A 141,034-nucleotide genomic window follows, 5' to 3' on the forward strand; every position below is an offset into this window, starting at 1 on the left:
GTATATTATATTCTAATTTCAATCTACGCATTCTGTTTGCGCTAACCCTCACGTGGCTTCTTACTCTTGTGCGGTGATTGTGGTCCGAATTGAGTTGGCTAGTTAGTGACTTAGCTCGAGATCCCTCATGGAAGAGAGGGGTTCGAACCCCTGGGAACCTGCAGGTTCAGGGAAGCGCACTCATTCTCCGGGGAGGTCCGGAGCCGTGTAGCCGCTTAGCCTGGTTCCGTACCCTAAGCCTGCACGCACCACCTCCTGTGAATGAGTGCCGTAGTACCTAGGACTGGGAACCTGAAGGTCCGGACTTTCTCTTAACCTAAAGGCCGGCCCCTTGAGCTCCGTTCACTGAACCTAGCTGTCTATCTCAAAGGATTACAGCCAACAGGATTTGGGACCCGTGGGCACGCTACTAAGCATCTACCTTGAGTCATGTGCAGGTCCAAATGTGATGATATAGCAGGTGACCCAAAAGATGGACGACGCAGGACAAGACCCTTGCGGCGCGCACCGCTGGGCGCCAGAAGCAGCCAAGTTGTTCACAGTAGTGGCCCCACCTGCGGGTTCGTTGCCTCTCCCGAGGCGGGCCCGGGGGCCTCTGTCGGTACCCTGCAACTGGGGTACCCACTCCTACTGTGCCAAGACTCCCGTAGTTATCCGTAACTACGCCCTAAGGAGCTGAGCAGCCAGACCCCTGGGGTCCGACTCTATCTCACCGGATCAACGGTCCCGGGCCTGCTTCCCGCTCGGGGACGGGTCTGGTGTCACCACGTGTCCCAGAGGTGGAAATGCTCAGTACCTATGGCTGCGGACCCGGACCCCCGCATGTGGGTCCGGGACCTCCACGTGCCATCCGGACTCCCGCAGATGAGTCCGGGACCTCCACGTGTCTATCCGGACCCCCGTGAGCTCTCGGCTCAGCTAGCTGCTCGGGAGGGGTCCGGAGCCGCCACGTGTCACGCAGACGCGGGCGCGGACACAAGCCTTCCGCTGGAAGCTCCCTCACCCACCCGCATTAAGTGTGAGTGGTTGAGGTGTGCTCTGCTGCCGCTGGGCACGGGGCAGCTTTTGTCAGTCCACACTGTGGATCGCTAGTTGCCGAGGCGGCTCGACAGTTACCAAGGCAAGCATTAAAGACTCAGCGCCGCGCGCATAGGCGACGAGTCATGATGACCAGCTACTGACTGGAGCAACAGTGCACGTTGCTACAGTGGACAGAGTCAGTAGTTCGGCGCTTCATTATGACCTCGACGCGCAGCTGCAGAGGCTAGACTCTACTCCGACAGGACAGCTCAATACCATCCCTGGTCAGAAGCTACGCACGAAAGCCGACGACAAGATCTCCGGATCTGAGGCATTGAAGGCCAAAGTGTAGCTTATAATACATCACCGGGTCCACATGTCGGGGCCCCGCTCAGTGTACGTGCTCCCCTTGGACATATAAAAGGGAGAGCACGCCCGTTAGAACACAGTCTGGCTCTCCGGACACACAAGCTCTCAAAACCTCTCTCACTCTCGTGGGAAGGCAATACAACACACAGTGGACGTAGGGTATTACGCTTCGGCGGCCCGAACCACTCTAAATCTTGATGTGTTCATCGTGTTCTTGAGTGAGATCCATCTGGGACTAGCTAACCCCCGAGTACACACCCTCTGGGCTAGGGCGGGTGCCTTCCACCACCCGGCCGTGGTCTGCAGCAGCACGACAGGTAGTTTGCTTTATTTGACCGCATCTAGGCCCGACATCATGTTTAGTGTTTGCATGTGTGCACGATTTCAAGCCGCACCTAGAGAATGTCATTTGACCGCCGTCAAAAGGATCTTGAGATATTTGAAATATACTCCTAATATGGGTTTATGGTATCCCAAGGGTGCTCATTTTGATTTGGTTGGATTCTCGAATTCGGATTATGCGGGGTGCAAGGTTGATAGGAAAAGCACCTCTGGTGGTTGTCAATTTCTTGGAAGATCTCTTGTATCCTGGTCATCAAAGAAGCAAAATTCCGTGGCTATTTCAACCGCTGAAGCGGAATATATTTTGGCCGAAAGTTATTGTGCACAATTGTTATGGATGAAGCAAACTCTTCTTGACTATGGTGTGAAATTTGATGAAATTCTCTTGTTGTGTGATAATGAAAGTGTCGTGAAGATTGCTACTAATCCGGTTCAACATTCAAGAGCTAAGCATATTGATATCTGCCATCATTTTTTAGAGATCATGTGAACAAGGGTGATATCAAGATTGATGGTATTGGCACGGATGATCAATTAGCCGAGATATTTACCAAGCCATTGGATGAATCTCGGTTTTGCAAGTTAAGAAATGAGTTAAATATAATTGACTTCTCAAATGTGGCTTGAAAACTAGCACATGTGGCATATGGTTCTTTCATGCACTCTTTGTTTCATTTTTCTGATTTTTTGAGGTATTTTTTAGCCATTTATGAGTTTTCATGATTTTACTCGATTTATTTTTGAATTCTTGTTGTAACTTGCTCATATGAGTCTTTTGAAGGTTTTCATGCAAGATTTGAGATTTTTGGATTTTTATATGAGCAATGATCACAAATTGAAGTTGGAATTGAGAAAGTTGGCAAAATTCTGGGCTGTCTGAAATTTGGTACAGGGGACGGTCCGCGGGTAAGAGGCGGACAGTCCGCCGTTCATGAGACTTGTTCACCAAAGGCTCTGCAGAGAAGTTCTCAACCGCAAAATTACACTCCGTACGGTCCGCCAAAGGACCGCGGACGGTCCGCGTATCATCGGTTCATCCGGCAAGTTTCGGATACACCGGTGGTTTGGCACTGAGCAAGGAGCGGACGGTCTGGCATAGGTCTGCGGACAGTCCGCCTGTGTTGGGAAGAATTTGCCAGAGGCAGTTTCAGTCGGGTGTCAGTGTAAAAATTCATAGGCGGACGGTCCGCCAGGATACCGCGGACAGTCCGCGACTGGACAGAATGGTGGGGTCGGCCAGACTTGACTTATAATGGGTGTCCCTCTCACTCCCCCCCCCCACCAAACCACACACCTCATCCAAAAGCTCTCTCTTTCTCTCTCAATCACGTGGGGGAGACGACAAGGTCAAGGCTTTTTGGCGTGGTTCCCGGACGGTCCGAGAACATCCCCGGACTCTTCTCAAGATTGTACATCATGTCCTCTCGGTATTTTGACGAATCCCTAACTCTTGTTCTTGGATTTCTTTATTGGAAAGAGTTAGAGTTAGATACTCCGATCTGTTTTTGGACCATGGATTCTTGAAAATACTTGGGGGATCTTGTTCCTAGTGATGAGGAGATGCTATAGTTAAAATTTGGTTGGTGGATTTGAATCAAAACTCAAAATATGGGTGAATCAAAGTTGAGGGCGATTTTGTGTTCCTGCGCAGAACAGATGGGTCGCGGACAGTCCGCCTGCTGAACGCTGACGGTCCTCCGTGGTGGTTCATGAACCGCGGATGGTCCGCGTTCAGAAGTGCGGACGGTCCACCAGTGTCAGATTTTTCATATGCCTACTGAACTGACTTATATCATTATGGATTGGTTCTATTGCTTTAGTAATTATTCTTATGATTAAATCTTGATCTCAGGCCACCCCGGAAGGTTCTCAAAGCCACTGCTTCCAAAATCAAGAAGGCTATGACTTCCAAAAGACAAAAAGACAGTGATGACTCTGATGATGTGGACTATGCTCCCAATCTCAGTGAGATGGCTGCAGCATCTTCAGTGGGTGATGTTGGTGATGAATCTTCAGAGGAAGAGACTGAGGAAGTTGAGGATGATGTTACAGATCTGATGGGGCTAGATCTTCCTACCTGACAGTGGACTGCTGAGAGCTATGCCAATGCTAGAGCAGTGAACTAGTTCAACTTGCCTCGGGACATCAACATCCTCTTCTTCAAAACTGAGGTACAAAAAGATGCTTACTTTGGTCATCTAGTTAAGAAGAATGTATTCAAACATCAGACCCTTGACCTAGACTATATGAGATCACATGAAGTCATGTCTGATCTAGTGGATAGATTTGAACAAATGGGGTTAGCAAATTTTCTGCAGCATAGGTGTGATTGGAATGAAACAGTCATACGTCAGTTCTATGCCACCCTAGAGATCGACATGGTTGAAGAAACATTTTGGTGGACAGCTGGCAAGAGAACCTATTATGCTACATTTGCACAGTTTGCTGAGGCTAATTAGTTGGATTATGATTTTATCACTAGTGAGCAAAGTGTGAATGTTGTGTTAGAAAACCTTCTAGATGAGAATGACTACCCCATGTACTATGAGCCTGCACATCTTGGTATTGCTAGAAGCTTTAGGGGCACTCAGGGTCTAAGGCATCATCCTGCAGTGATTAATAAGATTGTCAGAGTCACATTCATGCCTAAGAGTGGCAACAAGGACAAGATTAGAGGGCTCTATTGGAATGTGATATCTCATATCATGAACGGAAATAGAATAAATGTCATTGCTCTTATTATAGATCAGCTTGCAGATTTAAGGCTTAACATGGAGATGAACTTATATTTTGATCCATACATTATGTCCATCATCAAGGTCAAGTCTAGCTTCAGAGGGATATGTGAAAGCAAACACTCTCCTTTCAGGCCATTCAAGAATGACAATACTTTTCTTTTGAGGCCTTTGACTCCTTTCCCTGGAGATGATATGGATGCTGAAGCACAGGGGCAGGATGATGCTGATGATAGTGATGATGATGCTCACATGGGAGCAGCTGCAGCTCAGCATGCCATGCCACCACCACATCCTCCAGTACAGCAGCAGTGGACTCCTCCAGCTGGTTACTTTGACCCTTACTTTGCATCCATGCAGGAGAGCATGTCCTCTCAGATTGCGGGGTTGGCTAGTCAGATGCAGAATCAAATGAACCTCAACTTCCAGAACATGCAGCAGCAGATGTTCCAGCCCATGATGTCTCAGATGCAGGGGGTTCAGCAGAGTTTACACTCAGACATAGCAGCTCTTGACTCACGCTTTGAGGATTTGCCCTCTTCTGAGCAGTTTGAGCAGCTTGAGCAGAGGCAGGAGCAGCTAGAGCAGCGCTTTGATACTTTCAGCACAGCCTTCACCGGGTTTTCTGACCACTTCTACTCAGTATTTCCGACTCCAGTGCCGCCTCCAGAGTTCTACCCGCACCAGCCGTTCTACCCACCACCACTTCCTCCACCACCGATGGATTGACTTTCTTGGCAATTGATTCCAAAGGGGGAGAAGGAGCTTTGGAGTGCTTGGATCTAGGGGGAGCTCATGGACTTCTCATGGAGATCATTTGCTTTCGGCTTCCGCTTGCTACTCGTGTTTATTTGTGTTGAACTATTGCATTACATGTTTATGATTTGTGTCTTGCATGAACTCGGTTTGAGACTTGTGTTTGGATTTGAACATTTGGTTTGTAATGTGTGATGAACTATGTTGGTTTGTGTTACTCTTATCTATTTATGTTCATCTTGTGGTTGTGAGGTTGTGTTAACCAAGCTAAAATTCATATCATATATATATCTTCTATCTTGTATGCCTTGATTTCCACTTCTAGGGAAAACTCCGTCAAAATTTTCAAATATATATATGTGCTCTTGGTATTCATGCAAATTTATATGCACATATCAAGTGGGAGTTCTCTCTACTCATCGAACTTGGTGAATTTATTCATACCATATTCTGAAATTTTCAAGAAAAATGAGTAAGTTCTTCCAAAGTTCAATTCCAAGTCCACCTTATGCATAGTGTATAAAGTTGACTTGAACACTTTTATCACTCCAAAATTTAGTGTTGTCATCAAATACTAATAAGGGGGAGATTGAAACCATCTAGGCCCCTAATTTGAGTTTTGGTAATTAATGACAACGTTTTGTGGATTAACAATTTCATTCGAGATAATGAGCATAGGTTGATCCACGGATGAAAGGGATTTGGTTGTGAACGTGTGAAGTTTGGAGATGATATGCAAAGCTCGGGCTCAAGGCAAAGGTATAAAATAGGGCTTTTGTATCTTACCGGTCACAAGGCGTTTAGTGGATGAAAAGTGATCGGAATTGTTGGATAGATAGCCGTATTATCAAGAGGGGTTGTGTACTCATGCTTGACGGGTCTTTAGTGCTATTTTTCTCAAAATGTCTAGGTGCATGCATAATGGCTAACGACGCTTTGACAAGATTTGAAAAAGAACAAGTTTGAGAGCTGACTGCACAAGCGCGGACAGTCCGCTCCCTAGAGCGCGGACGGTCCGCACACGTACTAGAGAGCATGTTTGGCTCTGGTGGAAATTAGATGTGACTGGCGGACAGTCCGGCCCAGGTGGGCGGACGGTCCGCAGCTCTAACTCAAATTGTACCAGAGAGGGTGCTTTCTCTAGTAGAGGTTATGATCTGTGCGGCGGACGGTCCGTCCCTGGGGCGCGGACGGTCCGCCGGCTATGTGACAGTTTGTACCAGAGACATTGTTGTCTCTGGTGGATTTCAAGGATGAACGGCGGACGGTCCGCCCCTAGGGAGCGGACGGTCCGTCGGCCTTTTTCAAAGTTGTACCAGAGATGATGTTCGTCTCTGGTGGTGTGGAACACATAACTGCGGACGGTCCGCCCCTGGGGCGCGGACGATCCGCCAGTGCTGTAACGGCTAGTTCTGACACGCATTAAATGCACTCTGACTCACTGGTTTATAACGGCGGACGGTCCGGTTTTTGAACCGCGGACGGTCCGCGACTTCGCAGAAAAGAGTGTAACGGCTAGTTTTTGAAGGGATGTCTATATATACCCAATGCCTGGCCATTGGGTCATTCTCTTGGCCATTTGGACTGCATACTTGACACTATAGAGCTAAGGCATCACTCTCTCACACACACTTGCTTAGATATTGCATTCTTGAGGGTGTGAGGGCTTCATAGTGCATTGCATCAAGAGTTTGAGCTTTGTGGCACTAGTGAAACTTCAAGCAAGCGTCATCGACTTGTTACTCTTGGGAGTTGCCGCTCCCTAGACGGCTTGGAGAAGAGGATTTCGTGGAGCTCCTCCAAGGAGATTGTTGAGGAGCCCCGATTTCGGTTGTGAGAGGTCTTGTGCTCACCTCACCGGAGTGGTGAAGAGCAACTCTAGTGGAATCGAGGTGTGGAGCAGCTCCTTGATTCAAGCCGGCTCAAGATCAAGAGGTTCTTGATAGAGGAGCGGTTGATTCTTGGAATCCACCTCAACGTGGATTAGGGGTGACCGGCAAGTCATCGACACCACGGGATAAATTCTTGTGTCAACCTTGGTTACTTCTCTTGCTCACTTTAATTCTTGTTTTTACTTTGAGCAATTTACTTTACTAGAGCTTGATTTATATCTTGTCACCCTACGTTACAAACCCATCTAGAGATAGTAGTAGCATGACATAGGGCTTTCCTTTGTTACTAATTAAATTTATCTAGTGTTGTTGGTTTTAGTTTTTAAACCGCCTATTCACCCCCATCTAGTCGGTGTTCTTGATCCTACAGAATGAAATGCTGAAATTAGTCCCCAACAGAGTTACTACGATGTCCAATTCAGGGTCATGCATAGTTCAACACATAATTATTATTGTACTAGTTTAGGGAACATTCAGGTTCATGCATAGTTCAACACATAATTTGATAATTGTACAAGTTCAGGGAACATCCCGGTCATGCATAGTTCAACACATAATTCGATAATTGTACTAGTTCAGGGAACATCCCGATCATGCATAGTTCAACACATAATTCGATAAAGAAGCTGATAAAATCGCATCTACTGCCCACCAGGGCCATTGGAACCATCATCTCTGAAGCTCATAGCAAATATCTTCTTCTGTTTGTTGATGTAGTAATCGCGGACCCATGGTTGCATCTTCTCGACATCCATGGTCATGATCTATTCTTCCCGATCTTCCTTCTGCAGTTGGAGCATCTCTTTTTGTACCTCCACTTGGGCTTTCTGGATTTGTAGTTGCTCTTCCTATATAGCCAGTTTGCGTTCAGAGCGAGAAGCGATTTCTTTAGCCTCCTCTTCGCTTGCAGCCTGAACCCGTTCTTCATAAGCGCTCCGATCCATGGACTTCTTTTGCAGGACTCCAAAGCAAGCTGAAGATGAGGAAGAGGTGCTGTTGCGCGCCTTCTTGGCCTTGTCTCTTCCATTTGGCCTATCAATGAATGAACTTGAAAGTGGCACCGACAATTCCCTCATACATCTGGAGAGCGTCTTTCACCTGCACATACAACCATGGATTGAAGTTAAATGGTAGTCCAACTATAATCTAAAAGGAATATGATTTAGTGTTCTTCAATTACTGATTTCCTTTGTGCTAGTCCAACTATATTCTAAAAGGAATAAGAGAAGTTTTACAGACTGAAGTTAAATGGTAGTCCAACTTCCAACTATATTCTAAAAGGAATAAGAGAAGTTTTACAGACTGAAGTTAAATGGTAGTCCAACTATAATCTAAAAGGAATATGATTTAGTGTTCTTCAATTACTGATTTCCTTTGTGCTAGTCCAACTATATTCTAAAAGGAATAAGAGATGTTTTACAGACTGAAGTTAAATGATTCAACCCTTCTATACTCAAGACAAGAGTTCTATTTTATCTATGAGTGTTTCCTTACCTTGTCACCATCGCTCTTGCCACTCTGGTTTTTCCGTTCAATCTCAGAGTAAAACCCACAAAATCTTGAAGTATCCTTCTGGATATCAGCCCACCTATGCTGCAGGGAAGACTGGGACCTGGTACATTCACTATCTTCTTCGAAGTAAGCTTTTATCCTTCCCCAATAGGATCGGATTGGCTGGTTGGTTCCCACAATAGGATCCTTGCTCACATTAATGTACGCTGAGCATAATGATTCATCCTCCTTTGTTGAGAAGTTCTTCAAACGTTTGGAAGTTCCTTTCCTGCGTGCTTCGGGGGCGCTAGGTTGAGCTGGCACGGCAGTGTTCATCTCGGACCCCTTTAAATGCATATAAGAAAATAGTCAGTGCTAACACATTAAATAATGTTTTGCTAAAAGAAAAGGGAAACACAATTTCAATGCCATACATCTGGAGGGAGGTTGTTAAGTTACTGTTCAGTGGGCATGTAGGCTTCACCTATGTCGATGCCAGGGGTGTAATTAACCTCACCAATTGGTTGAGAGGCATTACCCATTCCTTGCCACACGTTCTCCATTGATCCCCTGTCATATATGCAATATTCGCTATGGTGAAGACTAGAGCGTAGCCGAGGATAAAAATACCATACTATTGCCATCACTTGAGCACAAACAAAGAGGTTACCGTATAAACTTTAACAATTATACATGCATACACAACATAATCAGCACATAGCACATGTCAAAGGTGGATAAAATCAAGTTTTGTCTAACAGGTTCTTCATGTTTTTATAATTTCTGCTACACAATGGCAATTGTGGGAAGGCAAAGTGTGTCAACCTCTTAATTCAAACCTACATGATAATCTGCCTCTACCAAAAACCCAAGATTTCAAAAAGAAAGGAGATTCATTTGTGACCTAGAAATCAAGAAATCTCGCGAACTCCTTTGACCCTTCTCAACATAGGAATAGATGTTCTTCCCGACGCCCAAATCCCTGGATGTACGCATTCCCCACAAGGTGGAAAATATCACGGCGCCCCCAAATCCCTGCGCGTTCCCGACACGGGTGGAAAATAAACCGGCCTATGCATTTCATCCACCTCCAGATCGAGCCCTATACCACCAATCCAGAACATGGGAGATCCAAGAACTCACCTTGTATCAGCTGTAGTCGCCGGAGCCGATGAAGAACTGGCACTCCCGGGTGAAGAGGAGCCTAGGGATTTCGTGCGTCGTCCCTGCTTCCGCCTTTCTTGACCTGCTTCTCTGCTTTCCCCCTGCTGTGTGATCCGAGATCTGGCCTTCAACTCCAGGTCCGGGCTTGTGGTGGTCGGGGGAGGCGACCTTCGTGCTCAGGCGGAAGAGTCCGGGGCTGGGAAGGCTCGGGCGGAAGAGTCGCGGGCTGGGGAAGGAAGCAGTTGATTTTCTTGGATGCGGGGATGAGAGAGAATGAATGAAAATGGGGAACACGCCGGACCGATCCGTTTTTTGCGCGCTCGCACCCGCAGTCTGCTGGACGCCGCTACAGTTGCCAAGAAAGCGAATTTTCCGCATGCGCATGCTGATAGGGGGCCTGCTGGAAACAGCCTTACAACATCATTTGGAGAGTCATTTGGTAAAAACTCATTTTCTATATCTTTATATTTTTCAACCGTTTTTTTATATCTTTGTGTAGTCTCCGTTTTCTATATCTTTGTATTTTTTAATAATTTTTCTATATATCTTTTTTACAGTCTAGAGAGTTATTCTTGTTCTCCATCTTTAGCTAACATGAAATCTAAAATAAAGAATATTTATATTTGAATATTCAATTGAAGAGGCAGTTGATGGGTAATTTTCACCAAAATCTTTATTTCTATAAATTAAAGAAGATATAAAGAATCTCTTAGAGATGCTTAATGGAAGTTTCATAAAGAGTTTCATAACATTAAATTCTATGTCACATCATCAATTTTGCTGACATAACGAGGAAAGAGAATGAGAGAGTTTTATGAGATAGAGTAGTTTCATCCCCGTAGAACTCATCTATCACGGTTGGCTAGTTTTCTGTCTTGATAACTACGCCATAAAATTGTGCAGTGAAACTGACCAAACTGTGCAGTGAGACTGACCAAACCTTGCAGCAGCTCCTCCCGCTCGCGTGATCAACAGACTCGTCATTTGGAGTCCTCGGGAGCAGCTACCACAAGGATATCAAGGATATATGGTCTTCATTTTGAAATATAAACCATCCAAACATTTAAAATTTATCATCAAATATAGTATATTATTAATAAATTTAGACATTATTTTCTTCAATTCTCCTCGAAGTTGACAAGATTAGTTCGGTTGATTGGAGAATTAGATGAAGTGGCTCAAGTCCTCACATTAAAAATGACAATAAAACGACAAAGTAGAATAATACAGCTTCCCACACTTTAGGCACCACAATGTGGTGATAAGAATTAGCAATAAGTGTTGCATTCTAAGTGCATTTAGCAGTTCCAATAAGCGTACGGCTATGTCGCCAATTCCAGTGTGTGATCTGAAACACAATCATGACAAGTTCCGCTCAACCATTAGTACTTTGGTTAGCTCTGGCAGACAGTCCAATGCTACACGAGGGAAGGATACCGCTGGGCCTGCTGACGAACACGTTTCCTGTACTCCGGCATATTCTGCAAATTACAGTAAATGTCAGAAATGAACACAATAGTAAGTGCTTAATTAAAAACTTATAAGATTCAGCCTATGTTGTGTTAAGACCTCTGTAAAGAGATCATAGGCCAAATCCTGTGCAGGGGATGCTGGATTTGGGTTATCTAGAAGGTCCTGGATGCCTATAAGAATTTGCCGCATGGTGATGGAAGGCTTCCATGCCTGAGAATGAAAAATAGAAAAGTCATGAAGGCCAAGTGATGAAAAAGAAGAAAGAATCCATTGAGTTAAAGCTTACGTCGCCAAGTATTGACAGGCATACATCCCCAGAATCATAGACATTGACATGTAAAAACTTTCGTGGAAACTTGCAGGTTGGAGGGTTACTCGGGTAATCTTCAGTGAAGTGGAGGGTAACTGGGAAATGTCCACCCTCCCAATCAGTCTGCATAAAGATAAAAGATAAAGACAAGGATAAGTAAACACACAATCTTACTTATATGCTAAGAGCGTAAGACAGATTGGGCTGGAGGAAGGTAGTGAGTAGAGTGACAGTTGTAGAGATGATCCGATGACAACAGTATCCACCAACAAAAGAAGTGGTAACAGATTTGCAAGTTTGTATGGCAAAAACTATCGAATTGAGAACCAGTACAAAATCTATAACATTAACAAATGCAACAGAACAACTAAATTGTATGAGTAGCTTACAAGCATTCACATTGATTTGCAAGACCTTTATGGAAAATGATTTGTTTCAGTACTAGCAATGTTCGGAGTTTTTAATTAAAAACTAGTAAAAATATTTAAAATCCAAAGCACACTTTTCTAACCATTCTTTGGTTATGGGGCTGCTAAAGCATGTTATCTTGTTCGCAGGGAAAATGCAGTTAACAAAAATACAATATTTTAGATTTTCAGTTGATTCCATCATGCTCTGCCTCATTTGGTTACTACAAGATCAGCTCATTTCAAATTTAGGCCTGGACACGAGTAAAAAATCAATAAAATACTACTATATAATAGTGCCAGGATTAACTAATCGACTGCACAGTGGTGTTCTGGTGGTACATATGCAACCTAAGTGCTGTTAGCCACAGCTCAATTGCTTTCTTTATTTACCCACGGACATCCTGAATCTTTGAGCTAGCTAATAATAAACTAGTAGATTACTAGATCCTAGATTTAAAATGGTCAGATTCATCCTAGTTGTCAATAAATTTCTAAAAACAGTCAAGACAAACTAATATGTGACTCGGTAATTTATGACCACCATTCCAGGAAAAGAATACATTTAAATCAAAGATACATAAGTCTGTTGTCAGATGAAGACTAGTGCAGTTCTTAGTTAAAATATCAGAAGACAGGGAGTCTAAAACTTCTTGTCATACTAAAATGTGCGCCCTATTTCTGTTTTAGGACATAAGTTCAAATATTATACTCCTGTTTCTACAAACATACTCCCTCCGTCCCGAAAAACAAGTCATTCTAGCATTCAAAATTTGTCCCAAAAAACAAGTCATCTTACCCTATTTAGAAACTGCAAGTGCATGCAAAAATCAATTGGTGCTAAATATGGATAATAACTAGGGGCAAACATGGTCATTTTGCTTTCTTATTAATTTGTCCTAAAATCTCTAGAATGACTTGTTTTTTGGGACGGAGGGAGTATATCAAAACTGTCTTTTAGATGCCATAAAGGTTTGATGAACTTTAGTGTTGTACAAAGTTTAAACTGCAGTATCAGGATAAAGTGACACCAATAACCTATTTGAAACAAATAACACATGGACCCATATCACAGGATTCATATGAGCCTTCATGACCATAGCTCGTAAACCATTTTATGCCAGAGGAAAAAATCAAAATATTGTTATAATAGAATTGGATTGTCGACTGTTACATGCAGCAGAAAAACCCTGAATTTTATATAGTACATAATGGATTTTTCTTCACTCGCAGAAAAACATGAATTCTTTATAGTAGAATATGTTTTGCAGTACGAACAGATTGAACTAGTATAGATCCTTTCCAAATTTTACCTTTTAGACATTATTTTCTAATTTGCGAGTGGGACAGGATCAAACAATAAGTTCCCACAGCAAAACTGAACAAGAATCCCACGCTTGCAAAGGCTACCAACCACAGTACCAGCATATATGGAACATATGATTTTTTTCTTCCTTACACCTTCAGAGATGACATGGCGTCAAGCTTCTGGTGTCCTCTATGACAGGAGGGTGCCACAAAAGCTAAAAGGTAAGTTCTATAGGACAGCGATTCGCCCGGAGAATTATACGGTGCTGAATGTTGGACTACAAAAAGGCGACATGTCCAGCAACTGAGTGTAGCAGAGATGCGGATGTTGCGATGGTTTTGCGGGCACACAAGGAGGGATAGAGTCTGGAACGAAGTTATTCGGGAAAGGGTAGGGGTGGCACCAATTGAGGAGAAACTTACCCAACATCGGTTGAGATGGTTTGGACATGTCCAACGGAGGCCTCCTGAGGCGCCGGTGCGTAGTGGGGTGCTTAAGCGTGTCGATAAGGTAAAGAGGGGTAGAGGTAGACCTAAACTGACTTGGGACGAGTCGGTTAAGAGAGACCTTAAAGATTGGAATATCTCTGAGGAAGTAGCTTTGGATAGGAGCGCTTGGAGACTAGCTATCAACGTGCCTGAACCGTGACCTTTGTGTCTTGTGGGTTTCATCTCTAGCCTACCCCAACTCGCTTGGGATAAAAAGCTATGTTGTTGTGGTTGTTACCTTCAGAGATGACACTATTCAAGGGCATCACATTCCCGGATGCATCCGGTGATACCACCAACTTGTCCATAAGACCAGAAAACCATTGAGATTCTAGTTTACTTAAGCTGAAAGCCTAGGAATTTAAAAACTTAAAGTCTTAAAACCTTGCCAGATTATAACGCTTTGCTTGTTTCCGCTTCGGGACAACAGGCTGAAATAGTTCTTTTTGCACCAAGAAATAACAGATCAGCATAAGTCATTGCTAAGTTGTAGCAATCTAGAAAGTTTTTGTGTCATAAGAATTGATTGGCACTGACAACCAATTGGGAATGAATTCATTTGGTGTCCAAACAACACAATCATCAGAATAAAGTGGCAACGAAAACCAATTGGAAATGATTTTCTTGGTATCTAAACAATGTGACATGACTGTAGATTTCACTGAAGCCTTCATAAACAGCACTGTAAACGATTATGGCTATCTAGAACACTAGAACAGTGAGCTGTAAAGTATGAACATGCTTGCAGTTGCAACCTGCAAGGGTTTCACAGTCCAGAAACAATGGTTCCAGACGAAGTGCTGCAAAATCCCTTGAGACTCGTATGAAAGCCTTACCCAGCACCCCCCCCCCCCCCCAACAACACACACACACAATCATGGACAGATCTAACATCCTAGTTTTTTTTAACTCGTCATGTCATCCAGCATCTTAGCTAGAACAAAAGCATGAAGATTCTTGTCGAATCTCTTTTTTTAGATGAATCGTTGTGCACTCTTCAGGTGGGTACTCGGCAAAACTGGAAAAACGATGCGTGTTTGCCGATAACGCCATTTCGCCAAACACAGTAGCGGCACCTGAGAGTTGTGATTGTGAGTAGGGTCTTACGCCTTCCTTGCCGGGGACGACGCATTTCCAGACCATGAGGTTGACGGACCCATCCGGCAGCGTCTCCGGCTTCGCCACGAACCCCTGAAGGAATCAAACAAACACCAAAGCCCTCAAGTTCGAAAATGGCGAGGAACTGTACTCCTACCTGCAGCAGCAGAGCAGGGCGTAGCGGCGGCGAAGCAGAAACAGGTTGCGGTGGCACGCACATGGGGGTGGCTCTTGCGCCACATCTTGCGTTCCTCGGTGAGGCGGCCGCGGGCGACTCCACCGGACGCCATCCGACGAGCCCGACTCGAGCGCGCTGTGCCTGGGGTTGGCTTCGATTTGGGGGGAAATCGAGCGCCGAGAGCAATGTGAGATTTGTGTGGAAGGTTGCCGCCTTGCCGGGCCTGCTGCCGCTGCGGTTCAGCTTCCGCGGTGGGAGGTGGGTTTGGACGAGTTACTGCGGGAGTGTGGGTGGTTGGCCCGAACCCCGAGGCGGCGGCAACCGGCGGCGACTGATCGCTTTCTGCTCCTGCTTGGGCCTTTTGTTTATTGTCGTCTGCGCTTGTCAGCCCATGAAAATTGCCCAATAGTCCGTGGATAAGTTTGAGAAATATTGAGATATTGTAAATAAATTATTGAAGATTGCAATAATTCTTAACTCCGGTAAAAAATGAAATTCATCGAGTACTACTATAGGTTGCTTTATGATCATTTGTAGCTGAACTAAGAATCGAATATGCAAGAAAATTTCTTGAGTTGTTTAGTGAACATGTAAGTCGACCCTCACAAACATCATCAGATGCTAACTCATCAAGAAATTTTGAGGCAACAGTACCTTCAACACAATCATTATCTAGTTTGTTTGCAACTAGATTGGGACTAGAGAAGTTTATATATGAGAGCAATTCAAGTCATCATAGTAAACTAGAGTTAGAGACCTATCTTGGAGACCCATCTTCTCCTAGAATTGGCAATAATTCTTTTGAGTCTACTTTCTTCTCCTGGAATTGGCAATAGTTCTTTTGAGTCTACTTTCAGTTCTGCTAAGCAAATAACTTGAAGATTATCGTCGTAACCTACTACTCTCAAAAACAATTGAGGCTATAATCACTCTGTTCAACTGGCTTGTCAGCCAGCCAGCTAATGTTTTTCTCTCACACCAAATCAGCATTAATCACCAAACCACAGCCAGCCGACACAGAGCGAATGTGTTTGGGCAATACAAAGCGAGCAGTTTATGTGGAGCATAATAATTGGATAATTAACTCATGGCGGGTAGGGAACATATGCGGGTATCAACGAAGCTTGACCACCGGCAACGTGAGTACTCAGTCTCCAGCTCGTCCTGGCGTGGTTTATCTAACGATGTGCCCAAAGACACTTTTTGCGATTTCGTTGCTCTGCTGAAGGAATTTGTGAAAACGCGCCAAAAGAAGAAGGTTACTAGAATCATTATTGCAAGAACAGTTCAAGGCACCGTAGAACAAAAGGCTTTCCGCTGTATAGGCATCACAGTAGGTCCGGATGCTGATAAGCCAAACAGATCCTAAGATGTACACATCCGGTAGCTACCGTATTATTTTAGCAGTTCCAACAGTAATTTGCCAATTCCCCATGTCACATTTATAACCACTGCATTTAGTCTTATGATCAACAATAAGCACAGGCACTACAAGTTCCACTCCGGCAAAACGAACGCTTGGTTATTCTACCATCTTGGTTGCTGAAAGCTGTCCACCGTTACACATGCAAAGGATACCGCTTGGCCTGCTGACGAACACGATTCTTGTACTCTGGCAAATTCTGCAAATGACGATAAACAGGCCAAAAAAGAACACAACAGTAAGTGCATAATCCTATCAAGATTAGGAAAATTTCAGCCAAAATTATTTTAAGACCTTCGTAAGGAGCTCACAACATGGCCCCTGCGCAGAGGATGCTGGATTTGGATTATCAAGTAGGTCCTGGATGCCTATGAGAATTTGGCGCACGGTGATGGAAGGCTTCCATCCCTGAAAGATTCGCAAAACTCATGACGACCAATGCAAGTTGTGCTATTTGCCTATGGTATAGAACTAATATGGCATGCTGATAAGAAACTGTCCACTCAGTTTGAAGCTTACGTCACCAAGGATGGACAGGCACACTGCACCTGTACTGTAGACATTGACATGCACTGCGTTCGGCAGGCTGGAACTAGAATGGTGTGAGAGAAAAATACTGTTGGGCTGACTGGAGCTGGAGCTGGTGGCTAGAATGGTGTGATAGGAAAATACTGTTGGGCTGGAGCTGGCTGCCGAACGGAGTGAAGAAAAAAGCCAGTAGGAAACTTGCAGACAGGGGCGCGAGTAGGGTAATTTTCATCAAAATTAAGAAATAGAGGGAAATATCCTCCCTCCCAATCAGTCTGCATGTATTGTAATATAGTAGTAATTAGACAACGATCTTAGTTGCAGCAAGATTGTGAAACCTCATCAAGGAGTATGTACAGAAAAGGTCAGCAAGTTCTATGGCGGCTAAATTATAAAAGTATGATTTCTTAGTAAGACATTGGAATATGAATTAGTGCGTGACGACTTGATCTTCCGTTCGTTCTAGATAAGAGACAGTTTTTTTTTGAGTCAAATATACATAAGTCCGATTTTCAACCTTCAACTCGATTTGAACAGTTTGGATGATTTTTGTTATCCAGTTTTTGTGATAGTTGAAGAGTGTAAATCGAACTTTTCTCTACCGAATAAAACCTCAAGTTATTAGGTTAATTTTTCAGTTACCTCCAGAGGCCTAGGAAGAATAATAAACGGAAGGGGCTTGGTTGGGGGATGAGTTTTTGCTTACTCCTTCCTTGCCGGGGACGATGCAGTTCCACACCATGAGGTTGACGGACCCATCCGGCAGCGTCGCCGGCTTGGCCACGAAGCCCTGAAGAAAAAAGAGGCAAGCAAGCATCGCATCCATGTCCCATTCTTAAAGCGGCACTTCGGCATTGAACTACTGAAAGGGATCCCCTACTGAAACGACGTAGCAGCGAGCATGATGACGCGCACGTGGGGGTGGCTCCTGCGCCAGGACTTGCGCTCCTCGGCGAGGCGGCCGCGGGCGACGCCGCCGCCGGAAGCCATCCCACCCGACGTACTCTGGCGTTGCGCGCTGTACGGGCGACTTTACAATTTAGGGAGCAGCAGGCCTTGTGTTTGTGGTGAAGTGGAATCTTTTCAATATGAAAACCTGATTGGCTCCAAATCGATAGTTATTAGGATGAATCACGCCAATAGCACTCATTCATAAATCGGTGACAGTACAAATAGCCCTTAATCTGCCTTGTTTTGAGAAGCGGGGAGGGGGTAAAATAGAGAAGGGAGGGGGGTCTCCGTGACTCGTCGACTACCCGAGGTTTAGTTTAGCCCGTGTCCCTTCCTATTCTTCCGTTTTGTTTCCTTCCTAATGATTTTCTGTTGTAAATAGAAAATAGAAAGCCGATTCCTTGAAGGAATTGAATCCCCCCCAGGACGTGGCCATATCGCGGGCAAAAGAGGAGACAAAAGAAAACTCGACGTGGGCCTCTGTTTGTGCCTTTGTATTGGTTATCATAGCAGCCCAGGCCATTCAGATTCACGGCCCAATGGGTCTGAACAAATGTTCAGCCCAATAGTTTCTTTTGGATCATATTCACTGCGTTCGGCAGGCTGGAGGCTGGAGCTGGAGTGTTGTGAGAGAAAAATATTGTTACCCGGCTGGTAGCTGGAGGCTAGTGCTGGAGCGATATGAGAGAGAAATATTGTAGGACTGGAGGCTGGAGCACCAGCCGAACACGGTGATTTGGGGTTGAACGTGCCAGCACACCAAATTGCTACACTAGAAAATTTTAGGGAAAAGTTCAATTTTCACCCTTGAATTATCGCAAAAGTCTGATTTTCAACCTTCAACTACGAAATCGGACAACATAGGCCATCCAATTATCAAAACCGGGAAATCTGGCCCTTGGGGTGGTTTTGAAGGTGGTTTTGCATTTTCTAAAAAAATTAAATAAATCTAATTATATTTAAAAAAAATCAAAACTAATTCACTTTAAATCAGAAAAATATGAAACTAGTACCAAAATTTTTCTAAAAATGTAACCTATCTATTATTGCTCTATTTGAATCTTAGTTATTAAAAATAATAGGCATAACTATAAGCAGCCAAATATTATGAACATAAAAAAAATTAGATTTGAATAGCTCAAAAATCATGTCACAATAGATTTGTTACATTTTTAGAAAACTTTTGATACCTATTTCATAATTTTTTAACTTAAGATTAATTACTTATAAATTTTTGAGTGTAAAATTGAATATTTTTAATTCTCACAAAATGAAAAACCACCTTCAAAACCACCCAGGGGCCAAATTTGCCCGGTTTTGATAGTTGGATGACATATGTTGTCCGGTTTCGTAGTTGAATGTTGAAAATCAGACTTTTGCGATAGTTGGAGAGTGTAAACCGGACTTTTCCCAAAATTTTAGGATTTTTTGTCTTCAGGACACTCTGAAAATGTTGTTTTGTGCGTTGCACACTCTACTCCTTAATTTAGTCTGCAGCCCACCATGAGTGATGTATTTTGTGCGCTGCACATTGATCCCATTAAATAACACATTTGCAATCTGGGAGGTACTCCCTCCGTCCCAAAATAAATGCAATTCTAGAACCGAACACGTAAATTAATGCTAGGTGGAAATTACCAAATTGCCCCTTGTTTTTTGTAAGAAAAATCTAGACATTGGCTTGTCTTTTGTATGAGAAGTTTCCGGAGACTCTTGTTTTTTGTGGTTGGTAAGTCAAAGTTGCATTCTTTGTAGGATAAATTTTGAATCACAGAATTGCATTTATTTTGGGACGGATGAAGTAAGAGAACATGTCTTAAAAAGACTAAAATGCCCCTGGAGGCTCCTTGGGGGGGTGGTGTTGCGGACTTGCGGGCGGGCAACCGGAGGCTCCGCGCGACGGTGGCGAGGTCGCGGCCTCCTCACGGGTGAACGAGCAGGCGGCCATGGGCGGCGCAGTCGCAGCCTCCTCGCGGGCGAACGGGCGGCCGTGGGCGGCTCGGTCGCGGGCGGACGGGCGGCGCAGTCGTGGGCGGTGCCGTCGCGGACGCGCGTGGGTTCCGTGCGAAGGCCGGCGCCGTGGCGGATGTGCACGCGGGGAGGGGCCAGGGGTGCGAGGACGGCGTGATGGCCGTGGCGGACACGCGCGGGGGCCGGCCGCCGGCGCCGTGGGCGGTGCAGTCGCTAGCAGACGCGCACGCGCAGGCCCAGGTGAAGGGCAGCGGCGGCCGTTCGTCCCCTGCGAATGGATGGCCCGAATGGATAAGGCCTCCAAGGGATAAAAGGTACCAGCGGAAGTAACTTAGGCCAGTTTCAGTGTGAGTGTTATCGATACAGTTACCAAGACTGGAAACTTGAGAACTGTGCTAGTGGAGTGTCATAGTGATGACACTCCTCTCACATTTTATGACACTACTCTCTTCTCTCTCCTCATACTATTGGTACATGTTAGCAAATTTAATATCCATAACACTCCTATGACACTCCCACTGAAATTGGCCTTAGTCATTGAAGCTAGGGGCATTTTAGTCTTTTTAGGTCACATTGTCTCACCTTCCCGATTGCAAATGAGTTGTTTAATGGATCAAGTGTGCAGCGTACAAAATTCACAACTCACGGTGTTCTACAGACTATATCAAGGAATGTAGTGTGCAGCGCACAAATCAATGTTTTGAGAGTGTCCTGTAGACAAAAAAAACCCCAAAATTTTAACTAGCGTTGTACTACTACTATCGGAACGCAGTGGAATTGATCGAGCGAGATTCGAATTCATTTGAAATTGAAAAAAAAAAAGCAAGTACACAGCTGCTTAAATGGCGTTTGGACCAGGTATCCATCATGTTAAACCGGTGATGGGAATAGGTGGTCCATGAAAGAATGGACAAGCATGTTGTTAACAGAAAGACAGGGAATTGTACTTAAAAAAAAGACAGGGAATTACAGTGTTGATACTTACAAGACACCGGAACTACAAATAACTTAAGACTGTGTAAGTACAACTTGTACAAACTAGTACCCGAGTTTACCTCCTCCATTATTTCAATCAAGGTATTATACCGCTGAATAAATTACATAAAGAATGTCGATCAAAGTTACAAGACAAAAAGAAATTTTAAACTACAAACAATTCTTTTACTTCCAAGTTCCAGCCCGCACCGTGTCACAATGTGGCGCAGTACTCGGTCTCCAGCTCGTCCGGCGTGGTGCGCGACCCGGCCGCCGACGGCGCGCGCACGTGGCCGACCATCGACACGCGCAACGCCTCCTCCTGGTACGCGCGCCGCTCCATCTCCGCCACCTCCGACTTGCGCCGCTGGATGCTCACCACGGCCACGCCGACCATCCCCAGCAGCACGGTGCCGCCCGCGCCCAGCGCCGCGCCGAACAGCGCAAGCTTCCACTTGCTCACCTCCCCGATGTCCGCCTCCCCGCCGCCGCCGCCGCCGCCGTCGCTGACTCCCCCGACGACGAGCGCGAAGTGACCCTGGTCCGACGCGTGGCAAGTGTTGGTCCCCTCCTCCACGTCCGTCACGGTGACGCTCCCGTTCCGCCCCACGGCCATGCAGAGCGCCGCGGCCCCCGGCTGGAGCGCGGGCACGGCCACCGAGAAGTTGACGCGGATGGCGGCGTCCGTCAGGTCGATCTCCAGCGCCGCCGTGCCGTTGCGCCGCGCCAGGCCGTAGAACATGAGCCCGAGCACCGGCGACGCGAGGCGGTAGCCGGCGCCCACCGCGTACTCGTCGTAGACGGACGAGAGGTTCCCCAGGTTGACGCGCACCGCGATCAGGTGCGCGGCGAGGCCGCGCACGGCGAGGCCCGGCGGCACGGTGAACTCCCCGAACCGGCGGACGCCGTACCTCCGGAGGCTGCCGACGCGGAACCGCGCCACGGTGGTCTCGACGCCCGACAGGCTCCCCGGGAGGGCGAGCAGGTACGCGACGCCCGTCCTCCGGTGCCTCCCGTGGTACCACTCCTCCGCGGCCTCCTGCACGACGTCGTCGAGCAGGACGGTGTCCTGCAGCTGCAGCTCCTGCTGCTGCGGAACGGCAAGCGCAACGGTCGCCGCGAGGAGCTGCAGCAGCAGGAGGAGGAGGAGAAAAGCTTCGCGGCGCAGAACACTTGTCGTCATGGCCGCTGGAAATAGGAGCGGTAGCGTAAGACAGGGACAGCATGGGGACATTTTAGTTGGGCGAGTGAAAGCGAGCATGATGCCAACGAGAAAAGCTTCTTTCTAACAGTGTAGCATCAGCAGGAGACTTACTGTTATTCTTGTGGCTTGTGAGTGAAGCATGGAGCTGTGGCATTCAGCACGGTTAGGTTTGATCTACCTGGGTTAATAGGTGATTAAATTTATGAGCAAGTGTACGGGAGGGAGCGATGATGGCAGGATGGTGCGATTTATTACCGGGCACAAGTGTGAGTAGGAGTGTGGTCTGCAGGGACAGGACGGGATTAGGGGCGCCATAGAGCTATTGATTTGCCCCGGTGGCGAGGGGGCAGTAAAGCTCGCCACTTGCGAGACATGGATTGGGGACGAAGGTTCTTCATCAGTCGGGCTACAATCATGTCTGTCGAGCTCTGGCAGCAGGTGAATTGTCAAAAGGATGCCTCTTTTTATAGGTGAAGCGGCTCCTGCTCCTACAGTGGAACGTTCAATTCCATGGAAGCTACTAGCAGCTCTGCGACAGGGTGTGTGCCTGAAACATGAAAGGAACATCAGATTCATCGTTCAGACAATCAGACTTCAGGGCATGCAACTCTTTCTTCTTTCAGCAGGAGGGCCATGGGGGAGTAGGGTGGGCATTTCAAGCAGATTGCTTACTCAAGGCAATGTTTTCTCGTGAGCTTTTCCGTTGCCTAATGCCGCAATGCATTTACGCAGGACGTACCTACGGTTCTCAGAATTCAGGAGCATGACAGTACAGTACCACATGCTTCAGAATTCAGACAAGTAACCAACTTACCAAGTACAAAAACAACGGAAACTAGTCACACTTTGGTTGCTAGCCACATGCTTCAGAATGTTGCCCCCTACAGCTCCGTTTCACCAATCTCGCTCGACCATGTCCACTTGGATAGACTGATCAACTTCTTCTCAAAAAATTGGCACTCGTAGATTAGTTTCCTTCTTGTCAGTACCTCGCAGCACCGTTGCTCTGAATCTGAATCTACAGCAGACATACAGATTTCCTGTCAGTTTTCAGTGACTTGGCGGAATGATTGGGAGTGTTTGGTCACTGGATGGACGGGACGGAGGCAGCGAGCCTCTCTGCCGCGGGGTTTGATCTGGATGGAATCATTGCGCGGGCATCGGCGTGCTCGCGGCAGCATTAGGCTTGCCCACGAATTGTCTCCCCGATCCATTGGGCGCTATTATTGAGGGCCCAAACGCGCATTGTTTCAGAACAGTAGTACAACAACGGCCGTCAGGCATCAACGCATGGGTAAAAATGCGCTCCTCCTGCGTGAAATCTTCGCTTGGATCAGGCGCATTGTTTGAAGTTGATATTTCTACCACTAGTCTGAAAGACTGTAACAGATTGCGAGAACTTCGTCTTCTCAGGGCAGTCCCAATGCAGACTCCACTGGTAGAGTCTTAAGCCTCAAAGACTCCATCACAAAAAATTATATTTCTCAATGCAAAGTGTATTACTTTGGTTTATATGGCCTACTTGTCTATCTCACATTTATTCTTGATTTGCGTAAAGACTTGGAGTCTAAATAAGACTTGAAGTCTTGGAGTCTAAATAAGACTTGAAGTCTTGTTTTATCTCTCTCTTCTATAAATATACTGTCACATCAGCAAAACACAATAAATAGAAGACTTAGACTCTATCATAAAGTTTGTATTGGGAGTGTCCTCATGTATCTGCACTTATTTTTAGAACAGCTGCCCTGGTGGCTACGGGCTTCCACTTTAAGCGACCCTGCTGGCTTCGACCTTCGGCACCTCACTGAATGTATCTCCTAAACTGCGCTGCTCTGCTCTGCTGGCTTCGACCTTCGAGCAAAACTCCTTTTCACTCCTACGTTTGACAATCGTCAGTTGATCGGCTGCCCGTTCCCTCTTCGCACCAATGCGTCTTGTCGGTTGCCAACATGAATGCGAACGATTTCCAAATTCTATGCTGGAACGTGAGGGATCTAAACTCTGCGGCTAGATGCCTGGCTGTGCATGAGACAATCGCCGCAACCACGTGTGACATCGTTTGCTTACAAGAGACAAAATTAGAACTGATCGACAATAACCTTGCTTGCTTCCTGGGGGCCTTTAAGCTCAATCAATTCGCCTTCAAGCCGGCCCATGGGACCAGAGGGGGAATTTTACTGCTTTGGAACGATAGAGTGCTTGACCTGCAACGAATCGATATTGGTAGATATTCCATCACGTCAACGGTCACCGTACGCGATACAGCCACTTCCTTTGTCTTGACTGGTGTCTATGGGACTTCACGACGAGTTGAAAAGGAAAATTTCCTGCGTCACCTTCGGCAAATCAAACCGCCAAGCGACGCAAAATGGCTTCTACTGGGAGACTTCAACCTCATATATAGGGCTACGGACAAAAACAACCGCAATTTAAACCTGCGGCTTATGAGATCTTTTCGGAGGACTCTGAACTTCTGTGAGTTCAAAGAAATCCACCTACAGAATAGGAAGTTTACTTGGAGCAATGAAAGACGCTCGCCGACACTGGTGCGACTAGACTGATTCTTCTGCAACCAGGGGTGGGATATGACCTTCGACGAGCATGCGCTGCACGCACTCTCCTCCTCACATTCTGACCACTGTCCGCTTTTGCTAGCCCACATGTCCGGCCCACGGCGACCGACTCCCTTCAAATTCGAAAACTTCTGGACTAAACTCCCAGGCTTTCAAGCGGTGGTACAACAGGCTTGGTCACAAACGACACGCCACACTGAACCTTTCCATAGACTGGGACACAAATTGTTCATCACTGGGAAAGCACTTAAAGCTTGGAGTCGAACCATCATCTCTGATGCCAGAATGAAGCTCCATATGGCCCAAGAAGTCATACTACACCTCGACACAGCCCAGGAGCACAGAGGGCTCTCAAACGCGGAGTTCCAGCTGCGCGCAAAAATCAAAAGAAGAATCTTGGGATGGGCGGTTATCGAGAAAGCCAGTCGAAAATAGTGCTCTAGGATCGCTTATCTGAGGGAAGGGGACGCAAACACAAAATTCTTTCATCTCAAGGCAAATGCAAGAAGACGGAAAAACTACATACAAAGGCTAATGAATGGACGTAAGTGGGCGGTCACTCATGCGGATAAAACGAGGACCATCATGAACCACTTATCTGCGATCATGGGCACCCCACCGCCAAGAACCTCAGATCTCAACTGGGAGCAGTTGCGTGTGTCGGAGGTGGACCTTTCCATTCTTGATGTGCCTTTCACCGAGGAAGAGATTCTCGCGACCATCTCTCAGCTCCCAAGGACAAAGCGCCATGCCCTGATAGCTTCACAGGCCTTTTCTTTAAAACCTGCTGGGAAATGGTAAAGCAGGACATCATTGCGGCACTAAACAACTTTCACAGCCTCAGGTGTGCAGACCTTAACCTGCTTAACTCAGCAAGCGTCGTGCTCATCCCTAAGAAAGACGGAGTTGAGACTATGCAGGACTTCCGACTGATCAGCCTCATACACGCTATTGCTAAAATCATCAGCAAGATCATGGCTAACAGACTGGCGCCCCGCATGGATGAACTAATTGCACCCTGCCAAAGCGCTTTCATCAAGGGACGAAGCATTCATGATAACTTCCTTTACGTGCGCAACATAGCACACCGTTTCCACCGAAATAAAACACCAACACTTCTTATGGAACTTGACATTTCCAAGGCCTTCGATTCGGTGCGCTGGGACTATCTTCTCGATCTACTTCCAACAAGATGGAGGGATTGGATAGCGGCCACACTGACTTCTTCAACCTCCAGGATACTACTTAATGGTGTGCCGTCGGAGGGCATCCTGCACGGTCGGGGATTACGACAAGGGGACCCGCTTTCCCCTCTCCTCTTCATTCTCGCAATGGACCCGCTACATCGTCTACTCTCCAGAGCCACTGACCTTGACTTACTTAGAAAGGTGGGTGGGCGGCTTCTGCGCTTCCGGGTGTCAATGTACGCCGATGATGCGGCTGTCTTTATTAAGCCAACCAAGAAAGACTTAGACAACTTCACAGAAATTCTAAAGGAGTTTGGAAATACCACAGGCCTACACACAAACATCAACAAATCTACTGTCACTCCGATAAGTTGCGCCAACATTGACATCGACCACTTGTTCCAAACACTACCAATGCCACGTGCAAATTTCCCAATCAAGTACCTCGGCCTACCACTCTCTGTACGGCGTTTACGGAAAATCGAGTTCCGACCTCTGTTGGATAAGGCGATAGCAAAAATCACTGGCTGGTATGGACGGCATCTAACCCAGGCGGGGAGGGCCTGCCTCACCAAATCGGTCCTGACTTCGCAACCGGTCAATCTTCTCACCTCGATTAAGATGCCCAAAGACACCCTTGAAGAGCTTGACAGATTGCGCAAGCATTTCCTTTGGGCCGGTGATGAGGCCTTCACGGGTGGCAAATGCAAAGTCAACTGGATCAGAACCTGTCTCCCAAAAGTGAACGACGGCTTGGGGGTGCTCAATCTTGAGCGTTTCGCTAGGGCCCTACGGCTGCGATGGCTCTGGCAGGAGTGGACAGCGCCACAGAAAGCTTGGGTCGGTACGGAAGTGCCATGCGACAATACCGATCGCCTCTTGTTTGCAGCATGCACGACCATAACCCTAGGTCACGGGAGCAAAGCGAAGTTCTGGAGCGATGGCTGGATGCAAGGTTGCCGACCTAAAGACCTCGCACCAAATTTATTCAAAATCACTACGAGGAAAAAGATAACGGTGCAAATGGCTCTCACAGTTAACTCCTAGGTCAGTGATATTCCCTTGCAACACATCCTTACAACAACTCACCTTGCAGAGTTCGTCGCCCTATGGAATAGACTGCAAAATGTCCAATTACAGCCAAATCAAGAAGACCAAATTTCATGGAAGCTTACTCCCTCGGGGCAGTACTCAGCGGGTTCGGCATACAAAGCGCAATTTCTTGGTTGTACCAAAGCCAGACGGTCGACCTATCTCTGGAACTCATGGGCGCCCCCTAAGTGCAAGCTCTTCATTTGGCTTGTCACGCAAAACCGAGTGTGGAATCTGACCGCCTGCAAAAAAGGGGATGGGCACACTCCCGTCTTGCCCCCTCTGTCGCTCTGCCCCTGAAACGGCGCATCACCTGTTGGCGGAGTGTAGGTGTGGCAGTCCCGCCTAAATTAATCCGGCTTAAGTGCGCTAACCATCACCGAAACGACAACCATGGTTAACACGCACTTAAAACGGAGTAATCCGGCAGTGCTGTCTGGTAAAATCCCAATTAAATCACTTGAAACAGGATCGACAAAGCAGTCCAGAGAATGCAACATTCCACAAATTTTACAGTACAGAGTATGAGAATTGATTGTTATTATTACAAACTGAGTTTGAATTTATAAAAGTACAACAGAGTTCAAGTTTGACGTAAAACGAACGATAGTCTAGCGTCAAAACCAGACGTCATGATGAAGCCCGTACATGACGTCAACCGTAACCTCCGATGTACCACCTGAAAAATAAAGCCACAAGCAAGGTTGAGTATACTAATACTCAGCAAGGCTTACCCGACTAAGGGTATACTTAGCCCTTAATCTAGACATGCAAGGCTTTTGGCTTGAGGGGTTTGTTTTGCCGAAATGCAGTAAAGAGTAGATCCTTAATTGCAGGTTTTAGCTTTCAGGTTCTAGTTCAATTAACCATTCTAGGTGAGCATCTATCCAATAACATACATGGTGGGAAACAATTATCTTTCATCATCCATCCAACCATATTCATCATCATCATCTTTCACTTCTTACTCTATATGGCAAAAGGGTTACGCAATCCCAAACCGTGAGAAGCGGACGATTCGAATCGAATTTGTTAACCTGGCCAGGCAGACCTAACATACACGTATGGGAACCAAGTCATCCACACGACTTTTCCCCTTTCTTTCCGGGTTGTGGATCAGGGTCACCCACCTCGACTACAAGAATCCACGCCGCAATACGTCGGGTCGTGAGCCTTCTTGCACTCGCATGTGGCCGCATGAGCACAACGTTCAAAGAGGGTGAGGGAGAAGTCCACTCGCTGGGCCGATCAGGTACTTAAGCTTACCGATTACCATATTTCTCGGCATGTGGTTAGTATATTCAAAAGCTTAACCACCACTACCACACACTGCGACCTTATCCATTTTAACTAAACAGACGGGATATCACAAGTACCACAACCCCGTCCGTGAGCCTTATAGTTGCAATATGTAGTAGACATTCAACTCCTATAATTCTCGCGAGTGACAGGAAATCACTCGACTTCTACCGAACCATTAGCCTAGCCATCTAGCGACCTACACATCCTAATGTTCAAGCATAGGTACCTAGGAATTATGCAGCTAAGGTTCCAAGCAACTCCTATAAACTTAAATGCGCAAGTAGATAGGAATAACAATAAGTTGTATAAATTTAAAATAGATAGGACATGCTCCGGGGCTTGCCTGGGAATAACACTAGGTCAGAGTTAGTTAGAGGAGAATTGCTCAACGAGCAGCTTCCTTCGGTCTTGTACATCGGGATCCACCCGTCCATCTTCTAGACGTATCCACCATTCACCGTCTTCTGGCTCGGCACCGATATCACGTCATTCACGCGGTTCTTCTATCGTACCTAAATGAAATGTGACAATGCATATGTATGAATGCACAGTTTCGAGTTGCTCAACAATGTAGATGTTATTATTTTTCCTTCACGATAAAGTTGTAGTCCAATAAAACTCAAGTTAAGAAAATAACTATTTTATTTTCTACTTATTGGGCAGTCATTTATAGAGTAGTAATTTTTATCTATACTAGCTCATAAAAGAGCTGGGTGTGTTGTTTTTCTTTTATATTAGTACAGAAAAAGCATTTCTACCCAAAAATAATTCTCCGGGCTAGAGAATGTAAGTGCTAGTAATGAAATTTGACCAGTAGGTTAGATTCTTTAAGATGAGCTTGTGGTAAAGTTTTCATAATTTATTGAGCTATACAACAAGCATAGGAATTTAGATTCCTTTCCTAGGCATTTATCTAACTACAAATCTACAGAGTAAACTACTTAGTTTCAGTGGCTAAAATTTTACAGGCATGATCATGTTCTAAAAACCAAGCTCTAGTAAAATATGAGATTTTTCTAACGAAGGAAACTAGGGTTTTTGATTTACAAAGTTTATTCATGAATAAATCAAAAGGACTAGTTATACATTACTAAAAGTTCTAAAAATTTTTATGTAGCATCTAGAAACTAAGTTAAGGCTTTTGTAAAAAATTCAGCTCAAGAAAACTAATATAGATCCCTGTGAATTTAATTCTATTTAACATAGGCATTAATCAAGATCTATTTCAAAACTTAAGTTAGGAGTGAGGACTGGCCATCAAATTTTTACACAAGACTAATCTACTAGCATATAGATCACTTCCCAAAAATGGTGGCCATGCAGTACATGGAACTTGAGATCTAATTAAGTGACAAATAAACTTGCATGAATTTTAGAACAAAAACTATTGCTCAAATAAGAAAGTGCATGTAATGAAACTTGTATATCTTGTTGCAAGGATTCCAAAAAATTAAGTTTTCATTTTTATGATTTTTCTACGATTTTATTTCGAATTTACAAGTTCACTGCTTTGGAAAACAAAAAGGAAAAAGATATCTTTTTGCGCAGAGGCCCCTAGAAGAAGTAATTTTCCTCGCAAATATGCCCCTGGCCGGACTTTGGAGCAGGGGAGGCGGCGGGCGGCCGGAATCCAGCGCCTGTGGCTGCCGGCGGCGAGGGCCCGGTGGGGGAGAGGCAAGATGAGAGCGAGAGGAACCTAGGGGTGGCTCGGGTGGGGCTCGGGATGGCTCCGGCGCGTGGCGATGAGCGGCGGCGGCGACCGTCCGGCGGTCGTGGGCGATGATGAGCAGGTCGGGGAGCACCGGTGGAGGGCAGGGGAGCTTGTTGCGGGGTCCGTTGGGCGCGAGGAAGGGCGGAGGAGGGGGCTCAGCGGCGACCTAGGGGGCGGTGGTGGCCCTGGTGGGCGGCGGCGGCTCTGGACGCCGTGGGAAGCGCGGCCTGGCGCTCGGAGCAGGGAAGGGAGTAGAGGGGGAGGTAGGAGGCTTGCTTGCGAAGCAAATGGGAGGGAGGAGAGCCGGGCAGAGGGATGAGGCGCAGGTAGGCCGGCTCGGCACGTTGTCGCCGTGGCGCTTTGCACGGCCGACCTCGGCGTGCGCACCTGGAGACGGCGCCGCGTGGCGAGGTCGAGAAACATCGAGGAGGAACCAGGGTGAATTTGGTCGAGGGCGCGACGCGTGGGGTGACCAGGTGGCGCCGGCGTACGACGGCGCCGTGGACAGGGCGCAGGAAAACAGAGGAGGGAGAAGAGAGATGGAGTTGGGGGCAAAACGGTAAATAAAGCAAAGTTCAAAATTTCCTTTTGTAAACTCAATTTTTCTCCACTTTCCTGGCCTCAAATGAAAAACTTTTGAATACCAAAGTTGTTCAAAATTTCGAGATCAACAACTTTTGTTTTAGTCACTTTTTCATTTGAACACTGGTTTGAAAGATAAAAATTGAAACTTGAATGTATTCGAAAATGTTGTATACGCTTCGGAAATCAACTTTTTCTTCCATTTTTGTGTAGCAACTCCAAAAACTTTGAACACAAAAGTTGTTCGCCATTTAAAACTCTATAACTTTGGTTTTAGGCAACAATTTATTTGAGCAATGATTTAAAATTCCTTTTTAAAATCTGTTTCAATTTGAAAGATATTTTAAACATTTAAAAACTGTGATTTGAAGAACTCGTCATTTTATGTGCAAAACTTCATTTTCTCACCTGTTTTCATATACACATAGACACATATACACATGCATAATCAAACACACACATATATTATTTCTCGAAAGAAATGCATAATTTTAATTGCTCTTGTTTATTAAGCATGATTCTATGTTTAGTTTCTTTTGCTTAGCATTTTAAAACTCTGGGATGTCACAGTAGGTACACAAGAAGAATCCGGAATCTCACGGCGGAGTGGATGGTGCAACCAACCATGAGGCCTCAGGAGTGGCAGGCCAGTGACAACGCATCTCAGTGGTGGCTAAATATCGCTAGGACACCGTCTATTCCCTGCAAGGCCATGGCCACCATCGCTATGTTGATCACTTGGGAGGTATGGAAGGAGAGAAACCACCGTGTTTTCAGGCATCATGAGACTTCGGCGCCAGTCCTCATGTCGATTATTAAACATGAAGCTCTAGCCTGGGTAGCTGCTGGGGCTAAAGACTTAGCGAACCTAATTTTGCGAGAGTAATTTTTTGCTGTGCCGGCTAACCGGTTGTACTCTTTCTGCTTTATTAATGAAATAGGCACAATCTCATGCCCATTCGTTCAAAAAAAAGACTGTAACAGCAGAGGTAACTGGGTCCATGTGGTTTAGCGGTAAGAACAAGCTTGTGTTGTAGGTTTTCCGAGTCCCTTTTAACATACTTACTCTAACTCATATATGCCTGTGGAGAGGGAGCCCCCTCGGCACTCCGTTACCCCGGGAACGACACGTGGCTTCGCTGGAGGGGGACGCCCGACGCGAGCCATGTTTTTTCTGCCACCGCCTGCCGAGCCCGCTGCGCTCCGGGCCCACCGTGCTCCACCGCCTCTCGCTCGTGTGGCCACAGGTCAGGCCCCGTGACCCGCCTCCATGGGACACCGTGGCTTCTTGCTGCGCCCTTTTTCTCCTGTGCATCTGCCGCCGGCGGTCTAGGGTTTCGGAAGGGGGCGATGGCGGAGGGCTGTTTGGGTCGAGGATCCCGCCGGTGGCGAGCACGCCACCGGTGTGCCGGCCCGCCGAGTTGGCCGGCCCCTCCGTCCTCCAGGTGCGCTCCCGCAGCCCAGGCGACCCAAGCATTACCTCTGATCTCTTCACGCCTGCGGTAAGCTCCACTCTCTCCATGTCTGCGGTAGTCTGCAGATTTGTGCGATTCTATGAACTCTGAACCCATCGGATTGTGTGGTTGTTCTTCCATTTGCTGCTGATGCTTGCATTCTTGCTTCGGTGAGGGGCGAGGGTGGAGATGCAGCCGCCACGCCACGCCGCCGCAGCGCCGGGTGGCCGGCGGCGGGGCTTTGCTACAGGGCGGGGCGGATTGCGGGCCTCGGCTGAGGCCACGGAAGGCGGCTTGGGCAGCGAGAATCGGCTGGACGGGTAGGCACCCTCCTTGTGACGCCACCAGATGTGTTAGGGAGCGGAGCACACCACGGCACTCGGGGCGGAAGGGAGCATGGTGCTCCGCTCCGGTCATTGCCGCACTTTCTGGTGTCCGGTCAGCCGGCGCCGGCGCTGACGTGCTCATATTCTCCGGTGAGTTCCTACCGTCTAGCAACTTTGCTTTGTGGGATTGGGATTTGCTGAGGCCTTCCTCATCGCTCAGCCACTGATTCAGGCTACACCTTGCTTGATGATCTGCTTCCCTGGATCGAGGATCTGAGGTACCTAGGAGGGGATGAACCGCACCGGCCGCCCATGTTCATCCTCCTCGGTCAACTGAGGTTTCTTTCTCCCCCTGTTGGATTTGCTTATTTAGGAGGTCTTAATTCATGTCTATAGTTTTGTGTATGCTGTGTTCATCCTCTGCTTGGTTTGCTGCACCATTTGTATCTTGATTCCTCTGTTTATTTGCGCTAGCGATTGGGCTAGATGGATTCTGTCCATATGGATAAATAGTACATGCCACGAGCAATCCCATCTCAGATGTTGAGGCTGGAGCTATGATGCCTGTGAATATGTATCAGTTCTTCTCTGTTTTACTCATTTCCACTGTCTTTTTATGCTGACCTCAGCGTCTGCAAAATGTGCTTGATGCTGGTATTGTTGGCCGGCCACAACGGCTACCTATGCACGCTTTCAATTCCCAAATTCTTATAGGAAATAAAGCATAGTTCGCTACTGATGAAAGCTTCCGTTTGCCATTCTATATTTTGCAGGGCAGCCGGATGTCCCAGAGTCCCATTTCATGGGCCATGCCTCTACTAATCTTAAGGATCCTCTAGGTAATACCTCTGTCCTATTATTTCCTGTCAGATGATTGCAGGTTGGGAGCTTCGCTGTCGTTTATCTGATGCCCCTACTTTGAAGTGAATCAGTGAGGAAGAAACCTTGCTCATCCAAGAGACTCCTCGAAGGGGCTAAAGATGATAGCTGAACAGAGATCATCAGTTGCTAGGTAATACCTCCGTCCTGTTGTTTCCTGTCAGATGATTGCAAGTTGGGAGCTTCGCTATCGTTTATCTGATGCCCCTACTTTGAAGTGAATCAGTGAGGAAGAAACCTTGCTCATCCAAGAGACTCCTCGGAGGGGCTAAAGATGATAGCTGAACAGAGATCATCAGTTGCATAAATCGGCTACGGTACTAATGCACGGTGCTGCTAGGACTCTACTATATAGGCTTATCATGAACTTTAGTTAGACTGCATATTTTGCTGGCCTCTTTTGGAACCAAAGTAGCATGCCTGAAGAAGCACGGCTAACTTTGCGTTAGCAAACTCCTTTGAGCACAACATCGTGCTTATGTAGATAATGTCTGTCTTATTCTTTTGGGCGCTGCAGCTGCAAACACCGCTCACCATTACTATGGAAGGCATTGCAAATATGCCTGAAACCTGGGCACCTTGGACACATGGACAGCAACCACGCTGAAGAATTATGGCCAGAACAATAATGCAACGCTGCTGTCGTTGGATATTTGGATGTCTAGGTACTGTGATGGTTATTCTGGGAAACTAATGTAAGACTGATGTTGTTTAGCATTCTTTATATGAAATTATTATGCTGCTCATTTCAGCACAAAATTTTTCAACTCAAATGTCAGGTAAAATTTGTATTTGTCCAGGTTGGTTTAGACTGAAGCATGCAGTGATGTTCGGGAATCATTTGTTGTTTTCTCATAGAAAAAGTCATGCATGTGCTTAGGAAGACATTGTCAAGTTATGCCCGTCTGGGACATTTCCATTTGGAAAATTTTGATTACCTCAATTGGTTCTCTTTTGTATGGTATTGAGTAATATCCTTGAGAAAATTTGGAAGGGGATAAAAGATGTGAAATAAGATTCGTGGGTCTCTGCTCCAGCAGATTGAAGGCACCGCATGGGCCACCGCCTAACGGGACGCCAGATGGGCTACCCCTCCACTACCGGCCTGCTGTGCGCAGCAAGGCGCGCGGTCCACCTATCTTATGGCCCGTTCAAAACGGAGGAACTTTTGGCCCGTTCGAAAGGAAAAGCCCTTCGCCACGCCTACTGTTTTGCTACACGTCTCCAAATGGGCGTGGCGTAGCGCGCAATCTGCCTAGTACCATCATATTTGCAATCAAGATCTGTCCTCATTTGGTTTGCAAGTTGCATCTAGTACTACACTTTTTAAGAGGGACGGTACCGAGTCGATTTATGTACGAGAGGTTGAAGAAAACCTGCTTCCCTTTTCAACAATTTGCTAGGAATCGTAACTGTGCTGAAGTCCAACCTCCTTTCTATTTTTTATTTGTTTCAGATGTGAATTGTGTGTGTAACACAAGGCAGCGGAATTTGCAAAGCGCACCACTGGGCTGGACGCTGGTCTAAATAAAGGGAAAAGATGTCATCAGGTGGGCCTGATTATTCGGGCCACAAGGTTAGTTTACATACCGCTTGGGTCACCGCAGAATTCAGCCCAATACTAGGCTCGCCTTTGTCCAGCCTGCTACATGCTCCACCCGGGCCAAGCCCTCCCGGCTTCAAAGGTGTCGAATTGGTTCGTGGGCTAAAAGAAACTCCCCACCCTAAAAAAAGGTCTCCTAGGGGGATAAAATGCTACGACTTTTGTGTGTTCGTCACAGACGATGTGGGTAATATTTTCAACTCAGCTCTTAGAATTAAGTAAAGGTACGACTCTAACGTCTCAAATTCATAATTGGCAGGCCGAGGCCTTTTGACAGCCGGTGCTTGTATGGCGGATAGAAATTCTACACGCGGCCGTGCAAGTATTCGTGGCGGCAAGGACTACTATGATTCTGTACATCGCTGCATATGCAGATGCCACCAAGCAGCCGCAGCAGCATCGCACTAGCACGCCCGCAGGCCGCCGCAGCGTAGGCATTTGCCTCCTGAGTCCTGACACGTACGAGGACGCCTTCAAGCCCAGCACAAGATCCCCAGCTCCCGACCCGGTCCTGGCCTGCAGCAGCTGTGACGTCATGCGCCTCTCCAGCTCTACTTTACCCCAGAATCTCGGCGGAGCTCAGGCTTTTGCCGCACTTGCATTGGCGTTTCTCCTCCCCAGAGATCGCGACAGGGACTACGAGCTGCTGGCCCTGGCACACCTCCATCGCCACCATCGCTCATCGTCATCACCGGCGGGGTGCAGGCATCTCGTCGAACGTCGACGGCGACAGGGACTGCATGCCCGAATTCCCGGCGGGCATCCACCATCCATGCATGGATGCAGCGTGCACGAATCTGCAAGCTAGCCTGATCAGCTAGCTCAGTCTTGTGCATTTCTGCTCAGATCGTCATGAGCCAAGGCCGAGCAGGCGAGCACGATCCGCTTATATATGGCGGCGGCTGCCGTTGATCAGTTCGACGATCGATCGATCACGATCTCCTCCTGCTCGCACGCGCGTCATCAGTGGTGCTGCTTGTAACAGACGAATGCAGACTGCAGTCGCAGTAGGACTTGCGTATAGGCCCTGTTTGGTTACTCCAGCAGCACAAGTAGCACAAATTTTGATAAATAATTAGAGTTACTAAATAAAGTCAGTTTGCAAAACTAACTCCACAATCTCTGCGCTACTTCGCGAGACGAATCTAATGAGGTCTTTGGCTGCACGATTAGAGGTTGGTTACTGTAGTATCACTGTAGCCAATCATCGATTAATTATCGTCATTAGATTCGTTGCGAAAAGTTACACTCATCCGTAAAAAGATTTTGCAAATAAACTTCGTTTAGTGCTTCATGCAGACAAGATTCCTTTCTGTGCTAGTTGTGCCAGCTTCCCTGCTGCAGCCAAGTCCCATCACATGGCGGTGGTGTTGCTAGCTGCTAGCACTACTTGTATGGCGCTGTGGTCGGGCCCCGAGGAAGAAGGCCCTGCCCCGGAACAGTGCACCGGAGAAGGACGTCTCAGCGTGGCCGTGGCGCGCCGGGCGTCCCTCCCGGCGGCGGCGCTGTTCCATCGAACCGGCCGGCAGGCGTCAGGATCCGCGAGCTTATCAGGATTTGTTTCTTGTGCCGGATGTCAGAATACGGGCAACAACAAATCATGATCAAAGTCTGAGGCCCCCAGGAGATGAGTTGATTATAGGAGGGATATACATGTAAAGAGGGTGTTGGCACAGGGCAAAGGCCCCACGGCAACCAAGCATCAGCAAAAGGTCTCTTTGTCGGGCACGCGGCAAAGGCTTTGCCGTGTGTAAAACGCGACACTCAGCAAAAAAAAGACAAGTGACGGCGATTGACGGTGAGAGAACTTTTGCCGTGTGCCACGACTTTTGACATACGGCAAAGAGGCATTCTTTGCCGTGTGCCCTAGGTCAGAGCACACGGCAAAAACCCAATATTTGCCGTGTGCCATGATTTTTACACATGGCAAAGGCCTTTCCAGGCCGACCTGGTATACCTTCTTTGCCGTGTTTCGATTTATAACTACTGTATGGGCAAATTTGTGCGAAACATTCCAAATTTTTTATCATAATATCCACACATGAAATAATGACAGGACGACAAATTTCATAATTTTTGAAATTTGTTTGCTTTTATTAGAATTTTAAAATAATTTCGGGAGACATTCAAGATCATGGTTTGTTACCAAGATCTTCAAGATTTACTTCTGTTTCAGGCATACATCGTGACATTGAACTCGCTAATATGTTTATCAATTTTATATTCATTATAATCCACTAATCAAAACACTTCTAGTATAATCATCAGGAATTCAATTACTGATATTAAATGTCTAAATATAGCAAAAATATCGAGAAATTAACCAAAGTTTAATTTCGAGCAACATGTACTATATACTTATACCAGAAAATTTGTGGAGGCAAAATTCAATTTTTTTGAAACATCTTTGCCGTGTGCACAAAATAAAGCACACGGTAAACAGAATCTTTGCCGAGTGCTTTATTAAGGCACACAACAAAGGTGATGGCTGAGCAGATGGCGTCACTGGACGCCATCTTTGCTGTGTCTCTTACGTTAGACACACGACAAAGATGTTATGTTTGCCGTGTGCCCTCCCTTTGCCGTGGGCCGTGTCTCGTGGCACACGATAAATAGCGCCTTTGCCGTGTGCCATACCTTTGTCGTGCGTCAAGTCTTCTGGCACACGGCAAATGGTGCCTTTGCCGTGTGCCCGATTGTTCGCCCACGGCAAACTTTTTTTGCATACGGCAAAGGTGAAGTTTCCGGTAGTGGTTCTAGAATTACCTTCAGCTTCAGTGGAGTAGGATACTTTCACACTATGGAATTACCTTGTTGTAAGAGCATGCAGAAATTTGGAATCGAGAGCAAGCCCGGAATCACACAATCGCACCGGTCGGATGGATTGATCGACCAATAAAGCTGTATCATGAGCCAGCATGATTTTATTTGTTTTTTATCCTATTTCACGTTATCATGCTAGCTTCGACAAACACTATTTCGCCTTTTTTTTCGATGGGTCGTCATCCTCGAGCACAGTGGAGCGGGCCTACTCGCCTAGATAATCCAAGCTAGATCAGAATTCACAAACTTCTAGCGAAGTCTCTTCAAGAGTTGCACAAGTCTCTTCAAGAGTTGCACTACTCTTGCAGTCTTGCGGAAGCTTTGGCATTGCAAAAGAGCAAAATATCTCCGAGGAGCGAGTGATGAATGACAAGTAGTTCTACTATAGATAGTATGTGGATGGCCCTACTTTTCGAGCTGAAAGTTCAGATATGACTGCAAAACAACCGATGGATGCGCCAAACCCTAACAGTGCTCGACAGCACTTCTGCCACACTCAAGGGCACTATATATTATTCTACCATCCAACAGTGCTGTGCTGTCAACACCCTCCAAACCCACTAATCCACTATGTCGAAGGCTTGCTTGTTGCCCTTCTTACTTTAGGCCGCCTGACCAGATCGCAAACTTCCTATGTTCATCAATCACCAATCTGCACGCATATAATTTCTTGAATATCCTTACGTCAGCAATGGTCCTGGCCTTTGGAAAAGAATTGGTTAGTCATGTCAACATGAATTTCTAGAAACACTGCTAGAGCAAAAAAAATTTCTGGCATGGCCCAGGTCTCAAAAGGAAATACCATATGGCTAGGTGGGAAGTGATGATGACACCAAAAGAAGCGGGAGGGCTTGGATTTACAGACACAAAGCTCACGAATGAATGCATTTTGTCCAAATGGATATTTAAGCTAGAGAGAGGTGATAGAAGTATTTGTTTGGACCTGCTTAGAAAGAAATACCTCGGTGATAAAGGCTTTTTCAGTTGTCCATATAGAGGAGGATCCCAATTTTGGAAAGGGATGCATGAGGCTAAAGGTACCTGGAGGAGATGCATAAAGCATGTAGTTAATAATGGGGAAAAAACAAGATTTTTGAATTATGTTTGGTGTGGGGAATGCCCACTGAGAATCAGTTATCATAAACTATACAATATCTCTCACCAACAAAGTTGGTCGGTACACCAGGTGTTAGGCACAGGAGAGGTTTATTTAACATTCAGGCGATACTATGGAGAGTTAGAAGAAATAGAGTGGGATGAGCTTACAGATCAGTTGGATGGCATAATCCTTAAATCGAGCGCCCGACACTGCAACCTGGGCCCTGGAGAGAAGTCGGCTCTTTACAACTTCCTCTCTATACCGAGAAATTCAGTTCCCTGGTATTATCAACAATCATATGATGGATATTTGGGAAGTTAAATTACCTTTGAAAATTAGAATCTTCCTATAGCAGGTTTACAATGATAAGGTCCAATCTGCTGAATAGTTGGTGAAGAGAAATTGGCCCAGCGATTTAAACTGTAAAATATGTGGTATGCCTGAATCCACTGATCACATTTTTTTCAGCTATACAGTGGCCCGTTTTCTCTGGTGCTTCAGTAAAGATGTCTTTGGGTGGCAACTGGTGCCGGTGAGTGTGTCTATTTTCCAAAAACTGGTTCTGGATCAGGCTTAATGCAAGAACAAACAATGGCTTATCTTCTTTTTTGGATGTGCAGCTTGGTGTCTTTGGTTAATCAGGAATGATTTATCTTTAACAATGTTGTTATTTCTTCACCTGAGGTTTGTCTTTTTCGTACTATTTCTTATATGCAGCGCTGGGAGATTATGTGCAAGGAGGAAAAGCAGCTCCTGGTGGCCGAGGCAATCCATCATTATGCTTTCAGCAAAGCTAGGCCGGAGGATCTTTGGTCTAAAAAATCATGACTTTCTAAAAAATCATGACTTTCTAGATAGAAGGGTTTCATTCAAAGTTTCACTTGAGGATTTCTATCTATTGTTGAAACTTTACTTTTTACCGATATATGATCATGCAATCCTGCGTACGTTTTTTAGATAATGGAAACGAGTTCCGGCCTCTACAAAGTATACACATCCCAAAGACTATTACAAAACATAGCCGGCTATTGGCTATCCAGGGAAATGAACAAAGGGAAAATCATCTAAACCAATTCTAAGGTTATGCTTCCACCCATGATTGGTTATCTCCAAGGCGACAACCTCCAATGCAAGACTTGCCTTTCGGAACATCACCTTTATCGTATCTTTATGCTGCAGTTGCGCCCATAAGCGCAACCAGTAGGCCCCCTGAAAATAGCCTGCATAAATGATGAATACTTAGTTTTGTTAAAAATAATATAATTACGGCATCTTCAAATAGCCCAACACAATGCTCTTCTTTGACTATCTCTGATAAATATCTGTGTTTAGCCAAGTTTGCAAGACCTCTGCTAGTCTAGAAGACTCCTTTCATTGGAAACGAAGCTTAGAGGGGGTTCTTGGCTTTTTGGGAGGTTTGCCAATTTTAATCTTAGTGGCATAAGTGGACTTTTTCTTTCTAGGAATAGGACTGAGATCACTGAATATGTGGTCATACTCCTGTTCAAGCGAGTCCTCATTTATATCTCACAAACGTGGTTAAGGACCGCCTCTAGTATCTCCTCCCCCTCCTCATCACTAAAATCTGTGATGTTGGAGGCACTTTTATTTTTGACATTATTTTTATCTTTGTTCTCTACTTTCTTCTTAGCAGCCACCACTAGCCTATCAATTTCTATGTTTTTTTATAGCTATGGTGGATGATCTAATGATATTATCATCTCTACCCAAAGAAACGCCAATATTATCTAAATTAGAAGAAAAGCGAGAATCTGAAAAAGACGCGAAGGATTGGTTACCTTCTAGGTTCTGTGTCGCAGCCATGCGAGCTGCCTTTTCCAGTGTGTGTTCATCATTTTTTGCCTGCCCATGGTTGCTGCGCCTTAGGGTTGTATTTGTAGCAGGTGCATGCTTCTTTATCTTCTTCAAAGTCTTGGTCGTGCCTGCATTGATCTCAGTTATGGGGAGCTGGGAGCTTGCTGCTTCAGTAGCAGAAGCAGTGATCTGTCCCTGCTCAAGCTGACTCTCCGCCTCCGTTGATTGCACGACCCCTCCAACTTCAGTAGGCGGTCGGGCAGCGAGCATTTCCTGCTCAAGCTGCCCTCCCGTAGCGACAGTGGCAATCTTAGTCGAGGTGACAATGCCTATGTCGGCCATGACGACCTCGCTCGCAGCAACAGAGCCTGCAGTAACAGCTAATTCGATCTCTGATGCAGCACCCACCACAGCCTTGGTGACATCGCCCATCTTGGCCACAAAGGTAGTGTCCCTATCGGCCACAGTGCCAATGTCCTCAAGTGTTCCTTCCACCAAACTGGGTGAGCCATCATCTGTTTCGTTCATATTCTTGATGCTAGCCTCATCAAATAATTGGGCACCCGAAATGTCAATTGCATCTTGTTCTAGTGCAGCCTGCTTGTGAGAAGGCATCTCACGAGAGTCATTTTGTAGTGTGAGGCTCATGTATTTCTCTCTCTGCCTTGTCACCTCCATCACTAGAATCATCAGCTTCTTTCATATCTTGATCCTCAGCATGGTCTTCCTCCTCCCTGAGAAGGTCATCATCATCTGGGTTAAAATCCTCCTCATCTCTTAGGATCTCGTCCACCTTGAAGAAGATCCTATACATGTTTCTGTTCACCGCAATATCTGCATCAGTTGGTACAGCATTGGCATCTAGCACGGCCACCAAAAGCCTCACCACTCCTGTCCTCCTCAGGTAGGTAATATCTACCTTTTGAGTAGCCCCAAGTATGGTCCCAACTGCCCATAACAGTAGGAAGGATCTGATCTCATATGGAACCCCAAACACACGTACCCAAACTTGTTCTAGCTTCCTCGTAGGTTTAATCTCAGTGTTGTATTCCTCAAAGAGCAAGACCCCTTCCCTAAGCTTTGTTGTAACTGATCCTATTGCCACCATCCGATCCAACTCAATTTTGCATGGGAAAGGTACAACATAGGCCTTGTCCCCGTGCTCATGGACTTCCCAATCCCACTTCACTGGCAGGATTCTAGCAAGCTCGGATTTTAGCAACTCAACAGAGACCTCACCTTCCAAAATGGTGACCAAGGCCGTAGCAGACACATGATCTGGAGGAATTGTCGGCTTTGCACCATCTACAGGAACGTGGAAGAACCCAAGAGGCCAAGACCATCACCAGCAAGCCCGCAGAAAGTAGCCGACGGCTTCGGTCCACGGAGTTGAGGACACTGATTAGTAAAATGCTCAGAACAGATACTGCATCTCAAGATTTTCTTCTTCTTAGCAGCTGGTTCTTCCAAGTTCTTTCCCTTTTGCTTGCCAATATTGCTCACCGTCTCCTTGTCTGTTCCACCCGAACCACTAGCCCCTTGAGAGCTTCCATTGCCACCGTGCCCAGCAGACCCTGGGAAACCATCGCCGCAGCCCCCCAGACCTACCGGCACCACGGCCACCACCTGGTGCCTTCTGCCCAACACGGCCTTGGCCGCGCCCTCGTCCGTGGCCGTGATCGCCGCCGCGGCCCCGGCCACCCCTTGCTCGATCTGAGAGTTGCCGAAGGCCACCACGAACACCACCGCTTCTGCCTGACCCTTTGACTGCATTCATCATGAAAAATATTTTACGATGATATCTACTTATTCAAATTAAACTAACATCTGCAGGGTGCAGGTTAGCTAGCTAGATTAATTTTTGCACATGTAGAATGCGTTACAGGATCTAATGGACAAGTTCTGCTATGCAGAGTTGAGAGCAAGTAAACTTTGCATGGGTTCTAGCAAACCCAGGTCCTGATCAAGTGGGCGTTCCAGAATGCAGAAAAAACAAAGAGGACTGGTATATGGAATCAAACATGAAAAAGACAAAGAGGCAGAATTTACATAATTGCTGCCCTGTTCCTGGTTTCATGGGACTGGACGGATGTGCATGATCGATGAGCCTAGCAGCAAAAAAAAGCTGCGCGCGTCTGCACTGCACTACCACCACACTACAGAACCATGCAAGAGCTAGCGATCGCAGCAAGTGAAAGATGTAGCTCGGGCAGGCGACAGTCATAGGATGCAGCGGCAAGCTAGCAGGTAGCTATAGCCGCTGACATTTACACTGTTCCGTACCAAGAATTCATGCGCATCATGGCGGTGTGGAGAGGTAAGCAGTAGATTGCCTCCTGGAAATGGGGGGTTTGACCTCTGCTCTTGGCATGGCTCTGCCCTCCTGCAGAAGAAGGGTTCATCGAGGGGAGCTAGCTGTAGGCTGTAGCTATACGGCTATATACCACTTCAGCCATCTCCAATTCTTCAGTATCACACACTTCACATGTAGGTCCCGTTTGGCACAGTTTCTTGAGTAGCGTCACGAAGAGTTTCACTTGAAGTTATGCCAAACAAGCATTTTTAGACCGGCTTTAGGCGTGATGCCGTCCACGGAGCCCATTTCAGCTCCCACTGGCGGGACAGAGTTGCAAAACGTGGCTTCAACCGGCTTCACTCCACCTCGACTAGCTTCACCTCCACCTCCAAACGTTTTTCATAAAGTTTCAGCTTCACCAGAAAAGCTGTTTTACCCTTTGTTTTAGGAGAAACTGAAGCCATACCAAATGGGATCAATAACATAAAGATCATGCGCAGAATTAAGTACCATATGATGTAGAATGTAGTTGTCATTTGGTAAAATTAAAATAGCTTAGCAATGTTATACTAAAATCTTGGTATGCAATGTTGCGTTCTGGTATTAGGATTTCACTAGTACATTCGCAATTTCATCTCCCCATAAATATGGTTTGTGCTAGCAGCAGATGCCGCCAACAAGACGTCGATATCTCTTCGATTCGATCTGCCCCTGACCCGCCAGTACGACGATGCTGCCTAGCTGTAGCCTGTAGGAACGCACAAACTAAAATTAAAGCGACGACACTACACCGGCCGGTCAAATCCCACGAAACATGCATGCTGCAGCCTGCACTCCTCTCACTTCTTCCTCCTACATTTGCCATTCATCAATACGAGCGCTTCCAAAACGTGCAGTGAGAGCTCATAAATCAATGGCGAGCAGCAGCAAAACCGGAAATCCTCGGGTTCCAGCTGCACAAAGGTCTTTACTCCTTGCATTGGCCGCTCTACCTGAAGGTAGCTAAGCGCCTGCCTGAATCTGCATGCATGACCAGCAGGTGGCCAGTATACAAACATTTTTTTTAGGGTAGGATTCGCGTTAGTCCTAGGAGGCGTATACGACGCGTGTCAATATAATGGGCCAACGCCACTCCGATCCGCATACGTGCGCACACGTACGTGTACACGTCGATGGATTTTTATGACAGGCATGTGATGACTTGCCCGGATCTGGCCATCTGGGTGAGCATTCGGCCTGAGGCGTGGCGTTGGACCGGCCCCGTTTGGGCTCGAGAGCTTCCCAGTTAGGGCAAACTCGTAGTAACTGCCCGTGGCTCGTCCCAAGTTACCCAACCCCGGCCATAAAGCTGGCTCTGCTGGCAGCTGGAGGAGGAGATGACGGACCAAAAGACGCAGGAAACCAGCAGCGGGCCAATTAAACGCCGGAACAGTACCGGCTATACTATACCACCAGCTACTCCGGAGTAGGCCCTTGCACTGTCTCCACTAACATTCCGGCAGATAGATTCCTCGCTCTCAGCTCTCAGCTCTCAGCTCTCAGCAGCAAGCCAAGCCAGCTCAGCTCGTTATATTGCTGCTGGGGGCAGCTAGCGTCATTGCAGAAAAGCAAAAGGAAGGGTGGGTAGCTCTCACTCGCCTGCGAGGTTAAGGTAGCGGAGGAAGATCAGTTTGGGACCTTGGGTGGCCTGCCCTTGTGTGCTCGATCCTTGGGCTGTGGAAACCGCAGGAGGAAGCGAGATATGGGGAGGGGAAGGGTCGAGCTGAAGCGGATCGAGAACAAGATCAACTGCCAGGTGACCTTCTCCAAGCGCCGCAACGGCCTCCTCAAGAAGGCCTACGAGCTCTCCGTGCTCTGCGACGCCGAGGTGGCGCTCATCGTCTTCTCCAGCCGCGGCAAGCTCTACGAGTTCGGCAGCGCAGGGTATATCCATCTCCCGTCCCCTGATCATACGAAATTCTTGCAGATCTGCTTCCACAGTCGCTTTCGTTTAATTTCTTGTTGGGTCCTCGGCCTTGCTTTTTTTGTTTCTTTCCGTTCTACCTCACAGATTTTCAATCTCGCCTTCGTTCTGTCCTGATTATGCAACAATTTCCGTATTCTGCATATCTATCTACCTAGATCGGCTGTCTCGTGATATCTATTTTTCTCCGCGTTGTGTAGTACTACCTGCAGCAAACTCTAGGCTTAGTGTCCTAGCTAGCTCCCGTGCGGGCGTGTACATGGATGAAGACCTTAGCTATACATATGCTTGCTTGGGGAATCTTCTCCAAAATTTTCATGCCCTAAACTTTATATGTACTTCAATTCTCCCCTTTCTTCCTTCTTCTCTGGGAAATTGGACGGTAGTAGCACACTCTCTTTTGATCTTTGTTTTGGGATTCAGACGTGTCTGCGTGTGTCTGGGAGCTTGGACAATACAAGCCCGATGTATAGAGTGCAACTTTTTTTGTGGCAGTATGGGCTTGAAGGGGAAAGGAGTGAGGTTTCCATTTAGATTCGGTTCATGCAGTTTTAGTATAAGTCTTGCTTGCAGATGTTGCTTTGATGCCCACTGAATTTATAGTTGCATTTTCTTGTAGTACATTGTTTGCCATTTCTTTGATGTAAAAAGTCCATATTTAATTATACCCACATATTTTTCGTTTGCTTTGTTGTTTTATTTCTCCTTTTCTTGTGTATGAGTGCGCTCCTTAATCTTACGATTTTGTTTTTTTTAAAAAAAAATACTAGAGGTCTGATCAGTTCAAAGAACAATAATATACTACTACTTGTTGTTCTAGTAGTACCAAGTGTTGAGGTCCGAGGGTTAGTATATATAATTTCATCTGCACTTTGTTTTTGTTTTTGTTTTTTTTCTTTTTTCCCTTCCATCGCACTGTTAGTTTGTAAATTCATTTTCTCAAACTAAAACATATATGGTTTTGTTCTAAAAAACATTTGATTGGCACCGGAAACTTTATTTCATGTCAAGAGGTAATAGTCATTTAGTTCATTAATATTAACGTACAAATCAATTTCTCTGAAAATGTCTAGACTAGAAAAAGCTCTTGCGTTCTAAGGGCAATTGTTTAGTTAGTTTTTTTTTTGTCAATACACCCCACGATGCATTAATCTGTTGGATCTACAATAGACAAAACTCTGGTGTTCAAAGTTTCTCAGTGGTATATAAAAGACATATATACTTCACTATTTTCCTAATGCCAATTCTCTCCCCTTAATTGTTTTACTTTAATTGGTATGATTTAGATACAGATTGTTTCAATTATGGAACATATATATAATAAATAGGTTTATCTAGTTAATACTGAGAATTGAGCATTATCAAATGGCTATACATCTTAAGAAAGTATCACTTGATGATATAGCCAATGCATGCGTAACTTTTCCTTGATCACTGCATGCACAAGCTAGTGGTGGATCCAGAATTTTGACTATGGGGGTACGGATTTCAGTGACACGATGATATAATTTAACAAAGAATAAAGATAAATATTTAGAAGGATATAGATATAACAAGTTACATGTTTCCATTATAAATAAATTTTGCAAATATATAATAGAAGCTAATATCTTGTGCTTTTAAAATCACTAGGAAAGATGTACGTGCCACAGGCACGTATTTAATTTTTCTTCCATCAAGCAATGATATTATTTATTTTCTTTTCAAAAATAGTACACATCTTTTTTTCCTTCTATAAAACAATGATGTCAATTAATATCCTTCCAAAACCATAAAGCAATGATGCCATTTATTTTTCTTCTAAAAATAATACACATCTTTCTTTTCCTTCCCTAAACAATGATGACAATTATTATCTTTATAAAAGAAAAAAATATCGTGAATTATGGGTGAACGCATGTGCAAAGGAAAATATGTGTATACTAAAGGAAAGTAATACGTTAATAAACATCTTTATTTTCCTTTCATAAACAATGATGTCAATTATTATTCTTCCAGAAGAGAAAATGACGTGAATTATGGGTCAATTTATGTGTAAAAAAAGTATATGTGTGCTAAAGGAAAGTTCATAAAATATAAATTACACGAACTGAATGCCAGCAATGTGATGATTTGATTCACCTCTATCACGATTGGCAAGTACTCCGATGACCATCATGAAGTTATTGCGGAGTTCAGCATCAATGAGTTTGGCACCTATTGTTTGGTCAAAATCTGTTACAATGCATAGGAATCTAATACGACTTAAAAAAACTATTTACATACCTAATACCCAAATCAATAATAATTCATAGAAAAAATTAAAATTCAAACTTAGAAATCCATAAGATATGTCTCCCTTGTGAAGAACGGATCAAACGAACACCTCGGGATCGCGGGGCCGATAGAAGCAAACAACCACGATCAAGCCGACTCATGAACCATGTGGCATCTCAAGGGCATCAATCATGTTCTACTACTACTACTACCAAGAATTTTGGGAGTTGAAAGGAATGCGCCTGCACTATGTGTGACACATGAATGCTATTACCTGTATATATATGCACAGGGAGCCACCCGCATCAATGGCAAGTATAAGGATAGAAAACATGGTTGGCTAATCTGTTTCCTTAATTGATGGGACAAATATTGGAAGGTTAACACAAATCCGACCTCCTATCCCTACATAGCCGGCCAATCCCTTGCTAATATGTTTCCTTAATTGATGAAGCAAATATTGAAAGGATGTCAAACATAAAAGGAAGGATAATCACCTCACAACCAAAAGTAAAGAAATAGAGAGATTTTAGGATGTCGAACAAGTTTTACCAAAATATCATTGTCGCCTGGTATACAAACAATGGAAAGTAATAAGTCTTACCAAAATATTATTGTTGCTTGGTATACAAATAATGGAATGTAATAAGTGGGTACAAGGGTGGGTAGATGAAAGTGCTTGGTGTAAAAAGTATTAGGATTTTGGTAGAAACATTTTGCTTCTATGAAAAAATGGGTCTCCATCCCCTTTCGTCAAAAATCTGGATCTGACAAGTGGGTCCTCCGTGAGAGGTAAGGTGGGCCTAACTTTGGTGAAAATTGTTTTCAATTGTTTCAACTTTTATAGTATATATGAGCTCTCTATAAAGAAGCTAGATCATTGGTCCTTACACACACACACACACACACACACACACACACACTAGTGTGTTTTTGTATATAGGCTCACACACACTAGTGTTTTTTTGTATATAGGCTCTAGAATCGGAAGGAAGAAAACAGTTAGTGGGCCATTTTCCTTCTCGGATGAGCACTTGAGCTTACAAAAATTGCTATTTGAGCATACTTGGTAATTTCGCAAAAAAAAATTGGGGTACAACTGTACCCCCATGCATCTACAGTAGATCCACCCCTAGCACAAGCCTTTAATTTTCAAGTACTCCATCCATATTCAAATATATGTCGTATATATATAATCTATCAGGTATATTTTTTTTACTTTTTTACCAAGTATATGTACTTTTACATATAATTTATTTATATACAATTCTGTATAATTTGTTTTTGCAGAGTAAACAAGACACTGGAAAAGTATCATAATTGTTGTTACAATGCTCAGGGTTCCAACAATGATTTTGGTGGTGAACCTCAGGTACTGTTAGCTGCATGCCTGATAACCTATCCAATTTTTTAGATTTGCAATATTTCCCATGTATTTTCAATTCTTGAGATAGGTTATCACATCTCAACAATTGATATAGTTTGTATTTTTCTTAAAAGTGGCAACAATTACGACATGATATAGTTTATAAAGTACAAACTAGATCATCTCAAGAATATTGGGCAACATTTTTTTTCAGAAAGCACAAACTATATCATCCCAAGAACTATATCCAATTTTTTTTAGAATTGTTACCCATGTATTTCTCAAAGATCTTATTGTTCTAGCTAATCTAACATGAGAGAGTTTGTACTTTCTTAAAAGTGGCAACATTTATTTTTTGGATATTTCATTACTAACAATGGTTATGTTTAAAGGATGTCTTGTTTATAACAATTTTCCTAAACAATATGTGTCAAGGCTTGTTGGCCAATAATTTAATTAGTAAAAGTCTTAATCATAGACAACATCTGGGATGATGAAAAAAAGTGAAAACTTGGCTTTTTATCTAAAATTTTGATTAGTAATAACTATTTATTTTGGATCTGATTGTTTGCTCAAATAACTTCTGATTCATTTCTTTGATTTGTTCTATAATAAACACACCCTTCAAATTGTATGGACTCCTAATAAAAGGACTGGATAGAGTAGTAAATTTAAGGGACCAGCCAGGCATTTCTATATACGAAGATTAATTAATTATACAAATATGTGTGTGTGCTTGCGCGCGTGTGTGTAGCAGTGAGGTTAATTATATTATATTTAGTCTGATGATAGGTCAAAATGCACACATATTATATTGCATTGATGATCATACTGCTGCCTATATCAGTGTGAGAATAGCTGCTTTTGTTGTTTTATGATCATGTTACCATCTCTCTAGCTATATATTTTCACTTGAACATCAGAGTTGGTACCAAGAAATGTCAAGACTCAAGGCTAAGCTTGAATCCCTCCAACGATCTCAAAGGTATATATATGATTTCACTCTAGATTTTTTTATCCACATAAACAGGATCGGTTATATGACCACTGCTATACATATTGAGAGACAAAAGTTTCTGAAAAGATAATTAAACAGAAACAAGAAGTTGTATTTCCTAAGTCCCTAAATATGCCTGACGACTGTGTCAAATTATTACTTACAATTGCAAGTATCCACTCACATATCAGTGTTTGTTTCAAAGGCACATGCTTGGTGAGGACCTTGGGCCACTGAGCATAAAGGAGCTGAAGCAATTGGAAAAACAGCTTGAATATGCACTATCACAGGCTCGACAGCGGAAGGTTCATCATGTATATTAATACTCCAACTTTCACGATGACACAGTATCATTATGTTTAATTAATTCTATCTAGAGCATAATAGTGCACGAATTGACAACAAAGGAGAATTTAATTAGTTAAATCTCAATATTACAAGTACAAGGATTGTACTAAAAAATATATAGCAACTATAATGCATTCTTAAGCATTGTACCTGAATATCTGCTATGTTCATTTCAGACTCAAATGATGATGGAACAGGTGGATGAGCTTCGCCGAAAGGTACATCAATCCAGCCTCCTCTAACCATGCTGGCAGTCATATTCACTAAATCAATATATTGCTCTGTATTTAAAATAGCAAGTACAATATTATTTTTTAAAATAACAGAACATATATTTTTTTTCTCTGGAAGAAAGTACACAAGATGGATTGTTCTGCATCAATCATGTATTTTTACAATTTTGTATGTACTGTGTTTATGCATGAGCACTGCTAAAAAGGAGAAATCTTGTTCTACCAGAAGTTGATCAGAACATTATTTTCCCTTCAATCCACAAATCACTCTATAAAAATAATTGGCATATATAGCTGCAGACTGCTAGATTGGCGGGGCTGTTTTCAAGTAGTTGTACTCTGCACGCTAATTGCTAGCGTAGTTTACGGATGTCACTAGAATGGTCGTACCAATCACACATGCGTTGTCAGATCATTTACTTACACTTCTACATCACCATGATTCAGGAAGTTTGATGAAGTACGTCTTTGCAACACTGTAGATTGCATCTACTAGAATTTCTATTTTACAATATCAGTTGATTGAGAGTTTCTCTTTAATAAAGGTCCACATGATTGTTCACCTTACATCCGTTTTGAATTGCACGCAGGAGCGCCAACTTGGCGAGCTTAACAAGCAACTGAAAAACAAGGTCTGTTTGTTAGCTAGTAACTGTCCTACCCTTGTCAATTCGTCCACAGCATATCAAAACTTATGCAATGGCTTATTGAAATCTTATTAATATATCTTCCAATACTTTCAGCTTGAAGCAGAAGGTTGCAGCCACTACAGGGCCGTGGCCGTCGTCCAAACCTCCTGGGCAACTGACGCTGCCGTGGGTTCCGACGGCGGTGCACTCCCCGCCCCAAATGCTCAACCGCCACCAGCTGCTATGGACTGTGAGCCCACTCTGCAAATCGGGTAAGCTTATAAAGCCAGAATCATCATGATTAATACATAATGAATCTGAAAGCAAGGACGGGCACTAATTAATCAAACTCCTACGATCTTTGCATGCTACAGGTATCACCAGTTCGTTGCCCCTGAGGCAGAAACCATGCCAAGAAGCAGCACTACTGAAGGAGGGGAGCAGAACGGCCACTTCATGCTCGGCTGGGCCCTTTGAGCTGATCTCGATCTACGGAAGCAAATAATTATTATGACGTACGTATGTATGCGATATGGCAATCGATCGATGAGACGTATCACTACGATAATTTGTAGCTGCTGATGGTATGTATGCTCTAGGTGCTGATGGAATGTACGCCCTTGCTGCAAGGCATGCACTGTACGTCTGTACCCTCTACCAATTATATGATGGCTCCCTGCTATAGTTTCAGAAAACAGTACTACGACGTAGCCTTCTGCTTGTCCTTGATTCTTGGATTAGAATCAACACTTGAGTTGAAGGCCATCCAGTTAAAGGGATTGTACTCTCTGTATTCAGGAGTGTGCGTTCATCTGCTCATCTCAGCCGGCCAACTGTGGATTGGACCGTCAAAGGGACTATGAAGGGCATGGACCAAATTAAATATGAAATATGTTTGTTGAGAACTCTATGTTTAAATTCGACATTGAAACCGAATCTTGCACTGTAAGAACCAACAACTGAAAGCTGACGTTGAATGTCAACCTAATCCTGGGTAGTCTAATATATATTTTGAATCTTTCCATCATCCACCGTCATTCAGGTGATTTATCAGTTGAGCTGAAGGCTAGTTGACTTAATCAATTCCACAGGTACCAACTTAAGGCAATTATGAGCAAGCGTTGCTTGAAAGGAGACCCCCTCCAATACGACAATGAAGTGTTATTAGAGGATCACTCGTCATGATCCATATATTGGGATATTGACTATGCCTTGCAAAATCTGTAGTGCGAATTTTTGAGCCACCTGATCATGATCGATAGTTTTATTTGCCTAGCCTGCAACCAATAGTAAAGTCAGGTGCACACGTACTGTGATGCGAAATAGAGGCTGATCGACCAGAGGGATGGGTAGTTAGGCATGCACTTAGGCTTGCTGTTAGCACAGCATGACCTGCTGCTCATCATGCACATGTAGATCAAGCTGCCATCCTGAAATAACTGAAGAAATCTGGTCTCTGCAGATGCAATCTGGCTGCAGTCAGTCTCTACCACAGGCAACGCGCTCCAATTTAGGTACCAGTCTACGGGCATGTACGACCTCTTCCCAATTTCCAACTGCTACTCGCCTACTCCGTGCACACATGCGCTGCACAATTTTCAGATGTGTGACGCGTACCCGCGATGAGGCGCAGAGAATGTGACCTGTAACCAAACGAGACCGGAAGAGGGGGACGTGCATATCCTCCTCCTTTATTTCTTTTGCATTGTTATTAGATCGATCGATCAGGTACATACCCAACCAAACATTAAGGCGTGATCCGTCAGTGGAAGATTTATATACCCTGCATGTGCAGGATGTGTGGTTGCGTGCGATTTCTTTTCTGGGCCACCACTAGATCTTTGATCCCTCTAATTTATGAGCAGTTGGGCACCATGATTTGAGCACGATGTACGGGATTAAGCAGAATGTGGTGGTTCTTTTTTTATTATAAGCGATAAGCGAAAAATGGTATTTTTCATGTTAGAGCAAGTATGTTGGTCTAGTCTAATAGGTGGTATTATGCATTGTCACGTCATCTTGAGATGATATAACAGGCAATACATACAATAGGTTGTCTTATGAGCTATCTCGTAGTATAAATATATAATTCTATAATTCGTGCATAGAAAAGGAAATATTGTGAGTTGCATGACAAGAACAATTTGTATAATGGTAAGGAAGTGGTCTCAGCATAGTTCTAAATTTTAGCTTATGAAGCCCTTGTCTCCCGAAACAATCAACTTGTTCTCTCCCCTCCCTCTCTCTCTCCACTATCTAATCAAAAGTTCTACGTGAACTTGTATGAGACGATCTATGAAACCACTAACGTTAACAATGTACTTGCCCCTACAACAACAGGTACAATTTAGCACTTGTTATCAAGTACTGTAAACAATAACAAAACCCTTTAGTCATAAAGCAGTTGTTGTGCATCCCCCCAATAACATTTTTTTTCTAACAAAATGTTATTGAGTTGTTCCAGTACCAATTTATGATTTATTGAGGGAGTTGATTTAGTTACAGTTCCCAATAATCTAATCCTAATATAACTAATTTATTGAGAGGGTGTGAACTCTCTATTTATTTGGAGAGAGTTGGAGTCAAATATTGGAACAAACCAATAAGTATTGGGGAAAGGTATAGGTAGTGAGAATCTGTTGGAGCACATCTGTTCACACGTGAGAACCATTTCAACAAGAAAAAAAGAAATGGAAAACCAGCTGCTACCACTATTACCAGCCCTGTTGCATCCTCCTCTCGCTGGCTGTCCTCTATGTTTTCCTGCTCCTCCACTGTTGCCACCGCCATGGACGTAACATCTTTTCCACAGCTCCTTTGCTGACCTGACCACTGTCCACTGTCATACATATATACTTGCAGTCTACAATTTCCCCACCATCATACTCGTCAGCAAATCTGAACCTTAAACTAATGGTGTCCTTTCTACTAGCAAATTATATTACTGCAAAAATGAACATGGGATAGACCAAGAAAAAAATGTGTAAAAATTGTATTTTTGTTTTGCCACTTTTTTCTTTCTCTGAATTGTCAGTCACTAAGTAATTGCCAGTTATGGATATAGTAACGAAAAATTAAGTTAAAGCCATGTCTTAGCAACCAACAAAAATTGCACTCTCATTGAAATATCAAAATTGTAAAAAAATCCATAACTAAATTAAGAATACCATATCAGTGTCACTGGACAAACTGTCAATATCCCGAGCATACATGTGGAATCCATAAGCAGTAGTTTAGTATATTAACTTTTCATTCGGCGGTACATCCATATCAGTATGTGTAATTAGTAAAGTATGGTTAACCACACGTTCCACGGGGAGGCTGATGAACGCTGCACACAAAGAAGCCAGAACAGTGTAACTTGCATGGATGAGAATGCAAGGACTTTGCTGCCCGCCCAACGCAGGCACCCAATGCAACCGATCTGTCGCTACTGATGATGGCCTCCATCAGGTAGTACACTTTATGCCAACTTCCAATCAACTTTTTTCTTTTTTGAAGCGGAACCTCCAATCAATTTGGATGGCTCCCATCATGGAACACCAGTGCAGTGGTTAGTCGTCCTAATCGCAATCAGTTCGCGGTTGGACCGCCCCCATCCAGCGCCAGCGGCACCGGCCGCCGGCCGAGCCCGAGGACAGGCCGGCATGTAGTATTACGTGGCGAGGGGATCGCCTAGCCGAACCGCGGCCGGCCGAGTAGGCGGCCGGCGCGCCGGCGCGGCAGCAGGTGGGAGCGGCACAGCGGGCACGTCACCTCGCCCAGGTCGATCCAGCGGTCGATGCAGCGCGTGTGGAACGCGTGGGCGCAGTTGCCCAGCCGCCGCACCTCGTCCGTCGCCTCCAGCCCCTCCAGGCACACCCGGCACGTCGGCGGCTCCCCCGGCGACGAAGAAGCCACGACCGTCAGCGGCCGCGCAAGGCTCAGCTCCAGGAACTCGACGGGCGGGAGGCGCTGCTTCACGGCCTCCGGCGCAGGGGCATCCCGCGGCGGGCGGCGCCGGCCGTTGATGAGCGGCGCGTGGTCCTCCGGGTTGTAGGGGAACTCGTAGAGGCCGAGGAAGCAGAGGATCAGCACGAACGTCATCGCCGCGGCGTGGAGGAGCTTGAACAGCGCGGCCACCGGGCGCGGCACCGCGTCGCAGTAGCTCACCAGCGGGAAGGTCATGGCCGGCGGCGCCCGGCAGGAGGAGAGTAGGAGACGAGCGGAAAAGACGCCGCCGCGGCTACACTTTACCAGCAGCGCCAAGGCGACGACGAGGCCGCCGTGGCCGTGCGCTCGCGCCGCCGCGGGGTGCACGCGTCTGCTGGTTGGCACAGGGTCACGGCGTCCGTTCGTGCAGATATATAGGGGACCCTGGGGAGTGGGGACGACGCGACCGAAAAGAGAGAAGAAAAAAAAAGTGGCTCGTGCTCCCGTGCTCAGCACGGCGCGCGCTGGTGGACCGATCGAGGGGGGAGTTGCGGCGTGCCTGTCGCTCTAGAAGTCGTGGCGGACTGGCGGTACGTTGGCACGGCGCGCCCGCGAGCGGCGCTGCCCAAGGGCGGCGGCCGGTGTCGTACGCGGGCGGTACCGGCCGGCCGGCGGGCTCATGCGAAACGCGAGCGCAGTGGTGAAAGTCGCCGTCCGGGCACATGGGACTTTGGGAGAAGCCGGCGGCCGGTGGCGTCGCACGGCTCGGGCGCCTGCGATTTCGGCTTTCGCCGCCGCCGGTGCCCGACGGGACTCTTCGCCCGACTCCGCAGGAGGCCCCGACGATCAAATTCAACACGGTCATGCGTGGGCCGTCACATCCAACACGGGTTCGGCGTGATCCGGTTCCCGGCGGGCCGTGTGGAGTGGATGTGTCATGTGTGTGATACGGTACGTTTTTATTCAGGTTGGTGCCGCGCCCGTGTCTCTGTGACATACTGACATGCTTATGCAACGGTGCCGCTTTTCTCTACTCCTTCAATCTTAAATATAAAATATTTTAGTTTGTTGTAAGTCAAACTATTATAAATTTGATCAAGTTATAATATCTTTTATCGTTCTTTTTTCTCCAATTAACGTAGGTTAGTCTCTATGAGAGTTTCATGGGCACAATTATCTACGACTGAAAATTAGGGAACTGTATCAAATGAGTTTCATGGTGAATAAAATTCTCCTCACATCTCATTCCCATAAAACCTCATCTTTCTCTCATCTTGTCATGTCAGCAAAATTGATGATATTTTAATGCTATGAAATTCTCTATGAAATGGATGACAAGGAGAGAGAAGAATAGAGTTTCAAGAGATGTGAGGAGAGTTTCATCATCATGAAACTCATTTGGCACAATTATCCAGTTTCCAGTCTAGATAACTATGTCCATAAAACTTCCACTGAGACTGGCCTTAGAGCCTGTTTGGGAGGGCTTCTTGCACGGCTCCAGGTGAAGCCCTCCCAAACGGATATTTTTGCAGCAGCTCCAGGGGTGGAGCTGCATCTAGAGCCAACGCTGGCTTCCATAGAGGAGGTGGAGCCACGAAAACGTGGCTTGGAGCGGCTCCTCCCGCAGGCCTGCGGTCCAAGACCATTTTGCCCCGGCCGCGCGCGCTGTCTCCTCGCGGCGGCCGGCGAGGCGGCGGCAGGAGGCCGGGCAGGCAGTGCGGGAGGCCAGCTGAGGCGGTGCGGGAGGCCGGCCGGCGGCGAGGCGGGGCGAGGTAGGAGGCTGGACGGCGGCGGGAGGTGGAGGCACGGGTCGAGGTCGCCGGCGGCGGTAGGAGGCGGCGCGAGCAGAGGCCGCCGCCAGCGAGAGGTAGAGCCGCAGGCCGAGGCCACCGGCGGCGGGAGAAGGAGCCGCGCCCGTGGAGGAGAATGAGGAGGAGGTGCGGGTTCCCGTGGAGGCGGAGGAGGCCCGAGGAAGACGAGATCTCGGAAGACGATGGGGACAGAGTGGCGAATGGATAAGAGGAGATGAGAAAAAAGAAAAGAAAAGAGGAAGAAAAAGAAATGGAGTGGAGAAAAAAAAAAGAAATGGAGTGGAGAAAAAAAAAGAAAAGGAAAAAATGAGAAAAAAAGAAGAAAAATGTAGGGAAGGGCAAATTAGATATTCTACAACCCCAATCCAACAAGTGAAGCTGTTTTGCCAAACGTTTTGTAAAACGGGTACAGCTCCACCAGAGAAGCAGCTCCATCAGAGGAGATGGAGCTGGAGCCGTTTTTGGAAGAGCTGGAGCCCTACCAAACAGGCTCTTAGTGTGTGGATTTGTGAAAAAAAGGCTCTTATTATTGCACAATGACCGTTTAATGCTAATAAAGTTAAAAACAGCTCGCGAGACAAGGATCTCGGTGCGGACATCGAACTAGACATGTGTGATTAGCATGAACTGAAATTTAACATAAACACTGTTACCATTTATGAATAGTACTGAAATTAAAAATTCTTTTTGAGGACACAGAAAAGGACGGATTTAGATACATGCCACTGTCCAGCCGTCTCATACCCTTGGATGCCATCATCAAGAGACAAGAGGAGAGAGAATCGATGACCGATCGGTACGTCGAGCCAGCCAAATAAATCCTTGGTGATACGCACGCATGAACGTCATGCAATTTGCATGCCCATGCTTCGTTTGGAAATTGGAATTGAATTTGGATACGCATGTCAGTCAATTCCAGACGACTCTACTAGAATAGCTACGTATGTAGGCGGATTGGGTGCGGCGAGGACAAACTTGCAAATCGTCCAGCGCCATCATGACGTTGAACACGCCTTTAATTTTGTTGCAGGCACAAAATCGAGAAGGTTTCGTCAGACTACCGGTCTCTTTCCGGTTCTGGTAGCGGTCGCAACGAGCAGCGATCAACTGCAGGTGCAGCGAGTGGCAAACGATGGGTAACCGTGTAGACGTGTAGTACGTCATCGATATGGTGTGGCCAACTGGACCGACGCAAGCTAATAAGTTCACTCGGATCGATCAAGTGCTTCGCTGACCAATTTAAATCAAGAGGTGCGACTGATCACTGATGACTTTCCCCACTTCTTCACGAAGTAGGTGCAAGTATTCACATACTATTGCATTCCAAACTACAATTCATTTTATCTTTTTATCTTGGGCCAGACTTCTCTAGTTTGGACCAAGTCTATAGAAAGATCATCAATATTTACAGCTCGTAGTAGTTTCATTGAATTCATCATGAATATATCTTAATAATGCATTTATTATTTGAATTTGGATACTTGAAAATATGTTTCTTTAAACTGGTAACAAATATATGTAAGAAAAAATTGTAACTTTGGAACGGATGGAGTATTCCTTATGATCAGTACATGAGACTCAATATATGTGCTTTTAAGGTACTTATTAATATACTCGAGGCACAATTAACAAATTTGTAAGAAAAATTCGCTTCCATTTATTCAAGAGTTTAAACTACTTCAGTTTTGAGTCTAAAGTGGTACAATACATAGAGCACCGTATTGTACCATCTAAAGTGGTACAATACATAGAGCCGTCGTCTCTACTTCTCTTGGGCCCTTCAGATGGCTTCCAGGGGCAGGGCCACAGGATACGCTGGTAAACTAATGACGATCTATTGCTATTGGTAAGCACGGCATACATTCTCGCCTATTTTCGGGTACGGATGAGAGGTACATTTATCTATCGACGTGTTGAGGCGGTCATTACTGCGACAGGGAGCAGAGACGGAGGCCTCCTCGGTCACTGGGTGTGTTGAGCAAGCGCGCTCTGGCCGTCGTCCTCCCACGGCGTGGGCGACATGGGCGCGCGGCACAGCGGGCAGGTGGCCGCCGCGCCGGTGCCGGCCCAGGCGTCTATGCACGCGGCGTGGAACGCGTGCGAGCAGGCGCCCAGCTCCGCGACCTCCTGGCACCCAGCTCCCGCTTCCTCCAGCCCCGCCAAGCAGATCGCGCAGACGGCCGCGCCCTCGCCGCCGTCCTCCGCGCCCCGCCTGTTGCCGCCCGCCCGCCGCCGCCTGTACCTCGCCGCCCCGCCGGTCGTCACTGGCGGCGAGCTGATGCGCACCCGCCGCAGCGTCGCCTCGAGGAAGCGCTCCGCGGCCGCGTCGTCGTCGGCGTGCTCTCCGCCCCAGGTCTGCCGGGGAAGCTGCACCCCGCCGCGCTGGCACGACACGACGCCGATGCGGTCGAGGAGCACCCCGGCGACGAAGCGGAGGACGTCGAGGAGGTCGCGCAGGAGCAGGAGGTTCCGTCGCAGCGGGAGCTCGTAGCTGTGGTCCGAGCAGGGGTCGCTCGCTGACATCATGGCGTGATGGGTGGGTGGCAGCGGCCGGGTCGATCGGCCGGCGATGCTTGCGCGGAGCTCCGCCGATGATGCTTGGGTGGAGATGTACGTCTTGCTTGCAGCAGCCGTTTCTTAATTTATAAGCTGCGATCTGCAAGCTTGTTTGGTGCGTCGTGCGTCAAGCCGTCAATGGCGCGGGGGCGGTTGCGAGGTGCCTGTCAGAGATGAAGAAAAAGCGTACGTTGTAGGCTTGTATAGCCATGGCCCAAGCAGTTGTCCGTTGGCGTGGTGGCATTTTCGAATCGTAGCGTGGCGACGTGGCGTCGTCGCAGCCTCTGGACCAGAGACGTCGTAGTTGCTGTGGACATCAGCGCATTATGGCATTATGGAGACCTATCGTGTTGGGCCCAAACCCAACGGCCTACATCTCTCTGTCCCGAAGTCCGATGGATGATGGATGGACTCTGGCCTCATGTGACCTAGCAGGCCTACAAGCCCAGAAACACGGCCCACGGACCACCCACTCTCGCCCGGGTTGAGGAAATAAGCCCAATGGACCCAGAAGAATCAGTGGACCCTTTTAACCCGGTGTGGCCCGTTTGTTCTATGCTCGGTTAGGTGGGCCAGACCTGCATCCTTTTGTTAAACTAGGAAGTTTTTTCTTTTTTATATTTTTTAAAAATTAAAATTTCAAAAATATATGTCCATTTTGAAATATTTCAAAAATTCCCCCGGTCGCCCTATGGGGGGGCGACAGGGCTCAAATGTATTTTTTTTTCTTCAAATTTGCAACGAAGTCCCTGGAGAAAAAAAAAGAGGGGGGCCTGTCGCCCCCCCCCCAACGGGCGACAGGGGCCTGTCGCCCGTTGGGGGGGCGACAGGTCCCTCCCCTCTATTTTAACCCCTGGTCACCATTCGCCGCCATTCCCTTTGTCATTTGAGCCTAAAAATTCAGAAAAAAAGAGAGGGATGAGGAGAAGAAAAGCGGCGAAGCTCTGCCGAATTGCGTACTCCTGATCTACAGGTAACTTTCATATGAATCCATTGATATTGTATAACAATTTAATTTAATTAGTGGATTAGCTGTATTAGATTTGGTGCTTTAGAACACTCGTTTAGTATTACAATTTCAGTACTATTACAGACTTTTTAAAAAATATAATTATGAATTAGAATAGAATTATGAAAGTGCCTTATTGATATTGCAGCATAAGGCAATGGCTGCCTCAAATTGTGGAGGATTTTCATGGACCGAAGGAAAATCTAGTATAATACTTGATATCATGACCCATCTTGTTATCAGTAAGAAGTTGGATCCGTTAGCGGATGGTACGATAGAGATAATGTTGTCCAAAGTAGTAGAGTTTAAAGATTTCACATTATTTCGAGGTATTACGACGCAAGATGTAAAGGGACACCTGGTAGAACGTCGGAAGATATACATGAGAGTATGTGAACTAGCGAATCATCCTAATATCATTGGATTCTTACAAAGTTCTTGTAAAATATGGATGCGGCCAGAGGTGTATGAGATGCACATTAAGGTAACTCTCATTCAGTTGTAATCCCGTCCGTCATTTCGAATCCATATTTATGAAATAGTAACATTGTTTTTTAATTATATGCTAGGATTACCCCGAGGACACGGAGTTGATTAACAAAATGATACCAAATTTTCGTAAATTGGTATATATCTTCGGTGGTGGACTTATGCCGCAAACTAGACGAAGGAGGCGGATAAGATCTTCGGGTGATAGTACTTGGCCTGCGCAAGAACAGATGCCCGGAAGTTCGTCAAGTCATGTTGCACCACCTGCAGCACAAACTTGTGTTAACTGGGATGATGACATGGATGACTTCATGCCCCCCAAATCATGGCCTCCAACACATGATGTTCATCCCCCTGTACATGAACCTAGGATCAGAAAAGAGAGAAAGGGAAAGCCAAGAGGTTCGTCGAGCCATACTACATCATCTGCAGCACCACCATCTATCAACTGGGATGACGACCTAGATGATTTCATGCCATGATCTATAACATATGATGTTCATCGGTTTAAGATGTATTCGCATTTAGTATTATTAATGTTGTATTATGCTTGTATGTCTCGTACCAAACTTGCATTCACTGGACATGTACATAATGTCGAGTTTGAATCGTACTTAGTCGTAATGGAGCATCGAAGTATAAACATACCATCTATTGATTGTAATGGAAAATACGAGAGTGATCAGAGGCGAATGTTGAAGTGTATAAATAAGCGGTCCACAGCTGGGCGTCAGACCCTATTAGACCTCTGCTGGGCACGGACATGGCCCTCAGAGTTTTTAATGTCACTAGAATATTAAAAAGCACACATGTAATTAATATAACGATAAGAAATAAAAACTAAGAAATGCATTACGTAATGTGAACCACCAAATTTTACATCATAATACAACGATAATGAAACACACATCACACATGCAGTGGCATGTCAGAACCCGTTGCAATCTACGGTAAACAGATTCCGGACTAACCTAACATGCTTTAGGTAATTTAAAAAAACAGAACAAACACAATGATGCAGCATGTCACTAGCACTAAGGTAGTCCTAGTAGCCGTACCCCCACGTAGCAAACTGCGTTGAGCCTTCTCCGCAGTATCCACCCATTGCAGGTGGTGCAGGCGGTGGTGCCGGAGGCGCATGGCCCTTCTTCTTGTGATAATGGCAGTTGCAGTAAGGAATAGTGCATGATTCATCCTGTGAACCGGCTGCATTGCTGGTATCATCAACTTCGTCGTCTTTGTTACCCTCGCTCACTTCCTCATAATGGTTCACCTTACATTCCAGATCAAAGATCTTTATCTGGAGGTACTCGATGAACTTCTGAACAGAATCAATTGGTGCAGGATCTACCCACCTAGTAAAACCACATTTTTCTGGAGCATCGGAAGACTGCAAAACAAATTCTATGTAAGGTGTCTCATTGAAGATAAAGAAATGAAACAATCGAGTATTACCCATGCGTGCGGACATTTAAAGAAACGCCGACCGCCATCCATCCCGTCGGTGCACATCTGCACTAAGCAGTCCTCACCATGTCTGCATTTTGGCCACGGTTCTCTACGGTTATCGTATTGTCGAAGAGGAGTTTCATTGGTAAATTCACTCTTGTGCTGTGGCGGAAACTCAAACACTGGTTCCGGAAAGGAATCTGGTCCAAGAGGCCCCTCCCATATTATGGGGCCTCCCTTTCTTCCCCCTTTTCCTTTCCCAAAACCATAGTAATTCTTCCCGCTAGACCCACCTCCAGACATTGGGTATACAATGAGGTTTGATGTTTGAGTTGTGCTGGGAGTTCACAAACTTGGGAGTATTTATAGGCACACAAAGGTCTGATACCCGGAGTGTGGAGTGTAAATGCACCTAAAAAACCTACATGACAACACAGTGAAGAGGCTAGCTGACCTAACACTGAAAAGACTAGATTCGATTCTCGAAATGACTACTCGATGCATCTCTGTGCATGCAGACTCACAGCACTGCATTACTGCCGCTCGGTCGATCGCGCCTAGATGCCGCCTTCCCCACTACACGCCACAGACCTTCGCTGTAGAATGACAGGTCCGTCGTCCTCGCCAGAGAGACTGCTTTGAAGGTGAGCTGGTGTGATTGCCGTGTCGTCACATCTTTTTGAAATGTTGGAAGAGCACTGCTATTGGGTTGTCGTCTTTTGTCACGTATGTCTGGGCAAAGAATGCGACATTTGGGAAACCCGTGATCGCCGTGCTGAGCAGTGGCAACCTGTGATCTCGTACTCGCAGCTAGATACACTATGGTTCCTATTTTGAGCTATTCGAGCTTTTTAGCAGCAGACCCTGATGTATTTCTTAGTTCTTAATTCTTATCGTTATATTAATGTGTGTTTTTTAGTATTCTAGTGACATGAAAAGCTCCCAAAATATTAAGGAAAAGTTCAAAGATTTCATAGACTCCCGGCTACAACTGCAAATTAATGGTAAAGGCTACAACACACAGAGTTAAGCTCTCAACTTAAAACATAAACAACTAATTGCAGTGGCATGTGCACGTGACAAGATAATTTCTTGTTGCATCTAAACCTACCATGCCTTATGGAATGTAAAATGCCGGGATTACATGGTACTACTCTACTGAGTGCACCTAGGATATTTGCCCTTCCTAATTGCTTCGGGCCCGGCTTCCTTTGCACGGCGTGCCCTCTCTCGCTTTCTCTCCCTGTCAGCTTCACGTTCGGCCGCCGCCTTACGATCCACCTCCTCCATCCTCTTGCGGATCTCTTCTTGCTCTTTGTTGCGCTTCTCCTCTTGCTGTTCCTCGGGCTTCATTCGGCGCCAACGTTCTGCAGCCCATCTTGCTTTTTGTTCCACAATGTCCTTTGCCTACTGCGACTGCACGGTGTCGAACCACTGCATAAAATCACAAAGAGGCAGAGGAGACTTTGTCCAACACAAGTTAGAATCATAACTCAATGTTAGGTCATATAGAAAAATAGCGTATGTTGTCCTGCTACCTTGGCCCGGTCTTTGCCATATCGCTTAGGTGGATCATATTCGTAGTTCTCACACATAAAGAACCTCATGCCGTAGTCATCTCCTAAAACCTCAGATTGCATGACCTTGCATAACGAACCGCAGAAGCACATTGGCACATCAATTCCTTTTGGTACGGTGGCTTTACACTTGCTCCACGGAATGTAGGTTGATCCTGACGAAGACATTGGCGCTATAGTGTGGTGCGCCAAATAACAAACAATAATTTAAGCAATGCACATATCGTATACCAAATCGATGCGTGAAAATATAGGTACTGTTATAATTCTATTGTCTTATACTGCAATATCAATAATGTACTATCATAATTCTATTCTAATGTATAATTATTTTATTTGAAAAAGTCTGTAATAGTACTCAAATTGTAATACTAAACCAGTGTTCTAAAGCACCAAATCTAATTCAGCTAATCTGCTAATTAAATTAAATTGTTATACAATATCAACGAATTTATACGGAACTTACCGGTAGATCACAAGTGCGGAATTCGGCAGAGCTTCGCCGCTTCTCTTCTTCTCACCCCTCTCTTTTTTCTGGATTTTTTGAGGTCAAATGAGAGGAGGGAATGAGGGGGAGGCCTTATATAGACGGCCTGACGCGGTCGCCCGTGGGGGGGGGGGGGGCGACAGGCCCCCCCTGTCGCCCACAGGAGGGGCGACCGGCCCCCTTGGCGCCGGCCCACTGGCTGGTCGCCCCTGGGGGGGGCGACAGGGCCTGTCGCCCGTTGGGGGGGCGACAGCCCCCCTCTTTTTTTCTCTCCAGGGACTTCGTTGCAAATTTGAAGAAAAAAAATTACATTTGAGCCCTGTCGCCCCCCATAGGGCGACCGGGGTATATTTTTGAAATTTTCCAAAACCGACATATATTTTTGAAATTTTAATTTTTTTTAAATATAAAAAAGAAAAAACCGCTTAAACTAGTAGGCTTATTATATGCGTCTAGTCCTGAACTTGCTGTCCCCAAACAAAAAGAAAAGGGAAGGGTTCTCCATAATCGCCTCCAGAAAAATCTAATGCGGCATCAAACTTCAAAGAGGCGAACTGAACTCCGTGCGCTCTGAAAAAGTGGCACGACACATCGTCTTTGCGGACCACTGCTCCTTTCTTCTTCGATGCCATGGAAATCTCTGTCCCCCGTGACATTTGATTTGACTCATGGGAGTGTCTGTGAGTTGCCATTGCCATAAGCGAGGGAAACTCTTGGAGACTGATCTGGGGTGCGGTACGTCTTGTATCACGAAGACGAAGATCTGCCGGTGGTTCTGTTCTTTTGGTAAACAAGAGATCTGGCGGTGAAAACGTAGGCCGGGGGGACCAAAGGAAAACGAACGGGCGGTGCCGAAGTGTCGCCGGGCGAGACCGTCAGAGTTTGGTGATGCCCAACTTTCAGTGCCCTCAGCATCAGGTGAAAGAGGTTTTCTCTAGGTCGGCCGAGAAGATTGACGCCGAGAGGAAAAGCGAGGCTTAAGTTCCGAAAGCAAATTCGTGAGAGGAACATCTGTCTGTTAGATTTCTAGGATCATCTAGGAATAGATGGGATGGGGTACAGTTCTAATCATAGATAAACAAGGGTGGATTTCCTTCTTGATCCGCAACTAGAAAGAGAGAGGAGGGGTTACCGAAGCGTGGTCCAGAAGCAACGGTGGTGGAGCATCCCGTTGCTAGCAGCACCTCCTCTAGATCGGGTTAGGGCTAGAGACTCTTGGTGGGGTTTGTGGCGGCAGTGAACCTCTTATTCGCGCCCAGGCCCCCACCTCCCTTTTATACAGCGCTGTGCGACAGGGGCCCGCCAGCCCATGGGCTGGTTGAGCGCCCCCGATCAGGGCGCGGACCAAGGGTCCGACTCGTCTGTTGGGCCGAGCCAGAGATCAATTCCAATATTTTCCCCCTTGATCTCTTCTTTTTTCTTATTCTTGTTTTTTTTCTGAGCTTGGTCCATCCCATCACATATCAGTGTACAGGGCGTGTCTCGTCATGACAGTTATTACCGTCAGATTAACAACCACAATCACCTTTCCGTTCTGAAACGGAGTCTTATTCTTGGGCCCTCTTTATCCAGGAATCATAGACTTTCCCTTAAACCCATGCCGGCTAAGTGTTTTCTAAACACATTGGGTGGTAGGTGTGGCAGAACCACTTTGAATTACACCAGATCAAGTACGCTACACAACTGAGCGCACCTTAATCGGTATAATTCTTAGTCTGTCGGGGTAACATCCCGATGTAATCACTGAACATCCGATCGTAACACAAGTATACTTCCCGCTCGAAGGCTAGTCAAAGATACAATATTCCACAATATTTTACATCATATAGATAAGGGAAATAATTTACATCAGAGTTTTGAAGCTAGTAAACTACAAGTCTAGCTTTTACAACTTATTTAGAAAAAAAGAGATAAAAGTAAGCTATGCTTATTTTAGAAATTTTGCAGTGGAATTTAAAACATAACTATACATCAACGTCGTAGGGTAGATGTCATGGTAAGTCCGAGCATGACATCATTCATCCGAGTCATTGCTGGTCGAAGTTGGTTCCTACTCCATAGACCAGCCAGAAGGTAAAACATTAGGCCAAGTCAAACTATTATTTGGTTCTTTCAAAGTCATCCCTGAAAACAGAGTCACCAATAAGACTGAGTATACTAATACTCAGCAAGACTGATCCGATTAAGGGTATAAGATAGCCCCATACCTAGACATGCTAGGCTTGGAAAGGTTCTGGGTTTTCTTTTACTGAAAAGCCACAAAGAGTATGTCTTTAATTTCAAATTTTAGCTTTCAAATTCTAGTTGTATTAACCATTCTAGGTATGCACCTATCTATACAAACATGGTAGAGGAATTATTTTCATTCAACCATATTTGATATTATTATTGTTCCACTTCTTACTCTATGTAGCAAAGGGATTAAGCAGTCTCAATCTTCGTGAGAAACGGACGATTCTGAATCGAATTGCCAACCTTGCTAGGATAAACCTAGCACACACGCTTGGAGTACTATCGAGTCACTCTCAAGCAACCTTTTGCTTCTCATTCCGGTTCATGGATCAGGGCCACTCTCCCCGACTACAGAGAACCACCACATCTTTGTAGCCGCGGTGTTGCAACATAATTTAACTTCCTATCTCTAAGAGAGAGTGGGAGGTATGTCTATTTGCCGGGCCGATCAGTTATTACGCTTACCGCGTACCATATTTACGGCATGTGGCTAGTACTTTCAAACGCTTAACCACTGCTACTACACTCTCCGGCCTTAGTAATTGATCAACACAGGCGGATTTCCATTATGAAGCTTGTAACCAAATCCGTCCATGGTCCTTATAGTGATTGCAAGAATGTAAATAATCAACTCCTATAAATCTCGCGAGTGACAGGTAATCACTCGACTTTTACCGGTCCTATTAGTATAGCATCTAAGCGAACTCAGTTCTAGTATTCAATCAACAGGTACCTAGAATTATGCATCTAAAGTTTTTATTCAACTCTAATAACTTAAATGCACAAGTAAAAAGTAATAAGTTGCATAATTAAAAATAATAGGATTATGCATCGGGTCTTGCCTGTAATGGTATCTGGAGAGTCAGTAGACTTTGGTTCTTCCGAATCGGAGTTCGGGACTTCAGTTAGTTTAACAATGTTGGCCTAAGCTTTAGAAATATCCCTGTCTGGTTCTTGAATGTGCTCGTATGTTCCGTCTGCTAATGGGGTGATTTCTATATGAAATGCAATAGTTGAAAAATAGTGAGGTGCTTGAGTATAACTTTCCTTCACTATAAAGTTGTAAACTCAATCAATCAAACGATCTAAATTATCCATGTCAAGTACTCTAGCTACATAGAATAACATGGAGAAAGATTTTTGAAGTAATCCATATGAAATATTTAAATAAATATTTAAAGCTACAGACAATACAAAGAAAGAAATTTTGAAAAGCACAAGCTAGAGTCCACTAATAGTTCTAGAAAAATTACATAGAACTAGACATGTTCAATAGAATATATGGCTCAAGCTCACAAGAAAGAAAACAATCCTAGAGCATAGGTTTTAAATAAAAGAGCTATATTTTACTCCTATTTTCAAAACTAGCTACACAAGGTTTCAAATCAAACTCATAACATCATCTTGTAGAGTTAATCACAAGGAACAAAACAAAATTAATTTTGCATTTTTTTTATTTTTCTACAATTTCCTATGAATTTTCAATGTTCACTAGAAAAGAAAAAAAAGAGATTGTTTCTTTTGCAGAAAGGTCCCTGGATTTACAAAAAAACCCTAGATTTAAATGGGGCCTTGCAAATCGGTCCTTGGCCGCCCTAAAAACAGGGGAGGGCACGGGCGGCGCTGGCCGACCGGATTCCGGCGGCTCCGGTTGCCAGCGGCGAGGGGCCCAGGGTGAGGAAGGTAGAGGAAACCTAGAGCTACCTCTGGGTGGTTTCGGCGCGGCTCGGGATGGCGTGTGGCAGCGGCTCCCCGTGTAGGGGCGGCGGCGCCGCTAGGTAGCTCCAACCTTGTCGCGATGACACGAACGCACACAATGTGAGACACTTTGTACCAACCTATAGCAGGGGCAAGACGAAACGTACGTTGTAAACTATCCCCCAAGTACCATCAGGGCCATAGGCCAAGCAGAGCCCAAACTACACGGTGCAGACTAGACTGCCAAGCCCTGGCATCGATCAGCACGTTTCTGCAGATGGGGACGCTCGCTGCCAGTGTAGTGTGTTCCGCTCGCGTCCAAACAAGCAAGCGTGATTCACGGGGGGCACTGGAAGCAAGCGCACGACCCATGCAGTTGCGAGCTCGTCCATCTATCCGCTGTCAAAAACCTCGCCGTCCGAGCACCGCCAAGCGGCTGTGCTTCACTGGTTTTCGCGCTCGTGCTGCTTCGGCCGTCCGGCGTCGTCGTCCAGCGTGTTGTGCGGGAGACGGCGGCCGGCCGGGGCGGCGTACGTCCTGTTTGCTAGCTCGATTCGGCGCGTCAACGCGGGGGCAGGTCAAGATGCCGTCCGGCTCGGTGGCGAACACGGGCACGAGCTGCGTGCTGCCAGAGCCATCGATCAGCCAGCTGGCAGGCTGAAGCAAGCACGGTGACTTGGATCAGGTCTCGCCTAGTACGGACAGAGAAGGGTGCAGCAAGTGTCCAAGTGATGCCGAGGCAAGAGGTGACTGCTGAGGGTGATGAGCTTCCCGATCGACGAGCGCCGCCTGCTTCTTGGTTGGCGAGGCAAAAATTCATCAACAAATCACTTTCATGCAAGAAAATGATTGTTCCTTTCATAGTCACATCGATCTGCTGCAGGATCATCCTCATCTGAGGAGAAGATCTGCAGGATCAACCTCATCTGCAGGATCATCCTCATCTAGATAAGCATCGAGTGCGTGGAGAGACGATCGAGCGCGGACGCAAAGGTGGACCTCTGGATCGGAGGGGCCATGCCTGCAGGATTGCAAGGCGGAGCTAGCTGGAATTAATTAGCCTAGAATTGGGTTGGTTTTAGGAGGGATCTGCAGGGTCGTTGTATTTTGTGTTACTTTATAGAGAACAAATTGGACATAGCACATTGCCTGAATATCAATGAATTTTGCGCGTGTTGACCCACTCACGGACAGAGTTTCAAGTCAACAGGTCAAGAGTCAAGCAGATGATGCCATTGCGTGACAAATTGTGCATTCTAAATCGACGGGTGTCGACACCCTCAATATAATCGACAGGTGGGCCTGTGGTTGCTAGAAAAGTATTCTGCCAGGCCCTATTTTTAGACAGGGACTGATGAATTTGGACGGGGCCGGGACTGAAGAATTCGCTCGTTTCACCTCCTCTAAAAAATATTTTAGTTTAACCCAATCCTTTCGACGACGTCAATTGCAGTGGTATAAATCTAGAGCAAGTTTCTTTAACATTTTATTTCACGCTACCGAAAACGTACCCCAGCTAGCATACCAGCATTTCAGCTTCTCTTGTAGAGGCATCTGCACACTAGACATGCTCAGTACGTACGTGCTCTAGAAAACTAGACCTACTTTTTTCTTCTTGCCTGTCGAGCGAGGGACATCCGGAGCACAATCATGAATCCACAGACGTCAGAAAATGGCTTTGCTTGTGTGTTGCGTGCCAATACTCTCGACGTTAGAAAGGCTCAATTCGCTAACGGCTGCGTGCATTGTCACGTAGTGCGTGTACTTGCACAACGATATATCAGATCACTGACGCATCCCGCACGATTAGGAATGAACTCCATCTCCTAGTAGATCTGCACCTTGTATAGTAGTGACCAGAATATTAATTAATTTTATAGAAAAACAATTAGTAGTAGTAAGTAGCAGTCCACTCGACAGGCAAACACACTAGCTAGATAATGTTTCTTAAGATCTTCCCTGAATATAGCAGTCTGACCAGGAACTATTACAGCCCTACCACGTCCCCAGATTTTTTGCTTTAGCTGATGATTATATCATACGTACTCCGTACGTGGCAAAAACCAGTGGATGTCCATGCATCCGCTACTAGCTCGGACCTCACAAGATTATGATCCGGTTGCACTTTCTCTCTTTGTAAAAGTTCTCCAAGTTACGTTTGCTGATGACGTCCGCGCAATACAAGGAGTCCCGTTGCAGTCATGTCCAGAACGAGGACCTTTTGCCGATATCTATGCCAAAGTTGGAGGACAAAAAAAAAATCGCTCTAGCGCGCGTCACATGTCCTATGTCATCTTTTATGGCTCTCCCTCATATTCTAAACATTAATTGTTGCATTTACATTAGAGTAAATTGCACCCACCATACAACAACTTGTTATGTGGGTGCAAATTGGTCCAACAACTTGTAAAATGCTCAATTCAGTGCAATAACTTGACAGGTGGGTGCAGATCGGTCCAACAATTTGTAAAATGCCCAACTTAATGCAATAACTTAGCAAATAGGTGCATTCACAGTCCAAATATTACACAGCAATGTAACTAACGCAAAGTCTCAATAAATAATATATTCATGTTAGGACAAATTATTAAGTAGTATTTGACCATTGATTTTTGTGTTGCGCCTGCGTGGCAATATATTTGGCCAGGATAAAAAACCCTCACTGTTTAAAAATTAATGTTATGTCTTTACATTAATTATTTTTGTGTAGTGATTTAATTTTAATTAATACTATTTAATTTGATATTCAATATTGAAAAATTCACCCTCACTATTTCTGATATGTTTGATTATATGCATTGTTAAACTAAAAAAGCTTGGTACATATATTTTTAAAGCCTCATATATTTGTTAAAAAGGAAAAATAAATTAAATAAACAGAAACAAACATGAGCATTCTTGAATACATGAGCAGAAGCGCAGAAGAAATTAATAAAAAACTCTCAACATATTAGCAATGTATTTGTTTGCATTTGAACTAATAAAAAATTGTACATAGTTGAAAAGCAACAACCGGATCACCATCAATAATTTCTATTTATAAAATTTAAGAATTATTGACGTTCATCTACTTTGCTTAATATGTTGCTGTTGTAATGATAGTTAAATAATATATTATTTATAATAAAATCATAATTAATTTAGTCTGAGAATAAAATTATTGGTGTCCATTGCGACATAAAAATCTACAGTCAAATAATACGTTCCGATGTGAATATACTCTTTATTGTGACTTGACTTAACAAATGTAGCGTAATGTTTGGACTGTGAATACACCAATTTACCAAGTTATTGCACTAAATTTAGCATTTTCTAAGTTGTTGGGTCAATCTACACTCAGCTATCAAGTTATTGTACTAAATTGAGCACTTTACAAGTTGTTGGACCAATTTGCACCCACCTACCAAGTTATTGTATGATGGGTGCAATTTACTCTTTATATTATAGTCCTACTACTATTAACTTGAGCCTCCACATTACTTCTCATATAAGACATGCTAGAAAAATATATCCTAGATTTTTTTAACAAGAAAAGTGTAGACTATGTGAGTATGTGACTACTTGTACTTCTTTGGTCCCAGAACCTAGAACTAAACTTTAGTCCCGACTGCCTAAACTTTAGTCACCTGTTTGGACCATGGACTAAATTAACTTTAAGTGGGATACATATAGAAATATCCTTTTTACTCTTGGATTATACTACTGTTATGCCTACATGCGTATTGTGCGGGTAGTTTGGTCCTTTTGTGATTTGCAGGTTGGTTTAGTTCAAATTAGGTGGATTTTAACTTTAAGGACTAATGAACTAAACTTTAGTTGGGCTGGAGCTAAACTTTACCTGTTTGGATCACCTAATATAATAGACTAAATTTTAGGCCTACAGTTTAGTCCATGGATAAAAAATTAAGCATTTCTATATTTGACCAACAATATCTCTAAAATAATTTATTATGAATTCATTTTCTAAAAGTATTAATGGAAAATGCAGGCACACGAGTTGATGAAGTAATATAATGCACCAAAATAGAGGCGAGGCAGAAGAGTATGAAGTAAAATAGTGCCTTGAACTCATTGTAGACATATGAAACATCTCATTTCAAAAAAAAAAGAGAGAGAAATTGGCGATAAAAATAAAGAAAAAGAGAAATACAAAACTGATGGTGTGTGTTCATATATAGACCTCTCGTTGCAGTGTGTTTTGGAGCCAACTCCAGGTCGCGTCAACGCCAGGTCTCTCCGGCTCCTGCCGTGGACACGATCCTCTTTCATTCGGAGCTTCCCCGTGTATTAATTAAGGCCAACCTTTCTGGAATTAAGCATCGTCCTGATCTCTTGCAGTCCGATGGGAAGCCAGCTTCTGTCCACCGTCGAGCGTCGCGAGGTCCTCCCGGTGAGCTATATCCGGCCGGAGTCCGACAGGCCGCGGCTCGCCGAAGTGACGACGGATAGCAACATCCCGCTCATCGACCTCGCGTCGCCGGATAAGCAACGCGTCATCGCCGAGATTGGCCTGGCTTGCCGCACCTATGGCTTCTTCCAGGTCACTGTCTCACTGATGCCTCTCAGCTCTCACACGCCTTCTAGCTAGGTTTTCTTCTGGCGCTGTGCTTCAGCCTTCAAACATGGCGACTTGTTAACTTCTTCCGAGGCTTTAGAATGTGTGCTTCGCCGCTTGTCAGGACGTCCTTTAATTCAGCCAGAACTGCCGCCTCGTTGGAACATTAGAGGCTTTATTATGATCATGCTCGATCGCTCCCAACAGTCTTTACACTTAGTAAGTGCACATGCTCTTCTTGATTTCTTATAGGTCATAAACCATGGAATAGAAGGGGAGCTGCTGGAGAAGATGATGGCCGTGGGTCTGCAGTTCTTCCGTCTCCCGCCGGAGGAGAAGGAGAAGCTGTACTCAGACGAACCCTCCAAGAAGATAAGGCTCTCCACCAGCTTCAACGTCCGCAAAGAGACGGTGCACAACTGGCGGGACTACCTGCGCCTTCACTGCCACCCTCTGGAGGAGTTCTTGCCGGAATGGCCGTCCAATCCTGAATCCTTCAAGTAAGGCCCTATTTAGTTTTCAATTTTTTCCAACAGTACCCATCACATCGAATTTTCGGACATATACATGAAGCATTAAATATAGTTAAAAATAATTAATTACACAGTTGAACTGATTGGCACGAGACGAATCTTCTGAGCCTAATTAGTTCATGATTGGACATTAATTATCAAATAACAACGAAAGTGCTACAGTACCCAGGACTCAAATATTTTTGCGAACTAAACACAGCCTAAGCATGCATCACAAGTTAACTACCTATATAGCTGACCGATAATTGACTTGTAAGCTTGGGCCTAGGTCATAGGCTCACGTATGACCCTTTCCATAGTCTTTCCGATCCCTTGCTACACCATGACACAGTACTATCCTGCCCGTAAAGTTACTGTTATATGATCAACAATAAAAACCGTTTAGAGAGTTATAGGGTCTAAAAATATATATTTGACTACAGTGAGTATGTAGAGTATATGGTGTAAGTTAGTAACCACATCAAATTAATGTTAATATATAGTACTTCTTCCATCCATTTTTCTACGATGGATGAGGAAAATCAACTTTTCTCGATATGTAGTGCGCAGCCCTCGGAACGGCCCGCCGCCTTTGAGGACTGGCAGCCCGTCCCATCTATAACCCGCGTAATTAAGCCACGTCGATTGTATCGGCCTTTGGGACCTCGACAGCCCGTCCCCTCAGCAAAAATCCCACAAAGTGGCGGAAGGCCCAGCGCGGGATTAAACCCTGGCGCAAGGCCCGAACGCTGCCTTGGTCTCTGGAGTAGGAGAGCGTCCGCCCTAGAATGACCAGATTACAACATACTTATGTGCGCATATGCGACCAGATTACAACATACTTATGTGCGCATATGCAACCCATATCGTGTAACATTTCTTTAGAACAAACATTGATAGGTCTGGATGCCATGACACACGTAATTATTTCTGAACTGAAGACACCATGCACACGATTAGATGATTATATAAAACCACAACATCTGAAAAATGATCGTATATATGATAGTTCCATCTAGCCATAAATACTTGACAATTTGATCAAGGTCCGATAAAATTTTTGTAAGTTTGAAATAAATAACTATATTTTAATATTTTGTTTGAAAGCATAAACCTTGTGTTTGCAAAGATATTTATAATTGGCTGTTTACATATAGGTTCTAGCTACCATTTAGCCTCTCATTACCACTTATGCCATTTTTCTAATTACATACTTGTTAAATTCTGTTGGTTCTTATGGTAAGTAATGCATCATGCGCTTTAAAAAAACTAATGTACAAGCACTGACATGTGCAGATTTTAGTGATAAGTTGATAACAAAGACATTGCCCTATAGTGTATACACAATTCGTTGGATGGAGTAGTAGTACGGTTTAACCATTCTAAATGAAAAACAGTTTCGAACTTCAAAAGAGGGAACTTGCAAACCTTGTGTTTGCAAAGATATTTATAATGCATCATACACAATTTGCTACTCCTTATCTGCATAACACGCAACGCAAAGTAGCTCTAGCTTTATGCATGAATATATATATAGATGCATGTGGTTGGCATTTACTGACGCTCAAGAAGAGCCCAGAACAGCGGAGAGCAATTTTAGAAACCAGAGAGCTACAGTCCTGGACTCACTCCATCTGTCAGCTCTGAAGCATATATAGAGAGAGGACGATATCCATCATATCCGACAGCCAATCAGGACGCGATAACAAGCTAGTACTCACTATTCGCCACCACCATGTCCATGTGCATGGGTATCCTTATCCTGTCCTGTCACGTAACCCTCACCACATTGTAGTTCTGGGAGAGCTACTACGTAGTGACTACCAGGCTCTCGATCTCTAGCTAGAGCCATCCGTCACAGTACACCAACAGTGTGTAACACGACGCGCTTGCAGCTGCAGGAGAAGCAGCACACTAGTACTGACTGAATGCCATATATATGTACATGCATGCACACGTCGGTTCACCAGATTTTTTTTTAATTAGGACGTAGCTTTAATTTGTCACGGATCGCCGTCATCACAGCATTAAAACAAAAGCTGATCGAGGTGATTAATTAGTGGACGCTGATATTTGAGTCGATCATGGGACCATCGTTTGTTTCAGGTTAGTCTCAATGGAATTTTATGAAGAGTTTTATGCCATTAAATATCATTAATTTTACTGACACGGTAAGAAGAGAGAATGATGAAATTTTATAAGATATAAGGAGAATTTCATCACCATAAAACTCATCTGGCATGGTTATCTAATTCACAATCTAGATAATTATAGTATGAAAATATGCACTGAGACTGACCCTAGCAGACTAGTAGACTACTCGCACCGCGTTCCTCGCGGATACATACCCGCTCCCTGTCTGCCGGCCTGCGTGCTCCGCACATTGGATGTCATCTACCGCACGGCTGCTTGCTGGTATAGTGCGGCCTCTTTACTCGTTCTGGACACCACTGCAAAGTACGCCGCTCTTGAACACGAAATGCTCGCCCACTACACAGCGAGCGATTTGGACGTGCATATAGGCGCAGCTATAGATAGCGAGGTCGATTGGCTAGTCACTTTGCAAAAGGTAGTGCGCAACCCCCTGTGACTGTGACCACAAGACCTATCCAAACCATTGGAACATTTCGAGGGGATGCTTCACCACTCCCCCAGAGAACGAAGCTCCACACTTCCAGGGGAGAGGATGCTTTCATAGTTTCATACTTTGTGTCCATTCATCCCTTGTAGAGCGATGAATCTGTACCTTCTCATTTGTCCCTTTGCTATATATTTAAGACCAACCAGCAAATTAATAGTCAGTTGGGGGCATGGTTTTGTTTGAATTTGCTCAAAAGAGATGCAAGCCTACGCATCTGACTGCTATTATAAAGAGCATCCCACAAAACTAAAAAGCTAGCCTTTTCGGCTTTTCCCTTTCTTTCCAAACTAACCAAAGTTCCTTTGCTATATATTTAAGACCAACCAGCTAATTACTAGCTAGTTGGAGAGCTTTGTTTAAATTTACTCAGACCTCCTCCAATGGTTAGATCAACCACTAGCTCATCTTACTATTACTAATTGGAGGCTCCTTTAAAATCTCCACATGAAGCAATCTAGGATCCTAGGTAGACACTCTAAAAAAATAGAGAAATTCTATAAATTCACACAAAAATCAGAAACATCTAGCATCAATCTAACAACTCAAATTATAATAGTCATTGGATCTGTTATCTTTCCTTCTAAATTACCCACCTCTACCATTATGAAAATAGATTAAAGTAACCCCCTAATCTTCGTGTAAATTACCCACCTATGCCATTATAATACAAATAGCTCCCTAAATTTACATATAAATTATCTAATTATATCATTATTATAAGTTAAATTACTCGTAAATCTAAATTTAAATTATATAATTATAATAAAATATTAAAGTGTCAATATAAAAATCTAAATTACAATTTATATCATTACTAATATTATTGTTTATATAAAAATACTACCCACGATGTGTCATCATGTATTTATGTATGATGGAAGAGATAAGACTACCAATTCACAAACAAATAGTTCAACTAAAAATATATATCGAATACATGTGGAGGTGGGATGCAAAATGAAATCTATTACGACTAAATAATGATAAATATATGTTTTAGAATATGTGTTAGAATATTTAATTGATGAAAAAGAGCGTGAGATTCATGATTATTTTTATTGACCTCATTCTTACATTAATTTTAATTAGCCCATGTGGGAGCACGGGTTGATAGACTAGTAGCAATAAAAAATTGCGTAAGAGATGACTTCTTTAATAATCTAACTCTTAGCTCAAAATATAGGCGAACCAAGTCTTGAACTATGTGTATGAGACTATTCTTTCTCTCTTCCACCCAGCGGCGGAGCTCGCCCAAAATTCTAGCTAGGGCAGCCAGGAAAGGCAAGGTCGCCGCCTCGCTGGTCGTACTCGGCGTCGCCGGAAGCTTGCCTGCAGCGTGGCGCCAGCGTGCACCGGCGGTGGGCAGCGGCGTCGTGGGAGCGCTGCGGCAATGGACGGCGGCATGGCGCGGCACGCACCGGCAATAATGGGTGGCAGCGCGACAGGCTAGAGCACGGAGGCGGAGCGCTGCGGCGGTGGTCAACGCTCGTCAGCTCGCCGGCATCGCTGCGACCAACCTCCCCCACCAACTCCTCCTCTATCAGAGCAGCCTCCCACCGGTGCTTGGGACGGTGCCGCGCAGCTCGAGGGCGGGGCTGGTCGACCAGGGCGCCTCTGCTCTCGTCATGCAGATTTTTCCACTTGCCTGCTCTGCCACTCGTTACGGACAGTCGGAGATGACGGACGCCACCACGGCGCCGCTCCATTGCTCGTCGGCTCACCTCCAAGCCGGAAGGGAGGAAGACAAGAGTCCTAGTGGGCTACTCCAGCGGCACGGTGGGGCAGCTGCCCCACCGTGCCGTATGGGGAGCTCCGCCACTGCTTCCACCTAGACTAAATATTATACGTTAAGTATATAAGCTAGCTGACTTGGTACCATTGGAGGACGTTTTTTTAAAAAAAATGGAAAGGTCTCCGACCTCTACAGCCGCACACAGCCAATTTTTTTACAAAATTCTCGGCAAACAAGCTGATAAAATAGAGAGAAGAGTACATAAACGATTTAAATGAATTAAAAGCAAAATATATTATTGCTTCTCTATCCATTCTTGGCATAGATATCCAAGGCGACGATCTTCATTGCCTTGCTTCCCAAACAGATAGTCTTCCTTTCCTCACGCTTTAAGAGAAGCAAGTCTAGAATATGATATAATAAACAGTGTATATCCCACAAAATTAAAAACCTAGACTTTTCCCTATCTTTTCAAAGTGTCGGGTACCATGATTAGGGGCACCCTAACCAGGGGACTAAATTACCCTCAAAACACAAACACATGTTAAGCGATCGGGCCCACGAAGGCCTACAGTCTTCTTCCGATCCAAAGGAAAGGAAAGGACTCAAAGAAGCCTAATCCACGGCCTAAATACACAGTGCGGCCCATCCGAGCCCCCTCAAACCCGCGGGACAATCTCCACCTCGCTCGAGGGCTCCCCGCCGAGACCCTCGACAGTACCTCACGTCTCCGCCTCGCTCGAGGGTAGCGAGCCTATCGCCGAGAAAGCGGATCGACTCCGCCTCGCTCGAGGCCACCCCTCGGCGGAAAGGACAAACGGCCATCCGCTCACCCGCCCGCCGTACAGAGGCATTAAATGCTAACAACTCCGCCACAGCGTCCGGGTTAGACAGTGTCAGGCCACCACTCCGCACAGTGGCTGTAACCGGGGTCCTAACCACCAACTCCGGTCACTGCTCAGTCATCCCCGGCGCTGTGGCGCCACTGTGGGAACCTGCGACACTGTGCGAGATGTGCTCGGTGCTGCACCAGCCACTGTGCTGCAAACTCCCCGTCCTTCCCTCGTACTTTCCCCTCCGCAGAACCCTCGAACGGCATGGGCACGACCCTCGGGCGCAGCCCGAGCCTTGACCAGATCAAGACCCCCGCCTACAGGACCCTCGGAACGCCGCCACGTCAAGCGCAGGAGATGATACCCTCTACAGGAGCCACCATGCCGCCCACTGGAGCTGCCAGGACGCCGGCGTGATCTCCGCAAGACCAAGGACGACCGCCACGCCCGACGCCCCACTCTCCAGTGCGGCATAGTGTACTTTCTACAGTAGTCGGCCACTGCACGCCCCCGATTCGGGGAGGAACGACGACCTCCCCCCTCCCGTACATGTACGCTGCCCCTCCTTGTGTCTATAAAAGGGGGAGACGGGCTCAGCTCATCGGAGATCATCATCATTCACATACACGTAACTCGCAGAACACACACCTGTTCTCTTGAGTCCCGATATTGGCACTTGACTCAATCACCTCCTCTAGCAGAGACTTGGGAGCTTTCCTCCCTCTCTCGCCTCGCTTGTACCCCTTACTACAGGCACCTTCGGTGCGAAATAATACAGTGCACTCGCACAACCTTGCTGGACGTACGGCCCCGCGGCTGGAACCAGGATAAACTCGTGCGTTCCTGTGTTACCTTTCGCATCAATCATCTAGGGTGAGGGATCACGCAGCATTTTAGTGCCGGATCGCCGGGTCAAGACACCGACACAAAGTAACCAAAGTCCTCAACTGCGACTGTCAGTTGTGTGAATTTAACCGCCCAACATGGTGCTAACGCCGAACTTTCTTGTCTATCGATCGAATTTTCTCGACAGGGAGATAGCCAGCGAGTACTGCCGCGAGGTCCGGCGGCTCGGGCTCCGTCTTCTCGGCATGATCTCCCTCAGCCTCGGCCTCGAGGAAGACTACATCGAGAAGGCCCTCGGCGAGCAGGAGCAGCACATGGCTGTGAACTACTACCCGCAGTGCCCGGAGCCGGAGCTCACCTACGGCCTGCCGAAGCACACGGACCCCAACGCCCTCACCGTCCTCCTCCAGGACCCCAGCGTCGCCGGCCTCCAGGTCCTCAAGGACGGCGGCCGGTGGATCGCCGTCAACCCCCGGCCAAACGCATTCGTCATCAATCTAGGCGACCAGCTGCAGGTGATACAACACCCACACACATGGTGACGCGCGCGCGCAGTTTTCGAATCGATGCGATGCAATGCGTTCTGAATTCTGATCGATCGATGTGGGTTACGTTCATGCAGGCGCTGAGCAACGGCGCGTACAAGAGCGTGTGGCACCGCGCGGTGGTGAACGCGGCGCAAGAGCGCATGTCGGTGGCATCTTTCCTGTGCCCGTGCAACAGCGCGGTGATCAGCCCGGCGGCAGGGCTCGTCCGCGACGGGGACGCGCCCGTGTACCGGAGCTACACCTACGACGAGTACTACAACAAGTTCTGGAGCAGGAACCTGGACCAGGAGCACTGCCTGGAGTTCTTCAGATACGCCCCACAGCTCCAGTAACTATTTGGCACTACACTGCTGGAGGCTTTGCTTTGCTTTGCTTTGCTTTGCTTGTGAACTAGTAATAAATTTGTTTGGCTTGTTTCATGAAACATCGAACGCCGGCCGGCAGCATTCCGTGCCCGAATGTGGCACCCGCTTTGTTGTGCTGTTTACCCTAGCCTTTTCTTGTACCTGCGGCTATATAAATACATGCATGATGTGTACCATATTATGCCATTATGTTTGACGCCGCTATGTATGACATGCAAAAAAAAAGCAAACCTAGGTAAATACAGGTGCTCGTAATTTTTCTTGAGCTTTTTGTTATATGAATAAATGATGATATTATTTCTGTATTAGGCATCGTGTTCTGTTCGTCCATGGTGGAGTATTTGTGGGGACTTTGTCAATATCGAGATCTACCGATTCAGTCTCTTGAAAATGCTCGTTGTGATAGGGTGTGCGTGTGCTTATAAAAATGTGTGTATATTATAATATTTGTAAACGTACGTATATGTGTACTGTGTTCTGTATAAAAAATGTGGAAGAATCAAACCTTACACAAGAATCTGTCAACCTAACACCCCTTATTCTGATCTCTGAGGGAGACGACACTGCAACGAGCCTTGCGCCTCAATCGCAGGCATCCAAAACTTGATCTGACATTTTAGGGTAGTTCGAAAGGTCCCGTACCGGGACGTTCCAAAGGTCCCACGTAGGTATCTAGCTGGGACGTATCCGAGGGGAATCCGAGTCCGGTTATTGCAGATTGCACATGGGCGACGGCCGCGCTGCATCGTTCAGCACGTTCTCTGAATGCTCGCGGCCGGCGTTCCCCTCGATCGCGCTCAGCCGGGTCTGAACCGGTCGAGGCAGCTCGCGGATTCGAGGCCCATGTTCCAGAACTCGTCGTAGTACTCCTGGTAGGTGAAGGGCCGGTAGGCCAGCGGGTGGCCGTCGTCCACCAGCGCCTCCGCCGGCGCGATCACCGCGTCCGGCGACGGGCAGTAGAACGTCGGCACCGAGATCCGCTCGCTCTCGCTGTTCACGATCACGCGGTGGAGCACGCTCTTGTAGCGGTCGTTGCTCAGTGCCTGCGCAGATAGGTAAGCCCGGTTCAGTACGGCCGGCGCCGGCGGCGCCAGATCGATGACGATTCCGCAAGGAAGAAGAACAGGTTCGTCGTCTATGATGTACCTGCAGCTGGTCGCCGATGTTGATGACCAGCGCGTCGGGCATGGGGTTGACGGCCACCCAGCGGCCGTTGCGCTGAACCTGCAGGCCGGAGACGCCGTCCTGGAGCAGGAGCGTGATGGCATTGGGGTCCTTGTGCCCCGGCAGCCCGTAGGTGAGCTCCGGCTGCGGGCACGGCGGGTAGTAGTTCACCGCCATGTGCTGCGCCTGCCTCCCCATGGCCGTCACCATGTGGCTCCGATCCAGGCCCAGGCTCTCCGATATGGCCTCCAGCAGCCGCAGCGCCAGCGCCCTCGCCTCCGTCGCGTAGGTGCCCACCACTTGCCTGCAGGGCCGAGCAACCAGTGCAACCACCAATTGTCAATTTGCCACGCTGTGCTAAGGGTATTCGAGTTGTCCTAATTAGTTAGGCAACGTATCTAGTGCAAACCAAGGACCTCGTGCAAATCCGTGCAAACCTACTAAATAAAGTTTCAAAAAATTCTGAAAAAAATCATGAATGTGCTTCTCAGCTTACCTCATCTATATATAAAATTTCATGGTCAAATTCGTCTTACTCTAGAAGTTACAAAAAAGACAAATTTTCTGACAACAATAATGGTTCAAATGCATTTCAAATTTGTCTTTTTTGTAACTTCTAGAGTAAGACGAATTTGACCATAAAATTTTATATATAGATGATGTAATCTGAGAAGCACATTCATGATTTTTTTCAGAATTTTTTGAAACTTTGTTTAGTAGGTTTGCACGGGTTTACACGAGGTCCTTGGTTTGCACTAGATATGTTCCCAGTTAAGGGTGTATACTGTATCGATATGATCTACTTTCTGAAACAAGTTTTCAATTGCCTGTCTTTTACTCTTTTTTCATTCATGTTTTTCCCCATACAAAGCACCCGTTTGAAATGGAATGGTCAATGTCGAAACATGTACTCGGTTGAAGTTTCTGTTTGATGAGTCCTCCTTGTATTAAAAAAAACAGAGAGAGAGAAAAGTATCAGTTTGACAGATTGTCAGGTCATGGTGGTTTGGCCCTTGTTTAGATGCGTAAAAGGAAAGATGTAAAATATTGTGGTATTTTCGTTTGTATTTGATAATTATTATTCGATTATAGGTTAACTAGGCTCAAAAGATTCGTCTCGCAAATTATAGACAAATTGTATAATTAGTTATTTTGTTTAACTACATTTAATATCTCATGCATGCGTTCAAAGATTCGATGTGATGAGGAATCTTATAAAGTTTTGAAATTTTGAAGGGGGTTGGTACGAATGGACTAGAGAAAATTCAGAAAGCCGGCCGTACTCCTCCGAACCAAGCGTGAAGTCAGCAGTTGCAGAGACAGAAAGTTAAATCCAGCCAGGCACGAGAAGTACCACACCCTACGGCGGCTCACCTGAACGAGGGCGGGTTGGACGGCCACTGGTCGACGAAGCTCTGGAGCGGGTAGCAATGCAGGCGCAGGAAGTCTCGCCAGTTGCTGACCTTCTCGGTGCGCACGTTGAAGCTGGTGGAGAGCCGGATGGCCTTCTTGGGGTCGTCGGAGTAGCACTTGAGCCGCTCCGACTCCGGCAGGTGGAAGAACTCCCGCGCCACGCGCAGCATCCCCTCCACTACCCCCGCCGGGATTCCGTGGTTCGTCACCTGTATGCATGCCCACACGCGCAGCGCCATTCACGCACGCTAGCCAGTGTCAGTCAAGCTGCTCAAGCAAGTCGATCCTTGGCTGATCGTCCGCCGGCCACATCGGCAGAAGCAGAACGACGACCCGATCGATCACCCCGGCCGGGCGGCGCATGGCAGCAGCTTGCAGCGAACGTACCATGAAGAAGCCGTCGGATTCGCAGGCCCTGCCGATGGCCTCCACCACCGTGCGGCGCTCGGGCCCGTCGAGCTTGTTGAGGTCGATGAGCGGGATCCCGGCGCCGGATTCGTTGTCGACGCTCGCGAGGTCCGGGCGGTCTCCGACAGGCCTGACGTGGCTCAATGGCACTTGCCCCGTCTGCGCCACGAGATCGCTGAGCAGAGGCTTGGCGATGGTTGGTGCCATGTTTTTACCGCTGGGTAAACAACCCTGGAGCTGGATGGCTGCACGAAGTGCCGTGTGCTGATGATTTTTACCAGCTAGCTGTCGGTGGTTTTTACTCGTGCAACGGTGAATTAGCTAGTGCTGGTGATAGTTTGTTCCGCTCGCCGCTCCATTTATAGGCAACCGGTACTGTGGGAGAGGAGGGAGCCAATTCGCCTAAGGTCCGGTCGGTCCGGCGCCACGATGCGGCGGCTTTGGCAATATTCTAGGAGTACTAGATTGACCGATCGCGATCGAGTCGTCCGTGACCGTTCGCTGTCCTACAGCCGAGATCGAGTTGTTGCTCTCGGATCGCACGCGAAAACGAAACGGGGACAATGCGCGCGGCGGATCATCTCTAGCTATCCAGGTCGATCGTCGACATGTGCCGCGTGGTTAATTCCGGCAGGCGGGAGAATCCAAAGTTCCCCGGACGTCGGCCGCCGACCAGGATTCACTGGTCCTTCCTTCCTGCCGCCGCTGGCACCGTCTAGAGCAGCACCAGCAACTACCCGCGCCTAGCCACGCCACCTGAGCTGCCATGGGCGTGGCGGGTGACGACGGCTCGCCACCGTGCCGCCGACGTCAGCCCGTTCGCCGGCAGAGGATCGGCCCGACACGCATGCAGGCGGTGGGCGGCGTCACTCGGCCCGACGGGCCCCATTTGTGCCACGCATCACCACGATGGATGGAAGATATCGCCCACACGAAACACGGACTATGCAGGACGCACTACCGACACACACGCTCCGATCGACGAGATGCCGTCGCTGTCGCCGCGCCGCGGACGGAGCTCAGGCCGCGGCACGCCGACACGTACGCGCGCGTCGCGGCGGCGCCCACACCCGCATGGCCGCATGTGCCGCGGCGCGGGTGCTAGCCGCTCGCGCACGCCCGGCCAATCGCCAGCGGCCTTTTTCGCTGATCGGCGCCGATCAGCGATCATACGGTTGTTTTGAGCTCGGGCCAATTGCATGCCGCGCCGCAGCCGCAAAACGCAGGGCTGGCAGAGGTGGGGCCGGGCGTGCGCCCCGGCCGCCGTTGCGCTGTTCAGATTGGGGCGCCGGGCCGGCCGGCTGATTCCGCCGCGCGCGGCTGGCCTCACGATCGCGATTCGACCTTTCGCGGCCCCGGGACGGTAGGAGGGGGTGGAGGCGACAAGCAGGGCGTCATCGTCTTGATTGGAACCTGACGCGGCGAGGCCCCCACACCAAATCTGCCGACGTGTGACGGAGGTTGCCCGGCGGATCCGGCCGCTCGCGGCGCTTCGCGATCGGCTAGCTGCCATCCCGGCGACGGCGAGGGTCGGGGGACGGAGATGCTGAGCTCCGCGGATGATGCTGGAGATGCTGACCTGCTGCCGTCATCCCGGTGACGTTTCTCTACTGACATCATGGCTGCAAAGTGCAAACAATTTTTTTTGCCCCTTCGTTCTCCTTCCTGCGACAGACCACCACGATGCCTACTTGCCTACTACATGGAGGCTCTAGTAAATGAGGTAGTAGACCCCTAGACGGCACGGGTTCTACCAACACCGGCCGCCTCCCCCTCGTGCTTTATTTTTCCAACACGAATTGCGGCGGCTTTTCCTTTAAAAAAAAACAAAACAAAACTTGCGGCGGCTTATTTTACGGCAGCGGGTGGTGCTGCCGGCCCGGCGCTGCAACAAAGGCTTGGCTTTGCCCGGCTCCGTCCATCGCCTCTTCTTTTTTCCTATCCCGCGCGTGCGTCGTAGGCGCGGCCGTGGAATGGAATCGTTCCCATGTCTTGAAAGATCTTCCTTGCCATTCAGCAGATGGGGAGAAAGATAGCTGATCGGACCCAGCAATCCACGCTACGAAAATTTTGTTCCGTAGGATTATTCGGTGGTTGAATGATCAGAGTCATAGGCACGTAGCGAGCGGTGCCCGTGCCATATTCTCTCGGATGTCATGCACTTTGGTCGGTATGGGAGAAATGCCCGGTCGCGTCTCCGGTGTATTGTCAGCTTTGTGGGAAAAAGAAAAGGAAGTGTCAGGTGTTGCCTCATCAGCAATGCGCGTAGCCATTATTTTTATCCAGCGATAACAATTAAAAACGCATGCGTTACTTCCTTACTTAGTTACTTGTGAGGTCAAATATACAGTTGCATAATTACTACTCCCTCCTTCCCTGTTTATAAGGCATACACGTATATCAAGATTCAAATCTTGTCATCTTTGACCAATAATTTGACTATTAAATTTTTATTTTTATAATGCAAATTTTATATGATTGGATTCATAATCAAATATATTTTACAATGATTATAAGTTTATAATCAAAAGTGATATAATATATGATAAATAAATGGTCAAAGTGTTGTTTAGAAGACCGTGTCATATTCCATCATGCCTTATAAACGGGGAAGGAGGAAGTATATTCGTGGGCACTCTCTGAAACGAAGAGAATTACAATGGGATTGCTAAAGCGAGAGATTTAAATTCCTTTTGCCTTTTTTCTCTCCTTTTGTTTCATGGCAGCCATCTTTTGTGAAAATAAATTATTACCTTTTCTCTTTGATTGGATTTTGTATAATAAGCTGATTCTTTTATCTAAGCATCTTGCTGCGACCGTGTTTCATGCCAAGCTTTGCAATGTGTGTGTGGGGGTGCGTGGGTGTAGTACTACGGTGGGCCCATGCACCTCACGATGGACGTACAAAAATGCTACCTGAACATATTGTAGTGTTGCCAGGACATGTCCCTTTCCCTTTCATGACGATATACCCACTTAACCATTCATTATATTTATAGCATCGGCGCCTTTCTTGAGGTTTTTATGCACAAGAATCTTACTATTCCTGATTAGAGGCTCCGTCAAAGCCACCATATAAAACGATCTAGCATTATAGGTGGATACTCTAAAAAATAAAGAAATTCTAAAAATTCTCATAAAAATCAGAAACATCATGTCATCAATTTGACAACTCTAATCATACTAATAGTTATTGGATCTGTTATCTTTTCTAATAAATTACCCACCACTAATATTATGAAAATAGACTAAAATAACCCTCTAAACATACATCTAAATTACTCCCCTCTGCCATTATAAAAGATTTAAAGAACCCACTAATTTTCATGTAAATTACCCACCAATGCCATTATAAAAATAATACAGATTGTTAGAGTATATTGAGCCCGTGTGTATAGAGGCTCATGTATAGGCATTATATATACCCACCCCTCTAGGGTTGGAGGAATACAACAATTGTTATCCTCCTACATGGTATCAGGCTAGATTTTTTTCTCTCCTCTGCTCTGCAGCAGCCGCCACCGCCGCCATGGCCGGCCGGCCGCCGGTGCTGCCCCATCCTCCCCTCTCCTCTGCTACTGGCGGCTTCCCTGCTCCCGGCGGCGCCCCTCTGCGCTGGCCGCCTGGCCGCCGACACCATGGCCCGCCGCGACTTGGGCGCCCGCCGCCGCCATCAGCCCCCTCGACGCTGGGCCGCCGCAGGCCGATGCCGCGACGGATCCGGCCGCCCTCGGTGCGGATCCACCCGCCGCGCTGGGGGCCACCGCCGCACAGCCCTCCCATGCTCGCGTGGGCGTCGCGCCGCCGCCCCCCTCTCTGCGTGCGGCTCCGCCTTCCTCTGCGCCCGCCGCCCTCACCCTACTTGCGCCGCCGCCGCTGCCTAGGGGCCCTGCCCCCTGGGCGCTGTCGCCACCCAGGGGCGGGGCCCCTTCTCCTAGGCTGCCGCCGCCCAGGGGCGCCACCCAGGCCCCTGCGCTGCTGCTCCCCTGGACGGCGCTCCCTCCCCTGCCCTGCGCCCTCCATTGGGCCGCCCCTCCCGACGCGTGGGCCACGGGCACGACGCCGCTCCTCTGCTTGCCACCGCTCTGCCTGTGCAGACCGCGGGCGCCGCGGGTGCTGCACGCGCCGCAGGCACCGCCGCCGACGCTGCCATCTCGGCCTGGCGTGCGCCTGCCCCGGCGGCCGCCGCCTCTCTGCCATGGCGCGCCTCTGCCGCTGCCGGGCTGACCTCTTGCGCTCCTCCAGCCATCCTGGGCGGACCCACAGGGGCGTGGCGTGGCGCGGCGCCGACCTGGCAACCCCTGCGGCTGCTGTGCTGGGAGCTGGTCCTGCCCCTGCCGTTGGATCCACAGCCCGCGACGCCACCGCTGCCGTCTCCCTCGCCGCCGCGCATGCCGCGCAGGCCGTCGCGCCCAACACGCAGGCCGCCATCGCGACCGCCGCGCAGGCTCAGGCCGTCGCGCCCCGCAGACCTGGCCGCCGCCGCCTTTGTGGCCGCCGTCGCGCCCGCTGCGCAGGACGCGCGGGCCGCCGCCTCCCTCGCCGCTGCGCACGCCGCGCAGGCCGTTGCGCCCAGGGACTCCGCGCGGGCCACTGCCTCCCTCGCCGCTGCGTGGCCTGCGTTCGGGATGCCCCCCGCGGCCGCGCCGATCACCGCCGTTGCTGCTACTGCCGGAGCTGCTCCCCTGTTCGCGCAGTCCTTCATCGCCATGGGGCGGCCGCCGCCGGTCAGCACCGAGTGGATCGCCGACTCGGGTGCCTCCTTCCACACCACCCCACATGCCGGTATCCTCTCTTCTGTCCGACCCCCACACCCCTCTTGTCCTTCTTCCATCATGGTTGGTGACGGATCTTGCCTTCCTGTCACCGCCGTGGGTTCTGCTCCTGGCTCTTTTCGTCTTCCCAATGTCCTTGTTGCTCCTCAGATGGTTCATAATCTTCTTTCCATTCGTCAGTTTACAGCTGACAATTCTTGTTCCATCGAGTTTGATTCTTCTGGCCTCACTGTAAAGGATTCGGCCTCCCGGCGTCCCCTACTCCGGTGTGACAGCACGAGGCCCTTTACACCCTTCGCCTTCCTTCTTCCGCTGCGCCACTCTCGTCTTCTTCTTCGCCCTGGCCGTCTTGGTCTGCCGCTTTTGCCGCGGCGCTGTCTTCCACCACTTGGCACCGTCGTCTTGGTCACCCTGGCCGCGACATTCTGGCTCAACTCGGTCGTAGTACCGATGTTCCTGGTACTAGGGCTCCTGCTCAGCCCCTCTGCCATGCGTGCTAGCTCGGTCATCATGTTCGACTTCCTTTTTCCTCTTCTTCCTCGCATGCGATGCATGCATTCGACCTTGTTCACTATGACCTGTGGACCTCCCCTGTACTCAGCCTCTCTGGCTACAAGTACTATCTGGTGGTGGTCGATAACTTCTCGCACTACTCTTGGACGTTTCCTTTGCGTGCCAAGTCTGAGACCTTAACCACCCTCCTCCACTTCTTTGCCTGGGTGTCCACTCAGTTCGGCCTCACCGTTAAGGCCGTCCAGTGCGACAATGGGCGGGAGTTCGATAACTCCAACTCCCGGTCTTTCTTCCTGTCTCGGGGTGTTCAGCTGCGTATGTCTTGTCCGTATACCTCTCCTCAGAATGGCAAGGCTGAGCGGATGATTCGCACGACGAACGACGTCGTGCGCACCCTTCTGATCCAGGCTTCTCTCCCCCCGTGCTTCTGGGCTGAGAGCATCCACACCGCCACCTATCTGCTCAACCGCTTTCCGTCCACTGCTTCTCCTGCTCCCACTCCACACCACGCTCTTTTCGGTACCCCTCCTCGCTACGACCACCTTCGGGTCTTTGGGTGTGCGTGTTACCCTAACACCTCCGCCACCGCTTCTCACAAGCTGGCGCCCCGCTCGACTCGTTGTGTGTTCCTCGGGTACTCCCCTGACCACAAGGGGTATCGATGCTTTGACCTCACCACTCGCCGCGTTCTGATCTCCCGACACGTCATCTTCGATGAGTCGGATTTCCCCTACTCCACCTCCTCCACACCTTCGTCTGATCCCGAGCTGGCGTCTCTGTTTCCGACTGACCCGGTGGTTCAGCCACCGTTCCCTGTCTGTCCTTTTCCCACAGGTTTTCCCAGCGCACCGACACCACTTCCGGTGATCCCTGCTGCGCCGAGCGCGACCCCGGTGCCCGCGGCCGCGCCACGCGCGGCACCCCGACCTCCGGTCGTGCCGCGCGCTGACCCGGTGTCTCCCACTGCGCCACGCGCGGCCCCGGTACCTTCCCCTGCACCTAAGCGGTACGCTCAGCCAGTGCAGGTGTACCGGCGTCGTTCGGCGTCGACATCGGCGCCGCCTCCTGCTCCGGAGGCTCCTGCGACGCCGCCACCGGAGCCGTCGCCGTCTCCGCCGCCTCCTCCTCCGGCTCCCTCTCGAGCCGGGCCGGAGGTGTACCACCCGCCGGTCATCCATCGGGATCCTCGGCATATCCATCCCATGGTGACTCGGCGGATGGCGTCCCAGGCCGCGACTCCCTCCGCCACCGAGGGAGAGCCGCGGGTCTCTCCGGTACCCTCCTCTGTCCGCGACGCCTTGGCGGATCCTCACTGGCGTCGCGCGATAGAAGAGGAGTACGCGGCTCTTCTTGCCAACCAGACGTGGGATCTCGTGCCGCGTCCGTCTGGTTGCAATGTGGTGACTGGCAAGTGGATTTGGACGCACAAGCGTCGGGCTGACGGCACACTGGAGCGCTACAAGGCTCGCTGGGTTCTCTGGGGGTTCACTCAGCAGCCTGGTGTGGACTATGATGAGACCTTCAGCCCGGTCGTGAAGCCCGCTACGGTGCGCACGGTCCTCTCACTTGCGCTCTCGCGCGATTGGCCTGTGCACCAGCTGGACGTGAAGAATGTGTTTCTTCACGGCATCTTGTCCGAGACTGTCTACTGCTCTCAGCTTACGGGATTTGTGGACTCGAGTCGTCCGGATATGGTCTGCCGGCTCAACAAGTTTCTATATGGACTGAAGCAGGCTCCACGGGCTTGGTACTCTCGGTTCGCCACGTTCTTGGTGACACTGGGGTTCAACGAGGCCAAGTCTGACACGTCTCTCTTCATCTACCGCCGTGGGGATGAGACTGCATATCTGCTGCTATATGTCGACGACATTGTGCTCACAGCCTCCAGTCCGCATTTGCTTCAGAGTGTCATTTCCTCTCTGCAGCAGGAGTTCGCTATGAAGGATCTTGGTCAGCTCCACCACTTCTTGGGCGTCACTGTTCAGCCTCGCCCGTCTGGTCTTCTCCTTCACCAGCAGCAGTACGCCCTCGATATTCTGGAGCGGGCTGGGATGACTGATTGCAAGCCCTGCTCCACTCCTGTCGACACTCAGGCGAAGCTGTCTGCTGATCTGGGTGATCCGGTGGCTGATCCTACTGCCTACCGGAGTCTGGCCGGCGCTCTGCAGTACCTCACCTTCACCAGGCCGGACCTCACCTACGCTGTACAGCATGTCTGTCTCCATATGCATGATCCCCGGGAGTCACACCTTGCTGCGCTGAAGCGTCTTCTCCGCTACCTCCGAGGCACTGTGGACCTTGGCCTGGTGCTTCCCCGCTCCTCCTCAGCAGAGCTGGTGGTCTACACCGACGCCGACTGGGCTGGCTGCCCGGACACTCGTCGCTCCACTTCCGGCTACGCCGTCTTCCTGGGCGGCAACCTGGTCTCCTAGCCGTCCAAGCGGCAGCCGGTTATCTCCCGCTATAGTGCCGAGGCGGAGTACCGTGCTGTCGCTAACGGCGTGGCGGAGGCGTCCTGGCTACGACAGCTCTGGGCGGAGCTCCACAGCCCGCTCGCCAAGAGCACGCTCGTCTACTGCGACAATGTCAGCGCCGTGTATCTCTCCACCAACCCCGTCCAGCATCAGTGGACGAAGCACGTGGAGATTGACCTACACTTCGTGCGCGACAGAGTCGTAATCGGCGATGTTCGGGTACTCCATGTCCCGACTACCTCCCAGTTTGCTGACATCTTCACCAAGGGGCTGCCCTTCTCGACCTTCTCGGAGTTTCGATCCAGCCTCAACGTAGCCGGTGGCTAGTTGTGGCTGCGGGGGGGGGGGGTATTAGCCCTTTGTACTCTACTTGTACTCACTTCTTGTCCAGTCTTGAACACCGCTGCGCCGGTTGTTCAGACTGCGGGGGGGGTGTTGGCTTTCTTGTTGTTCAGTCTTGAACACCGTTGTGCCGGTAGTTCAGACTGCGGGGGGGGGGGGGGGGGGGGTTGGAGTATATTGAGCCCGTGTGTATAGAGGCCCATGTATAGGCATTATATATACCCACCCTTCTAGGGTTGGAGGAATACAACAATTGTTATCCTCCTACAGAGATAACTCTATAAATTTCCATATAAATATAAATTATCCAAATATATCATCTTTAAAAGATAAGATAACCACTAAATCTGAATCTAAATTATATAATTATAACAAAGTATCAAAACACAATAATATAAAATTCTAAATTACTATTTCTATCATTATTTATACATTATTTATGTTATTATTTATATAAAAATACTACTCACGATAGGTGTCACCATGTATTCATGTGCGATGGAAGAGATAAGAATATCAATTCACAAATAAATGGTTCAAGTATTTATCAAACACACATGGAGGTGTGATGCAAAATACAATCTATTGCAACTAGATAAAAATAAATATGTATTTTCGAGTATGTGTTTAAATATTTAATAGATGAAAGAGGGTGTGAGATAGATAACTATAATTATTAGCTATAATATTTATTTTTTATTAATTTTAATTAGTTTTGTGCGGGAGCATGGTTTGATAGGATAGTACGAAAAATTAGCATATCCAAACATGTGTGCGGTGCTCTCTCAAGAAACATCGAATGCAAAGTTAAAAGGATGGACAAATGCTAACGTGACTGGTGTGCCGCTACCGTCGGAGCCTCTCTTTTTCTTTGTGTTTGCTTTTCGTGAAATGGACGTTTAATGTTTTTGTGGTCGTGCTAATGCTGATGAAAATGAAATCGACAGGTGTGGCGGCCGACTCCCAACGCTCCGAGGAAAACATGGTATTCGTTCTGCTGAAAGGAAAATTATTTTCCTCTCAAGAAAAGAAAGGAAAAATATTTGATATGTGAACTTGAAATGAGAGTGGCTCCGGTTGGTGGTGGTTGGTGACCTGCATTTGAAACACTTGTAGTTTTTTTTATGGGTTTGAAACACTTGTAGTGGCACCAACCTGGCCGGCCGCCGGCCGCACTTGCGTTCTCACCCAGAGAGAGAGAGGCGTGTTGATTGGGCCTCATGTATTGGAGCTTCGGCCTCAGATGGGCCACTTTGGAACGGTACGGAAAAGAACTGGCCCGGGTACATAAAGCTAAAATATAGTGCAGGCCAGGCCCGTTTTGTTTCGATGGACATATAACATTTTTTTTTGGGAGTATAACAACAAGAGGATTCGCGCGGGCGAGAGGTCAACAGGCAACAGCCCAGCCCACAAGCGTCCCACACTGGGCCTGAGTTTTTGGAGGCCGAGAGATCCCCGCGCCCCGATAGCGTACGAATCATTTCATCCCCTCAATTGAAAAATAACGGTGCCGTACCAAGTTGCCGCGCGCACGAGGCGCACACGACGCGCGGACCAAGGCGGCGGGCACGAGCGCCGCGAGGCCCCCGGCTGACGTGTCGTCCTCGGCGCCGCGGCGCGGCCGTGCCGGTCTCGAGGCCGCTCCGGAACCGGCCCCGTCAAGCTCCCCCTCGGAGAAGCGCGCGCGCGCGAGGCGGGGGCCGCTAGAAAAAGCCTTTCCGGCTCCGGTCTCCGACATGCCCCACGCCCGCCCGCGCGCGCCCCCACGCCACCGCCTCGGCCCGCGCTTCGGCTTCGCTCCTGCGCACACGCTCGCTCGTCGTCTCCGGCTCTCCGCTACCCTGTAGGCTGCTCGCGTGATGGGAGGCTGCTGCTCACCGTGCGACGAGCGCGGCGGGACGGACGACGGTGACATCTGTGGCTGCCAAGCTAATCATTGCGGCGGAGGCTGAGATCCTTTTCGTGATATGACAGGCGTGTTCGGTGTTCTCCCCAGCTCGGACCTCCGCGCTACCTGGAACCTTGACGCGAACGAAGGTGTACACAGGTCAGCACCAATAGAAATACTCCATAGACCAATAGACCATAAAAAGAGAAGGGTTGCCTGGGGATGTACAGTGCTACATAGGATCTAGAAATATCACCGCCATTTCAAAGTGCAAGTTGGAGCCCTGGGGCAGTGTGGGGCCTGTCGTTGAGGCGCACGGTGGGCAAAATTTGATCCGGTGGCGGCCCTTCTAGCTTGGTTGATGGGCTATCTATAACAAATTAAACCTTCGCAATGAATCTCATCTGGTACATGTAGGAGCGAACTGATGGTAGATCAGTTGGTTAGGTTCCTTGTGGTGGAACCTATCCACTCGGGTTTAAATTCTCGACTTGGCACGGGTGTTCACATTTTTCTGGATTTATTTTAGGATTTTCCAGCGTTATGCGTTAAGTGGTAAGCGACGTTCCCGTCGACAACGAGGCGCCAATGGTGACTTCGGAAATCTCCAGATCTGCCGGTCCAGTTCTTCGGAGGTGCTCATAGGGGTAGAGTTTGCGTACGTGTGTTCATAGGAGTGAGTATGCGTGCGTGTTGTAAGCGTCTGTGTTGTACTGTACTCAAAAAAAATCTGGTACATGTAGGAAACTTGATTAAGTGGCCTAAAGTGCCATAAATGAAAACATTTCCTACACACAGTCAGGATGTCCTTATCACAAATATTAGTAATTTAGGACATCAACTCAATCAGGTGTAACTTTGAAGGCCAACTTATCTAAACATATATTATTATAAAATTATTTTCACGCAGAATCCTATAGCATTAATCAGATATTGCCAAACTATTTGTATTTTTTTCAGCTGTTGATGATAAAAATTCAATAAATACAACTTAGAATAAGTCTAAAACTGTCAACCACCTTAGCTTAGCTAGGTCAGCATGCCACCACCAAGATGCCAACCTTCACCGGTACAAATAGGGCCATCAGCACTGGCTGAAAAGAGCCATCAACACCGGTTTTCCAATCGATACTACAATACATCAGGTAAAATATTCGGTACCAAAGTTCCTCTTTAGTACCTGGTGAAGGTTCCATTCGATACCAAAGTATTTTTGATCAAAAAATATATTAACCCGGGAAGAGGTTAGCACACGCGCATGTCGCAAAGTCATGTGATTTTTCAGGGGAAATGCACGCACGTGCAGTGCCTGAGATTCGAACCCGTAACCTCTTGCTTTGCGAGTACTTATGCACCCCGGAAGAGGGATACTTTCTTTTTTAATAACTCGTGGAGCATCCTTTACTATTGGTGGTAACACCATCTGGTACTTAAAGGTCCACATTAGTATTTGGTGATGTTACCACCTAATACTAATATGGGAGGACCCTTATTTGATGATGTTGCCACTCGATACTAGTGTAGTGTAGGAGGACCCTTCAGTTCCGCCCCCATACTAAATGAGAACTTTTTAGTATCGAGTGATAAGGTCCTAGGCCCTTTGGTCCACTTCCAATAATATTGGTATGAACCCCAATCTATACCAGTACTTTTAGGGCTCTTTTTCTACTGGTGCTTCTTCCTCTAGTGGCGGCATACTCGGGTAAACCCCTACTTCTGTACCCCTTCCCTAACTTTGCCTAACTCGCCGTCCCTGGAGCCAAGTAAGCCGTTGATCCTGGATAGCAGCAGCAACATAAGAAAAACAGGGTGGGTGACAGCTCCAAATTACTCGGTTAGCTTTCTTCTTGGTTTAAAATAGAACTCACTCATGAACACATATGTGAACAATTGCACGTCTCATAACGCGCACACAACAAACATACATGATACATGTGTACTTCTTTTTCCGTGGACCAGTGCAGATGGAAATGCATAGTTGGATCGCATTAGTATGGAGAAGAAAATTGACTTAATTTTCTACAGCGCCAAGCTAAGCTACAGTGCAGAACAATGTTGGGTTACCAAATGTTCCTCTCAGCATTTTTCGAACTCATATATCGAGTACTATACAGGAAACATTGCCAATTGTAAAACTCTGACACAATAGAAAAGATCAAAAGAAAACCTTCAAACTCAAGTCACCATTACTGTTCCGGCACCTATCTCGGAGCGCCATGGAAATGCGCAAGCTCAGCCTCCAAACAAGCTCAAGCAACCCCTCCCGCTGGCGCGTGGGCTCCGCGCCGAATCCGGCGCCAACAGTCGTTGGCAGCCGTTGGCCGTTTGATTGCCGAGCACTCGAGCTCCAGCCGGGAAACAGGTCTTCCACGCTCCCTCAGCCCTGCGCGCCAACCGAAGTGCAGCCCCCAGCTCCGCCGTCCACCTATAGGCTACAACTACTACCCGGCAACACTACGCTGGAGCCCTCGATCTCAAGGCTCAAGCAGCATGGCGCGCGTCCGCGACCGCCCACCGCCACCCACGGTGGCTCCTCCTCTGCCGCCGCCCTGCCGCTTCCTCTTCCTTCTCGTCCTCCTGGCACGCGCAACCACCGCCGCGCAGGGCGCCGACACCAGCGGCTGCGGCGGCGCCGACCGCTGCGGCGACCTCGTCCTTCCCTTCCCGTTTCATCTCAACTACTCCGCCTGCGGGAGCGCCGGCGCCAACTCCTCCCTCTTCCGCCTCTCCTGCAGCGCCAACGCCACGCTCACCCTCCCGCTCGGCTCCGCCGTCTTCCGCGTCCTCGCCTTCCTCCCCTCGGGGTCGCTCCTCCTCGACTACGCCCCCAGGTCGCCGGCCCCGTGCGACGCGGCGTACGCGCCCTTCTCGCGGCCGACCTCTCCCGCGGCCGCGATCGACGCCGCGCCCTTCCTCGCCGTCACGCCGGCCAACGTGCTCCGCCTCTACGCCTGCGAGGACTCCTCGCTCTGCCGCGCCGGCTGCGACGACGTCGCGACGTGCGGCGGCAAGTCCGGGTGCTGCTACCCGCTGTCGGACGGCAGCGTCTGGAAGCCCGGGAACGGGCTGGGCGTGTTCGCGGACTACGGGTGCCGGGGGTTCTCGAGCTGGGTCAAGAACCGGTCGGCGCCGGCAGGCGGGGTTGTGAGGGGGATCGAGGTCGAGTGGGCCGTGCCGAGGGGCAGCGCCATGGCGAAGTGCGCCGATGGCGCGGCGCTCGTGAATGCCACGGCGCTGCACGACGGCGTACGGTGCGCGTGCGCGGCGGGTCTCGTCGGGGACGGCTTCGTACAGGGCACAGGCTGCTCCAAAGGCACCTGTAAGTACACTGCTGCTTGGATCGATCTCTGCTCATACGATCGACGTGCCATGCCGACAATCCAGTGCTCAAAAGTGTGTGCATTTGTGTACACAGCCTGCAGCAATGGGGGGCAAGCAAGTGACGGCAGGACTTGTTGCCAGGGACGGTTTTGCTCCAAGAAGGCAGTTGTTGTTGCTGGTAAGCGGTGGTCATACACATTGCCCCTGTTTGATCAGCCAGATTTTTAACCGATTTCCGCTGTGTGTGCACAGGATTTTTCGTTTCGCTGTTCTTCCTCGCGGCGGCCGTCTCGTTCTGGCTTTTCCTGAGGCAGCCGTCCAAGGACAGCCGGTGGGATCTCGACCCTGCGTGCATCCCCAAAATCCTCCGGAGCGTGTGCGACGCGAAGCAGTTCACGTACGAGCAGCTGGAGGAAGCAACGAAGAGGTTCGACAGCGAGAAGGCCGTGGACACCGTCGACGGCACGGTGCACGCCGGCGTGCTCGACGACGGCTCCCTGGTCGCGGTGCAGAGGATCGGCTACGAGACGCAGGCGAAGCTGAGGCTGGTGCTGGACCGGATCGAGCTCCTGTCCGAGATCGCCCACCCCAACATCGCCCGCGTCGTGGGCTTCTGCCTCGACTCCAGCAACGCTCTGCTGCTGGTGCACGAGCACTTCGCCGGCGGCACGCTGGAGGAGCACCTGCGCCAGATGAAGGGCCGCGTCCTCAGCTGGTACCACCGGGTCAACATCGCCATCGAGCTCGCCAGCGCGCTCACGTACCTGCAGGCGCACGAGACCGCCCCGACCTTCCTCCACGATCTCAAGTCCAGCGAGATCTTCCTCGACGCCGACTTCACCGCCAAGATCGGCGGCTACAAGCTCACCAGGCCGGCGACGTACTACTCCGCGTCGTACGAGCAGGACGTCGTGTGCAACTTCGGCCACCTCCTGATCGAGCTCCTGACGGGGCTGAGGCAGCAGATCCCGTTCGACTCGGTCGCGCCCAAGGTGAGGGAGGGGAGGCTCCACGAACTCATCGACCCGACGCTCCTGTCCGGGAAGCAGCTTCCGGCGTCGCACGACGAGGTGAGGAAGGTGTTCGAGCTCGCCGTCCGGTGCCTGTCCAGCGCCGAGAACGGGCTGTGCATGCTCGCCGTCGCCAAGGAGCTGATGCACATTCTCAGGGACAACAACGGGAGCAGCAGCAAGATCGAGATCTCCCTCGAGGAGACGTTCTCGAGCTCGAGCCTGCTGCAGATGATCTCCATGTCGCCGGACACCCTGCATCACCATCTTCCGTGAAGGCAGACGATGATCCGTTCTTGTTAATATCCAGAGCAGGTCTCAGTGAGGCCTCTCCCCTGTTGAAGCAGCTCTGCTCGTCTGCTGTTTCAGAATCTTGTGCATGCTTTTCGTGCCAATGTTTGGTTGGCACAGTGTAACCAATCCGGCGACTGGCAAATGTTTACTGCACTTGAGAGCAGTACCCCAACGCCGTGTGATGCCTGCGGAGACGCCTTACGATGCAGTCAATGTGATACAATCTTTATGGTTCCCAAGAACTTCCATCTGAATATGTAACTTGGCTCTCGTACATAGTGGCGCGCGAGAAAATTTCTTGGGCAAGGCAGCTGTAGCAATCTTTACAGACATTGAGTACAGACACTTGCAGTCTTTACAAGTGCAGGTACCTGCAATATTCGTGAGCAAGTTTAAATGCATAGGACAACCGTGCACAACAATTCAGACTACATGGGGGCAAACGATACGAACCAAATTCATGGAATTCGTGCTCAGATTCAGTAAAGAACATACAGGGAGCTCGTGTTACGAATCGATGTCACAAGATTACTGTAGAGAAATATAAGTATAGTTCTAGATCAAAACATTTATTAGATAGAAAAGCGCTAAAAAACACTAGCAGACAATGACGAATAAATGGGGTCAGCCCAACCTTGTCCAGTTTTTGAACTAGTACCATGCAATCTATCTCTGCACTTCTTTATTATAAGTCCTATACCAGAATGGCAAGTTAAATAAGCAAACACACATCAGATTTCGGCAAACTAATTTGCGTAGAAATTGAATCCCTGTGGCTTCTTAATGCTGGGGTCTGGAACAAAGCTCGGCTAATAATGGCAGTGGCATCGATGCAGCTGTTTGATGCTGTGTGATACTCCCTTACTTCTGCTAAGGCTTGTACCAGACTTGATCACACACTTTGCAAAGCACTTGTTTGCAACAGCCTGAATCACCTAAATGCATTACAGAAAATAAAAAGCTTCCTACATTCAGAACAATGTAAAAGCCAAATGCAGCAACAGGTCATGGATAGGAACATCTATTATACTATTAAAAGAGTGTTAAAAGAAGCCACCACGTTCATCGAGAGGGTCTAGAAATTCCCACATTAATCTAAAAAAGAGAAGAATTTGCACCGTTGGATTTTATGAAGATCTAACGGTTCAAAATAACTCAAGAGTTCATATCAAATCAAATACGATTAATAAATAGCTAATTTCGGATTTAAAAAATTAAGGAAAATTAAGACATGGCAAAGAGTCCATGCTGAATACTATTAGTAAATAGTTTAATTCGGAATTAAAAAAATAAGGAAATTAGGGCTTAATCAAAGAGTCCATGTTGAATACAATTACTAAATAGGAAAATTCTGAATTATCAAATTAAAAAAATAGCATTACCACTAGATAAAAATTAAAAAATTAAAAAAAAAGACATGACAAAGAGTCCATATCAAATACGATTAGTAAATATAGCTTAATTTGGAATTAAAAAATAAGAAAATTAGGACTTAACCAAAGAGTCCATGTTGAATACAATTACTAAATAAGCAAATTCGGAATTAAAAATTAAAAAAATTAGCATTGGCACACGACAAAAAAATTATTATTAGCCAAATAGCTAAATTAAAAATTAAAAGTATAAAAAAATTGGCATCAAATATGATTAATAAATAGATAAATGCAAGAACTAGAATAAAAAAAATTATTGTTGATATGTGATGACTGTCCAACTGTTGTCAGTTGACTAATTTTTTAGTATGTCATATTGTTAGTACCTGTTAAAAGTTTTGCAAACGGATTATGCGTTCTGGACGATTGAAGAAGAGGGGGGCATGGGTAATACGTGAGCTTGATGGAAAAACATATGTTTTAGAATTAATCTGGACTGTTAATACCTCTTTGCAAAGAGATAATGTTGACTTGAATTCCTAGCAACTACTGGTAGCTAGCAGCACGGTGGTCGCAGGCAACAGGCTGGCAGAGGGAGCCTCCGACACGATGTGCCCCCGGTGTTGTGGCACTGCCCCGACGTGAAGGGATGTCAAAGATGGATGGACGGACGATTTCGTGATGATGATGGAGTAAAGAAACGCGATGAGATGTCAAATACGATTAATAAATAGCTAATTTCGAATTTAAATTTTTTTAAAAAAAAGACATGACAAAGAGTCCATACCAAATACGATTAGTAAATATAGCTTAATTTGGAATTAAAAAAATAAGGAAATTAGGACTTAACCAAAGAGTCCATGTTGAATACAATTACTAAATAGGCAAATTCGGAATTATAAAATTAAAAAAATTAGCATTGGCACACGACAAAAAAATATTATTAGCCAAATAGCTAAATTAAAAATTAAAAGTATAAAAAAATTGGCATCAAATATGATTAATAAATAGATAAATGCAAGAACTAGAATAAAAAAAATTATTGTTGATATGTGTAGTGATTATGAATCATATTAAGAAGAAAAATAGCTAAATAAATAGTATCAAATGCAATAATAAAAATCCAAGTTTGAGTTTCATGGCAAATAAAGTTAATAAATAGATGTATGGGAAAAATCAGGGAGTTAGTCATGTGAGGAATCAAATAGCATAGATAATTATTAACATTATTATCCCTATCTAATCTTCTATAAGTACACACTAGGCATGGAACACAAATGTGATCGATACCTCTAAAGAAGTATAGAGAAAGAGAAGATAAAAAGATAAAGAAGCACCAGATTGAACGGGTAAGAAAAGTAGAAAAAGGAGAATAGAAAAAGAATGCAGGAAAAATGAGAAAATGAGGGCAAAAGAAAAGGACAAAAGTGAATTTATTGGTTTAGTCTATAAATAATATCATTAGAATGAGAAAAATATTAAATTATAGCCATGTTCTGTTGGACATTTGACATCTTTCATATATTCATGAAAAAATAGAAGAAGCGGTTCTACCGAACGGTTTTCAAAACAGCTCTATATCCATAAAAAAAGTTGCTCCATCAAAGAAGCCACAACTGAAATTATTTTAGCCACAGATACAGGCCTGAAGCCCTGCTAATCTATCTCAAAGTCGATTGCCTACAGTACAAAATCAAATGATTCAAACAAATGTACGTTGCCGATGCTCCTCTTCGCTCAGAAAAAAAAACCCTGAGGCACAATACTAAACAGGAAACTTCTCCATTAGATGCATCGGATGCGATACACACTAATCGATTTCAAATATACCGAGGAACAAAATAGAAGACAGAGAAATCAATAAAAAATGCTAGAGAAAATGAAAAATAAAGAAAAGAGTTAGAAACAACAACAAAGATATATATGGAACTATCTATCACCGAGATGACAAAACTCTAAAGTAGACCAATATATGCAGTCATATGGGCTAAAAACAAATAAATTGTGCAGTAACCAAAGTGGGGAAAATAATAATAGGTTCGGTTAAATAAAAAATTTAAAACATATATGCATTAACATAGCACGCATATATATAAGTTTTGCATAATATTTATTTACCAAAGCCAGCAGGAGGCCTCAACTTATTTTTTAACATAACTTTTTTTTGTCTAATCCATGATCATTTTTATTTCGCTCCGATGATGAGTCAGATCTAGATCTGCTAGATGCTACTTAAGTGCTCTAACAACTACACTAGATATATTTTCGCTAAATATTAATCAAAATATTGCAAGATACAAATCGAACTCCAACATCTAAGTTACAAATTGTTGGCAAACATAACTATCAAATACATATAAATATATTTCATAATTATAAAAAACTTTATATGAATACAATTATGTACAATTTGCTCCGTATTCAAGGTGACCCAAAATTGAATTCAATCCTCAAATTTAGATTTTGCAGGTTTAAGTACTAAAATATGCAACTATAATATAGAATAAAGCAACAAAAAAATGATGATTGATATGAACTCTTATGCATAGAAAGCTGCAAGTAGTATAATATTCAACAAGAGCAAATGAGAGGTAAATAAATTACAAAATACATCTCTTCTGTCAATATAAATATTTTTAAAGAATTAAATAAAAAACTAGCTACCCGTGCTATTAGCGCGGGCCACCTTGCTAGTTCAGAATAATGTATAAAATTTTCTCACCGAGTAGTTATAGCAAAAACATCTTGGATAACGCAGGCCGAACCCAGGCCGCCAGAGCCCAGGGCCCACGCTCCGCGGCAGCACGGCGTCGCGCGGGCCGAGCCCCTTGAACCATCTTGTACTGGGCTTTGTGGGCTTAAAAGCATTAGAAAGCTCGTATTTAACCCGGCCTGATTTCATGGCCCGTTTGCTCAGCTTCCCCCCCCCCCACCTGGCAAAGGCAGGCAAATGGCAAAGCATAGACCGACACAGTGCCGCGTAGCATATTTCCCAACCGGTAACCGCCGGCCTCCGGTTCCGGTTTACCGGACCGGTTTGACCGGTTACCGGTCGGAACCGGTTGAATTCAAATCCAAATTCAAATAAATTCAAAATTTCCCGTGCAACCGGTTTCGACCGGTTTACCCGCCGGTTTGACTGGTTTACCGGCCTGTTTTACCGGTTTATCGGTCGGTTTGACCGGTTTGAATTCAAATCCAAATTCAAAAGCTCCGGTTTGACCGGTTTACCGGCCGGTTTGACCGGTTTACCGGCCGGTTTGACCGGTTTGACTGGTGGGCCTTAATGGGCCGGCCCATTTTTTCCTTTTTCTTTTTTTGATTTAACTTTAAATCCCCGCAAACTATACTAAATGAATAAATTTTTGAGAAAATTTGATACCATTAGATTCATCGCAACTTGAAGTATTTTTAGGAATTTTAAAAGAATTTTTCATTTTTTGAATTTAAATTTAAATTTTGAATTTTGGCCGGTTGGATACCGGCCGAAACCGGAACCGGTCCGGACCGGTTTGACCAGTAACCGGTCAAACCGGACCGGTTCCCACCGGTAAGGTTAACCCTGACGACAGCGATGGCGCCGCGTCCGTGTCAACCGGGGACAGCGATGGAACGGGCGGGACGAGTCGAACTGGTAGCCCTTGGACGCTACCGCTGGAGAATGTCGCGTTGCTATCGGCGATCCCGAGCTCCCATGAGTCCCATCTCATGTCCCCTCCCGTCCCCTCCCCCGTGTCAAATCTTGGCCCCGCGTGCATAGGCGCGTAGCCTAGCCCCTGATCCCCTGGCGCGACAGCGAAGGGTGTCGCCGCTTTCCCCCGCCAGGTCTCCTCCAGGATGGGGGGTCGCTCGCCGCGCTTGCGCCCATCCGGCGACGGCGATCCTTCCCGGCCGCGTCACGTGACCATCGGATCGAACCACACCAGGATCGCGTCCGAGCTCGACTCCGCACTTGCATCCGCGCGTGGCGTCGCGGTCGCACTTGGCTCGCTGTCGTACCGGCCGCCTGATAGATAGGAGCAGCGGCAGCAGCAATGGAGAAGCGGACCGGTGGGCAACGCCGGCACTGTTGGCGCGGCGCCTGGCCGGGCTGCGCTGCGCTTTCCACGCGCGCGGGCGCGGGGCATGCAAAAGCCTGCGGCGCGGCGCCCCTGTGTGGTGTGGTGGGCTGCGGCTGCGGCTGCGGCTGCGACGCGAACAGCTCAAAAGCGGCCGGATTTAATAGAAAAGGGGGGCGGGGGGAAGGTGGGAAGGAGGCGGCAAAGCTGGAGGGGGATCAGGAGCAGGCCGGCCGGCGAGACGCCTGTTCATGAAAGCAGCGGCGCATGCATGGCTTCTCTGCTGGTGGCTCCTCCTGATGGCTTTGCTGCGCTGCATGCATGCCAAGGGCGTCGCCGTAACCTGTAACCATGCCCCGGCACTGTGTGTGTGCGAGTGCTTCGCTTAGCGCGGCTGCTTCCGCGTCTGAACCTGGTGTTGGGAGAAAAGCTTCCTGCTGCGCACACGCTGCGGTGCTGCAGGACTCTCTCTCTCTCTCTCTTGGATTGACCTTAGATTTTCGTAACCCATTTTTGACGGCGCAAATTAAATTAAATGCAGGAGTAGTATGCAGTGCCGCACATACTGACATGTAGTATGATGTATTGGCTGGCCCATCTCTGCAGGGCATGGACCAAGAGTGGATCGAGCGACTCTCTCTAGTCTCTACCCAGGCCCAGCCTGCGCTGGATATGCATTTCTTTCGACTTTCGTCTTGCTTGCGTTCTCCAATAATTTCGTTGCTGATGACGAGGATGAAGGAGAGGAGGAGAGAGAGACGAGAGATTAGCTAGGACCACTGCCGCCGACTGCTCCGGGCCGGCCCCACGTGTCAGGACCAGGCTAGGCCTTTCGAATTCGAACTTGGGCCCCCTTCTCCAGCTACCCCAACCAAGCTGCTGCCCGTGGCTTCTTCGATCTAGCTTGCTTTGAGCCTTTACCTGGCGGCCTCCCCCGTCTTTCTGCCGAGCCGTCGTTTTCGCAGCTGCATTTGTTCGTCGTCTTCGCCGTGCCGCGTTCGTTATCCCCTCCCGCGCGCGGCCGTCCATCCATGGCGGCGAGCAAAAAGGCTCCCTGAAACTTTCCATCGCCGTAGCTTTTCACCGCACTGCACAGCCAGCAGGCTGCACAAGCACTCGAATCCTCGATCGATCGCCCTTCGCGGCGTGGGATTCGAATCCCCTCCCCCCTCCGTCCCGCGTCGTTCGATCGATCGATCTCGCTGTCTCTTGCTGCGTGTCCGGCCCTGATCGGCGCAGGCGTGTGCATGCATGCGGCGGGCGTGTTGGCCAGCGCTGGCTTTGGGTGCGCGCCCTGACAGACAGGCACTGCGGCAGCGGCAGTGTCTCTTGCACTGCCGTCGCATCAGGATTCAGGATGCAACCGCTTGCAGCTTCCTGCTCCCCGGCCGGTCGATCCACCGGGACGACCCTGCGGCAGGCCTGTAGGTAGGTTTGTGTTTGGTAAAAGTTAAAGGCTTAAGGCCCTGTTTAGTTCCCACCATGTAAACGTAAAAATGCAAAATTTTGTGAAGGAATTTTACTAATTTGAAGTACTAAATGAAGGCTATTTATAATTTTTTTTGCATAGATGGGCTGTAAATCGCGAGACGAATCTAATGAGCCTATTTAATCCATAATTTGCAACAGTGATGCTACAGTAACCATCCGCTAATTATTAATTAATCATAGATTAATTAGCATCATTAGATTCGTCTCGCGATTTACAACACATCTGTGCAAAAAAAATTATAAATAAACTTCATTTAGTACTTCAAATTAGCAAGATTCCTTCGAAAATGTTTTTGCGTTTACATCTCACGGGAACTAAACACGGCCTAAAGCTAGAGATACTGTGCACTGCACGGGTACGTAGTAAATGTAAATGTACATGATGCTTTTACCCATCCGGAGTACAACTAACGTGCATGCACCTCCGTCTCCCTCCTGGGTTCGTACGTGTACCGCGGCCTTTTGTTTTTACCGGGACATAAACAACTGCGGGCACGCGATCAGCAGGCTGCTGGATGGATATCAGTCCTAAGTTGGGTTAAGTACATGCATGGCTTGCCATGTGATCGCGCTGCAGCTGAGAGATTCGATCCCAGCATACACTGAAGATATTCAGATACATGCATCATCATCATCATCATCAGATTAGTTTCGTGTTAACTAGCCATGTTCAGCTAAGTGCACAACAGATAGCATCATGATCAGTGTACTGTGGTCTCCTAGCTCGTACCGTATAGAGTAGCATGCACGCATTCATAATGCTACAAACAAAAGGCTCTTGGACTCTGGTGGTGATATATATGGGCACACATACACATAAATTAAAGCTGCCGCGGCCCGGCCTGCGCGTAGACTAGTTGTCTTGGGCATGGACATGGACTCCTACCATGCCGCCGTCCTTTACCGGCTTCAGTTTCTGGCCGGTATCCATCAGAGCTCAGGGAGGGGCAGCTCACCGCTCACGCGCATTGGCATGGCTCGTCAAGGAGCGAGCGAGCTAGGTGCGTGCCTGCGTGACGTGGCAGCTCTCTTTTCGTGCGTTTTTTTCTTGCAGCGTGTGGCCGCCAAAGGATTAAGGCTGGGGCACTTGTCGCGCTCATGTTTGCTGCTCGTACCAAGCTATTATTTTGGAGCCCCCGGGCCGGTCCTGAGAATTTGAGGGCCTAAGCGTGGGTTTAGAGTCGGGGTCTTCTAAAAACTAGTGATAATGATTAAATATAAATTTGCCAATAAACTAGGCGCATTCAAAACAGATTCATATAAAAAAATTATACATATTAGTATTGCATGATATAGTAAAAATGTGTTCTAGCAATTCTATATGCAAAATCATTACCAATGATATACATTAATATCACCCATATATTTCTTGAAGCTTGAAAATTCAAAATAAATAGCAATTGAAACTTGAAATCTAGTGCAGGCGAGAGTGTTCGAGAGTCGTTGTGACGCTGCCTAGCAAAGCAGGGCTCGCAGGACGCCGGCGCGCAGACACTAGAGGGAGTCACGCACAGGCCAGGCATAATACAGTCATGAAGTCACGACGGCGCGCGACATGATTATTTCGCGGAGCACTAGAGGTGTGGAGCCTATGGCCGTGTGGATGTGGATTGTGTAATCTCCAATGCGGCTGCTAATCATTTTCAAGTAATTGCATCGCAAGGAATAAGGAGAAGGTATAATGTGGCACACGTTGTCGTGAGGAGTCGCCCGTCGCGAGAAACCTCACACGACGGGTCCTTTCATTTAGAGCAAATGTTATGAGGTGATGAATGGAATGTCACATCATATTTGTGCTGAGTTGGAGGGGAGAGAAAAAGGAGATAGAAAAGAAGTGGGTTGCAAGTTAATTTGCAGCCGGCTGTAACACGGAATACAATAAATTTGGTGAGAGAATGAGAGAAGAAAGATGATATGGTATTAATGGTACAGTTCACATGTACATCCAACTATTATATGGGATGGCTATTAGGCCAATCTCAATGGGAGTGTCATGGACATTAAATTTGCTAACATGTACCAATAATATGAGGAGAGAGGAATGTCATGAAATGTGAGAGGAGTGTCATCACCATGACACTCCACTGGCAAAGTTCTCAAGTTTTCAGTCTTGGTAACTGTATCGATGACACTCCCACTGAGACTGGCGTTAGAGTGGTTTAAGATGATATGGCAATAACATAGCTCTCAGCTGGCTAAATTATTAGCTTTGCTCTTACTTATCTGCCTAGAAGCCTAGCGCTGTATTTATACCTATATAGGCCCGAGCGGCTGCCCCTCTCACCCCCGCTCAGGGCCGGCCCGGAGTACAGCGTGTTGTGGATTCATCTTGTGTGGTGGTGCCCATCATGTGTCAGTTTGCTCGGCAGTCTTGTAAAATTTGCTGAACAGAAAATCCAAGAATGAATGGATTGAGCATGCTGGCATGCTGCAAGTACGCTAAGTTAGGTACAAAGTTCTGAAAGGCACTTCGATTGACTTTAAGAACGCAACGGCTTTTTGAAAGTACTTATCATTAGTTGCATTGTTCTGATTTTCATGAGCACTGTAATGAAGCAATATAATGACACACACATCTTTACTGAGGGAGAGATCACAATATATGCATTTTGGGGTGCAGCTACTCAATATGGCTTAACCAGGCCCCTAGTCCTAGTCGATCTAACTTCACGGTTCGGGACAGTGCAGTACTCAATATATGCATGAAACGGAAGGGTCTACAAAAAATATTCAGCCTTAGAAATGGTGCAAAAAATAGATAAATAAATTAATACGACAATACACTCGATGTCTAGTATGTTGTGCATTTAACAATGTTTCTAAAATAATTTGATTGGCTTTGAAGTACACTACTGGAAAAACGCACATTCGTCCGCGGCCGTTAGTACCGGTCACGGCTTTGGCCGGTACTAGCGTGCAAATTTAGTACCGGGCCAAAGGAACAGTGGCCTGGGAGCCTATTAGTACCGGCTGGTGGCTCCAGCTGGTACTAAAGTCCGCCACCGACAGACTCTGACATCCGCCACCGACAGCTAGTGACAGTTTAGTACCGGCTGGAGCCACCAGCCGGTACTAAATGTGGCGCGTTAGTACTGGCTGGAGCCACCAGCCGGTACTAATGCGCCCACTATAAATTGGCACCCTTCTTCCTCCCCGAGCCCGAGCCAGTGCCATTTCACCAGAGAAGCTCGAGCTCGGGGTTGTTCTTCCCTTAGAGAGTTGCCGCCATTTGTTCTAGTTTTAGTGAGTGTTCTAGTTATCCAAGTACGCCAAAGGTTTGCAACTTCATCCTCTTTTCATTGATAGTCTTTATTCTTTGTTTTATGCTCTATAGTTAGAGAAATTTGTGACTTTTAGAAATAGTGAGGATGAGTATGATTTCTTTGATTTATGCAATGATTTGAGATATATAGAACCGATGACTTGAATGTGGGAGTAGGTTTATTGGCTAGGTTGAATATGAAAAATTTATAGACATATTTTTCAATCATTTTCTATATATTACAAATGACTGTAGCACATTTTTTATTTTTAGATTCAGATGAGCATGTGGATAGTAGAAATTTTTAGAATGAGTGTAAAAACATGTGATTGTAGTAGATATAACCAAAATGTGGATAGTTAATTTTTTTATAATGAACTAATGAAAGAATTATAATAGATTTTTTTATTATGAATTGATTATTTTGACACTCTAGTGATGTATTTATTCAGGCTCACATTGAAACTATCTATAAGCTAAAAAAATCTTTATTTCGAAACAAGTATACGTCGTTAATCTCCATCCAATAGTGATGACACTACCTTTCGGGGAAACACTATGCACTATATGGACGTCGCGAATCGGCTGGTCGCATCACCAGCACTTCAGATTGATACGAAGACAGCATTTGACGCAGTCAGCGTGGCCGTTGTTGCACTGAGAGCATATCAACGAGCACGCTGCCTGTGTCAAGTGCTGTGTTCCTATTAACCGGAAATGTTGGTGCTACGACTGGCCGATTGATGACATTCTTGTACCGCACCGTGTCCCCCCGAAAGGCATTGTCATCACCGCAGGGTCGAGGTTACCGACATATACATTTTCCGAAATAAAGTTTTTTTTTCTTCTAAATGGTTTCTGGATATTGAAAAGAGTGTTCTCCTGGAACTGAAGGGTGTCAAAATAATTAGGAGTTATAGAGGTTTATTTCAATTAATTAGAGATTTCTCTCAATTAATTTATTCAGGTTTTTTTGATTGAGAATTAATGTGATTTTGCATTGTAGTTCAAAGACACTTACCAGCAAGTGTGAAATGTAAACGAAGTAGTGTTGCTATTGGGACATTAGTCACATTGTGCCTGCTCTGTCACAGCTCTTTCTAGACCCTTCATTATGTAGATAGGGTGAGGTCAAGACCGACGAAGAATAAGGGCTTAGAGAGATCTGTGACATATGACGGCACACAATGATGATTAATACCTCAATAGCAACTCTAATTTCATTACATTTCAGACTTCATTGTAAGTGCCTGTGCAATTCGAATATGAGGATATAATGATGTACATATTTACATTGTAATTGTAAGAGTTTTTTCAATCAATTTGCAAATTAATGTAATTTATTTTAATTTATTTATTTAGATTTTATTGTAATTGTAAGAATTTATAATGTTATAAAAAATAATAGTGTTTTCCAGTAAAATATGGCTTCAGCAGCTGGAGGGAGTGGCACCGGTGGGGGTGATCGTTGTGGAATGTATGTGTCGTGGAATAAAATGTGTATGTGTTGTGGAAACTATGTATGTGTTGTGGAATGCATCGTTTGGTATTTGTTATGTATTTAGTTGCATTATTTTGGCACTCTAATGATGTATTTATTGGGGCTCATATGGAAACCATCGAGAGGTTTAAAAAATGTATGTTTCAGATCATGAATATGTCGTTAACCTTGATCCTTCGGTGAAAACTCTGATATTTGGGGCTAGAATCGATATCCACGATGCGGTGCGGTATATATGAGGACGCGATGAAGGAGTACAGTCTTGGTCCCAATAATGAAATCCTCGATGGTTTTAGAGGAAGTGACCCTGAAACAAAGCCTTTGCAACATGTATTTATTAATTTGGACTTCTATTAATTTTGTATTTCAATGTTAAATTCGCAAAAGTGGCTTTTGTATTTCATTATGTTATGTGCCAATTTAAATGATATGAATACAAGTAAAATAATGTTGTTACTTAATTCAAAATTATAGATCGATGGACCGACAATGTATGTACGGCGACCGGTGCACCATGGCGTGGATTAATGGTCTAAAGTTTTTTCTCGATGCGGCGGAGGCCCACAAGTCATCGAAAGGTTTTATGTGTTGTCCGTGCCGCGTTTGCCAAAATAAAAAGGAATACTCTAAGAGGAGCACTCTACACGCCCACATTTATGAAAAGGGTTTCATGGATAACTATACTCTTTGGACCAAGCACGGTGAACCTGGAGTTGTGATGTAAGATGGTAAAGAAGATGATGATCATAATATTGCAGACTGGGCTCATCTATATGAAGCGGGAGCCTTTGAAGATGAACCCATGGATGATGCTGAAAAAATGGACGAGGCTGGAGAAAATGCAGTAGAAGACCAACCACCTGATGAATTAGGTCAGGTTCTAGTGGATTCACAAAGAGACTGTGAAACTTTAAAGGAGTCAAAGAAGTTTGAGAAGATGTTGGAGGATCACAAAAAATTATTGTATCCAGATTGCAAGTAGGGGCTTAAAAAGTTGGGTACCATACTTGAAATGCTGCAGTGGAAGGCAGCTAATGGTGTCACCGATAAGGGATTTGAGGAGCTACTTGGAATCGTAAAGAACATGCTTCCAGAGGGAAATGAACTGCCATCTACAACATACGAAGCAAAGAAGGTTGTTTACCCTCTTGGATTGGAGGTACAGAAAATTCACGCATGTCTTAACGATTGTATTCTCTATCGAGGCGAAGAATATGAGAAACTGGATGCTTGTCCTGTCTGTGATGCAAAACGGTACAAGATCAGGCAAAAATGATCCTGGTGAGGTCGATGGGGAGCCCGTCAAGAAAAAAATTCCCGCTAAGGTGATGTGGTATTTCCCAGTAATACCTCGTTTGAAGCGTTTTTTCAGAAATAAATCCAATGCTAAATTGATGCGGTGGCACAAAGAAGAGCGTAAGCAAGATCAGATGCTGAGACACCCTGCGGATGGGTCCCAGTGGAGAAATGTGGATAGAGATTTCCCAGATTTTGATAACGACCCAAGGAACATAAGGTTCGGTTTAAGTACGGATGGAATGAATTCATTCGGCGAGTGGGGCAGCAGTCACAGTACATGGCCTGTGACCCTCTGTATGTTCAATCTTCCTTCTTGGCTATGCATGAAGCGAAAGTACATGATGATGCCGGTGCTTATCCAAGGCCCAAAACAACCGGGCAATGATATTGACGTGTACCTAAGACCGTTGGTTGATGAACTTTTGCTGCTGTGGAAGGAGGAAGGTGTACGTGTTTGGGACGAGTACAAACAGGAGAATTTTGACATGCGAGCATTGCTTTTTGTTACCATCAACAATTGGCCTGCACTTAGCAATCTCTCCGGACAGTCGAATAAGGGATACCAGGCATGCACTCATTATCTAGAAGAAACCGACAGCTTGTATCTAAAAAATTGTAGGAAGGTCGTGTACATGGGTCATCGTCGATTCCTTCCCCTCAACCACCCCTTAAGAAGAAAAGGAAAACATTTCAAAGGGGAACCAGAAACTCGTGCTAAGCCTATATTCCGAAACGGGAAGCGTGTTTTCTCGATGGTGAAGGATGTCCATGTCGTGTTTGGAAAGGGCCGTGGAAGCAAATAAGTTCCGAATGATGAAAACGGCCATGCCCCAATATGGAAGAAGAAGTCCATACTATGGGAGCTCCCATACTGGGATGTCCTGGAGGTCCGCAATGCAATCGATGTGATGCACTTGACGAAGAATCTTTGTGTGAACCTGCTAGGATTCCTTGGTACGTATGGGCAGTCAAAAGATACACTAGCAAGACGTGATTTGAAAGAAACAAAACAACGAGAAGACCTATGTCCTGAGAAGAGAGAAAATGGACAGCACTACTTACGTCCTGCTAGCTACACTCTCAGCAAAGAGGAGAAGGAAAGCATGTTTGATTGCTTGAACAGTATGAAGGTACCGTCCGGTTACTCCTTGAATATGCAGTGAAGAATTAATATGAAAGAGAAAAAGTTCACAAACCTAAAGTCTCATGATTGCACGTTTTGGTGACCCAATTGCTTCCAGTCGCGTTGAGGGGTATTCTACCAGAAAATGTAAGATTAGCTGTGGTGAAGCTATGTGCCTTTCTTAATGAAATTTCGCAGAAGGCAATCGATCCAAATAAGCTCACAAGGCTACAGAATGATGTGGTCCAATGTCTTGTCAGTTTTGAGATGGTCTTTCCATCTTCGTTCTTTAATATTACGACCCACCTCCTGGTTCATATTGTGAAAGAGATAAACATTTTAGGCCCTGTATTCCTACACAATATGTTCCCTTTCGAGAGATACATGGCAGTCTTAAAGAAGTACGTCTGGAATCGTTCTCGGCCAGAAGGATGTATCGCCAAGGGCTATGGAACAGAGGAGGTCATTGAGTTTTGTGTTGATTTCATTGATGAACTTAGTCCAATTGGGGTCCCCATGTCACGTTATGATGGGCGATTGGAAGGAAAGGGCACACTAGGTAAGAAATCTAATATGCACATCCCTGAAAGTGAAATCCGCAAAGCAAATTTCACCGTTCTACAGAATTCATCCCTCGTGGCCCCATATATGGATGAGCACATCAATATTGTCCGATATGAAAACATAGGGAAGTCTGAGGCATGGATTACACATCATCACATAGATAGCTTTGCGGTTTGGCTGAGAAGAAAACTCATAGGTGATAGAACGATTGATGTACAACTACAATGGCTTGCTAGGGGACCATCAGCCACAATCATGCAATACCAAGGATACGAGATCAATGGATATACGTTTTACACAAGAGCCCAAGATGAAAAGAGTACGAACCAAAATAGTGGTGTGCGTATTGATGCAATAGGCCATGATGGAAATAAGGACAGCTACTTTGGTGTCATAGAGGAAATATGGGAGCTTGACTATGGCCCCTTGAAGATTCCTTTGTTTCGATGCCAATGGGTGAACCGAGCAAGTGGCGGTGTAACGATAGACCAGTATGAAATGACAATAGTGGACTTCAAAAAGATTGGATATAAAGACAAACCATTCATCCTCGCCAAGGATGTGACACAGGTTTTCTATGTGAAGGACATGGCAAGCAAACCTAAGAAAAATAAAGGCAAGTCCGACGACGAGCCAAAACACCACATAGTTCTTCCAGGAAAAAAAAATCGTTGGAGTTGAAGACATTTCGGACAAGTCAGAAGACTTTGATTAGTTTTACGACCGTCCTCCATTCTCTGTCGATGTTGACCCTATCATCCTGTTGTCCAAAGAGGACGCTCCTTACTTACGTCTCGATCATGATCAAGGGACATTCGTAAAAAGAAAGGTTGTCAACGTTCCATTAAACAATGATGTGTAATCATTATGTTATACTTTCATGTTCATGTAACCAAGTGATTGATGTAATATATGGTGTATGAAATAACTTATATTTTAATTTTTATGCATTTATATAATAGTTTGCACAGAAAACACAATTGAAACAGATATAAAAAAATTTAGACTCAATATGATAAATTAATTAAGTGCATACTCAATGTGATAAACATAATTAAAACATAAAATCTATTTAATTAAGTGCATGCACATATATGATAAAACACCCAAAAAACAGAAAATCTATTTAATTATCTGTTTAATTAACATGTATGAAATAACTGAGATTTAAATTTTTTATGCATTTATATAATAGTTTGCACAGAAAACACAATTGAAACAGTATAAAACTATTAATTTTTATAGTTACAATAGTATTTTTTTTCTTACAAATTAAGTGCTTAAATCATTATTTTTCATTTTTTATAGTTACAGTAGTTATAAATTTTGAACTCAATATGATAAATTAAGTTCTTAAATAGTAAATATATGCATATATATACATTTATATAATACTATACACACTAAAACACATTTGACACACTAATATAACAAATTTTGAACTCAATATGATAAATTAAGTGCTTAAATATCAAATTTATCTATTTTATAGGCTTTTATTGAATTTATTGCACATAAAACATATTTAAACGAATTGAAATACTTTGAATTTAGTGCAAAAACTAATATTTATTAAGATTAACGTATGTTTAACAATAATAATATAATTTTGCATGGTGAAAATAGTACATATATCTATTTTTTAATCGTTTATTGAATTTTATTGCACATAAAACATATTTAGATGAATTACAAAATAATTACAAAATTGAAAAAGGTAGAATCATTTTGGACATTTAGTACCGTGCCATGGTTGCAGCCAGTACTAAACAGCCTCCCAAAATTTTCCCGCCTGTTGGGAACGTTTAGTACCTGCTGGGACCACGACCCGGTACTAACCGGGGCAGCTTAGTACCGGGCCGTAGCACCAGCCGGTACTAAACTGCGCAGAAGACAGTTTAGTACCGGGCGCAGCCATGGCCCGGTACTAAACTGCCTCCTCTATATAATCGGGGGGACTTAGCGTTCGCCGCCATCCCCCCCCCCGACGAGATCGATTGAAGCTGGCCGCCGCCCGTCGCCGACGCCGCCACCGCCATCCGGCCCCCTTCGCGCGCGTCGCCAGAGGCCATCTGCACCGCCATCCTCCACGCCAGCCTCCTCTGCGCCGCCCTGCACCGCGGACGTCAGCCCCGCGCACGCTACCGCCGCCCGTCGTCGTCCCCTCCAGTGCCGGCCTACTGCCCCGCGCAATCACCTCATCCGGAGGTGTCCTCCATCGCAGCCGCCGCCCTCCGTCCCGGCCGCCGCCCCTCCATACGCCGCCGCCTCCGTTGACCGCGCTGCGCGCCCCCTCCTCCACGCTCGCTGTGCCGCCATCCAGCCTCCTCCGCGCCGTCGCCCTTGGCGCCCGCCGTGCAGCCTTCTCCGGCCGCGCCGCCCGCCGTCCTGCCTCGCTCCACCCCATCGCCGCCGCGCAGAAGAACCGCCTCCTTGCCTCCCCGACGTGAGCCCTCGGGCTGACGTCAGCATGACTCCATACTGACGTCAGCCATTTTTTGTAATTAGTTAAAAGGGTTATTATAATTTGTAAAAAATTGAAGAAAAGTTATAGAAATTTTAGAAAATTTGTAGAAAATTATAGATATTTGTTCAAATTGTAGTAAATTTGTACAAAATTTGTAGAAATTTGTAAAATATTAGTAGATATAAATGTAGAAATGTAGAAAATAGTAGGAAAATGTTAGGAATTGATACGCAATAGTGAAAATTGTAGAAATTTTAGAAAATTTGTAGAAAATTATAGATATTTGTTCAATATATAGTAAATTTGTTGAAATTTATACAAAATTTGTAGAAATTTGTGAAAAATTGGTATATATATTCATAGAAAACTTCATGTCTTTACGGGCTTCACATTTATATCTTGTAGTAATTATGGATATTGTACAAAAATCTTGAATATTGTAGAAAACTTCATGTCTTTACGAGCTTCACATTTATATCTTGTAGTAATGATGGATATTGTACAAAAATCTTATATATTGTAGAAAACTTCATGTCTTTACGGGCTTAACATTTATTGTTTTATTTGGTATTGTTGAATTGTGTATTTTATGGCATGTATATGATGTAAATTTTGTCTTGTACAGCTTTATCTATTGAATTTGTAATTTTTTTTGTAAATTTTAGGTTGCTATACTATAAACAGGTGAAATTAGTAGAAAATAGTAGAAATCGGTGAAAATAGTAGAAAAATAGTTGAAAATCTTAGAAAATTCAGGGCACATTTTATAAAATTCCAGGGCACATTTTATATAAGATGTATATGATGTAAATTTTAGAAATTTTGATCTTGTATGCATTATACGGCTTTATTGAAGGTGCACTTGTAAATTTTTTATACATTGTCAATTAGTACAAAATTGCATATCAAACATATGTTGATTCACATAGGAAACGAAATGGAACGCCCTAGACAAGTCCCTCGTTGTATGGTCTATGTAAGTGTTTTCTGTCAATTGTATACTCTAGCTCTACTAAGTCGTTTAGATTTCTCATTCCCTCCTTTTATTTGTAATCGGGCAGGATGAAAATGCAAGAATGCCAGAAGAGCGGGATTTACAACGTTGGCTTCATAGATCCGAATGTTATACATGAGGAGTGTGTACGCCAATATCCTAATCGAACCGAGAATAATTTAGTCATGTCCTTGGAAGGGCAGCACGATCGCATATTCATTCTGTTGCCGTACAATTTCAAGTGAGTCCTTTCACTTTTTGAGTCACTTCAACTAGCTAATAAGTGTATATATCTAACATTTCTTGTATCCATATGTATGTATCAACAGTTTCCACTGGATCCTACTTGTGATCGAAATCGATCGGTCCCGATTTACTGTGTGGGACTCCTTGAATAAGCCACCAGAATTATATCAAAATCTCGTAGATATCATGCAAAGGGCATGGTCTCGGTTCCTCAAAACACAATTAGGAGTCGCGTCAACACCGACTGAGCTTGAATTCAACCATAACAAGCCGGTACGAATATCGCACATCTACTTTCATTTATTCAAACATCATGAATATTTCATAACATGTATATATGTATATATGTATATAGTGTTTGAGACAACCAAGGAACTGTCACACCCGGTTTCAAGGATAAAACCGAATGCATAGCTATATGTATGCCAGGATCAAGTTTCATACATATAGAGACATCAAAAGTGAATAATCAGTACAGTATCACGAAAAAGAAAAACTAAAACAATTAAAAGACTATCAGAGTTATACAGCTTATCCTGGAAACGGAGGCTCCAAACTTCACAGGCAATCGACTGGGGGTTGCGTACGCCTAGAACTCAGCAACATCTTCAGAAAACTTCATAAACCTTCTCCTTCTGAGCAGCAGTAAGCAAGGGTGAGTACACTTATGGTTGGTACTCAGCAAGGCCACAAGAAATGACCAGAAGATGATTTAAATCCATCTTTAAGTTTATTAATCATGTGAGGGTCCAAGCCGCTTTTGACCGTGAGCACGGCTAACCGGTTAGTTTTAGCTCTGCAGAGGTTGTACACTTTCACCACAATTCGCGTAAAAGTTCCGAAGAACTTTGAACCCAACCACGCAATGTGCTAGCTAGGCACAATACCACACTTCTGAGGTGTGATTGCATAGGGACGCTACGAGGCCTTTACAAAGATTCCCTAACCTATGACAATCCGCTAAGGATTCAAGTCAAAGCGGTCATAACACTATCCTAATGAGGTGGAACCTTGCCAAAGGACCATTAAACAATACCAATTGCCCCAAGAGGACCGAGCTATACCCCGTCGATGCATCCCCTCTTGCCCTTTCGGTAAGACTGTCACAAGCTAGAGTCTCTAATTAATCAGCCAAGACCAGAGCCATATAGTATTGTGGTTGTACTGTTTTCTTGGGTGGTTCTCCATGTTCCAATTAAATCATCATAATACTCTTGTAAATAAGCATAGATAGAAAGATGGTTAGGGTCACTTGCCTTTCTCCAACGAAAAGCTACTCTTACTGCTCTTCAGCTTTTGCTCACTTGGAACTCTTGATCTTCAATCTTCAAACAGCGATCCTTCTACTCGGAGCAATCATCGAGCAAACATACAAAGCAAACAAGAAGATACAACTAAGAACATTACACCAAAACAAAGAAAGGCTTTAAAAGAGCATACTAACGGATAGATCTCGCTGCTACGGTCACAAGAGAGCAAGAAACACGAAAAACGGAGCTAAAACGGCGATTCTATGGGTTAAACAGTGCTTTAGGGACATGAAGTGCTAGCAAAAAGGATTTGTGAGGCACATTAAAGTATGCTCACAGAGGATAACAAGGTCATAAAGCTATCGCACACGTTGCAAAGATCACGTGAGTGCGAGAATCGATGAGAACGGAGTTAAAACGAAGAAGTTATGGCTAAAACAGTGCACCAGGGACTTGTTTGCGATAAATTTAAACTTCCAGGGGCTAGATCTGAAGAAACCAGGGGCTAAAACCTAATTAACCATAGACTTCAAGGGCTAGCACGTAAAAACACCTAAGCAGGACTGCGGGTTCTATTTTGGATAAGTTCAGGGGCTAAAACGGAAAACTAAGGACTGGTTTGTAAATACTTTTGAACTAGCTTGGACCGCGGGTTGATTCTCAAAAAAACCGAGGGCCCTTTTGCAAAACTTCCTCGGTTGACCGGTACTGGCTGGGTTGTCCTCGGGTCAGATCTAATCGGGGCCGTTGGATGAGGATCAAACGGCTGGGGTGGATTGGGGCGAAAAGAGCGGCGGCGCACTGCGCCGGCAGCGAGCTAACGGCGGCGAGCGGCGGCGCAGTCGCCGGACTTCGCCGAAGACGGCCGTCCGGGGCTCGGTTCGGCTCGGGGCTGGGTCGAGGAGCAAGCTCGCGACGCGGCTAACTCCTTAGCAGGGCCTGCGCGGGACGCAGAGGCGACGGAGGGCTAGTGCGACGGCGGCGCGACGAAACGAAACTCCGACGAGCTATTGCGCGCGCGGGAAGGCGAGAGCAAAAGGGAAAACGGGCTTGCAGCGTGCCTCACCTCGACGCGAAACTCCAAGAAGATTTGAACTCAACGAGGGCACGACGGACCGACGGCGCAACACGGAGCTCCGAGCTCCCAGCAATGGCGGCGGCGGAAACTAGGGTTTCGCGAGTAAAGGCGGCGGCTGAGGCTTGGTAGGTTTCCAGGGGGGTACAGAGGGGTCCGCGGCACTTATATAGGAGGGAGAGGAGGCGCCTTGGCGTGCGGGCCAAGCCGCAGGGCGTACGGCGGCGGGACTCTGCGAGAGTCCGCTCGTCGCGGGGAAGAGGACGGGCCCGACGGGCGGGACCCGCCTGTCGGTGACACAGGAGGGGAAGGAGCGGATGGACCGGCGCGCGCGCGAGACTAGGCCGGGGGAGGGAGGTTGGGCCGCGTGCGGAAAAAGAAAAAGGAGCGGACTGGGCCGGGCGAGGGGAGTGGGCCGGTGCGTGGAGGTTTTGGGCCGAGGAAGGGAAACGGGCCGGACCAAGCTGTTGGGCCGAAGACGATGTTTTCTTTTTATTTTCTTTTGCAAAAGAACAAAGCAAATTCAATTTGAATTTAAACTCAACGAATTCAAATTCAAACTGAACAACAAACAATAAAACAATGCATTGCAGCATGAATGCAACAAAAAAACAACCTTATTAAATTTTGAAAAGCAACCAATATTTTAGTGTTTACATACTAAATTCCCTGTGAAGAAAAATAAATGTTGAGAAAATTTTAGAATTATGAGAAAATTGTTGTTTTATTTTTAATTTTAATCACATCCTGAAATTCAAAAATTTCAGGGTGTGACAGGAACCAACCTCCGCGGATACTACGTATGTGAGCACATGCACTTTTTTTGCAGAGATACCAAGAGGGTGACACAAGAAAACTTCAAAGTACGTATAACATTAGTAACAATTTCTTGTATCTAATTCCATGCAGGTACTAAATTAAACTATTGGTGTTTATTTGTTGTTGACAGATTTGGAGTATGAAAGAGAACCTCATCGAACCGAAAAGAATCAGGGCAATTCAAGAAGCACTCTGTGGATTCCTGTTGGATGAGGTGATAAATCCAAAAGGTGAATTTCATTCCGATCCAATGATAAGTGTGGCTCGAGCTGATAAACGCAACAAATGCCGCAAGAAGGATGCCGGTGCCGATGACGATGCAGATGATTAGAATTATTGAAGAATTTGTCGGAAAAAACTTATGAGAATTCATACTTGTAAATATTATTGTCTTTTATCCATGTATGTATATAATTTCTAACATTTCTTTTATCCATGTATGTATATAATTTTTTTATTTGCTTTGCTCCATATACAAGTATGAATTCTAGATACGAGTACGAGTACACAAACCGCTGCGAGTACGACTACTAATACTAATTAATTGAAATTGAAAGGAAAAGAAAACAAATATAAAGCATCAAAAAGAAAAAAATCGTTTAGTACCGGTTGGTATTACCAACCGGTACTAAACTGCTCGGCCTAGCTGCTGGCGTGGCCAGCAGTTTAGTACCGGTTGGTGTTCCCAACCGGTACTAAACATGCCGTTTAGTACCGGGCCAGCTGACCGGTACTAAGTGCGCGTGCACTTAGTACCGGACGAGCGGTACCGGTCGGGAAACCGGTACAAACCGGGGGTTCCCGACCGGTACTAATGAGAGATTTTCTAGCAGTGGTAGTTTCTAAAATATTACAAGCAGATTCGTTTTTTTTTTGTATTTTGTATTTGGTACTTAGTCATAAGATTATTTGTACTAGTCCATCATTTTCCCATCCTCCTCCATGCTAGGCTAGTAATTCTGAGACACATAAGTAGTGGAAGTTCAAAGATTAGGGTCCATATGTGATTATGAAAATTCTCTCTCTCTCCCTCCCTCTCTCTCTCTGTGTATGAAAAATTCTTTCTACACTCACTTGTAGCTACTCCCACGTGTTAGAGATGCTACCTTTGGATGATGACCGAAGGGCTGCATCGACGAAGGCCGAAGTACAATCGAGCACCTTCAAGGATGAGGTGCTTTATTTAGATTCTTAGCGAAGGCGGTGCTTCGAAGGTACAACGAATAGTGACCGAAAGACGGTGCGAACCAGGACTGTTACTGAATCAAGAGACCACCGAAGGCCGGCGCCGAAGAGAATCCCGAAGGGCGAGCATAAATACAGGGAGTGATGAGTTGTAAAGAGAGTCCCGAGAGGGAATTACCTTCTTCCCCTAGAATATTGAGGAATATAGTGGTTGAGAGGTAAAAAGATTTAATTGTCGAAGGGGTAGTTGAACCGCCCTGTATAAATACCCTAGTAGCTGTAGCTTATGGGACGGCTAATCCGAAGCTAATTGATTATTGCTTTCTTCTCCGAAGGTGCCTTTGTGATTTTCTTGTTGTTATGCGCAATGTTGTGGTGCTTTTTCAGCCTCAAGGAACTCTTCACCTACAATACATTTTTTCATCCACAATTGTGTTTCCTTTACATTTCATCGCACCTCATATATGTTTTACATGTATTAGTTGGACTGAATCTTTAACTACACGAAAGTCAGTATACTGAATCCTTAACATCATGCATGTATACCTAATGCTAGTATTTTCTACATTAACTATGACAAAATAGATAATTAAATTATATATTGGTGTACTTGGCAATCTTTTTTATAATAAAATGTATGTATCTAATATTAGTACAAAACTTAGAGGTCTTCATATTGTTTTCTAGAATAACATAGGAAACTAAGATGAGGGGTTATTTTTCATAATGACAAATGTTGGTTCTTTAAAAAACATAATAGATCATATGGCTATTACTACCCAAGATGATTATAGTCCGATGGATTTGTGGTTAAATGCTTATGAATTTGTGTAAATTTCTATAACTTATTTTTCATAGTGTGTCCCGTGCATATTAACATGGAGGCGCTAAAAGGATCCTAATAGTATGATTGGTGATCATGCTGATGCTGTGTCCAAGACAACTACACTTGTTTATGACTAGAGACCAACCGTGATGAGCCAAATTTATTCCGGTTTGTTAAAAGTGAAGGAAACCGTTCAATGTATATGCTAGATATACCTAGCTAGATCTCAAATTTAGGCAATTGATGGTAGTCAAATTTGATTTAGTTTGACATTTAAAAAACATAAGACTCCAATTTCTGAAGATTGACAATGATCTAATCCAAGTCTTGCTTTACCTCAACGACCTTGAGAAGCTGCCTTTGTGCAGCTGGCTAGTGTCCTTGGGAAAGAACTAGCGGACCAGGGGTTCAAATCCTGGTTCCTCACATTTGTTCAGGTGAGGTATTTAGTTCCTCCCCGTAGCCCACATCATTTTTTTACCTCAATGACCATAATTACTGTGCCGGCACAAGAGAGAAGAGACAATTTACCGAGCCATGCATGCAACCAGGACCTGGCATATATTTGTTCAGAAAGACTAGTCAGAGATATAGTAAAAGCGGGCTGCAGTCATAAATAATATTAAATGCTACATGCATAACATTAGTTACTTGCATGTTGGCTGTACGACTCGAATATATACTGCATTCGACACCAATGTATACAGATGAATCGACGTGCCGCCACCGTCGTCTCTCTTCTCTCTTCTACAAACCTAATACCACTGCTTACAATTAAAACAGCAAAATATATAGAATGAAGGACTTTGCCAGAGTCTAAAAACCGCACCACGATTCGTTTCTGAAAAGAAAAGAAAAGAAAATGTACAACACGATGAAGCCTATCCATCTATGGATGTGATAAAAATCTATCTATGCATATGGACAAACTTTCTAGCCAGCAAGTGCTGATTCGATGCAGCGACTCGGCCCATGTTTGAATCCTTGGACTAAACTTTATTAGGTGATCCAAATAATTGAATTAAAATATAGACTGAAGTTTAGTTCCATTTAACTAAAGTTTAGTCCATTGATCCTCAAAATCCACCTAATTTGGATTAAACTAACTTACAAACTACGAAAATGCCAAACAACCCCTCACTATGCGCATGTTGCACAACAACGGTACAATCCAAGGGTAAAAAGGAGATTTCTATATTTTTATATGTCACCAAAAAAATTAGTACTATAGTTTAGTTGCCTAATATTTAGTCTCCTAATAAAGTTTTATCGGGGACTAAAGTTTAGTCCTTGGTGATCCAAGCCTTGTTCGGCTCGCAGCTCAAGCCAACCAGCAACAGTGCTTTCCTCTCACGCCAGATCAGCCCAGCCACCTGCTAGCCAGCCAGCTAGCAGTACTTTTTTCTCACATCCAAGCCTTGTTCGGCTCGCAGCTCAAGCCAGCCAGCAACAGTGCTTTCCTCTCACGCCAGATCAGCCCAGCCACCTGCTAGCCAGCCAGCTAGCAGTACTTTTTTCTCACAATAAATCAGTACCAGCACCAGCCACCAACCAGCCGAACGAGTCGCCAATTGGAGCCTCAGTAGTACATTTATCTTCAATCTAGTCTAATATTACGTGGTCAAATGCATAGACGTAAACTGAAGCTTTATCAAATTAACGAATATGAATTGCATCAACAATGTTTAGAATATGCCTCCACACATGCATCGAGTTAGCCACTCTAGCTAGCTATTCCCTCCTGGTGTAGACTTTAGTACGTGAGTGTCCATGGTCCTGATCACTGCCTACACGAGGGAACCTTCTTAATTTGCGTCAAGTCCGTCAAACATAAAGATGGGCAGTTGCAGCTGGGGCGAGCATGCATGTGCATTCGATACTTTTCTGATGTAAAACACAAGTATCATGGCTATATATTCAGAAAGCCAGTAAAGATGAAGATATATATAAAAAAAGTTTCCAGATGTCTATATTTATACTAACTGCATCACACACATAAACACCAAAAAGGTCATATTATTGGTATTCATTTGCAAAAGGCGTGCAGGAACCTCAGGTATGTAGCTTTAATTTATTTCTCTCATAACTCGTGCCCAACTGCTGATACCAAAAAACATCTGGCTGTTCTAGTTAGTTGGACTAAATTTTAACTCTATATAGTTTTAGATACATATAAAAACAACTACATAGATCTATCATTTAAATAACATTCACATATTCAGGAAATATTCATATCAAACATATATGTTGAGGAATGAGGTATGAGATAAAATATGTTCAGAAACTGTATGGTGCATGCAGCCTTATTATAATCTTATAAAATAGAGAGAAATAAGGAGTAACAATTTGTTTTTCGCTAGTATATCAGTCCTCCACCTCCATTTCCCTAAAATAATGGCAATTCAGTCCAGTCATTTCTGTTCGAAGTTAGCTAGCTTTGCAGAACAAAAGAAAAATGCATTATTTGAATACTGTGCCTACCCGTGTAAGTGAACAGCAAGGGAAATTGAAATATATATTAACGTAAGAATCTAGATTAATAACCCAGGTATCATATATTATCTTCAACTTAGCTTTTATATATGGTGCTAACTGGAACATATATGCTACGGGTTATGGAAAAAATATTAAATGAAAACTATATGCATAAGTAGTTTGCTAGATCGTTTGGCATATATCCAATTAAATCCATGTTTCTAGGAAGGGCGAAAATATGCAAAAAGAATAATGGTTGACCATGGAAAGCTTCTGATAAAAATTGAAGGTAAATTATAAATATTGCCACCGATCACTAGTCACTAGTTAGGATCCAAACTGCGAGAATGTCTAAACCCCTAGCAAAAGGGTGTGCAACCACCAGCCTCTAGTTTCAAAGGGACGAACTCATCTTTGGATACATGATGATCAATGTTGGACTTATTATGTTGTGTAGCTACATTAAGGTCTAAAATTTTCCTAATTAGTTGAAGATGTCGAAAAGATATTGTAGTATCAAACATTCTTTAATTTGGTTCATACATGCTTTACCAACAGATGGGATTTGGAAGAGTTAAGTTGTAATAATGCTGCAACTATATAAGAACAGCTTACAGATTCTGAAATAGACTCGGGTGCAATCCAAAGTCTACTATTTTAGGCTGTTCTTCTCTTCAGAAATATAATGCACGAAATAGTTTGCATAGTGACGCACAACTCTGAGTTATTTGTCAAACAGATGAAATAAAAAATTGGTACACAGCCATACAATCTTTGTATACATATAACCCATCAAGTCTTTATACTAAGAATATATTTGTACACACTATGTCATGCACGAATATAAAGTAATAAAAAACTCGGCCGGCGGGGGAATGACCGCCCCCGTGGTATTGTGTGATAGAGAAGACCGTCCCACACCGGCCAAGAAAATCCCTGAACCTCTGCTCCACCCTTACACAGCGGCACCGTAACTCATGTGAGACGACCACGACCGGGGCTGGGCCTTAGACCTGTGCTTTGGCACTATGGGACAAACGAGGGGATTTTTTTAACCTCAACCTGAAATTCGCTCCCACGGGGAGTCGAACCCAGGACCTGAGGAGTGTCGCTGGGTTCCTCGAACCAACTCAGCTAGAGGCCCTTTGGCACGAATATAAAGTAAAAAAGAGGAATGTGCCTGTGTTCTATACTTGCTTGTCCAGGTAAAGAGGGGTGTGACAATTCAGTTTCACTATTAGGAAGGAAGGGATAAATGCTACACAACCAATTACCATCGCCATTCAGTTATATTTATGGAATAACATGTATGTAATAAAATGTGTGTGTTCTATAATAGTAGCAAAGAGGGTGCAATTGCTACTGTTAACAATAAACGAAATTGGCTATACAGTTTCATCTGAAGCTAAGGTTTCTCCTTAAATGTTTGAATGTGTTGGTTAACCTCAAGATGTTTCTCTTTCTTAGTTACAAACACAAGATGCATTCAATATATTGTATCCAACGATAATATTTAGTGGAGGATTACTTCTATATTCCTTGTGAGAGGCCACAAGCTGTTCTACCAAGGATTTCCAGATGCACTCCCCTAGGCACGTCAGAACCATGTATGAAGTTGGAGGTTCAGCATGGACTAAGTGCAGTAATAAGTCCGGGAAAGAAACGCAAATTATTGAACAAACCATATTCAAAAAAAGGGAGAAAGATGAACAAAGCAAACATATGCATGTAGACGCTGCTCTTCCCTTTCTTACCTCTCCATAACTCCACATTGCCTTTTCCAGCTTACAACGGACCAAAGGTACTTTTGTCAGTAGACAAAGCATCTATACATATCTATTCTGGCCTCACCAGTGCAAAAGGATCCCCCTCCTACACCTTGCTAGTTATGGATACCTATTCCCGTGCCAGTACGTGGCCTTTGCCTCCATTGCTCCCAGCAAGCACACACGCCGTACCTACTCGCTGCAGTGAAAAAGCAAAGGGAAAAGAGACGGTGATGTACAGGCTCTCTCCTCCTCACTGTCTCTCACACAAAGGACAAGAACACAGAACGCAACCAGACTACTCCAACAGAGAGAGGTGCACATCGAAGCAGCACTGTTCCTACTACTACAGCAACAGTAGAGTTAGTACCGAGGCCCTCTCCTCCCCCATAAATCGTCCATCAGAGCGTACAAAAGAAGTTAAGGCCAGTGGCAATGCCACCCCTTCTCACCCTCTTTACAGACTGCCAGAGGGCCATAAAGAACTCTTGGAGTCTATACCACACAAGGCCCAGACAAACAAAACAACATGTAATTTGGCCCACAACAGGGTTAATTTTCAGTTGACCTTGCGCAAAACCATCAGAAGAAAATTCTTCCATTTTGCTGGTGCTAGTAGTGCCTACCATACGATCTACTATTATGCCATGATGCATCATGGTATATATGTAGTATGGACAAAGAGCGTGCAACAGTATAGAAAGTGGTGTCCAGCAAAAGCACGAAAATGAAAACAAGAGTGGCAGCAATGACGACAAGACAAATATAAGAGATAATGAGCACAGTACTGATGAAGGAGATGGGAAGAGTACTTACAATTAAGCATCTGACCTGCAATGCGGGTAGCTAGCTCCATGGCTTTGCCTCTTGCATTGTTGACTGCAGCTAATCCGCTGTCAATGTCGTTATGTCCCGCCATGTTTTTCTGAGAGCTGTGTGGTTGCAACTCCAATCTAGGACGATCATATATATACATATGATGCAAGAAAGGCACAATGCATATTGCACTGCACCTATGGTCTTACGATTCAGATCTTGGTACTGATGCTGTGGGGAGTGCAGATTTGAAGGTGTGTTATCATATGTAGGGACAATCAGAATTGTCCAGCCCAACTATACATAATGAGTAAGTTCCCTTATAGTAATGGAATCGAATAGCGAGAACAAAAATGTATCGATCAATAGTGGTGAAGAAAAAACTGAGTCAGATTTGAAAGCATTAATAATTGATTAATTCGCCTAACTTCTCTCTATATATTGTCAAGCCAACACAAGAATTTGAATGGCCGAAACAAAGTTTAGAAAACAAAATGTTAAGAAGCTAAATTCTATCATCAAAAGTTATAATGGAATCTCAAAAGGTGAAGAAGATGATTAAGAAGAAGGTAGCAGATGGAAGGAAGAATTGTTCAACTTTCCTTTTGTACGCTCCGAATCGATCGAGGTCGCCTGATCGATCTAGCTCACAGATCGAGATCCAATGACGAGTGCGCTTCTCTCTTGGACGACGACGATGACGACGGCGACGAGGCTGCGGAGGACTCGGCCCCACCAGTTGCACCGACGCCGGCGCCGTGTTGAGGCGATTCGAGGAACCTCCATGGCCCCGGCCTTTGCCATCCCGGCATCCTCAGCGACAATGCGTTGGTGTCTTGGCTTGATTCGCCGCCGCTCGGTTGCGGGTTGTCGAGGTTGACTCCGAACAGGCGCACGCGCTTCGCAGCCGCCGTCGGGCTGTTGACGAGCGGCACTGAGTCGAGAACCATGGGCAGACCCGCCGTAACCACGGGGCTGGGTTGCACCATCATAATGTTGCGCGGAGGTTGAGGCGGCGGCGGCGGTGGCATGGACGCGCGCGGGGGCATGCCAGCGGAGCCGAAGAAGAGGAGCTGCCTGGCCGGCGCGGCGGCGTTGATGTTGCGGAAGTCGAGGCCCTGGCGGAAGCGATGGTGCTCGTAGAGTGTGGCGGGCGGCGCGGTCGGCATGAAGAAGCCGCCTGCGCCGCCGCCCCACGGGCCGTACGGTGACGCGACGGGCGCCATGGGGAGCGGTAGGCGCGGCATGCGGTGCGGGTCGCGGGAGTCGGCGCGGCGCTTCCAGTCGATGAAGAGGCGGTCCCGCGCGGCCTCCCCGGCGCCGCGGCAGAAGGAGACGGTGTCCCCGGCGTCGAGGCGCTTCTCCTTGACGAAGCGGCTCCAGCCCTTGGTCATGACGTAGCTCTGGCTGCTGTTCCAGTAGGAGTAGCGGAAGCGCCAGAGCTTGCCGGCGCGGTCCTCGAAGCTGAGCAGGAGGCCCTTCTCGTTGGCCGCCGCGTCCAGCGGGAAGTACTTCTCCGCGTGCTGCTTCGGGATCACCAGCCGGTTGAGCTTCCCCACGTCGCTGGGCGTCACCACCTTGTCGAACATGTGCTCCTTCTCGATCACCTCCACGTCGTCGCTCCCGCCGCCGCCGCCGGATGCCCCGGCGCCTTCGCTGGAGCGGAGGGCAGCCGAGCCCGACGCCGACGGCGCCGCGGGAGGCGATGACGACGAGGAGGCGGCCCCTCCAGTGGTGGCCGTCGCTGCCGCTGTCATGAAGGGGATCTCGCGCGGGGACGCCTCCTCCTCCTCCTCCTGCTCTTCCTCCTCGTCCTCCTCTTTGGAAAACCTACTCAACGAGCTCGCGAACTCCATAGCTGCTACGCCCCGCTTGGCCAGCGGCCTCCTCTTCGTGCTGGATGCCTTCCCTTCGGAGCGGCTGTCCCTGTTGCGGCGGCTTTGATGCGATGCGACGCGGTCCAGGCGCGGCGGAGGCGGGGTTGGGCTTGGTTGCTTGCTGGGGAGAGTGAAGAGGAGGCGGGGGATCTATCCGCGATGAGCCTATCTATATCTACCACTCCTCCTGCCTGTCTGTCCCTCTCTCCCTCTCTAGTCTCTCCCCTCCCTTCTCTCTCCTCTCGCTGTGGGTGAATTTGACTCGGCAGAGCTAGGACGACGCGGCCGATCGGGAGGGGACGGGAAGAGATTCATCATCTGCCACCGTCGCTCGCATCGCATTGACCCCCCGCGCGCGCTCGGATCGATCCCCGCCGCGCGTCGGAGGAACTAGGAAGACGAGGCGGGCTGGGAGAGGGATCGATGGGACGGAGGAGAGAGAAAGCGCGTGGTAATTAAGTGTGGTTGTTTTCTCTCTCTAGCGACTAGTGGCGCTTGATTGGGAGGGGTAAAGCGAGCGAGCTGCGGGAAAGCTGCTAGCTGCTGCTGCGTTCCCACAGGGTGAGGATGATAGATAATTACTCACGCTCATGCTTGTTTTTTTCATGCTCAGTAGTAGTAGCACTAATTTGTACTCAGTCAAGCCTGTCATTTACTCTTGGACGGCAAATGACTGTTGTGCATAGTAGCCGCTGCAAGTTGTAGCATGGTAGCAGTAGATGGCTGTACATGTAATAGTCATGGCTGCATTGTACTGTAGAGCCATGCTTTGTAAATTCTTACTTTGACCGGTGTGTCTATAAAGAGGAGAGCAGCTGCAGCTCAGAGTCTTAAGCAGCTCCACTTCGTGTGCTCTTCCTGAGTCCTTTTTTCTCTCATCTTCTTCCTCCACCTGCAAGTAAGATGGTGTTGTGTGTGTGAGGGAGTGCCAACAAGTGGTATCAAAGCCAGGTTGAGTGTTCGAGTTTGGTGGCCATGGCTTCCCTGGATCGTGAGCATGGGTGCGGGCGTTCTCAGGAGCGTGGCTGTGGGCGCCAGACGACGTACGTCGTGAAGAAGATGGTGCGGAATGTCGGCGGCGCGCAGTACCCCATGCTCACTCGCACGAACTACGCCGAGTGGGTGGTGCTGATGAAGGTGATGCACGAGGCGTCTGTGGGCGGCCGTGGGCACCGCTGACGAAGAAGACGACCAGTTGGCCATGGAGGCCTTCGTCAAGTCCGTGCCGGCAGAGTACGTCGTCCCGCTCGGCGCCAAGGACTCCACCAAGGAGGCGTGGGAAAGCCTGGAGACGATGCGGCTGGGCGGGGACCGCGTGTGCAAGGCAAAGGCGTAGCAGCTCAGGCGGGAGTACGAGGCGATCGCGTTCCGCGATGGAGAGGTCATCAAGGACTTCGCGCTGCGGCTCACCTCACTGGTAAGCCAGCTAGCGCAGGTTGGCGTCGACATCGGAGAGGAGGAAGCGGTGGTCAAGTACCTGCGGGTCGTGCCGCCCCAGTTCGCGCAGATTGCGCTCTCAATAGAGACGCTGCTCGACATGAGCACACTCTCAATCGAGGACGTCACCGGGCGGCTCAAGGCGGTCGAGGACCGCGCGGAGGCCCCCGCCCGCACGACTGTCGGTGGCCAGCTACTGCTCACGGAGGAGCAGTGGGCAGCGTGCCTGCACGAGAGGAAGCAGGGGGAGGGCTCCTCTGTTTCGCGCAGAGGCGGCGGAGGCGGCGCGCGCGGCAGGCGGCGCTGCAAGCCACGGCAAAAGGCGTAGGGCGCCGGCAAGGACGGCGGAGATCGTGCCGCCGACAAGAATCGTTGCCGCAATTGCGGCAAGATCGGGCACTGGGCCCGCGACTGCAAGGAGCCGCGGCGCCAGGAGCGGGCGCATCTCGCCCAGGATGACGAGGAAGAGCCTGCGCTGCTCATGGCACAGGTTTGCGCCATCAACACTGAGGCAGAGGACTGCGGCGGGCGCGTTGAGCTTGACAAGCCACGCACGCAGGTCAACCTCGGGCGAGCAGAATAGGAGGCAGAGGAGCTGTGGTACCTCGACCCTGGCGCGAGCAACATGACCGGGAACCGCGCGGCCTTTTCCGAGCTCGACACCGGAGTCATCGGTACCGTGAAGTTCGGGGACAACTCCGGCGTCGACATCCAGGGGCGCGGTATGGTCGTGTTCCAGTGCAAGAATGGCGAGCACAAGGCACTGACGGATGTGTACTACATCCCCAAGCTCCGGAGCAACATCGTCAGCATTGTCCAGCTCGACGAGCGAGGCTGCCAGGTGCTGATCGACGGCGGCGTGCTCCGGATCAAGGACCGCGAGCGGAAGCTGCTCGCCAAGGTCGAGCGCGGCAAGAATCGCCTCTACACCTTGGCGCTATGCATTGCGCGCACGGTGTGCTTGGCGGCAAGGTGCGACGATGCGGCGTGGCGCTGGCACGCGCGCTTCGGACATTTGAGATTCGATGCTCTGGCCAGGATGGCGCAGCAAGGCATGGTGTGAGGGCTGCCACTGATCGAGCATGCTGGCGAGCTGTGCGACAGCTGCCTTGCCGGGAAGCAGAGGAGGCTGTCGTTCCCCAAGAAGGCGAGCTACCGCGCTGGCGATACCCTCGAGCTCGTCCACGGTGACCTCTGCGGGCCAATTACACCGGCAATGCACGGCGGACGACGCTATTTCTTGCTCCTGGTGGACGACTGCAGCCGCTACATGTGGCTGCACCTGCTGTCGAGCAAGGACGAGGCGCCAGCGGTGATCAAGGAGTTCCAGGCGCAGGTGGAGACGGAGACGGGGAAGAAGCTACGCGTGCTGCGGACGGATCGCGGCAGCGAGTTCACCTCGGTCGAGTTCGGCCTCTACTGCGCGGTACAGGGTGTTGAATGCCACCTCGCGGCACCGTACTCGCCGCAGCAGAATGGCGTCATGGAGAGGAGGAATCAGACGGTGGTCGGCATGGCTAGGAGCATGCTGAAGGCCAAGAAGATGCCAGCGGCGTTCTGGGGCGAGGCGGTGAGCATGGCGGTGTTCATCCTGAACCGCGTGCTCACCAAGAGCCTGAAGGGCACGACGCCATTCGAGGCTTGGCACGGGAGGAAGCCGGACGTGTCCTTTCTCAGGACATTCGGCTGCGTCGGGCACGTGAAGAAGACAAAGCCCAACCTCGCCAAGCTGGAAGACAGGAGCACTTCTATGGTGTTCCTAGGGTACGAGCGCGGGAGCAAGGCTTATCGGCTCTACGACCCGGCCAGCAGCAAGGTGGTCGTGTCCTGCGACATCGTCTTCGACGAGGCGGCGTGCTGGGGCTGGGAGTCTGGCGATGGGGAAGCGACGCCAGGCAGCCTGAGCAGCTCTTTCACCGTCGAGTACATGGTGTACACCGGTGCGGGGGAGCTGGCTCACGATGAAGGGGAAGCAACACCCTAGAGCGAGTCGCAAGGGACACCCTCAAGAGCGGCACAGGAGGCACCCTCGAGCGAGTCACAGGGGACACCCTCGAGTGCGACACAAGGGGCACCCTCGAGCGAGTCGCTGGGGACACCCTCGAGAGCGGCACAGGGGGCACCCTCGAGCGAGTCGCAGGGGACACCCTCGAGTGCGACACAGGGGGCACCCTCGAGCGAGGCGCAGGGGGCACCCTCGAGATCGGCACAGGTGACACCCTCGAGCGAGGCGCAGGTGACACCCTCGAGAGAGGGGCAGGGGACTCCGATCTCTGCCGCAATGAGCACCGTTTCGTCGATTCGCTTCGTCACGCCTCCGCCGAGCGCCTCCCCGAACATCGATGCCGATTACTCCGGCGAGCCACTCCTAATCCGTCTGGTGGATGACATCGTTGGCATGGGGAGTTTGCCCGGGCAGGCGGCCCATGTGCTGGACGACCTCGAGCTGCATCTGGGCAGCGCAGAGGAGCCACCAAACTTCGCCGCAGCAGAATAGGAGGCACGCTGGCGGGCGGCGATGCTGGAGGAGATGGCGGCGGTGGAGGAGAACCACACGTGGGAGCTGGTGGATCCGCCGGCCGGTTGCCGGCCAATTGGGCTCAAGTGGGTGTTCAAGGTGAAGCGGAATGAGCGCGGCGAGGTGGTGCGGCACAAGGCATGGCTCGTCGCCAAGGGATTCGTGCAGCGCGAGGGCATCGACTTCGAGGAAGTCTTTGCGACGGTGGCGCGCATGGAGTCCGTGCGCTTGCTGTTGGCGCTGGCGGCGGTGAGGTGCTGGAAGGTCCATCACCTAGATGTGAAATCGGCATTCCTCAATGGAGAGCTCGCCGAGGAGGTGTACGTGCAGCAGCCGCCGGGATTTGTCATCGCCGGCGAGGAGCACAGGGTGCTCCGCCTGCGCATGGCCCTGTATGGGCTGCGTCAGGCACCGCGCGCGTGGAACATCAAGCTCGACGCCAGCCTCGCGTCGCTCGGCTTCACCAAGTGCGCCACCGAGCACGCCCTCGACACACGGCGGTCGAAGGGAGGCCGGGTGATCGTCGGCGTGTACATCGATGACCTCATCGTCACCGGAGCTGAGTAGCGGGACATCGACGCATTCAAGGAGAAGATGAAGTCGATGTTCCGCATGTCAGACCTCGGTCTGCTCACCTACTACCTCGGCATTGAGGTGGAGCAGACCGGGAATGCCATCACGCTCTGCCAGAGCACCTACGCGAGGAAGTTGCTGGAGCGGAGCGGATTGGGCGAGTGCAGGGCATGCCAGACGCCCATGGAGGAGAAGGTGAAGCTGTCAAAGGACAGCACTGCCCCCTTGGTGGACGCCACGAGCTACCGGAGCACCGTCGGCGCACTGCGTTACCTCACGCACACGCGGCCGGACATGGGTTCGCCGTGGGGTACGTGAGCCGGTTCATGGCGGAGCCGCGGGAGGATCACCTCACCGCGGTCAAGCATCTGCTCCGCTATGTGGAAGGGACGCGCGATTACGGGCTCGTCTACCCAAGGAGGAGCAGAGGAGAGCTGGAACTGATTGGGTTCAACGACAGCAACATGGCGGGCGACGTTGACGGACGAAGGAGCACGACTGCTGTGCTTTTCTTCCTTGGAGCGTGCCCGATCTCTTGGCAATCGATGAAACAGAAGGTCGTTGCGCTGAGCACTTGCGAGACAGAGTACATTGCGGCGGCGGTGGCATGTTGCCAGGGAGTTTGGCTGGGGCGGCTGCTGGCAGAGCTCACCTGAGAAGAAGCTCGGGCACCCGTCCTGATGGGGGACAACCAGTCCGCCATCGCCTTAGCAAAGAACCCCGTCCACCACGACAAGAGCAAGCACATCGACACTAAGTATCACTTCATCCGTGATTGCGTCGATGGTGGACAGATCAGGCTCGAGTATGTCGAGACAGCTCGACAACTCGGGGACATCCTCACCAAACCACTTGGGCGCATTCGACTCACAGAGTTGAGGATCAAGATTGGAGTTGAGGGGATCAAGCAAGAGCAGTGCAATTTGGGGAAGAATTGATAGATAATTACTCATGCTTGCTTTTTCCATGCCTAGCAGTAGTAGCACTAGCTTGTACTCAGTCAAGCCTGCAATTTACTCTTGGGCGGCAAATGACTGTTGTGCATAGTAGCCGCTGCAAGTTGCAGCATGGTAACAGTAGATGACTGTACATGTAATAGTCATGGCTGCATTGTACTGTAGAGCCATGCCTTGTAAATTCTCACTTTGACCGGTGTATCTATAAAGAGGAGAGCAGCTGCAGCTCAGAGTCTTAAGCAGCTCCACTTCGTGTGCTCTTCCTGAGTCCTTCTTCCTCCACCTGCAAGCAAAAGGGTGTTGTCGCCATTCTGCATTTTTATTCTGAACTATGAGCTTGGAGAGCATATTGTATTGCGTGGTCCAACTCCTTACTCCTTGCCTTTCTGTATTCTGTTATTTTGGGGTCATATTGAATACTACCCTGGACTGTTACCGACGAGTGATGAGCAGGCTGTGCTAACCTTAAATAAAACCACTGATTCGACCCTAACGATGAAATTTCGAGGAACTGACAAAACTTTGCAGTGGATCAACAGTTGTCTGTTTAAATACCGTTCCATGTGGTCATTATTTTTACTCAACTGAATTTACAGTAATCCCAATCTACATTGTCCTGGTCATCATCAGAGACCGAGGAAGTCGTCCTCGCACAAACCAGTGAGGCCTTGTTTAGATTCCAAAAATTTTTGACCAAAAATATTACATCAAATATTTGGACACATGCACAGAGCCTTAAATGAGGACAAAAAAATCAATTGCACAGTTTGCATGTAAATTGCGTGACGAATTTTTTGAGCCTAATTGCGTCATGATTTGACAATGTGATGCTACGGTAATATTTGCTAATGATGGATTAATTAGACTTAATAAATTTGTCTCACAGTTTAGAGCCGAAATCTATAATTTGTTTTATTATTAGTCTACGTTTAATATTTCAAATATGTGTCTGTATACTTTAAAAACTTTACACCAAAAGAACTAAAAACACCCTAAATTACTAAGCAATCAATAAATGGATGTGCATATACTAATACCACTATGCATCTCATTTCGTAGCCAATGCACAAGGGAACAAATGCCAACTGCATGGGCCATCTGGGAGTACATGCGTCTTCTTGAATCTTTTGGGGTGGAAATAATTCTCATCTCCATGGTAAAAATTGAAATGTGAGTTGCTCTCAGTTGAGAGCAGGTAATTAGGCAGGGGAAAGTAGGTTGTAGTACTGAGCTGCAGCGCAGCCCCTGCCCCAGTACGGTGGTGGTAGCTTTGCAGAGGGGGTGGCGAGGAGGAGGAAGGAAGGATGGCGCGCGGGAGTAGGGTGGGGCCCATGGATCAACTGGTTGGGCTCATGTGAGCTCGTCCTTGTCATGATATGGGGATCAAGTATGACCAGCCGCGAGACACGCCTCTGTAGACTCGGCTCGTAGCTGTGCTTAGAACCAAAGGGATCAGCCACTCGAGACCGTTTCTTTCAACCACACATCTATCGCTCCTCGTGGCCGGATGCGTAGACGGAGATAATCACATATGCTTCGGGCAGGACATGTTGCGCAGCAATTTCTGCCCAGCTCCCGTACTTATTGTAGGGTTCATATCATATAGTATGCTAGCTAGTGGCAGCCAGCTACTTCTGAGCATCAGCAGTACTTTTTTTCGTTACCGATAATCCCCACCAGTAATTTGACAATTTTGAAAACCAATGCAGTGACAGTTTTATAGACAATAACAATAATTTACAAGCAAAATTTTCAGCAGCGACCATATTTTGCTTCTTTTGTCTTCAATTGCCGAGCAAGGTCTCGCTCTGTTCGGCTGGCTGTGGCTGGTAGCTGGTGCTGATTTGTTGTAAAAGAAAATTACTACTGGCTGTCTGCTGACTGATACTGATTTGGTTTGAGAGAAAAACACTGCTGGCTGGCTGACTGACAAGTCAGTTGAACAAAGATATTCACCTTGCTTCATCTTTTGTTTCTAGTTAGCAAATTGGTATGAGCTCCGCTTTTTTATTTTAGGGGCATCTTTGGATCTCATCTTACTATTACTAATTGGATGCTCCTTTTAAAATCTCCACACGAAGCAATCTAGGATCCTAGATGAACACTCTAGAAAAATGAGAAACTCTAGAAATTCTCATAAAAATAAAAAACATCCCGCCATCAATCCGATAAAACATAATCATATTAGTAATTGGTTTTGCTACCTTTCCAAATAAGGTCATGTTTAGTTTCCAAAAATTTTCAAGATTCCCGTCACATCAAGTTTTTGGACACATTCACACATGCATGGAGCATTAAATGTAGTTTTAAAAAAATAATCAATTGCACAGTTTAGCTGTATATGAGATGAATCTTTTGAACCTAATTAGTCCATGATTGGACACTAATTACCAAATAAAAATGAAAGTGCTATAGTAGCCGAATCCAAAAAAAATTCGCAAACTAAACACGCCCTAAATTACCCACCTTTGCCATCATAAAAATAGACTAAAATAATACCTTAAACATGTATCTAAGTTACCTATCTCTACCATTTTTTAAAAAAAGACTAAAGTAACACCTAATCTTCATGCAAGTTACCCACTGTTATCGCCATAAATTAACAGAGTTAATTTATGGGCCGAAAGCAAGATGGGCTTAAAGCAGAAGATCAAGAAGACTTGTGAATCGGCTCCTGCGTGAGCATCTGGGCCACATGGGCCGTGTATCCTTAGATTTAGTTTAAGATTAGAGATAGAGTCTGATCGGGACAAGATTAATTTAGATTGTTTCCCAAGTCTCCGGACTATAAATATGTATCCTTTGTTATTCGTAAGGGAGCGTCATCACGACTCGCAAACAACAACTCTCGGCGCATCGCCACCCCTAATTCTAGGGTTTCATCCAAGTAAGTGCCATGCTGCCCTGATCGCTTCTTGCGATCAGGGCAGTATTGTTCTTGCTTTTACCTTGGTATTACTCGTACTGAAGCGTTTTTGATGGCGAGTAGTACTAGTTATCATGATGTTCGTAGCATGGCTTTTAGTAGATCTGTTGTGCCTCGTTGCTTATCATCTGCAAATATCATGTTGTCTCTGTGCAGTCACGTTTCAATCTCTTGCTAGTTCTTATCGCATAGAATTAGTCGCACAGGGGCAATACCCTGCTTCTTTCATGTTTAGTAGATCTGATCTGTTATGGTTTGCTCTTATCTTAAGAGTTGGCATAATATCTGCTAGGTTAGGCCTTGCAAACGGATTGGATGATCCGGTGGCGTAGTAGATGCTTTATCTTAGCCTTGATAGGGATTGTTCCGGGAATCGGCTCTTGCTAGTTCTTAGGCCTCTGTTTTGGGTTGTGGTTTAGTTGTCTGTTATGTTCGCTAGGCCTAGTCACGTGTAGGATGTTCCGATCTAGCAGTGAAGCTGTTACTATCGTGGATTAGATCAATTAGATTTAACTGAAGCAGTTTTATAGTGATATGCTCTATTTATCATATCTGGATACAATCAGATCCCATCTGACACCGGGACTCGATCGGCTCTTCAAAGCCGATGCAAGAGTCGTCCCGGGGAGCCGACCACGGCTCGGACTTACGTTTACACGTGTCTTTGTATGCAGGAAACTGTTCGGAGCACGTCTGCACCCTCCTGATCGGGTATAGGTCAGGTGGCACGCCCGGTTTTCATACATCCTCCGGGCGCGTGACGGAAATTGCGGGCCGTCGACGAGGGAGCAGTGCCTCTAGCGCCCTAGCAACCTCCCGGCTCTTCGTGTTGCCCGTCGTTGCTCGCCGGTGGGTTTCGGTCGACAACACCCACCTATAATATTATAAAAATAATGCAAATAACACCTTAAATTTGTATATAAATTATTCAATTATATAATTATTTAAAGTTAAAGTAACATGTAAATCTGAATCTAAATTATATGATTATAACAAAATATTAAAGTGCGCCAATATAAAATTTTAAATTACTATTACTATCATTATAAATTATGTCGTATTCAAAGTTAAAGTAACCCATAAATATGAATCTATATTATATAATTATAATAAAATATTAAAGTGCATCAATATATTAATTATATAAAAATTGTACCCACAATATGTGTCACCGTGTATTCATGTATGATAGAAGAGATAAAAATATCACGTCACAAACAAATGGTTCAATTAAATATATATCAAACACATATACATGGAGGTGTGATGCAAAATTAAATCTATAGCAACTAGATAATGATAAATATGTATTTTGGATTATGTGTTAGAATATTTAGTAGATAATTATAATTATTAGCTATCAATCTTATTTTATATTTATTCTAATTAGCCCGTGCAGGGATATTTAGTCAAACTAATTTTAGCTCCAGTTGATCCAAACAGGGACTGCTAATTTTCAGCTAAAATTTTTTGCTATCCGGCTAACAAAGCAAGTATGTAGCTAGCTACATTCACACTAGCTGATCTAGACAGGTCTAACCGTCTAGGTATACAAAAGAGTTTGGCCTAAGGTACACCTTTGACCAACGACCTTTCCCCCGAATTTTTTGCAAAAAAAAAAAGGATAAAAAATAAAAGAAACCACCTTGCTTCATATTCTTAGCTAACAATTAATGAAGAATTTTCCTATAGCTTTGTGTGCCTTTGAAAATTATATTATCAAAAAATTAATTAGCTCTCCACACGCATCACTATATTGATTATTTCCTTATCCATCGATGCCGCCATGATAGACGAGGCAATGCAAGGCGGGGAAACCAAGCATGCATATTCATCATGAAACCAGCATTATTGATGAAAAAGGCCCGGGGGGTAACAGACATGCCAGATAGTGGCGAAAAGACACCTACAAAGACGCAGCGTGCTCATATCACAATGTACATACAGAAATGCCTTTTCCTGGAAATCTTTTTTAAGTGCACAAAAATGTAAATACCTCAGTGCAATATTATAAGGTTTATTGAGTGGAGGTAATGATTGATACGTGTATGGTGCATGGACCCGGCTTTACAAGACGAGTGAGGTGTCCTTGGTGAGGCTTCCCCGAGACAAAAAGGCCAGTAGGGTTCTAGAGACCTTCAACCAAAGTATCCATCCATCCATGTCCATCCTCCCCTGCCGAGATGCCCTCTGCGTGCGACAGGAGTGAAAGTAAGCATCTACACTTGTTTATTCGTAAAACGTGCACACACACACTGCAGGAAGGGAGGACTGGAGGGAGTGTACCATACTACGTCAAGCGTCCTCTCATGATCAGGGTTTACCTAACCGGTGGGAACTGGTCCGGTTTGACCGGTCAAACCGGTCAGGTCCGGTTCCGGTTTGGACCGGTACCAAACCGGCCCAAATTCAAAATTTAAATTTAAATTCAAAAAAAATGAAAAATTCCTAAAAATACTTCAAGGTGCGACGAATTTAATGGTGTCAAATTTTCTCAAAAATTCGTTCATTTAGTATAGTTTGCGGGGATTTGAAGTTAAACAAAAAACATACCGGTTAGAACCGTTTCAACAGGGAATTTGAATTCAAATTTGTGTTTATCCGGTTCCGACCGGTAACCGGACTAATCGGTCCGGTTAGCCGGAACCGGACCCCGGCGGTCAGGGGCGACGGGTCGGAAAATTTAACCCTGCTCATGATGCGCCGCCCCCAATTTTTTTAGTCCCAGCAGGGGCGGTACCGCGGTTGTTGTTGGGGCAGCAGTGCCGTGTGCAGTGCAGGGGAAAGGCGACGAGTCCCCAGTCCTCTTCTCCCGGCCAGCTTGCGTCAATTGGCTGGGGACAGCGCATTACCTGTTCCCTGCTATCCTTCTCATTGGTGGATCCTCCAATCCGCTCAAGTCTCAGCACCACCAACATTTCCCCTAAACTAGCAGCAACTGGATCAGTTTTTAACTGCGCAGTAGGGGCGTGGTGGTGGTTTTCTGATCTGCACGAAGTACTCGTAGAAAAAGCTCAAAACAAGAGTACTCGGTGAAAGGATCTGCCTTTCTTTTTGAAAGAGAAAGAGGCAATTATTCAGCTGGCACAGTCACATAGTGGTTCTTCCCTACATGAACACTAGATTTTTGTGCATTTTTATTTTTACATCAAAAGAGACATTCATGCGAACCTGACGGCAACGGGTTCCAACTGAATTCACTCCAAGTGCGCGAAACACATCATCCATGGGCACTGCACCACTGCTTCCGGCGGCTCCACCGGAAAGGCGCCGGCATACACACATTAGCACATGGAAGTCGTCGAACTTAGCTGGCCGGCGAACCGAATAATGCACGAGGGGGAAAAGGGGCCTCCATTTGACCTTGCTGGATTTGTATCGGCGAAGAATGGGTGGCCGGCGGACGTAGTGCGTGGTGCGCGCGTGACTGCGTGACGGAGCGAAAGCGAGACGAGGAAGAAGGAACAGGAGCGAGAAAGGCGAAGCCCACGAGCTGTATTTTCCCGGCTAATCAGCACGCTGTGGATGACAATTAGGCGAGTACACTGCTGGCCGGCCTGCGACGACGACGGCTCGCTGGAATGCACAAGATGCTGCGAGGAACCTCGATGCAAATATGGTAAGCGTACAGCGCCCGGGAAAGCTGAGATTACTATATATACATGGGCTCCAGGTGCCCCACGTCGCATACACCTGCAACTATCACCTTAGCTTGGGGCTTTGTAATGATACTACACCATTAACTTGCATGTTGATGAGGATCTAGCTCTGAATTACTCTTCTTCTTCTTTGAAAAGAATGTAAGGCCGATATCAGATGACTTGCAGCACAGTAAGCAAAAGGAAAGGACCACTCAAAAGTTACTTTACTGACGCTTTTTCCAGGGTAAAAGCTGAACAAATAAACACAACAACAGTAATCACACTTGTATCCCTTGCTGCCACTGCCAGGATCTGGCAAACACTTGCCAATCGAGTTTTCTGCGCTGGTAAAATTATTGGAGGTGAGTAGTTGCTCTCTGAAAGGAGGCACAGCAGCTACTTAGCTAGCTTATCTCCATGTCAAGGTTAACAGGTCATGGCACCAGCAGTTTAGCACGTGGAGCGACGACCACTCCATTTTTCTTCTTCTTCTTCTCTCTCTCTCTCTCTCTCTCTCTCTCTGATTTTTCGCCGTGCCCATCACGCAAAGCAACGCTACAGATCATCCCACGACGGATGTGAAATTTCCCTTTCTGTGCTGAGTTTGATTTTCCGCAGGGTGCTTGAGCTAAGCTTCCTGCTTCCATATGTGGTGAGGCCGCCACCCGGCACGCCCCGTGACTTCCAATTATAAGCAAACATCCACGTCGTGGCGCCGGGTCTAAATCCCATCACACATCGTCGTCGGCATCAGGTGAGCAGCAGTGCTTATAATTATATATACTAGTCTATCAACCCGTGCTCCCGCACGCGCTAATTAGAATTGATATAAAACTAAGGTCAATAATTATAATTATCTATCTCATGTCCCTTTTCATCTATTAAATATTCTAACATATACTCTAAAATATATATTTTCATTATTATGTTACAATAGATTTTGTTTTGTGCACCTCCATATGTATTCAATATATGTTTAGTTGAACTATTTGTTTGTGAATTGGTATTCTTATCTCTTCCATCATACATAAACATATAGTG

The 141,034-nt window shown here is 46.7% G+C and overlaps 13 protein-coding genes across 17 annotated transcripts; 5 read left to right on the forward strand and 8 right to left on the reverse strand.

The window, feature by feature from the left end:
• Positions 1 to 8,133: 8,133 nt before the first annotated feature.
• LOC120680485 (glutathione S-transferase T3-like) lies at positions 8,134 to 8,941 on the reverse strand. Its single transcript, XM_039961981.1, has 2 exons — positions 8,609 to 8,941; positions 8,134 to 8,212 (listed from the first exon to the last, which is right to left on the reverse strand). Exons 1-2 carry the CDS (start codon positions 8,939 to 8,941, stop codon positions 8,150 to 8,152), a joined length of 396 nt encoding a protein of 131 aa, XP_039817915.1. The 3' UTR covers positions 8,134 to 8,149.
• Positions 8,942 to 10,903: 1,962 nt separating this feature from the next.
• On the reverse strand, positions 10,904 to 15,364 carry LOC120683647 (SUMO-conjugating enzyme SCE1-like). Of its 2 annotated transcripts, none has more exons than XM_039965737.1 (5): positions 15,073 to 15,364; positions 14,864 to 14,947; positions 11,553 to 11,675; positions 11,339 to 11,452; positions 10,904 to 11,250 (listed from the first exon to the last, which is right to left on the reverse strand). In XM_039965737.1, the coding sequence occupies exons 1-5, from the start codon at positions 15,142 to 15,144 to the stop codon at positions 11,188 to 11,190; spliced, it is 456 nt and encodes a 151-aa protein (XP_039821671.1). In that variant the 5' UTR covers positions 15,145 to 15,364; the 3' UTR covers positions 10,904 to 11,187. The 2 variants fall into 2 exon arrangements, with proteins under 2 accessions (XP_039821671.1, XP_039821670.1); XM_039965736.1 differs by having other exon boundaries at positions 11,529 to 11,675; positions 15,073 to 15,356.
• A 1,114-nt stretch (positions 15,365 to 16,478) lies between these two features.
• Positions 16,479 to 17,997, reverse strand: LOC120683784 (SUMO-conjugating enzyme SCE1-like). Its single transcript, XM_039965869.1, has 6 exons — positions 17,899 to 17,997; positions 17,690 to 17,773; positions 17,163 to 17,258; positions 16,975 to 17,025; positions 16,750 to 16,863; positions 16,479 to 16,654 (listed from the first exon to the last, which is right to left on the reverse strand). Exons 1-6 carry the CDS (start codon positions 17,971 to 17,973, stop codon positions 16,592 to 16,594), a joined length of 483 nt encoding a protein of 160 aa, XP_039821803.1. The 5' UTR covers positions 17,974 to 17,997; the 3' UTR covers positions 16,479 to 16,591.
• A 2,850-nt stretch (positions 17,998 to 20,847) lies between these two features.
• Positions 20,848 to 22,501, reverse strand: LOC120682809. The gene has a single exon (XM_039964829.1). The coding sequence runs from the start codon at positions 22,139 to 22,141 to the stop codon at positions 21,095 to 21,097; it is 1,047 nt and encodes a 348-aa protein (XP_039820763.1). The 5' UTR covers positions 22,142 to 22,501; the 3' UTR covers positions 20,848 to 21,094.
• An 8,655-nt stretch (positions 22,502 to 31,156) lies between these two features.
• Positions 31,157 to 34,127, forward strand: LOC120681288. The gene is made up of 6 exons (XM_039962799.1): positions 31,157 to 31,276; positions 31,569 to 32,033; positions 32,161 to 32,461; positions 32,544 to 32,649; positions 33,085 to 33,150; positions 33,409 to 34,127. The coding sequence occupies exons 1-5, from the start codon at positions 31,157 to 31,159 to the stop codon at positions 33,131 to 33,133; spliced, it is 1,041 nt and encodes a 346-aa protein (XP_039818733.1). The 3' UTR covers positions 33,134 to 33,150; positions 33,409 to 34,127.
• A 10,200-nt stretch (positions 34,128 to 44,327) lies between these two features.
• LOC120683550 (MADS-box transcription factor 17-like) lies at positions 44,328 to 51,523 on the forward strand. Of its 3 annotated transcripts, XM_039965635.1 has the most exons (9): positions 44,328 to 44,749; positions 48,336 to 48,417; positions 49,335 to 49,396; positions 49,614 to 49,722; positions 49,933 to 49,974; positions 50,580 to 50,621; positions 50,733 to 50,890; positions 50,993 to 51,133; positions 51,218 to 51,523. In XM_039965635.1, exons 1-8 carry the CDS (start codon positions 44,568 to 44,570, stop codon positions 51,093 to 51,095), a joined length of 780 nt encoding a protein of 259 aa, XP_039821569.1. In that variant the 5' UTR covers positions 44,328 to 44,567; the 3' UTR covers positions 51,096 to 51,133; positions 51,218 to 51,523. The 3 variants fall into 3 exon arrangements, with proteins under 3 accessions (XP_039821569.1, XP_039821568.1, XP_039821570.1); XM_039965634.1 differs by having other exon boundaries at positions 50,993 to 51,523; XM_039965636.1 differs by having other exon boundaries at positions 44,331 to 44,749; positions 49,614 to 49,713; positions 50,993 to 51,523.
• A 2,229-nt stretch (positions 51,524 to 53,752) lies between these two features.
• Positions 53,753 to 54,928, reverse strand: LOC120683876 (brassinosteroid-responsive RING protein 1-like). Its single transcript, XM_039965976.1, has one exon. It carries the CDS (start codon positions 54,783 to 54,785, stop codon positions 54,294 to 54,296), a length of 492 nt encoding a protein of 163 aa, XP_039821910.1. The 5' UTR covers positions 54,786 to 54,928; the 3' UTR covers positions 53,753 to 54,293.
• Positions 54,929 to 57,974: 3,046 nt separating this feature from the next.
• LOC120680488 (probable E3 ubiquitin-protein ligase ATL44) lies at positions 57,975 to 59,488 on the reverse strand. Its single transcript, XM_039961985.1, has one exon. It carries the CDS (start codon positions 58,865 to 58,867, stop codon positions 58,304 to 58,306), a length of 564 nt encoding a protein of 187 aa, XP_039817919.1. The 5' UTR covers positions 58,868 to 59,488; the 3' UTR covers positions 57,975 to 58,303.
• A 12,482-nt stretch (positions 59,489 to 71,970) lies between these two features.
• LOC120682560 (flavanone 3-dioxygenase 2-like) lies at positions 71,971 to 80,178 on the forward strand. The gene is made up of 5 exons (XM_039964519.1): positions 71,971 to 72,068; positions 72,177 to 72,378; positions 72,646 to 72,893; positions 79,145 to 79,472; positions 79,580 to 80,178. Exons 2-5 carry the CDS (start codon positions 72,181 to 72,183, stop codon positions 79,835 to 79,837), a joined length of 1,032 nt encoding a protein of 343 aa, XP_039820453.1. The 5' UTR covers positions 71,971 to 72,068; positions 72,177 to 72,180; the 3' UTR covers positions 79,838 to 80,178.
• Positions 80,179 to 80,286: 108 nt separating this feature from the next.
• Positions 80,287 to 83,183, reverse strand: LOC120682559 (protein DMR6-LIKE OXYGENASE 1-like). Of its 2 annotated transcripts, XM_039964518.1 has the most exons (4): positions 82,835 to 83,183; positions 82,409 to 82,656; positions 81,017 to 81,338; positions 80,287 to 80,913 (listed from the first exon to the last, which is right to left on the reverse strand). In XM_039964518.1, the coding sequence occupies exons 1-4, from the start codon at positions 83,060 to 83,062 to the stop codon at positions 80,668 to 80,670; spliced, it is 1,044 nt and encodes a 347-aa protein (XP_039820452.1). In that variant the 5' UTR covers positions 83,063 to 83,183; the 3' UTR covers positions 80,287 to 80,667. The 2 variants fall into 2 exon arrangements, with proteins under 2 accessions (XP_039820452.1, XP_039820451.1); XM_039964517.1 differs by having other exon boundaries at positions 80,287 to 81,338; positions 82,835 to 83,174.
• An 11,976-nt stretch (positions 83,184 to 95,159) lies between these two features.
• LOC120680670 (probably inactive receptor-like protein kinase At2g46850) lies at positions 95,160 to 97,681 on the forward strand. Its single transcript, XM_039962180.1, has 2 exons — positions 95,160 to 96,349; positions 96,424 to 97,681. The coding sequence occupies exons 1-2, from the start codon at positions 95,341 to 95,343 to the stop codon at positions 97,455 to 97,457; spliced, it is 2,043 nt and encodes a 680-aa protein (XP_039818114.1). The 5' UTR covers positions 95,160 to 95,340; the 3' UTR covers positions 97,458 to 97,681.
• Positions 97,682 to 126,434: 28,753 nt separating this feature from the next.
• Positions 126,435 to 128,481, reverse strand: LOC120683339 (B3 domain-containing protein Os02g0683500-like). Its single transcript, XM_039965414.1, has one exon. The coding sequence runs from the start codon at positions 127,919 to 127,921 to the stop codon at positions 126,713 to 126,715; it is 1,209 nt and encodes a 402-aa protein (XP_039821348.1). The 5' UTR covers positions 127,922 to 128,481; the 3' UTR covers positions 126,435 to 126,712.
• A 4,315-nt stretch (positions 128,482 to 132,796) lies between these two features.
• Positions 132,797 to 133,126, forward strand: LOC120681289 (secreted RxLR effector protein 161-like). Its single transcript, XM_039962800.1, has one exon. The coding sequence runs from the start codon at positions 132,797 to 132,799 to the stop codon at positions 133,124 to 133,126; it is 330 nt and encodes a 109-aa protein (XP_039818734.1).
• Positions 133,127 to 141,034: the final 7,908 nt, after the last annotated feature.

This window comes from Panicum virgatum, chromosome 7N, assembly GCF_016808335.1.
Source record: "Panicum virgatum strain AP13 chromosome 7N, P.virgatum_v5, whole genome shotgun sequence".
Classification (NCBI taxonomy): Eukaryota; Viridiplantae; Streptophyta; class Magnoliopsida; order Poales; family Poaceae; genus Panicum; species Panicum virgatum.

Coding starts and splice junctions, on each gene's coding strand:
- LOC120680488 (XM_039961985.1), bottom strand. CDS start 58,867: ATGATGTCAGCGAGCGACCCCTGCTCGGACCACAGCTACGAGCTCCCG.
- LOC120683550 (XM_039965634.1), top strand. CDS start 44,568: ATGGGGAGGGGAAGGGTCGAGCTGAAGCGGATCGAGAACAAGATCAAC. Junction 50,622..50,732: donor ACAAGCAACTGAAAAACAAG/GTCTGTTTGTTA, acceptor CAATACTTTCAG/CTTGAAGCAGAAGGTTGCAG. Junction 50,891..50,992: donor GAGCCCACTCTGCAAATCGG/GTAAGCTTATAA, acceptor TGCATGCTACAG/GTATCACCAGTTCGTTGCCC.
- LOC120683647 (XM_039965736.1), bottom strand. CDS start 15,144: ATGGCGTCCGGTGGAGTCGCCCGCGGCCGCCTCACCGAGGAACGCAAG. Junction 11,676..14,863: donor TCGTCCCCGGCAAGGAAGGC/GTAAGACCCTAC, acceptor ATCTTTATGCAG/ACTGATTGGGAGGGTGGACA. Junction 11,251..11,338: donor CCTATGATCTCTTTACAGAG/GTCTTAACACAA, acceptor TGTAATTTGCAG/AATATGCCGGAGTACAGGAA.
- LOC120681288 (XM_039962799.1), top strand. CDS start 31,157: ATGAGGCCTCAGGAGTGGCAGGCCAGTGACAACGCATCTCAGTGGTGG. Junction 32,034..32,160: donor CTGATCTCTTCACGCCTGCG/GTAAGCTCCACT, acceptor TGCTTCGGTGAG/GGGCGAGGGTGGAGATGCAG. Junction 32,650..33,084: donor ATCCTCCTCGGTCAACTGAG/GTTTCTTTCTCC, acceptor TATATTTTGCAG/GGCAGCCGGATGTCCCAGAG.
- LOC120683339 (XM_039965414.1), bottom strand. CDS start 127,921: ATGGAGTTCGCGAGCTCGTTGAGTAGGTTTTCCAAAGAGGAGGACGAG.
- LOC120682559 (XM_039964517.1), bottom strand. CDS start 83,062: ATGGCACCAACCATCGCCAAGCCTCTGCTCAGCGATCTCGTGGCGCAG. Junction 82,657..82,834: donor AATCCGACGGCTTCTTCATG/GTACGTTCGCTG, acceptor GCATGCATACAG/GTGACGAACCACGGAATCCC. Junction 81,339..82,408: donor TCCAACCCGCCCTCGTTCAG/GTGAGCCGCCGT, acceptor TCGGCCCTGCAG/GCAAGTGGTGGGCACCTACG.
- LOC120680485 (XM_039961981.1), bottom strand. CDS start 8,941: ATGAACACTGCCGTGCCAGCTCAACCTAGCGCCCCCGAAGCACGCAGG. Junction 8,213..8,608: donor GCAAGAGCGATGGTGACAAG/GTAAGGAAACAC, acceptor TTGTATGTGCAG/GTGAAAGACGCTCTCCAGAT.
- LOC120680670 (XM_039962180.1), top strand. CDS start 95,341: ATGGCGCGCGTCCGCGACCGCCCACCGCCACCCACGGTGGCTCCTCCT. Junction 96,350..96,423: donor GAAGGCAGTTGTTGTTGCTG/GTAAGCGGTGGT, acceptor GTGTGTGCACAG/GATTTTTCGTTTCGCTGTTC.
- LOC120682809 (XM_039964829.1), bottom strand. CDS start 22,141: ATGCTCGCTTTCACTCGCCCAACTAAAATGTCCCCATGCTGTCCCTGT.
- LOC120681289 (XM_039962800.1), top strand. CDS start 132,797: ATGGCGGAGCCGCGGGAGGATCACCTCACCGCGGTCAAGCATCTGCTC.
- LOC120682560 (XM_039964519.1), top strand. CDS start 72,181: ATGGGAAGCCAGCTTCTGTCCACCGTCGAGCGTCGCGAGGTCCTCCCG. Junction 72,379..72,645: donor GCACCTATGGCTTCTTCCAG/GTCACTGTCTCA, acceptor GATTTCTTATAG/GTCATAAACCATGGAATAGA. Junction 72,894..79,144: donor TCCAATCCTGAATCCTTCAA/GTAAGGCCCTAT, acceptor TTTTCTCGACAG/GGAGATAGCCAGCGAGTACT.
- LOC120683784 (XM_039965869.1), bottom strand. CDS start 17,973: ATGGCTTCCGGCGGCGGCGTCGCCCGCGGCCGCCTCGCCGAGGAGCGC. Junction 17,259..17,689: donor TCGTCCCCGGCAAGGAAGGA/GTAAGCAAAAAC, acceptor CAATACATGCAG/ACTGATTGGGAGGGAGGATA. Junction 16,655..16,749: donor GTTGTGAGCTCCTTACGAAG/GTCTTAAAATAA, acceptor CGTCATTTGCAG/AATTTGCCAGAGTACAAGAA.
- LOC120683876 (XM_039965976.1), bottom strand. CDS start 54,785: ATGACCTTCCCGCTGGTGAGCTACTGCGACGCGGTGCCGCGCCCGGTG.